Source organism: Anomaloglossus baeobatrachus, chromosome 6 (genome assembly GCF_048569485.1).
Source record: "Anomaloglossus baeobatrachus isolate aAnoBae1 chromosome 6, aAnoBae1.hap1, whole genome shotgun sequence".
Classification (NCBI taxonomy): Eukaryota; Metazoa; Chordata; class Amphibia; order Anura; family Aromobatidae; genus Anomaloglossus; species Anomaloglossus baeobatrachus.
Window position 1 is genome coordinate 510,009,202 of NC_134358.1, and position 143,756 is coordinate 510,152,957.

The following is a 143,756-nucleotide window of genomic DNA, read 5'->3' on the forward strand; positions in this document are numbered from 1 at the left end:
TCCAGCGGTGGCCGCGGGTAACCTCAGTGACAGATCAGCTGATCGCGCTACTCACCTCAGTTGCTGACCGGAGCGGCGGTGAGTAGCGCGATCAGCTGATCTGTCACTGAGGTTACCCGCGGCCACCGCTGCATCCACCGCTGGATCCAGTGACAGCGGGTAACCTCAGTGACAGCTCAGCTGATCGCGCGGCTGTCTTCATTACCTGCGTGGAGGTGACCGGAGCGGCTGTGTGTGCTGCAGCTCCGGTCACCTCCATGCAGCAGCGCTGGATGCGACGCTGGATCATCCTGGATTACGCCGGACAAGGAGGGCTTTTTGGGGCTGATTAAAGTGGTTAACCAGGGTATATGTTTGTGTTTTTTATTTCTAATAAAGGATTTTTCGGGTGTGTGTGTTTATTTACTGTAATTTACAGATTAATCATGGAGGGTGTCTCATAGACGCCTGACATGATTAATCTAGGACTTATTGGCAGCTATGGGCTGCCAATAACTCCATATTACCCCGATTTGCCAACGGCACCAGGGCAAATCGGGAAGAGCCGGGTACAGTCCCAGAACTGCCGCATATAATGTATGCGGCAATTCTGGGCGGCTGTTGGCTGATATTGTTAGGGTGGGGGGCTCCCCATAACGTGGAGCTCCCCATCCTGAGAATACCAGCCTTCAGCCGTATGGCTTTATCTGGCTGGTATTAAAATTGGGGGGGACCGCACGCCGTTTTTTTTATTTATTTATTTATTTATTTCACTGCACAGTATAGACACGCCCACCGGCTGCTGTGATTGGGTGCAGTGTGACACCTGTCACTCAGCGTGGGGGCGTGTCTCACTGTAACCAATCATAGGCGCCGGTGGGCGGGGAAAGCAGGGAATAGGAGATTGTTTAATGGGCGGCCGGCTTTTTCAAAACAGTAAAAGCCGCCGGAGCAGTGTGAATGCCGTGCAGCGCCGGGGATCGGGGATCGGTGAGTATGAGAGAGGGCTGCTCAATTCACTTACTCAGGAGATTAGCGGTCACCGGTGAGTCCTTCACTGGTGACCGCTAATCAGGACGCGACACAGACAGAGCCGCAGCATGACAATGAAGTCGGGTGAGGTTCACCCGAGTTCATTCTGACAGTGCGGCTCTGTCTGTGTCTGCTGTCATCTGCCATTCAGCTCTGCTACATGGCTGTCTGTGTCTGCTGTTAGCGGCCATGTAGCAGAGCTGAATGGTAGATGACATAGTAAAAACGCATCCCTACACATTACACACACTTGTCAAGTCAATAAATTAAAAAAAAAAAGGGTGCCCAATGCATACGTCACAGAACACATGATCTAAAGGATCGCACACAAAATTGATCAATTTAACATAGACTACTAACGCTCGTGTGACAGCAAATGAACGACCTACGTGCAATCTCATTAGATCGCATATGCGACCTGGGCGTGTCACATCGCATACGAGATCGCAGACCTAATTGTAAGGTGTAAAGCAGGCTTAAGATGCATGGTTCAGCGGACCGTGTCACACATGATGGGATTAGATGAACAGTTTAGTAGTCTGTGTCACACATGATGGGATTAGATGCACAGCTCTGCAGACTGTATCACACATGATGGGATTAGATGCACAGCTCTGCAGACCGTATCACACATGATGGGATTAGATGCATGGTTCAGCGGACCGTGTCACACATGATGGGATTAGATGAACAGTTTAGTAGACTGTGTCACACATGATGGGATTAGATGCATGGCTCAGCAGACTGTATCACACATGATAGAATTAGATGCATCTAATCCCATCATGTGTGATACGGTCTGCAGAGCTGTGCATCTAATCCCATCATGTGTGATACGGTCTGCAGAGCTGTGCATCTAATCCCATCATGTGTGACACAGACTACTAAACTGATCATCTAATCACATCATGTGTGACACGGTCCGCTGAACCATGCATCTAAACCCATCTTGTATGATACGATCCGCTGAGCCGTGCATCTAATCCCATCATGTGTGATACGGTCCACTGAGCCGTGCATCTAATACCATTATGTGTGTTATAGTCTGCTGAGTTATGCACCTAATCCCATTATTTGTGATACAGTCTACTGAGCCATGCACCTAATCCCATCATGTGTGATACGGTCCACTGAGCTGTACATCTAATACCATTATGTGTGATACAGTCTGCTGAGCCATGCACCTAATTGCATCATTTGTGATACGGTCCACTGAGCTGTGCATCTAATACCATTATGTGTGATGTGGTCCACTGAGCCATGCATCTAAACCCATTATGTGTGATAAGGTCCGCTGAGCCATGCATCTAATCCCATCATATGTCATACACTCTTTGTATCTAATCACATCACATGATGCGGTCTGCATATCTAATCCCAGCGTGTGCTGAATTTGACGTATCTTGTACCAGTGGGGAATACAGTCCATGTATCTAAACCGAGGACAGTTTGCGTATCTAATCCTAGTGTGTGATACACTCCACTGAGCCTTCTATGTAATCCTATCGTGTGATACACTACACAAGTACTGTATAATCCCAGGGTGTGATACACTTTGCTAAACCCTGTATCTAATCCCATCGCGTGATACAGTCTGTGCATCTAATCCCAGTTATGATATAGTCCATGTACATTTCAGCAGTAGCTCCCTCTAGACTAGAGTTTACAAGTGGAAAATATCAAAACTGTTTACATTGTTTTTCAAATGTCATCAGTTTTATGAATTCTTTTTCATGACACATTCTGTTTAAATTGTGGCAATCGGCCCATGGGGGACGCAACCGCGGGTCACTAAGGCTACTTTCACACATCCGGTTTGAGCACTGCGGCTCAATCCGGCTGTGAAACCTCTGCAACGGATGCGGCGAAAACACTGCATCCTTTGCAAAAGTTTTTACATGCGGCCGGTCCGTTTTTTTCCGGTTGCGGCATGCTACTGAGCATGCGCAGTGGAAGAAACCGCATGCGGCGGCCGGATGCGTTTTTTTTCCGCATCGCGACGCATCCGGCGTCCATAGGCATGCATTGAAAAATGCGCCGCAGCGGCCGGATGCGGCGCGATGCGTTTTTTTTTGCCGGAGCAAAAAACGTTGCAGGCAGCGTTCCATCCGGCCGCGGCGTCAGCTAAATCTGCCGCATGCGGCAAAAAACCGGACCGAACGCAAGCCCATGCGGCACAATACGGCACTAATGTAAGTCTATGCAAAAAAACCCGCATCCAGCAGCAAAAAAAAACGTTTGCGGTTTTTCTGCAGAGCGCCGTATTGTGCCGCAGAGCAAAAACCGGATGTGTGAAAGTAGCCTAATGCCGCCGACTGGAGGTGCCCCCACTGACATCCGCCAAGGAAGACTGAGTTTTTGGAAAAACTTTCAAAAAATAAGATGTTTTAATTGGAGAGTTTCTGCTCTGAAAACTCCGCAAAATATAAACAAAAATATATGGACACTCCCCTGTGTGAATGGAGCCCACACCAGGACACAAGCTGCGCACGGCCCAGAAGCACGTGCTCCCCGCGCCGAGAACGTCACTCCATAACAACTGTTGGCAGAGCTGCCCTCATCCAAGATGGCGGCTATGACCTTTCCCTACCATTTCCGCTTCCGTCAGTGCACACGTGCTCGCTTCCTGTCTTTTCCACTCTGGTCGGGCCGGGACAGGACGGGCCGCAGACATGGCGCTGTACAACTTCAAGAAGATCACGGTGGTGCCGCCCGCCAAGGTAACGGGAGCGACGTGCACAGACATAGGCGACATAGGAGGGGGCAGCGGCCGAGCGGCTGGAGACTGCCCGCAGGGAGACACGTGGAGGGCGGACATGTGGGCACAGCTGTAGTCAGGCTGGTGTGTGGTGCGGTCTCTAAAGCGTGATGGGATCGGGATGTACCATGTGACATGGGGGTCCCCAATAATGCAGTCAGGACGGTCACACATAGGCTCTGCCCCTATACCCTCCTCAAAGTGATGCCACGTCCCCCATTCTCCCAGTTCACATGATTCCTCCATAAAAATACTGGTGCCCACCTATCTGTGTGCGCAGTGCCAGCTGCAGGAGGTGGAGACAATGCCACTTTCTCCCTCAGATTCCAGCCTCCCCTTCTCCTCCTCAGGGTGCCGGCAGCCCCCCTTCTCCTCCTTGGGGTGCGGTAGCCCGCCAGCCTCCCCTTCTTCTCCCCCATCACCCCTGAGTGCCAGGAGCCTCCCCTTCTCCTCCTTGGGGTTCCGGGTGCCGCTAGCCCCCCCTTCTCCCCCATCCTTCCTGGGCGCCTGCAGCCTCCCCTTCTCCCCCTGGTCATCCCCCCCCCCGGGTGCCGCCAGCCTCTTCTTCTCAAAGAACCCCCCCCCCGGGTGGCGGCAGCAGCATCCCCTTTCTCTCCCCCAACATGCCGCCAGCCTCCCCTCTTTTCCCCCAAAGGGCGCTGCCAGCCTCTCCTCCCCCCAGGGCACTGCTAGCCCCTCATTTCCCCCCCCCCCCCCCGCTATGCAAGCCTCCCATTCCCCCCCCCCGCTATGCAAGCCTCCCATTCCCCCCCCCGCTATGCAAGCCTCCCATTCCCCCCCCCCCCCCCGCTATGCAAGCCTCCCATTCCCCCCCCCCGCTATGCAAGCCTCCCATTCCCCCCCCCGCTATGCAAGCCTCCCATTCCCCCCCCCGCTATGCAAGCCTCCCATTCCCCCCCCCCCGCTATGCAAGCCTCCCATTCCCCCCCCCGCTATGCAAGCCTCCCATTCCCCCCCCCCCCGCTATGCAAGCCTCCCATTCCCCCCCCCGCTATGCAAGCCTCCCATTCCCCCCCCCGCTATGCAAGCCTCCCATTCCCCCCCCCGCTATGCAAGCCTCCCATTCCCCCCCCCGCTATGCAAGCCTCCCATTCCCCCCCCCGCTATGCAAGCCTCCCATTCCCCCCCCCGCTATGCAAGCCTCCCATTCCCCCCCCGCTATGCAAGCCTCCCATTCCCCCCCCGCTATGCAAGCCTCCCATTCCCCCCCCCGCTATGCAAGCCTCCCATTCCCCCCCCCGCTATGCAAGCCTCCCATTCCCCCCCCCGCTATGCAAGCCTCCCATTCCCCCCCCCGCTATGCAAGCCTCCCATTCCCCCCCCCCCCGCTATGCAAGCCTCCCATTCCCCCCCCCCGCTATGCAAGCCTCCCATTCCCCCCCCCCCGCTATGCAAGCCTCCCATTCCCCCCCCCCCCCCGCTATGCAAGCCTCCCATTCCCCCCCCCCGCTATGCAAGCCTCCCATTCCCCCCCCCCCCGCTATGCAAGCCTCCCATTCCCCCCCCCCCCGCTATGCAAGCCTCCCATTCCCCCCCCCCCCGCTATGCAAGCCTCCCATTCCCCCCCCCCGCTATGCAAGCCTCCCATTCCCCCCCGCTATGCAAGCCTCCCTTTTTTTCCGGTGTGCTATGGTGAAGTGTTTCGGCTTCTGGTGTCCTTTTGCTCTGCATTAATGATGAGTTGTGGCCTCCGCTATACCACAGATCAGGCTCCAGCAGGTTTCTAGTGAGGAAAACGGACAGCATGATCCACGTCTGACTCTCTAGATTCAGTAAGAGGCGGCACCAATAAATCTGCAGCGTCTTCGCCCCCTCACCAGGACCAGTGAGGACATGGCCGATCTTCATAGCTTGGAGCCAATGTTTTTATTAACTGCACCAAAACGTAAAAGGGATGACGATGGGGGGCACAGGGAACCTTTTTGGTGTGACGTGTATGAGTGCGTTTGTGAGTGTTCTGCCATCGTCATCTCAATGATTTGCACCAATTTTTACAATGTAAGGAAAGTTAAAATTTGCTCAGAAATCTACATTTGGTTGCGACATCGGTCGCCTGCTCTTATCTAATATTGAATGTTGCAATAAAAATTCACAATTTGTATAAAATGTGGCGACACCGTACATGTTGGTCTGAGCTCCGATGTCGCCTCACACAGCGCGCTGCCCTGATTTCTGCCCCAGTTATCACTACGTTGTGCCATTTGGGGCGGTTGGACTCAGTACACTGAGGATTTGGCCCAGATTCCACCATATATGATCAGTGAGGGCCATTATCGGATTGTACACTGGTCACCATGGTAATGTATGACTGGACATCTGTCTCAAGCGGCCATTTTTACACAATTGTCCCATAATTAGTTTTTCTATAATGCCAGGGTCTGGCTGAGTTGCATTCAATGTCCGCTGGGAGTAATGTCATATGATTAACCCTTCATGCCCGTGTCTTGCAGGACTTCATAGACCTCACGTTGTCCAAGACCCAAAGAAAGACGCCGACGGTCATCCACAAACATTATCAGATCAACCGGATCCGGCATTTTTATATGCGGAAAGTGAAGTTCACCCAGCAGAATTACCACGACCGCCTCTCTCAGATTCTCACAGATTTCCCGAAATTGGATGTAAGTCGGTGTTTTGGGTTTTCCATCTGCTGGTATGTGGGCACACAGGGCCGTATACTGGACGACTGCAGGTTGTGTGCAGGATGGCGCACCACTCAGTCAGTGATTGGCTAACAGAGGTCACGTGACGTGCATTTTCGCACACCTTCACTGGCTATGACCAGGATTTGACACAATTGTCGTCAGCGCCTTAGAGGTTTTTTCTAAGATTTCCACATTATGAACCTTTGTGAGAGCCACCATGGACGCATCTAATAGCCAAAATCTCAAGCTGCTGCAGGAGACATTTTATTCCAAAGGTCCTAAATGGGGGATGTCAGCTTGCCAGTGGTCCCAACTTCAGGACCCCCCCCCAGAGATCACAACAGCTGTGCTTTCATTTTCCCTGTTCTAACACTTTCCCTACTTAAGAAGAACAAGTATGTTTTACATGGGACACCTGGTGCGTGGAGGATGGGGGGGGGGGGGGGGCTTGCTGGGCGCGTGGAGGATGGGTGGGTGAGGGCGGCGCTGGGTGTGTGGAGGAGGCTGGGGTGATGGCAGCGCCGGGTGTGTAGAGGAGGCTGGGGTGAGGGCGGGTACCGGGTGCGTGTAGCAGGGGGGGAAGTAAGACTGTGTGCGTGGAGGAGGGGTGGGGTGCCGGGTGGGGGGGTGCCAAGTGGGGAGTGGGGGTGCCGGGTGCGTGAAGGAGGGGGGGGGGGGGTGTGCCGGGTGCGTGAAGGAGGGGGGGGGGGGGTGTGCCGGGTGCGTGAAGGAGGGGGGGGGGGTGCCGGGTGCGTGAAGGAGGGGGGGGGTGCCGGGTGCGTGAAGGAGGGGGGGGTGCCGGGTGCGTGAAGGAGGGGGGGTGCGTGAAGGAAGGGGGGGAGTGCCGGGTGCGTGGAGGGGGGGGGGTGTGTGCCGGGTGCGTGAAGGAGGGGGGGTGTGGGGTGTGCCGGGTGCGTGAAGGAGGGGGGGTGTGGGGTGTGCCGGGTGCGTGAAGGAGGGGGGGGGGGACGGCGCTGGGTGCGTGAAGGAGGGGTGGGACGGCGCTGGGTGCATGGAGGGAGCTGCGTGTGGAGGCAGGGGGCCTGGTGTGTGGAGGAGGAGGGGGTGCCAGTGGGGGGGCGTCGGGTGCGTGGAGTGGTACAGTATTACACAGCTGGCATCTGCCCTGTTTTCCCTGCTGCTTATTTGTGTCCATGAAATTCAGCGTCTTAAAGTTCTAGGAAGGTGAATTGGATTTTTCTACGTCTGCACACTGCAGCAGAAAAGCAGTGAAAACAACGCAAGTAATGTAATTTAGCAAGTCTGCTAAGAAGTGCTGGAAACCTTCTGCAACACCAAAAATGCCCGGAACACTCTTCATGGGAACTTGGTGACATTTGGTTGGTTTTGAAAAGAATAAATTGCTTGTGTTCCAACATGCTACCAATAAAACGGCCAACTCATCCGGTGAAAAGCAAACGTTTAGGCTATGTGCGCACGTTGCGTATATACATGCAGTTACGCTGCGCTTTGTAGCGCAGCGTAACTGCATGCGTCCTGCGTCCCCTGCACAGTCTATGGAGATTGTGCAGGGGACGTGCGCACGTGGCGTTTTAGAGCGCAGCGCTTCGGCTATTGCCGAAGCGCTGCGTAAAAAGTGACATGTCACTTCTTCCGTGCGCTTTGCCGGCAGCTCCTGCTCTGTCTATGGGAGGAGCTGCAGGCAGAGCGCATGGAATCGGCTTCACTACGGACATTTCTGCAGCGATTTAAAGCGTACATGTGCTCTTCAGATCGCTGCAGAAAGTTCTGCAGTGAACTGTACGCAACGTGCGCACATAGCCTTATTTCTAAAAATGACAACACAATCAATTTTCTTTTTCCGATGTAGAACAAAGATTTGACTGCTCGCTCCTCACTAGTGATCATCTAGTTCCAATGGGACTTTTTATTTTATTTACTTTTTTCTCCAATTAAAGGAATGCTCCAAAGTGGACAAAGTCAATATTAGTAGTTTTGAGGTCTGCACAGACCTTTGGTAGAGCCGCCTATTCTTGTGCCTCCCATCCTCCATATACATGCATTATCAGTTCTACTGAGCATGCTTTTTTTTCTCTCTCGTTAGAGGAGGGGCTAGTAGGCAGTGACCAGACTCTGGCATCTGCTTATCTCTTGTGATGACACCCCTGTGTTGTTCCCCAGCTGAGGTAGAGGGCATTAGGAGGGTACTGTGTTTTCCGTCGTCCTGCATACATCACTGTGTTTTTCTCCCCAGGACGTGCATCCGTTTTATGCAGATTTAATGAACGTCCTTTACGATAAGGACCACTACAAGCTGGCGCTGGGGCAAATAAACATCGCCAAGAACCTGGTTGACAAGTAAGGCTTTCCACTTTCACATGGACCCTTTTCTCCAGTGATGTACTTATTGAGCTCTTGTGACCTTTCTTATGTTGTGTCTTAGTGTGGCCAAGGATTACGTGCGGCTGATGAAATATGGAGACTCCTTGTACCGCTGTAAACAGCTGAAGAGGGCGGCTCTGGGGCGCATGTGCACCATCATCAAGAGGCAGAAGCAGAGCCTGGAATACCTGGAGCAAGGTAACTCCACCGTGGCCATGTTTCTGGAGATACGAGAGGAGCATTCAGACCTCGGTCTATGTCACACACAAAGGTCATTCAGACGCAAACTTTATCCTCTTTCCTTTTCTCTTTACAGTACGTCAGCATCTCTCCCGTTTGCCAAGCATCGACCCCAACACTCGTACCCTGCTTCTCTGCGGTTACCCAAATGTCGGGAAATCCAGCTTCATCAATAAGGTTATTATAATCTGCGTTATAACAGTGGAACCTCGGATTACGAGCATAATTGGTTCCGGGAGTGTGCTCTTAAACCAAGTTACTCTTACATCAAAGTGAATTTTCTCATAGGAAATAATTGTAACACAGACAAATTGTTCCACAACACAAGAATATTTACTGTATTTATACAAACTTATTTCAGTAATACAAAATAATGTAGTGTATTCAGATAATTATTATTACAGTACACTAATACAAAATACTGTACAGTAAAAAAAACACAAACAAATTAAACTGCACTTTAGCTTTCAATAGAATTGTTGGTGTGTGAGAGATGCACTATAGAGAGCAAAAATGATGTATAAATATGACAACCTTTTATTCTAGTATAGTATACAAAAAAACACCCCAAATCTATTCTCCTCAAAATAAGGGCAGAACTAAACCAAATGTGGGATAGGAATACTGCACAGGCAATTACAGTACAAGCAATGTGCTGTACTGAATAGCAGAAAGTACAGAACTGTATCTTCAAATTGATAGACATGTTATATAGTATATACTGTACAATGGTATACTGTATACAGCACATATGTACAGAAGGTTACCTCCAGTAAGTTTACACAGAACACTCCAGAAGTGGCCAGAGTGCGGTGAAAGGACAGAGCCAGACGTGTGCACGGTGAGTATTTGCTCGTCTTGCAAATCATTGCTCTTAAACCAAGTTACACATTTGTAAAAAGCTTTGCTTGTCTTGCAAAACGCTCTCAAACCAAGTTACTCTTAAACCAAGGTTCCACTCTTTTGTTATTTGGGGATTATTTGATAGTGAAACATAAGATACTTATCTGATGAGAACGTGAGGCTTATTTGCTATTGCTGATTGTGTGCCTGCTCCACTTATATGACGATGTATTGTCCTGTGTTTTGCTCTGTGTATGAGATGCCACAGTTAAAGGGATTTTATCCTCTTTTTTTTTTTTTTTTTTTTTTTTTTTTTTTATTTTACATATGGGCTAACTGTAATATAAAAATATTAAGGCACCACTCCAGCGGGGTTTTTTTTTTTCTTCATTGCACAGCTAGAATGGGGCTTTAAAGGGAACCTGTCACCACTTTTTTAGCCTATAAGCTGCGGCCACCACCACCGGGCTCTTATATACAGCATGTTAGAATGCTGTATATAAGAGCCCAGGCTGCTGTGACAACCTAAAAACACTTTATAATACTCACCTAACAGTCGTTCTGCGGTGGAATAGGGCCATATGGGCGTCTCCGTTCTCCGGTGCTGGAGTCGCCTCTTTCGGCCATCTTCGTCCTCCTACTTCTCTAGCCACAGTGCATGACCGGTCCGACGTCATCCACACTCGCCGGCAGCCGTAGCCACATCATGCACACAGGCTTCAGAAAGAGGACGAAGATGGCCGCAAAAGGAGGCGCCGACAACGGAGACGCCCATCTGGCCCTATTTCACCGCTGAGTGACCGTAAGGTAAGTATTATAAAGTGTTTATGTTGTAACAGCGGCCTGGGCTCTTTTATACAGCATATTAGAATGTCCAAAAAAGTGGTGACAGGTTCTCTTTAAATGTGTAAGTCCCCTGCCCCTGTGTTTATACTCATTTGCAATCGTCTTCATCTTTTTCCAGCATTGCTGTTGTCATTATATGATTTGTAGCCTGCCAGCGCGCTCCGGTGTTTCATGGAGTGCGCTGGAGGTGACAGAGCAATACAACTCCATAAGAGCCTCGATCTTGCTCTCATAGATCTGAATTGAGGCCATCTGACTTATGGCCAGTCAGAAGTTATAGGTGGTGCCAAAAAAGGATGAAGACTCTGGAGGGCGAGTATAGGAACGGGGGCAGGGGACTTGGATTTAAAGCGACACGCTAATTTGTCTTTCTTTATCATTCCTTTGGGAGACCCAGACCATGGGTGTTTAGCTTCTGGCTCCGGAGGACACACAAAGTACTACACTTAAAAGTGTAGCTCCTCCCTCTGAGCTTATACACCCCCTGGTAGCCAGTCCTAGCCAGTTTATCGCTTTGTGTTCAGGCGGTCATACATCCACACATGCATTCTCATCTGATTTGTTTGACTTTTGGAAAGAGTTTGAAGAAAAGCGGGTCCATGTCTACACTCCCGCCATGTCCCTTCTCACCCCACTGTGTCGGCGGTGTTGTTAAGGTTGATTTACAAGGCTGAAGCCTTACATGCCGCGCTCCTTCACCATCCCTTCTGGGCTCTGGCTTGAAGTGGGAGCCAGCACGGTCTCCATGCCTGGCAGGAGTCCGGTCTCCATCCACAGCCCCTTGAGGATTCTGTTGGACCGGAGCACTCATCCCCAGGGACATGGCCCTGCGTCTCAGCAGCTAAGTACCTGAGACGTTTATGTTGGGGGTCCCGGTTCTTTATTGTATGGGGAGAGTATGCTGTATGTGATTGTTTTTAACTTTTCCGGCGGGTTCTCCAGCTTTTGCCAGAGAACCGCGCCGATGGTGCCTGCTTGTCGGCCTCGCCGATTAAATTTAGGCCCCGGCTTCGCCGGAGGCCTAGTTTCGTTTTCCTGCCCTCGCATGTCACTCATGCAGAGGGACAGGTTCGGCTCCTCCCGGCGGCCGTTCTACACAGGGGAGGGACACTCCCCACTGCTGGGGCGTCCCTCCTTCCCTGCAGGTCTCTATAGCCCTCCAGTTCCCGCTCTTTTATAGGAACGCCCCTAGTCCCGCCCCCTCTCCGCTCCGGCGGCCATTTCTCAGGCAGAGTTCACTCTGCTCTGGGACATCCTGCATTCTGCATCTCTGCTGAGGTGCTGCGCACTGGGGGGACCGGGCTTTGGGATCTGGAGGGCACACAACACCGCGCTCAGCGGTCTGGTAAGCCACAGCCGGTCTCCGGTTGTGGACCTCTGTATATTCTCCCTGGGGTTCATTCTCTGCAAAGCCCCCACTCCAGCAGCATGTCTCACACAAGGAGCAAGGCTCCAAAGCTTTATTCTGCATGCACTGCATGTAAGCTCCTGCTGCCTGAGCCGAGCATTTATCCACACTGTGATGGTTGCTCTAACTTGGCGGTGCCACAGCCTGGAGTCTCACCCCCAGTGGTCTCTCAGGCTGCTGCTGCTGCACCTGTGACTGAACCCCCGGCCTGGGTAGAGTCCTTTTCTAGGTCCATATCCCAGTCATTTGCTGAGTCCATGGGACTTTTGTCCAGGACTTTGAATATGCATCAGCCCCCCTCACAGGATGCCTCTAATACTCTTGACAGAGGACTCCTATCCTCTGACCTCCGTCCATCAGAGCTCACGGAGGATTCATCATCTGATCCCAGACCCCGTCCTTCTAAGAGAAGGCGCAAGGTTTCCTCCCCCTCCCCATCCCACGGCTCTGTCTCAAGAGCTGACTCTCAAGATGAGGAGGATGCCCTCACTGGGGGCTCGGAGGCTATGTATCCCATCGATTTCTCTGAGGGTGACTCGGACCTTAGTGATTTGATTGCTTCTATTAATTCTGTGCTGGATCTCAATCCGCCAGTGTCAGAGGAGCAACTCTCTTTGGCAGAAAAACATCAGTTTACCTCGCCTAAGAGAGTGAAGAGTGTGTTCTTTAACCACTCCAGTTTTCAGACCGCTGTGACCAAACCCAGGGCCTGCCCTGACAAACGCTTTCCAAAGCGTGGTTCTGATGACTGGTTTCCATTTCCACCTGAGGTGGTCAAGGAGCGGTCTCACTCCCGAAAGGTAGACCCTCCGGTGTCTAGGCTCTCAGCTTGGACCGTTGTGTCGGTGGCTGACGGCACCTCTCTTAAGGATTCCACTGACCGTCAGATTGACCTTCTGGCCAAATCTGTGTATGAAGCTGCGGGGGCCGCGTTTTCCCCGACTTTTGCAGCAGTGTGGGCTCTCAAAGCCATCTCTGCTTCTCTGGAGGAGATGCATTCCCTCACCAAGGAATCTATGCCTGAGATGGTTACCTTAACTGCTCAGGCTTCAGCTTTTTCATCTTATGCCATGTCTGCCATGCTAGAGGCTGCTCACCACACTGCGGTGGCTTCAGCTAATTCTCTTGTTATCCGCAGGATTTTGTGGCTTCGAGAGTGGAAGGCAGATGCTTCTTCCAAGAAGTTTCTTGCTGGGCTCCCTTTTGCTGGTTCACGGCTGTTTGGTGAACAAAGAACCAATTGAATGACCAAAAAGTAAAGATAGCTACACTCATTTAAGCAGTAGGAACCTATAAAGATGTGAGTGAACCAGCCAATATAAAAGTATATAATCTTTATTGAAAAATTTGTTAAAAGACAAACACATAAAACAGACAATGATGAGGACACATACAATTAACCTCAGGTGAACCAAAATATACAAGCAATAAATAGCATAAGTGCATAATGGTCATGTATCGGAAAAAGTGTGCACCAGAAAGGGGTGCTGTCAAAGTTTCTTTAAAGAGCCAATAGTCTTTAGGTAGATGAAGAGTGTCCCAAAGAACACCAATAAGATGGAACTGTATTAAATTTCAAGCTAAACAAAGCTTTTTTCTTCATTAAAGACTAAATGTATGAGAGCCACAATCCCATTGCTACAAAACGTGGCATATAACAGGGGAAACAAAGAATACATGTGTCTATGATATTAACAGGATATAATCCTATAAGATGCAAACATAATAGTTTATGAAAAGCGAATCCTGAATGGATCAGGTGGTATAACCACAACAATGTTTCCAAATGCCTACAGTCCCAAAAAGGGGAGAAGCAAGATCTCAACCATACATGTAAAGAAAAGGCAGAAACTGACACAAAAAAAAAAAAAAAAAAAGTGTCAAAATATAACACTTTTTTCCACAGGGCTAGACTAGGAGGCCATATTCCCAGTGTTATAACAGATAAAGAGGCGGAATGGCTGCATTACCACAGTACTATACCTTTACAAGGAAACAGAGTCAGCCATAGGACCGACCCAAACACTGTGGTGAATCCACAAAAACACACACCAGAAGGGTGTTACAGGGCCCAGACTAAAAAGCCATATTCCCGGTGCTATAGCCGACAGAAAGGCGGCATGGCTGCAATACCACAGTAAAATACCCCTACAAGGGAACAAGGGGAAGAAGCTTTTCTGCGAAACACGTGTCGGGGTACCTTTATCCTCAGGTTATTATCTTCCTGGTCTGTGTCTTTGTGGGCTTGCCACTCAGTGCTAAGGTTGGTTCTTATGGCTGACTTTGTTCCCTTGTAGGGGTATTTTACTGTGGTATTGCAGCCATGCCGCCTTTCTGTCGGCTATAGCACCGGGAATATGGCTTTTTAGTCTGGGCCCTGTAACACCCTTCTGGTGTGTGTTTTTGTGGATTCACCACAGTGTTTGGGTCGGTCCTATGGCTGACTCTGTTTCCTTGTAAAGGTATAGTACTGTGGTAATGCAGCCATTCCGCCTCTTTATCTGTTATAACACTGGGAATATGGCCTCCTAGTCTAGCCCTGTGGAAAAAAGTGTTATATTTTGACACTTTTTTTTTTTTTTTTTTTTTTTTTTTTTGTGTCAGTTTCTGCCTTTTCTTTACATGTATGGTTGAGATCTTGCTTCTCCCCTTTTTGGGACTGTAGGCATTTGGAAACATTGTTGTGGTTATACCACCTGATCCATTCAGGATTCGCTTTTCATAAACTATTATGTTTGCATCTTATAGGATTATATCCTGTTAATATCATAGACACATGTATTCTTTGTTTCCCCTGTTATATGCCACGTTTTGTAGCAATGGGATTGTGGCTCTCATACATTTAGTCTTTAATGAAGAAAAAAGCTTTGTTTAGCTTGAAATTTAATACAGTTCCATCTTATTGGTGTTCTTTGGGACACTCTTCATCTACCTAAAGACTATTGGCTCTTTAAAGAAACTTTGACAGCACCCCTTTCTGGTGCACACTTTTTCCGATACATGACCATTATGCACTTATGCTATTTATTGCTTGTATATTTTGGTTCACCTGAGGTTAATTGTATGTGTCCTCATCATTGTCTGTTTTATGTGTTTGTCTTTTAACAAATTTTTCAATAAAGATTATATACTTTTATATTGGCTGGTTCACTCACATCTTTATAGGTTCCTACTGTTTGGTGAACAGCTGGATGAAATCATTAAAGAAGCTACTGGCGGGAAGAGTACTTCCATGCCACAAACCAAGACCAGGAAATCCGCCCAGGGTAGGAATCAATCGAGGTTTCGTTCCTTTCGTTCCTCCAACTGGTCATCCTCTAAGCCTTCCGCCTCGTCCGCTAACTCAGCCAAGGATCAGAAATCCAACTGGCGCCCAAAAGTGCGTCCGCAGAAGGCAGCTTCCTCATGACTCTCGGCCCGCTCCAACCACGTCCTTAGTCGGTGGCAGGCTCTCCCACTTTGGCGACGCTTGGTTAAAGCAAGTCTCCGATCAGTGGGTGAGAGACATCATATCTCACGGCTACAGGATAGAATTCTCTTCCATCCCTCCAAACAGATTTTTTCTTTGTCGCTCCATTGGGAGACCCAGACAATTGGGTGTATAGCTTCTGCCTCCGGAGGCCACACAAAGTATTACACTTAAAAGTGTAAAGCCCCTCCCCTTCTGCCTATACACCCCCCATGCCTCACGGGCTCCTCAGTTTTTATGCTTTGTGCGAAGGAGGCTGACATCCACGCATAGCTCCACATCTTAGTCAGCAGCAGCTGCTGACTATGTCGGATGGAAGAAAAGAGGGCCCATAACAGGGCCCCCAGCATGCTCCCTTCTCACCCCACTCTGGTCGGCGGTGCTGTTAAGGTTGAGGTACCCATTGCGGGTACATAGGCAGGAGCCACATGCTGTTTTCCTTCCCCATCCCTTAATAGGCTCTGGGTGAAGTGGGATCCTAATCGGTCTCCAGGCACTGGGACCGTGCTCCCTCCGCAGCCCCTGGGGAATCTGCTGGACAGGAGCCGGGTATCGTCAGGGACAAGTCCCTGCTACTGTGAGGTACTCTGTGTCCCCCTGGGGAACCGCGCATGGAGCGCTTGTGCCATACACACTGCAGCACTGCTGGGTGTGTTAGTGCGCCGGGGACTACCGCGCCGGCCGCGCTTATTTGCCGGCCGCGCTTATAACTTTAGTCCCCGGCTTTTGCGGCCTAGTATCGCATATTCCCGCCCCCAGGCCTGCCAGTCAGGGGAAGGGCGGGACGCTGCACAGGACGTCAGCGCTGAGGGCTGGAGCATACTTTGTATCCTCCTCCCCCCTCACTCAGCACAGTGGGGCATCAGATTCCCGCACTTTCTAGGGCACGCCCACGGCCCCCTCCTCCCCACAGAACGCTGGCAGCCATTCCTGTCGGCACTTCTGACGCTGGAGAGGAGAGATAACACGGCTCTGGGAGGCCCAGGCAGGGAATCTGGTGATCACACAACCGCTTTGAGCGGTCGGTAAGCAGCACCTGGGTGCTGGCCCCACTGAGTGCCGAAGTGTACATATATATATATATATATATATGCTTATATGCTATACATTTACACTGTACGGTCGCACTGTTGATTTTTGGCTATATACCCTCCTGGATTGTACTCAGAGGAGACAACAGCATGTCGTCCGCAAAAAGCAAGGGTGCCAAAGCACAGGCTTACTTTGCAACCTGTACCTCATGTGCAGCTATACTACCGTCAGGTTCCACCGATCCTCATTGTGTGCAATGCTCGGCCCCTGTGGCACTTACTCAGCCGGAGCCTCTGCTACTGGTGGCCCAGGTGGAACCACCTGCTACCACTGTCCAGGTGACAGGGACGGAGTTTGCAGTGTTTGCTGACAAACTGTCTGAGACTATGGATAAATGGTCTGCTAGGATACTAGAAGCCTTACAGTCCAGACCGGTTACTCAGGCCACGGGCACTGTTGAATCATTGACCCCAGGCCCCCCTCAGTTGGAGCAGCAAAGTGCTCCTGGGGTGACCCATAGGTCCCAGGGTGAGGTCTCTGACACGGACCGCAGTCCCAGGCCGCCTAAGCGGGCTCGCTGGGAAATTCCCTCGACTTCATCACAGTGTTCAGGGTCTCAGCATGAGGACTCTCTGGATGATGAAGCGGAGGTAGCAGATCAGGATTCTGATCCTGAGGCCGCTCTCAACCTAGATACACCTGAAGGTGACGCCATAGTGAATGACCTTATAGCGACCATCAATCAGGTGTTGGATATTTCTCCCCCAGCTCCTCCAATTGAGGAGTCAGCTTCTCAGCAGGAGAAATTCCGTTTCAGGTTTCCCAAGCGTACATAGAGTACGTTTCTGGATCACTCTGACTTCAGAGAGGCAGTCCAGAAACACCGAGCTTGTCCAGATAAGCGTTTTTCCAAGCGCCTTAAGGATACACGTTATCCCTTCCCCCCTGACGTTGTCAAGGGCTGGGCTCAGTGTCCCAAGGTGGATCCTCCAGTCTCCAGACTGGCGGCTAGATCCATAGTTGCAGTGGAAGATGGGGCTTCACTCAAAGATGCCACTGACAGACAGATGGAGCTCTGGTTGAAATCCATCTATGAAGCTATCGGCGCGTCTTTTGCTCCCGCATTCGCAGCCGTATGGGCACTCCAAGCTATCTCAGCTTGTCATGCGCAGATTAATGCAGTCACACGTACGTCTGCTCCGCAAGTGGTGTCCTTAACCTCTCAGGCGTCGGCGTTTGCGTCCTACGCCATTAATGCTGTCCTGGACTCTGCGAGCCGTACGGCGGTAGCATCCGCCAATTCGGTGGCAGTCCGCAGGGCCATGTGGCTACGTGAATGGAAGGCAGACTCTGCTTCCAAAAAGTTCTTAACCGGTTTGCCATTTTCTGGCGACCGTCTGTTTGGTGAGCGATTGGATGAAATCATTAAACAATCCAAGGGAAAGGACTCATCCTTAGCCCAGTCCAAACCAAACAGACCTCAACCACGGAAGGTACAATCGAGGTTTCGGTCCGCGGGCAGGTCTCAATTCTCCTCGTCCAAAAGGCCTCAGAAGGATCAGAGGAACTCCGATTCATGGCGGTCTAAGTCACGTCCTAAAAAGACCGCCGGGGGAACCGCTCCCAAAGCGGCCTCCTCATGACTTTCGGCCTCCTCACACCGCATCCTCGGTCGGTGGCAGGCTTTCCCGCTTTTGCGACGCCTGGCTGCCACAGGTAAAAGACCGTTGGGTGAGAGACATTCTGTCTCACGGTTACAGGATAGAGTTCAACTCTCGTCCTCCGACTCGGTTCTTCAGAACATCTCCGCCCCCCGAGCGAGCCGATGCTCTTCTTCAGGCGGTGTGCACTCTGAAGGCAGAAGGAGTGGTGATCCCTGTTCCTTTTCAGCAACAGGGTCACGGTTTTTACTCCAACTTGTTCGTGGTGCCGAAAAAGGACGGATCCTTCCGTCCTGTTCTGGACCTAAAACTGCTCAACAAACATGTAAAAAACAGGCGGTTCCGGATGGAATCGCTCCGCTCCGTCATCGCCTCAATGTCCCAAGGAGATTTCCTAGCATCAATCGACATCAAAGATGCTTATCTCCACGTACCGATTGCTCCAGAGCATCAGCGCTTCCTGCGTTTCGCCATAGGGGACGAACACCTTCAGTTCGTGGCACTGCCTTTCGGCTTGGCGACAGCCCCACGGGTCTTCACCAAGGTCATGGCAACAGTAGTAGCAGTTCTGCACTCTCAGGGACACTCGGTGATCCCTTACTTAGACGATCTGCTTGTCAAGGCACCCTCTCAAGTGGCATGCCAACACAGCCTGAGCATTGCTCTAGAGACTCTCCAGAGTTTCGGGTGGATCATCAATTTTCCAAAGTCAAATCTGACACCGGCTCAATCACTGACATATCTTGGCATGGAGTTTCATACTCTCTCAGCGATAGTGAAGCTTCCGCTGGACAAACAGCGTTCACTACAGACAGGGGTCCAATCTCTCCTTCAAGGCCAGTCACACCCCTTGCGGCGCCTCATGCACTTCCTAGGGAAGATGGTAGCAGCAATGGAGGCAGTTCCTTTTGCGCAGTTTCATCTGCGTCCACTTCAATGGGACATTCTCCGCAAATGGGACAGGAAGTCGACGTCCCTCGACAGGAACGTCTCCCTTTCTCGGGCAGCCAAGGCTTCCCTTCAGTGGTGGCTTCTTCCCACTTCTCTGTCAAAGGGGAAATCCTTCCTGCCCCCATCCTGGGCTGTGGTCACGACGGACGCGAGCCTGTCAGGGTGGGGAGCGTTTTTTCTCCACCACAGGGCTCAGGGTACTTGGACTCAGCCAGAGTCCTCCCTTCAGATCAATGTTCTGGAGATAAGGGCAGTGTATCTTGCCCTAAAGGCGTTCCAGCCGTGGCTGGAAGGCAAGCAGATCCGAATTCAGTCGGACAACTCCACAGCGGTGGCATACATCAACCACCAAGGCGGAACACGCAGTCGGCAAGCCTTCCAGGAAGTCCGGCGGATTCTGCTATGGGTGGAAGCCACAACCTCCACCATATCCGCAGTTCACATCCCGGCCGTAGAAAACTGGGAAGCAGACTTTCTCAGTCGCCAGGGCATGGACGCAGGGGAATGGTCCCTTCACCCGGACGTGTTTCAGGAGATCTGTTGCCGCTGGGGGATGCCGGACGTCGACCTAATGGCGTCCCGGCACAACCACAAGGTCCCGACATTCATGGCACGGTCTCAAGATCACAGAGCTCTGGCGGCAGACGCTTTAGTTCAGGATTGGTCGCAGTTTCAACTCCCTTATGTGTTTCCTCCTCTGGCACTGTTGCCCAGAGTGTTACGCAAGATCAGGTCCGACTGCCGCCGCGCCATCCTCGTCGCTCCAGACTGGCCGAGGAGGTCGTGGTACCCGGATCTGTGGCATCTCACGGTGGGCCAACCGTGGGCACTACCAGACCGACCAGACTTGCTGTCTCAAGGACTGTTTTTCCATCTGAATTCTGCGGCCCTCAACCTGACTGTGTGGCCATTGAGTCCTGGATCCTAGCGTCTTCAGGGTTATCTCAAGAGGTCATTGCCACTATGAGACAGGCTAGGAAACCAACGTCCGCCAAGATCTACCACAGGACGTGGAGGATATTCTTATCTTGGTGCTCTGATCAGGGTTTTTCTCCCTGGCCATTTGCCTTGCCCACTTTTCTTTCCTTCCTTCAATCCGGATTGGAAAAAGGTTTGTCGCTCGGCTCCCTTAAGGGACAAGTCTCAGCGCTCTCTGTGTTCTTTCAGAAGCGCCTAGCCAGACTTCCACAGGTACGCACGTTCCTGCAGGGGGTTTGTCACATAGTCCCTCCTTACAAGCGGCCGTTAGAACCCTGGGATCTGAACAGGGTGCTGATGGCTCTTCAGAAACCACCTTTCGAGCCAATGAGGGATATTCCTCTCTCACGCCTTTCGCAGAAAGTGGCCTTCCTAGTAGCAGTCACATCACTTCGGAGAGTGTCTGAGCTAGCAGCGCTGTCATGCAAAGCCCCTTTCCTGGTGTTTCACCAGGACAAGGTGGTTCTGCGTCCGGTTCCGGAATTTCTCCCTAAGGTGGTATCCCCCTTTCATCTCAATCAGGATATCTCCTTACCCTCTTTTTGTCCTCATCCAGTTCACCAATGTGAAAGGGATTTGCACTTGTTAGATCTGGTGAGAGCACTCAGACTCTACATTTCTCGTACGGCGCCCCTGCGCCGCTCGGATGCACTCTTTGTCCTTGTCGCTGGCCAGCGTAAAGGGTCACAGGCTTCCAAATCAACCCTGGCTCGGTGGATCAAGGAACCTATTCTCGAAGCTTACCGATCTTCTGGGCTTCCGGTTCCCTCAGGGCTAAGGGCCCATTCTACCAGAGCCGTGGGTGCGTCCTGGGCTTTGCGGCACCAGGCTACGGCTCAGCAGGTGTCAGGCAGCTACCTGGTCGAGCCTGCACACTTTCACGAAACACTATCAGGTGCATACCTATGCTTCGGCAGATGCCAGCCTAGGAAGGCAGGTCCTTCAGGCGGCGGTTGCCCACCTGTAGGAAGGGGCCGTTTTACGGCTCTATTTCGGGGTTTTACTTTACCCACCCAGGGACTGCTTTTGGACGTCCCAATTGTCTGGGTCTCCCAATGGAGCGACAAAGAAGGGAATTTTGTTTACTTACCGTAAATTCCTTTTCTTCTAGCTCCAATTGGGAGACCCAGCACCCGCCCCTGTTCCCTTCGGGCTGTTGTTCTTTGTGTACACATGTTGTTCATGTTCAATGGTTTCAGTTCTCCGAAATTTCTTCGGACTGAATTTACTTTAAACCAATTTATAACTTTTCCTCCTTCTTGCTTTTGCACCAAAACTGAGGAGCCCGTGAGGCACGGGGGGTGTATAGGCAGAAGGGGAGGGGCTTTACACTTTTAAGTGTAATACTTTGTGTGGCCTCCGGAGGCAGAAGCTATACACCCAATTGTCTGGGTCTCCCAATTGGAGCTAGAAGAAAAGGAATTTACGGTAAGTAAACAAAATTCCCTTCTTTTCTTTCAACTCCCCCCTGCTCCAAGGCGGAGTGATTGTCCCAGTTTGTTACGGGGGGACCGGCAGATTAGGACCAGGGGGTATATATCCCAATCGCCAGTCGGGGCCCACCGTGCTCCAGATGGCAATGGAGCTGCTGGCACCCTGTGGGTTAGGCGGAGACTATAGAGCTGGACGGCTCTGAGATAACCCAGGGACACGGTCACGTGTGTAGGGACACGTCAGACCGGACGACAACCCAGTTAACGTTTCGGTGGAGCGGACACTACTCCGACCACGTGTATAGGGAACACGTCAGGCCGGATGGTGACCAGTTAGCGTTGACCGAGAAGACCACTGCGACAGCACCCTGTCGGCCACATGTGTAAGACATGTCAGGCCGAGCGGTCTTCCGATTAGCGTTTCTGGCCACCAATCGACTGGCCACGTGTGTAAAGGACACGTCAGACCAGGTAGTCACAGCAGTAGCATTTGACTGGGAAGCTGAGGAGGATAATAGGGTTCACACACCCGATCCAGGATCACCCTGTTAACTTCACAGGGGTTCTGGGGTGCGCTGTCCGTGTGCGTAGGAGGCACAACCGGACAGATGACACAGCAGCCGCAGCCCAGTTAACGCCATTGGACTGCTATAGCACAACAGGAACGGTAGCAAGGAAGCACGGCGCCTGACCCTCATGTGCTGAGCCACGAATCTTGGCGTGACAGGCACCGTTCGCCTAGCCCTACCTACCGCTTCCAACAAGGCTTATGCCACCATGAACACTAAATGAAGACTGCGCACCTCCATGTTGTGTCCAGCCCCTTTTATAACCTGGGTCCGCCCCAAACCCAGGGTGGAACCTCCAAGGTCCAATAGCGGAGTGCCATGCCATCAGTGACGTCACATGCGACCTATCCGGAACCGCCACGTCATTGATGACCTCATGGCAGCGACGCCCCAAACACTTCACCAGTCATCGTCTGACGACCAATGGTGAGGTGCCAGATCATAGGGGCGGGCCTCTGCGAGCCAGTCCGGAGTTGCCACGTCATCAGGACACCTGACACCCTCTGCCCTATAAGGGCCTGCCACCTCACGGACATGCTCAGTGAGATCCTTACCGGACCTAGCCTCTGATGCACTAAGTGCCTGGGCATGCTCAGTAGCCTGAGCAACAGGCTCAGAAAGCAGACTATCAGTTTGAGCATGCTCAGTAGGCACATCCCAGAACTTAGACACAGCACGAAGTCCAAGTACCTGTGCAAAGAGGCTGTTAGGGTTAATTGTGGGAGCATGCTCAGTAGCCTGAACTGAGGACTTAGTCTCAGACATAACACAATCAGGCTGAGCATGCTCACTAGGCAAAACACCGGGCTTAGACTCTGGCTGGGGTAAATCGGCGCACGCATGCGCACTAGCCGCCTCTCCACACGTGACGTGGTGGAAGGAGCAGCCAACTGGACGACCCGAGGCACGGCCAAGAACGGCAGCCGGCGCCTGGGCGCAACAGGAACTGCAGCAGGCTGCTTGCGGCTATGGCGGCGCCGGTTCGTAACACAGTTCCCGCTCAGGAACGGTTCAGAGGTTTTAACTCAAATCTCTTCCTAGTTCCAAAAAAGGACGGTACCTTCCGGCCCATCCTGGATCTCAAGCTTCTCAACAAGCATGTTCGGGTGCGGCATTTTCGCATGGAGTCCCTGCGATCAGTCATTTCCTTTCCTCTATGACCCAAGGGGAGTTCCTGGCGTCCATCGACATCAGAGATGCCTATCTACATGTGCCAATCGCAGTGTCACATCAGCGTTGGTTACGTTTTGCGATAGGAGAGGATCATTTCCAATTCGTGGCTCTCCCCTTCGGGTTAGCCACGGCCCCTCGGGTATTCACCAAGGTCATGGCGACAGTGATTGCGGTCCTGCACCTCCAGGGGTTGGCAGTGCTCCCTTACCTGGACGACCTTCTGGTCAAGGGTCCATCCAGCGCAGACTGTCAGCGGAGTGTTTCGCTCACTCTCGCCACCCTAGCCCAATTCGGGTGGATTGTCAATCTTCACAAATCCACTCTGACTCCGACCCAGAGTCTCACGTACCTAGGGATGCAGTTCGAGACTTTGCCGGCACTTGTGAAGTTGCCCTTAGTCAAACAGCAGTCTCTCCAACTGGCGGTGCGCTCTCTCCTGAGGCCCCGCCGTTATTCCCTCAGGCGCCTGATGCAGGTGCTGGGTCAAATGGTGGCTTCCATGGAGGCGGTTCCCTTTGCCCAGTTCCATCTGCGTCCTCTGCAGCTGGACATCCTCCGCTGTTGGGACAAGCGGCCTTCCTCCTTACAGAGGTTAGTGGCTCTGTCGCCACGGACCAGGAGCTCTCTTCAGTGGTGGCTTCGACCCCTCTCCCTGTCCCAAGGGCGCTCCTTCCTGGCTCCGTCCTGGGTGATTCTCACCACGGATGCCAGCCTATCCGGCTGGGGAGCGGTACATCTCCACCACAGAGCGCAGGGCACTTGGACTCCGTCCGAGTCAGCCCTTTCAATCAATGTGCTGGAAACCAGAGCTGTGCTTCTAGCTCTCCTAGCCTTTCACCACCTGTTGGCGGGCAGGCACATTTGAGTCCAGTCAGACAACGCGACAGCAGTTGGCTACATCAATCACCAAGGCGGGACACGCAGCCGCCTGGCAATGTTGGAGGTCCAACGCATCCTTCAATGGGCGGAGGACTCCAAGTCCACCATATCCGCAGTCCACATCCCAGGCGTGGAAAACTGGGAGGCAGATTATCTCAGCCGTCAATCCGTGGACGGTGGCGAGTGGTCCCTGCACCCGGCAGTGTTTCAGTCAATCTGCCGCAAATGGGGCACTCCGGACGTGGACCTAATGGCATCCTGTCACAACAACAAGGTTCCGGTTTACGTGGCTCGCTCCCACGATCCTCAGGCCTTCGCCGCGGACGCTCTGGTTCAAGACTGGTCCCAGTTTCGTCTGTCCTACGTGTTTCCCCCTCTAGCTCTCTTGCCCAGAGTCCTGCGCAAGATCAGAATGGAGGGCCGTCGAGTCATCCTCATTGCACCGGACTGGCCCAGGCGAGCTTGGTATCCGGACCTGCTCCAACTGTCCGTGGAGATGCCGTGGCATCTTCCGGACCGTCCAGACCTGCTCTCGCAAGGTCCGTTTTTCCGCCCGAATTCTGCGGCACTCAGCTTGACGGCGTGACTCTTGAGTCCTGGATTTTGACGGCTTCTGGTATTCCTCCTGAAGTCATCTCCACTATGACCCGGGCCCGTAAGTCTTCCTCCGTCAAGATCTATCACAGGACTTGGAAAATTTTTCTGTCCTGGTGTCGCTCTTCCGGCCATTCTCCTTGGCCATTCTCGTTGCCGACCCTTCTGTCTTTTTTACAGTCCGGTCTGCAGCTAGGACTGTCCCTTAACTCTCTCAAGGGACAAGTCTCAGCTCTATCAGTGCTGTTCCAGCGGCGTATCGCCCGGCTGGCTCAAATCCGCACCTTCATGCAGGGCGCGTCTCACATTCCGCCTTATCGGTGGCCCTTGGATCCCTGGGACCTTAACTTGGTCCTCACGGTATTGCAGAAACCCCCCTTTGAGCCTCTTAGGGAGGTTTCTTTGTATCGTCTTTCTCAAAAGGTGGCCTTTCTAGTTGCCATAACTTCTCTCAGGAGAGTCTCTGATTTGGCTGCGCTCTCCTCGGAGTCACCTTTTTTGTTTTTTCACCAAGACAAGGTAGTTCTCCGTCCGACCCCGGACTTTCTTCCTAAGGTGGTCTCTCCCTTCCACCTTAACCAGGATATTTCCTTGCCTTCCTTCTGTCCGGCCCCTGTTCATCGCTTTGAGAAAGCGCTGCATACTCTAGATCTGGTGCGTGCTCTCCGGATTTATGTGGCTCGCACCGCTGCGCTTAGGCGGTGCACCTCTTTTTGTGCTAACCACAGGGCGGCGCAAGGGTCTCTCTGCTTCTAAGCCGACCTTGGCCCGTTGGATTAGATCGACCATTTCGGACGCCTACCAGAGTACTCGGGTGCCTCCCCCGCCGGGGATCAAAGCACACTCAACCAGAGCTGTCGGTGCCTCTTGGGCTTTTAGGCACCAGGCTACGGCTCAACAAGTCTGTCAGGCTGCCACTTGGACTAGCCTGCATACCTTTTCGAAGCACTACCAAGTGCATGCTCATGCTTCGGCAGATGCGAGCTTGGGCAGACGCATCCTTCAGGCGGCTGTCGCCCACTTGTGAAGTTAGGCTCCGCCTACTTCTTAGTTTTTTCTGTTTATTCCCACCCAGGGACAGCTTTCAACGTCCCATGGTCTGGGTCTCCCAAAGGAACGATAAAGAAAAAAAGAATTTTGTTACTTACCATAAATTCTTTTTCTTATAGTTCCGTATTGGGAGACCCAGCTCCTCCCTGTTGCCTGTTGGCAATTTTCTTGTTCCGTGTGTTATCACCGGCTGTTGTCGTGGACAGAGTCTCCGGTTGTTCCGGTTCTTACTCGGTTCTACTTGTGGGTGGCTATTCTCCTTCAGCTTTTGCACTAAACTGGCTAGGACTGGCTACCAGGGGGTGTATAAGCTCAGAGGGAGGAGCTACACTTTTAAGTGTAGTACTTTGTGTGTCCTCCGGAGGCAGAAGCTAAACACCCATGGTCTGGGTCTCCCAATACGGAACTATAAGAAAAAGAATTTACGGTAAGTAACAAAATTCTCTTTATTGTTCCCCTGGCACTCCAAAATTCTGCAGTCTGGCTCCCCCCCCCCCCCCCCAACACACGCAGGTCTCCTCTCCTATTCTTCCAACATCATCGTTGCCAGACCCTTGTAGTTGATCCGTGTCTTCAATGTCGTCAATACCAGAAGAGTAGGAGAGGAGACCAGGCGAGGGTATGGAGGTAGGGGTTTGGTAGTTGGGTGCACCTTCCACGAATACTCAAAACTGCTTAAAAATAATCCTGTGTAAACGGGACGTGCTGCAGAGAACGATGATATCGAATGTGCACAGAGGAGTCATACCTTCTATCATTGTGTGCACATGGATGTGCGGTCGGCTTGTCTGAACAGGCTTGTAAACGACCGCCATTGTGTTCCATGTAGATGATCCGCAGTTGTTTAACAATTGCAGCTGCCTCATGTGCCAGCCCTGTATTTGGGATTTCTGTCACTATTTTTATGACTTAAGAAATGGCAGCACAAACTAAGCTACACATAAGTGAATATTAAGCGAAAATGTCTGTGATTGGTCATTGATGTGTTTTTCAGGTGACGAGGGCCGATGTGGAAGTCCAGCCGTACGCCTTTACAACAAAGTCATTATTTGTGGGGCACATGGATTACAAATACCTCCGCTGGCAGGTAAAGAACTCGTATGTGGTCAGAATGTAAAGTATTCCCATCATGTTTGAAGTACTTTGGTCATTTAAATTAAAATGGCCATAGAATTTCCTCCTCTCCAACATGTCAACTGTCATTGTGCGGGTGCGGAGGTCTCCATCCTGCCGCTGGGAGGTGTAGCCAAACAGTCTCAAAGCCACAGGTTGGAGGCCGTCTATGTAGAGTAAATGTCCTTTGTGTCCTCCTGGCAGCCTGTCCACAGACTACGATGGCACCCTTGCTTTGTACAGTCAGAAGAGCAATATAGGTGACCCACTGCCTCGGACTGAGCACTCCCCAATGTTATAATCAGAGGAAACTGTTTCTTCTGCATCGGAGGATCCCATACTGAAATTGGTGGTACCTGGTGATCATTAGAGTGCTGTTTACAAGCTGTATTGTAAAGAGCTTGTAAGAGCTGCACTTTTTGCCTAGGTGACCTTACCACCGCTGATAGACTGCAGAGGTGCGCAGAAATCTTGGCCGTAAACAAAAAAAATTAAAATCTCTACATTCTTGAGAATAAAGGAAGTAAATTGCAAAGATACTTGTCTGTACAAGAATTTGATGTTTTAAAAAAAAAAAAAAAAATTTTTAAAATCAGAATTTTGTAAAAAAAAATAAATAAAAAATACTAATTTTCTGAGCTTTGCGAGGGCTTTTTCTTTGTCGCTCCATTGGGAGACCCAGACAATTGGGTGTATAGCTTCTGCCTCCGGAGGCCACACAAAGTATTACACTTTAAAAAGTGTAACCCCTCCCCTCTGCCTATACACCCTCCCGTGGATCACGGGCTCCTCAGTTTTATGCTTTGTGTTGAAGGAGGCACACATTCACTCAAGCTCCCATTTTAATCAGCAGCAGCTGCTGATTGTATCGGATGGAAGAAAAGAGGGCCCTAACAGGGCCCCCGGCATGCTCCCTTCTCACCCCACTAAGTCGGCGGTGCTGTTAAGGTTGAGGTACCCATTGCGGGTACAAAGGCTGGAGCCACATGCCGTTTTTTCTTCCCCATCCCTTAGAGGCTCTGGGAGAAGTGGGATCCTAACCGGTCACCATTCACTGGGGGAATCTGACGGACAGGAGACTGGGTATCATCAGGGACAGGCCCTGCATCTATAAGGTACTCTGTGTCCCCTTGGGGACGGTGCATGGAGCGCCTGTGTTACAGACGCTGCAGCGGCTGCTGTTTTTTTGTGACGACCGGGACTACCGCGCCGACCGCGCCTGTTTGCCGGCCGCGTTATTAAATTTAGTCCCCGGCTTTTGCGGCCTAGTACCATAACTCCCGCCCCCGGGCCTGCCAGTCAGGGGTAAGGGCGGGACGGTCGACTGGACGTCGGCAGTGAGGGCTGGAGCATACTTAGGTGTTCTCCTCCCCCCTCACTGAGCACTGTGGGGCACCAGATTCCCGCACTTTATTAGTCACGCCCACGGCTCCCTCCTCCCCTGAGAGTTCTGGCAGCCATATTTACAATCACTTCTGCCGGTGGAGGATTTCAGAACGAGCTCTACAGCTCTGGGAGGCCCAGGCAGGGAATCTGGTGGACACACAACCGCTTTGGGCGGTCGGTAAGCCACACCGGTTACCCGGTGCTGGCCCCCATTCGGTGCCGAAGTGTGTGTATATGTATGTATATATGTATATGTATGTATGTATGTATGTATATATATATATATATATATATATATATATATATATATATATATAATTTTTGTATACATTTTCTCTGTTCGGCCGCATTGTTTTGCTTTTGGCTATATACCCTCAGTGATCACTCTCAGAGGAGACTACAGCATGTCGTCCGCAAAGAGCAAGGGTGCCAAGGCACAGGCTTATTTTGCAACCTGTACCTCTTGTGCGGCTATGTTACCTGCAGGTTCCACCTACCCTCACTGTGTGCAATGCTCGGCCCCTGTGGCACTCACTCAGCCGGAGCCTGGGGCACTGGTGGGACCCTCGGCTCAGGTAGAACCGCCGGCTTCCACTGTCCAGGTGGCAGGGACAGAGTTTGCAGTTTTGGCTGAGAAACTCTGAGTCGCTTTCACAATCCATGGCTCAGTCTATGGACAGATGGTCTGCTAAGATACTAGAAGCCTTGCAGTCCAGATCGGTCACACAGGCCCCGGGCACTGTGAGTTCATCGCCCCCAGGCCCCTCTCGGTCGGTGCAGCAGAGTGCTCCTGGGGTGACACCTAGGTCCCACGGGGAGGACTCCGACACGGACCGCAGTCCCAGACCGGCTAAGCGGGCTCGCTGGGAACCTTCCCCGGCTTCATCACGCTGTTCGGGGTCTCAGCATGAGGACTCTCTGGAGGATGAGGCGGAGGTCGCAGCCCAGGACTCTGACCCTGACGTTGCTCTCAATCTTGATACACCTGAAGGGGACGCCATAGTAAATGACCTTATAGCGTCCATCAACCAGGTGCTAGATCTTTCTCCCCCAACTCCACCTATAGAGGAGTCGGCTTCACAGCAGGAGAAACGCCAGTTTAGGTTTCCCAAACGTACACGGAGTGCGTTTTTCGATCACTCTAACTTCAGAGATGCTGTCCAGAAGCACAGAGCATTTCCGGACAAGCGCTTTACTAAGCGCCTTAATGACACACGTTACCCCTTCCCCCCTGACGTAGTTAAGGGTTGGGCTCAGTGTCCCAAGGTGGATCCTCCAGTCTCTAGACTGGCGGCTAGATCCGTAGTATCAGTGGCAGATGGTTCATCGCTCAAGGATGCCACTGACAGGCAAATAGAGCTCCTGATGAAATCCATCTATGAAGCCATAGGCCCGTCTTTTGCTCCGGCCTTTGCAGCCGTGTGGGCACTCCAAGCTATCTCAGCTTGTCTGTCTGAGATTAATGCAGTCACACGTACCTCTGCTCCGCAAGTTGTGTCTTTGACTTCTCAGGCATCGGCCTTTTCGTCCTACGCCATGAACGCCGTCCTGGACTCAGCGAGCCGTACAGCGGTAGCGTCTGCCAATTCGGTGGCAGTCCGCAGGGCCATGTGGCTACGCGAATGGAAGGCAGACTCTGCTTCCAAGAAGTTCTTAACCGGTTTGCCATTTTCTGGCGACCGTTTGTTTGGCGAGCAATTGGATGAAATTATTAAACAATCCAAGGGAAAGGACTCGTCCTTACCCCAGTCCAAACCAAACAAACCTCAGCAACGAAAAATTCAATCGAGGTTTCGGTCCTTTCGGCCCTCAGCCAGGTCCCAATCCTCCACGTCCAACAGGTCAGAGAAGGGCCAGAGGAACTCTTCTGCATGGCGGTCTAAGTCACGTCCTCCAAAGACCGCCGGAGGAACCGCCTCCAAGGCGGCCTCCTCATGACTTTCGACCTCCCCAAACCGCATCCTCGGTCGGTGGCAGGCTCTCCCGCTTTTGCGACGCCTGGTGGCCACATGTCCAAGACCGATGGGTGAGAGACATTCTGTCGCACGGTTACAGGATAGAGTTCAGCTCTCGTCCTCCGACTCGTTTCTTCAGAACATCTCCGCCCCCCGAGCGAGCCGATGCACTTTTCCAGGCGGTGAACACTCTGAAGGCAGAAGGAGTTGTGATTCCCGTTCCCATTCAAGAACGTGGTCGCGGTTTTTACTCCAACTTGTTCGTGGTGCCAAAAAAGGACGGATCATTCCGCCCCGTTCTGGACCTCAAACTGCTCAACAGACACGTGAGAACCAGACGGTTCCGGATGGAATCTCTCCGTTCTGTCATCGCCTCGATGTCCCAAGGAGACTTCCTAGCCTCAATCGACATCAGGGATGCTTATCTCCATGTGCCGATTGCACCATAGCATCAACGCTTCCTGCGTTTCGCCATCGGGGACGAACACCTTCAGTTTGTGGCACTGCCTTTCGGCCTGGCGACAGCCCCACGGGTCTTCACCAAGGTCATGGCATCCGTGGTGGCGGTCCTACACTCTCAGGGCCACTCGGTGATCCCTTACTTAGACGATCTCCTAGTCAAGGCACCCTCCCGGGTGGCATGTCAACACAGCCTGACCATTGCTCTGGAGGCTCTCCAGAGGTTCGGGTGGATCATCAATTTCCCAAAGTCAAAATTGACACCGACCCAATCACTGACTTACCTCGGGATGGAGTTTCATACTCTCTCAGCGATAGTGAAGCTTCCGCTGGACAAACAGCGTTCGCTGCAGACAGGGGTGCAATCTCTCCTTCGGACCCAGTCACACCCCTTGAGGCGCCTCATGCACTTCCTAGGGAAGATGGAGGCAGTTCCCTTTGCGCAGTTTCATCTGCGTCCACTTCAATGGGACAGGAGATCGACGTCCCTAGACAGGAACGTCTCTCTTTCACTGGCAGCCAAAACCTCTCTTCAGTGGTGGCTTCTTCCCACTTCCTTGTCTAAGGGAAAATCATTCCTGCCCCCATCCTGGGCTGTGGTCACGACGGACGCGAGTCTGTCAGGGTGGGGAGCGGTCTTCCTCCACCACAGGGCTCAGGGAACCTGGACTCCGACAGAGTCCTCCCTTCAGATCAATGTTCTGGAGATAAGGGCAGTGTATCTAGCCCTAAAGGCGTTCCATCGGTGGCTGGAGGGCAGACAGATCCGCATACAGTCGGACAACGCCACGGCGGTCGCGTACATCAACCACCAGGGCGGCACACGCAGTCGTCAGGCCTTCCAAGAAGTTCGGCGGATTCTGCTGTGGGCGGAAGCCACAGCCTCCACCATCTCCGCAGTTCACATCCCGGGCGTAGAAAACTGGGAAGCAGACTTTCTCAGTCGCCAGGGCATGGACGCAGGGGAATGGTCTCTTCACCCGGACGTGTTTCAAGAGATCTGTTGCCGCTGGGGAATGCCGGACGTCGACCTCATGGCGTCTCGGCACAACAACAAAGTCCCGGCATTCATGGCACGGTCTCAAGATCACAGAGCTCTGGCGGCGGACGCATTAGTTCAGGATTGGTCGCAGTTTCGACTGCCTTATGTATTTCCTCCTCTGGCACTGCTGCCCAGAGTGTTGCGCAAGATCAGGTCCGACTGCCGCCGCGCCATCCTCGTCGCTCCAGACTGGCCGAGGAGGTCGTGGTACCCGGATCTGTGGCACCTCACGGTGGGTCAACCGTGGGCACTCCCAGACCGACCAGACTTGCTGTCTCAAGGGCCATTTTTCCATCTGAATTCTGCGGCCCTCAACCTGACTGTGTGGCCATTGAGTCCTGGCTCCTAGCGTCCTCAGGGTTATCTCAAGATGTTATTGCCACTATGAGACAAGCCAGGAAACCAACGTCCGCCAAGATCTATCACAGGGCTTGGAGGATCTTCTTATCCTGGTGCTCTGATCGGGGTTTTACCCCCTGGCCGTTTGCCTTACCCACTTTCCTTTCTTTCCTTCAATCCGGAATGGACAAGGGTTTGTCTCTCGGCTCTCTCAAGGGACAAGTATCGGCGCTTTCCGTGTTTTTTCAAAAGCGTCTAGCCAGGCTTCCGCAGGTCCGCACGTTCCTGCAGGGAGTTTGCCACATAGTCCCACCTTACAAGCGTCCGCTGGAACCCTGGGATCTTAACAGGGTGCTAACGGCTCTTCAGAAACCACCTTTCGAGCCGATGCGGGATGTCTCTATCACGCCTTTCGCAGAAGGTGGCCTTCCTAGTGGCAGTCACATCGCTTCGGAGAGTGTCTGAGCTAGCAGCGCTGTCATGCAAAGCCCCCTTCCTGGTGTTTCACCAGGATAAGGTGGTTCTGCGTCCGGTCCCGGAATTTCTCCCTAAGGTGGTATCCCCTTTTCATCTCAATCACGATATCTCCTTACCTTCCTTTTGCCCTCATCCAGTTCACCAATGTGAAAAGGATTTGCACTTGTTAGATCTCGTGAGAGCACTCCGGCTCTATATTTCTCGCACGGCGTCCCTGCGCCGTTCGGATGCGCTCTTTGTCCTTGTCGCTGGCCAGCGTAAGGGGTCGCATGCTTCCAAGTCAACCTCGGCTCGGTGGATCAAGGAACCGATTCTTGAAGCCTACCGTTCTTCTGGGCTTCCGATTCCTTCAGGGCTTCCGATTCCTTCAGGGCTGAAGGCCCATTCTACCAGAGCCGTGGGTGCATCCTGGGCATTGCGGCACCAGGCTACGGCTCAGCAGGTGTGTCAGGCGGCTACCTGGTCGAGTCTGCACACTTTCACGAAACACTATCAGGTGCATGCCTATGCTTCGGCAGATGCCAGCCTAGGTAGGTGAGTCCTTCAGACGGCGGTCGCCCACCTGTAAGAGGGGGCCGTTTTTCGGCTCTTTTTATCGAGGTATTCTTTTACCCACCCAGGGACTGCTTTTGGACGTCCCAATTGTCTGGGTCTCCCAATGGAGCGACAAAGAAGGGAATTTTGTTTACTTACCGTAAATTCCTTTTCTTCTAGCTCCTATTGGGAGACCCAGCACCCGCCCCTGTTCCCTTCGGGCTGTTGTTCTTTTGTGTACACATGTTGTTCATGTTGAATTGTTCTTTTGGTTCATGGTTTCAGTTCTCCGAACATCCTTCGGATTGAATTTACCTTAGACCAATTTATAAGTTTCCTCCTTCCTGCTTTTGCACCAAAACTGAGGAGCCCGTGATGCACGGGAGGGTGTATAGGCAGAGGGGAGGAGTTACACTTTTTAAAGTGTAATACTTTGTGTGGCCTCCGGAGGCAGAAGCTATACACCCAATTGTCTGGGTCTCCCAATAGGAGCTAGAAGAAAAGGAATTTACGGTAAGTAAACAAAATTCCCTTCTTTTTTTTTTTTTTAAAAGTTGCAAGCTGATGGCTTTTGGTGATACCATTTTGAGGTATAAACAAGATTTCGAAAGATGCGCTATGGGCACTGGAATGTTTCCATCTTAGAATCGTGCTACTTGAAAATTTTTATGTGTCACAGTTAGTCTGTTATACACTGTCATACAATGGTTGTGAAATGTATTGCAATTGATCCAGATTGGTATGATTCCATGTTTATAGTTAAATTAAGAATTTAAAAAAAAAAAAAAAGAATCGTGCTACTTAAAGGGAACCTGTCCCACTGTACACGGAGTCCGATCAGTGGAGAGCCTGGTATAGAGGAGAAGCTGAACAGAATGTCCTGTTCATTGGTTTGTCGGAGAAGATTTAGTATAGCGTGTATTTTATTTATTGAAATCCCTGATGATTCTATGGAGTAGTCCAGTGGGTGGAGCTACTTGTAATGGTCACCTCTGCATGCAGTCACTAGCAACTCCGCCCACTGGACTCTTATGCATACAAATACCAGGGATTTCAGTGAATAAAATGTAAGTTTTACCAAAACGTTTCACAAAAAACAATGAATATCCATCTGATCATCTTCTGCTGTATAACATCCTGCCTAGAGATCAGATACCAGGTTTCGTTTATATGTCGCTGTTCGAGATGGTTCCTCTTTAACCATTTAAATGGCTCTATCGGAGCCAGTATAACACAGCTGGCAGCTGTCCTGTGTGACAAACCATGCACCTGACCTGTGATGGACACACACTTTACATTTCTTAAAGGGGTTAATTTAAAGGTAGGAATGATCCACTATATGGAATATGAATGTATCATCACATGTATAACTCACTTGTGGCTTTTTGTATAATATGGTGTTGTTGGTAAGCAACTGACACTTCTCTCGGGGCACGTTGCAGGTAGTGGACACCCCTGGGATTCTGGATCATCCTCTGGAGGACAGGAACACCATTGAGATGCAAGCCATCACCGCCCTGGCTCACCTCCGGGCTGCCGTCCTGTACGTGATGGATGTCTCGGAGCAGTGTGGACACACCATAGAGCAGCAGCTGGAGCTCTTCAACAACATCCGTCCTCTGTTCTCCAATAAAGTGAGTCCCGTCGTCCGATGCTGGAGGCTGATGATAACACGATAGAGTAAAACTCATCCTCTTTATTTTTCCCCTCCTAGCCTCTCCTCATTGTTCTGAATAAGTGTGATGTGAAGCGCGTCTCTGAGCTCGACGAGGAACAACAGGTAAGAACATGTGATGCCTCTATAACATACAGTATCGTGATATGTGGTACAGCAGAACGAAGGACGTCCTAATGGTCCAAAATGAAAAGCATCAGTAAGGAGGATCATAAAGATGGGTCCTGGAAATGACATCACTGGCAAATCGTGACCTCATCAGATCTGAAGCAGTTTATAGAAGGATCTGGTCTGTGTGATCCTGTCCTGAGCAAAGCTTCATTTGTGCTTTCATCTCATCTTTTAGATTGACATTAATGAAGTTATTTATCTTTTGAGGGGCCATTTTTTTATTTTTTTTACCCAAATGCATGTAATTGGGCCTCAAAATAATTTTTACAATTTGCCAAAGGCATCTAAAACTGAACTTTTGATTCATATATTAAATAATAAAGCTCTAATTACATTAAAAACGCACAGTATGGGACTGTTATTGCTAATGACACAACTTAATTCCTTATCTTATCAATCCCTATTGATGAGACACTGTCCGTGGGTCTATTAAAGGTAGTCACACATAACGAGATCGCTAGCGAGACCGCTGATGTCACGGTTTCTGTGACGCAGTAGCGATCTTGTTAGTGATCTCGTTATGTGTGACACCTACCAGCGATCAGGCCCCTGCTGTGAGATCTCTAGTCGTTGCAGAATGGTCCAGGCCATTTTCTTCAAAGGCGATGTCCTGCTGGGCAGGACACATCGCTGTGTTTGACACTGTGGGACAGGGTCACAGTGACTGCTGAGATCGTTATACAGGTCACTACTGCGACCTGTATTGTTCCTGCATCGCTGGTAAGGTCTGACTGTGTGACATCTCACCTGCGACCTCCCAGCGACTTACCAGCGATCCCTATCAGGTCGCATCGTTTTTGGGATCGCTGGTAAGTCGTTGTGCGTGACTGGGCCTTAACATTCACCATGGTGTTCAGTAGCTGTAGTCCCTATATTAGCTATTTAAAACCTAAGACCCAAACCTCCCCAACATGTTTCACCTTTACAGGCATCATCAGGGGGAATGAGCCTTAGATTTTAAATAGTATAGGGACTACAGCTACTGAACTCCATGGCGAATGTTATAAACCCACGGCCGGTGTCTCATTAATAGGGATTGATAAGATAAGGAATTAAGTTATGCTATTAGCAATAATAGCCCCATAATGTGCGTTTTTAATGTAATTAGTGCTGCATTATTTAATATATGAATTAAAAGGTAAGTTTTATTTAATAGTCATTAGTATCGGGGTTTAGTTGGCTTTGGCAAACTGTAAATTTGGTTGCCCTTACTCTGACTTATCAACTAGTCCATTAAAAATAATTTGTCATTGGGTTTCATTAAAAATGGTGCATCGTTGGGGCGGTGCGATGTAGCCGACCAGAGAGGACGCATGGGAAGAGAGCTCCTATAATCCTGATCTTATCCTGGCCATTTACACCCGGTTACCTGATCCATTTACTCACTGACCTGCTGCTGTGACAGGAGACACCATCTGGAGGCTGCAGATTCCCACTGGAGCTATTCCCTGACTCCTGCACGGCGTTGCTGGATCTCCTGAGGCTGGAGAGTGTGGAGCAGCAGCCATCTTCCCTACAGCATGCATTTCCACAGTGAGCAGCAGAGCATGACTCCGGAGAGCAGTGAGGAGTGACAGATTTATGGCCAGAGGTGAAGACCCAGGAGTGGTGAGCACAGGGAAGTTAATTCTCCCTTAGCTGTGTAACTGGCAGTCGGTGTGCAGCACATTAGGGGGGCCGGCTGCAGTGTGGAAGACTTTAACCCATGGAGTGCTGCAGGGTCTGGAGTGTGTGCCTTGAAAAACGGGCCCTGCAGATTTTTCCTGACACATGAAAACAAATAAGTGACACATATTGAAATCCCCACGCTGCACAGGCCTGCATCATCCTGATAAATACACCCTGATTGCTGTGCTGCCCTGGGACTCCCTTCATTCTTATTATCCACCATATAAGAGGCTGTTTTCCGGCTCTCTGGACGTGGTGAGGAAGTGGAGACAGACATATTACTAAATATACATTATAAAGGCACAGATTCAGACGCACGGGGGCACGATAAGAGAGGGGTGCAGAATCAGCAAATCCCCAGTGTATCAATATGAGTCCCCCTAAACAAAGTGTAGCTATTGACAAACTTAAGGAGTTCGCAAGGGGTGGTCAGGCAGATGCCCCTAAAGCCAAGAGAAATGCCACCCCAAAAGGTCAGGCACTATTGGATGACGGGTCAGAGGATAAAGATGATTTAACCCTGAGGCAGGTGTATGAACAGCTTCTACAAGCAATTTCTACAAGCAACAGCTCCCTCACAGCGAAAATTGAGCAGGTACATTCAGAGGTGGGCCTCCTGCGTCAGGTCATGCAATCCTTGAGGGCCCGAACAGCGGAAGTCTAGACGCGAGTGTCTGAACTTGAGGATCAAACTGTAACACTCAAAACAAAAATGACCACAATGGCCGGATCGGCAAATGCATGGCGCCAGAAAGCAGACGATCTGGAGAACCGCATGCGTCGAAACAATATACGAATCATAGGACTGCCAGAGCGCTCGGAAGGTCAGCATCCGGAACAATTCCTGGAGGAGTGGCTGAAATGTAATCTCGGAGATGAGTTCTCCTCGACATTTGCGGTGGAGAGGGTGCACAGAGTTCCAACAAGGCCTCCTATTCCAGGCGCGCCACCACATCCCTTTTTAGCAAAGATGCTCAACTACAGAGAGAGACACCGCACTCCATCTGGCCCGACAGAAGAGCCCACTCAAGTTCAATAATGCTGCCCTCTCGATCTTTCCGGACTTTTCGGTGGACCTCAAGAAACAGAGGGCCCACTTCATGGAGGTGAAGACGAAATTAAGGGATTGGAACATCATCTACTCTATGCTGTACCCTGCCCGGCTCCGCATAGTGCATGAAGGGTCGCCTCTGTTTTTTACTACACCTGCTGAGGCTGAGGACTGGCTACAGGTACACCCGAAACCTAAGGGGCAGAAGCCGTGAGATTACTTTCCTAAGTGACATTTTCTGTGCCCCCTGGCGACCCTCTTCTTCCATGGTTGCTTGAAGCCCCCTTTGGAGACAGATGGGACTTCCCCGTGCCTCGAGTGATGATGGAATTGGCCAGGAATTGGTTCTTGTGAAATGGGAGCCCTATCTTGTGCACCCTTATACCACCTATACCAGGACACTGTATTCAGTGGTGGTATCCCCATTGATGTTTGAAATGTTTTACAGGACTTATCGGAAAGGTCCTGAAGTTCGATATTGGTTCTTTGTTTACAGCTGCAATTGCATTAACTTTATTTCTTTGCAGGGACAGGCTTATTACTGTTGGAGGGTTAACCACCCTTAATTGCAGGGCAGAAAGCGTCTTATACCTGGGATCCTGGTTCTATAAAAAGATCTATGTGATATGGGGTCAGAGCTAATATTTATGACCTGGAATGTCAGAGGCCTTAAATCGCCCAAAAAACGTATTAAGGTATTCTCCCAAATTAAGCAAGTCAAGGCCCAACTGGTGGTACTGGTAGAGACTCACCTCACACGGGACACAGCCAGACTAGTAAACAAACCGTGGGTACAATGGTCGGCACATGCGTTCCACACCAGCTACTCCAGGGGTGTCTCTCTATTGGTCCATAGACATATCCGTTGGGAAGTGAAGGTGGTGAGGCGTGACCCGGAGGGGCGATTTGTGTTTTATATATGCGTCTATAAACTCTAGAGATTATGTGCTGTTATGAATTTACAACCCCCCACCAGCTCGCATCTCCATTCTTAAACAAGCAATGAGCTTTGCCCTCAATTATCCAGATGCGTATGTGTTATGTATGGGGGATTTTAATCTTGTGATGAATGAGGAGCAGGACAAGTTTCTGATGGATGGAGGGGGACAACATTCGGCCACACACTTGACTGATTTGCAGCAATGCGCGGAGGGAGGTGGGTGGATTGACCTTTGGCGACTCTGGCATCCTAACACCCGAGAATATACATGTCATTCTTCTACTAGACGCACGCTGTCCCGACTAGATTATATTTTTGGGTCGAGCAATATCGCAACCTGGGTGGATGACGTGGTACACGGGGTCAGGGGCATATCAGATCACAGCCCAGTGATTCTTACTATGAAGACTAACCAAGGTGTTGGTAAACCCTTTTGGAGGTTAAACCCCTTTTGGCTGAAACTAATAGATCAAAGTGATAGAACTCTGTCCCAAATAGAGGATTTCCTGGAAGCACACCCTAAACCTTGGAATATTAACTTGGTGTGGGACACTCTTAAAGCCTACCTTAGAGGGTGTTTGTCTTCAACCATAACATATCTTAAGAGTGACTAAAACTGAGGATGATATAGTAGAGGGGAGACTAAGGGACTTAGAGGCAATATATATATCGGCCCCAACCGATGGAAATAGAGCGGCCTGGATGCAATCATATAGGTTATATATGCAGCACTCTGAGACCAAGTCCAAACGCAAATTGTTCTTTACCCGACAATCATATTTTGAGCTTGGAAATCAATCCAGTAAATTATTGGCATATATGGTTAGGCAACACAACACTTCAAATACAATATTGGGTATACGGAGGATGGATGGCTCAATAGCTACATCCCCTGAGGATATTTTAGAGTGCTTTTGTGAATACTATAAAACCCTATACACATCTAGAAATCCTCATGGAGTTCAAAGTTGCGTGACATATTTGTCGGATTTGGAGTTTCCCACTTTGAGTGGATCACAACGGGAGTCTCTGGAGGCGGACATCACACTGGATGAAGTGATTACTGCCATCTCGGATATGGCTAGGGGGAAATCTCCGGGTCCAGATGGCCTTCCCATAGAATTCTATAGTAAATATTGTGACATATTGGCCCCGATTCTTTTAGAGGTTTTCTCACAATTTTCAGCCGGCGACTCTCTACCTGCCTCTTTGTACGAAGCACATATAGTTGTGTTGAGGAAGGAGGGTAAAGACCCACTAGACTGCGGTTCATACCGTCCTATATCCCTAGTTAACGTGGATTACAAGATCTTTACCAAAATACTGGCGTCCAGGCTTAATTCAGTCATATTGAGTATAGTTCACCCAGATCAAACCGGATTTATGCCTGGGAAAAACACCTCTATAAATATAAGACGGGTCCAGTCCATAGTGCAATATAGCACACTGGTCCAAGAGAACGAGTGGGCCATGGCCTCGCTGGATGCGGACAAAGCATTTGACTCTGTAGAATGGCCATTTTTATTTGCCTGCCTCCAGAGATTCGCTTTTGGGCCTAAATTCAGTAACTGGATTCATATGTTGTATAGGTCCCCGACAGCCAGGATACTAGTCAATGGTGCTATGTCTACACCCTTCGCATTGAATCGGGGCACAAGACAGGGATGCCCTCTGTCTCCAGCATTGTTTGCACTAGTTATTGAAGCTTTGGCAATTAGAATCCGCTCTCATCCACAGATCACTGGAATCACTATAGCCGACCGAACAGATCAAATACGATTGTATGCGATGACATGGTTGTCTTCTTAGATCGAGTGCAAGAGACTCTACTGGTGGTTATAGATACTATAGATACATTTGGGGAGTTTTCGGGACTACGCATCAACTGGGATAAGTCGGCTTTGATGCCATTAATGCATGGGTCTGGAATTTCAATGGAGGGTAGGTCACCATTGCAAGTGGTAACTAGCTTTAAATACCTGGGAATACACATACAGAAAGACCATACACTAGACCTGCAGACGAGTATAACCCCACTTCTGGAGCATGTTAAACTTAAATATAACTTGTGGAGCAAGCTACCGCTGTCAGTGGTTGGCAGAATAAATTTAATCAAAATGATATTACTTCCAAAGCTTAGTTATACACTACAACATAGTGCAGTATCAGTACCCAAATCCTTCTTCTCAATGTTGAACTCTCTTACTACCTCTTTCATATGGGGGAAATCCAGACCCAAACTTCGGTTATCCATTTTACAGAGCTCCAAAAGACTGGGAGGGATGGCTTTACCGGAGTTCTTCCTCTACTACCTCGCGGGACAGCTTAGGGCACTAGAGACTTGGATGCCTGGATGTCAGCTGCCAAACTCTGAGAGTCACTTGGCACACGCGGCTGGGACTGATTGTTTAGTGGGTTTTCTCGAATCAGAAGGACTGAGAACACCATGGCAATTACCCCTCCTCAGGTTGGCAAGATTAGTCTGGCGACAAGCCAAGAGGGTGGTACACTTCGAAGGGGTGGTGGCGGAACTCCCATTATGGGGGAATAGCTACTTCCATACTCTGAGAGATCACCCCTCGGCGCAATTCTGGGCCACTCACAGCGTCAGTGCATTAGGTGATCTTTTTGTCCCGGGAACCACAACCTTCAAGTCCTTTGAACAAGTCCAGATTGAATATAATGTTCCAAGATCACAGTTTTTTAGATACCTGCAGATTCGCACAGCGATTCAATCCCACATACAGAAAATTGGAGTGAGGAAATTGATATCATCCCTTCCTATGATAGGTATTCTAAAATCACAAAGACCTCGAGGCCTCATCTCAGGTATATATACTTACCTGTTGTCAGTGGGGGTGGAGTCTGACCCCTTGACAGCCCAGGATAGATGGAAATCTCTAATTCCCTCTCTACAGGGAGAGGAATGGGAAGAGATATTGGAATCTCCGACTGCGGTATCCCCTTCGGTTAATAATAAGTTGATTCAATGCTACATTGTCCACCAGGCATACCTTACTCCAACTCGATTATTTAGTATGGGCCGTTCTCGTACATCGGAGTGCCCGAGGTGTCATCTCTCAGGGGCAAATTTCATACATATGATCTGGAGCTGTCCCAATATATCTTCGTACTGGCGGGGAGTGACATCTCTGCTGACATCGATTGTGTCGATTCCTGTTTTGTGTGACCCTTTGATATGCCTGTTTGGGGTGGTGGAGGAAGAGTCCTGGGATCATTACATGACAATATTCCTCAGAGAGGCATTGTTTCTGGCTAGGAAATTAATAGCTCTGAGGTGGATGGGAGATTCGAATCCAACTGTGCGGTCCTGGGTTAAACTAGTCAATGCAACCATAGTCTATGAGCGGGTGGTATATTATAATAGGGGGTGCCCGGGAAAATTTAATAAAATCTGGGGTTTGTGGAATTCTTCTCCAGACACACTTGCGGAGGTTTGAGGGAGATTATGCGGATAATGGTGGTTCCCGTTAGATGTTGGGATATGAAACACTGTCCAATGGTATATTGAGGTATAATAATGCAATGTGGCTGTTGTTCCTCTTTCTATCTTGTTTTCAAAATATGGTCATGCTGATAGTTAGAGCTGTTCTTATGCGCAATATAAAATTAGATATATATGCAAACGATAAGAAGTATGGATAATAACATTGTTCTATCTTAACTGCTAAAGATATTATGGACTTTATATGACTGTTTATTGTTATATTTAAATATTACTATCTATATACTGAGCTATCTTTATATGGCAAATGTCAGTTGTACCATGTTTGAAATTGTTAATAAAACGAAGTTAAAAAAAAAATAAAACGGTGCATCGTTCGCCCTCTATAGCCGCTGTGTTCCTGTCTACTGCCGCAGAATGAGCTGAGAATCCATCAGCTATGGCGGTCTGCCGGGGAGTTTGTATCTTATATCGGAGTTTCTCTCGGCTGATTTATCATCACAGACCTCATCAAAGTTGACTGCAGGAAACAAAGTGTGTAAAAACAAAATAGTTCAAACTTTTACAGAAACCCAATGGCAAAAATTTTGTATTTCCAAATTACGTTTAAGTGCCAAAAGAAGGGAATTTTGTTTACTTACCGTAAATTCCTTTTCTTCTAGCTCCAATTGGGAGACCCAGACAGTGGGTGTATAGCTACTGCCTCTGGAGGCCGCACAAAGAACTACACTTAAAAGTGTAAGGCCCCTCCCCTTCTGGCTATACACCCTCCCGTAGGAGTACAGATTCCTCAGTTTTAGTACCAAAGCAAGAAGGAGGAAAGCCAATAACAGTTTCAAAAACAAATTCAATCCGATAACAAGATCGGAGAACTTAAGAAACAACATGAACAACATGTGCACCCGAAAAACGAAACCCTAAGAACAAATAGGGCGGGTGCTGGGTCTCCCAATTGGAGCTAGAAGAAAAGGAATTTACGGTAAGTAAACAAAATTCCCTTCTTCTTTTTCGCTCCTAATTGGGAGACCCAGACAGTGGGACGTCCAAAAGCAGTCCCTGGGTGGGTAAAAAGATACCACATGAACGGGCTGTCATACAGCCTCTTCCTACAGGTGGGCCACCGCCGCCTGAAGGACCTGTCTACCTAGGCTGGCATCTGCCGAAGCGTAGGTATGCACTTGATAGTGTTTGGTAAACGTGTGCAGACTCGACCAGGTAGCCGCCTGGCACACTTGCTGAGCCGTAGCCTGATGCCGCAATGCCCAGGACGCACCCACGGCTCTGGTAGAATGGGCCTTCAGTCCAGATGGAATCGGAAGCCCAGCAGAACGGTATGTGTGAAGAATTGGTTCCTTGATCCACCGCGCCAGGGTGGATTTGGAAGCTTGCGATCCCTTATGCTGACCAGCGACTAGGACAAAGAGCGCATCAGAACGGCGTAGAGCCGCCGTGCGAGAAATGTAAATCCTGAGTGCTCTCACCAGGTCCAACAGATGTAAACCCTTTTCAAATTGGTGAACTGGATGCGGACACAAAGATGGCAAAGTGATATCCTGATTGAGATGAAAGGAAGAAACCACCTTGGGAGAAAACTCTGGAATTGGACGCAGTACTACCTTGTCTTGGTGAAACACCAGGAAGGGAGATTTGCAAGATAACGCCGCTAGCTCGGACACTCTTCGAAGAGACGTGACCGCCACAAGAAAAACTACCTTTTGTGAAAGCCGAGAAAGGGGAACCTCTTTCAAAGGCTCGAAAGGCGGCTTCTGGAGAGCAATGAGAACCTTGTTCAGATCCCAGGGTTCCAATGGCCGTCTGTAAGGAGGAACGATATGACAAACTCCTTGGAGAAACGTGCGTACTTTAGAAAGCCGTGCCAAGCGCTTCTGAAAGAATACGGATAGCGCGGAGACTTGACCCTTAAGCGAGCTAAGCGACAAACCTTTTTCCAACCCAGACTGCAGGAAGGAAAGAAAAATTGGCAATGCAAATGGCCAGGGAGAAAACCCTTGAGCCAAGCACCACGCTAAGAATATCTTCCACGTCCTGTGATAGATCTTAGCTGAGGATGGTTTTCTAGCCTGTCTCATTGTGGCAACAACTTCATGAGATAAACCTGAGGCCGCTAGGATCCAGGACTCAATGGCCACACAGTCAGGTTCAGGGCCGCAGAATTCAGATGGAAAAACGGCCCTTGAGACAGCAAATCTGGACGGTTTGGTAGTGTCCACGGTTGGCCTACCGTGAGATGCCACAGATCCGGGTACCACGACCTTCTTGGCCAATCTGGAGCGACGAGTATGGCTCGATGGCAGTCGGACTTGATTTTCCGGAGAACTCTGGGTAACCATGCTAGAGGTGGGAACACATAGGGGAGTCGGAATTGCGACCAATCCTGAACCAAGGCGTCTGCCGCCAGCGCTCGGTGATCGTGAGACCGTGCCATGAAAACTGGGACCTTGTTGTTGTGCCGTGACGCCATCAGATCGACGTCCGGCGTCCCCCAGCGGCAACAGATCTGCTGAAACACGTCCGGGTGAAGGGACCATTCTCCTGCGTCCATGCCCTGGCGACTGAGAAAGTCTGCTTCCCAGTTTTCCACGCCTGGGATGTGAACTGCGGATATGGTGGACGCTCTGCTTTCCACCCACGTCAAAATCCGCTGGACTTCTTGAAAAGCTTGGCGACTGCGTGTTCCGCCTTGGTGGTTGATGTACGCCACCGCCGTGGAATTGTCCGACTGAATCCGAATCTGCTTGCCTTCCAGCCATTGTTGGAAGGCTCGCAGGGCAAGATAGATTGCTCTGATTTCCAGAACATTGATCTGCAGGGTGGACTCTTCCTGAGTCCACGTCCCCTGAGCCCTGTGGTGGAGAAACACCGCTCCCCACCCTGATAGGCTCGCATCCGTCGTGACCACTGCCCAGGACGGGGGAAGGAACGACTTTCCCTGTGACAATGAGGTGGGGAGAAGCCACCAACGCAGAGAGTCCTTGGCAGTCTGAGAGAGGGAGACAGTCCTGTCGAGGGACGTCGATTTCCCATCCCATTGGCGTAGAATGTCCCATTGTAGAGGGCGCAGATGAAACTGCGCGAACGGGACTGCCTCCATTGCTGCTACCATCTTTCCTAGGAAATGCATGAGGCGCCTCAGTGAGTGCGACTGGCTCTGAAGGAGAGATTGCACTCCAGTCCGTAGCGAGCACTGCTTGTCCAGTGGAAGCCTCACTATCGCTGAGAGAGTATGAAACTCCATGCCAAGATAAGTCAGAGATTGGGTCGGGGTTAGATGAGACTTTGGAAAGTTGATAATCCACCCGAAACTCTGGAGAGTGTCTAGTGCCACCTTCAGACTGTGTTGGCATGCCTCTTGAGAGGGTGCCTTTATAAGCAGGTCGTCTAGATACGGGATGACCGAGTGACCCTGCGAGTGCAGAACAGCTACTACTGCTGCCATGACTTTGGTGAAGACCCGGGGGGCTGTTGCCAGACCGAAAGGTAACGCTACGAACTGCAGGTGTTCGTCGTGTATGACGAAGCGTAGGAAACGCTGATGCTCTGGTGCGATCGGCACGTGGAGATACGCATCTTTGATATCTATTGATGCTAGAAAATCTCCTTGAGACATTGAGGCTATGACGGAGCGTAGGGATTCCATCCGGAACCTCCTGACTTTTACGTGTCTGTTGAGCAACTTTAGATCCAGGACGGGTCGATACGATCCGTCCTTTTTTGGGACCACAAACAGATTGGAGTAAAAACCGTGACCTTGTTCCTGAAGAGGGACGGAGGTCACCACTCCTTCCGCCTTTAGAGCGGCCACCGCCTGCAACAGAGCATCGGCTCGGTCTGGTGGTGGAGAAGTTCTGGAGAAACGAGTTGGCGGACGAGAACTGAACTCTATCCTGTACCCGTGAGACAGAATATCCCTCACCCAACGGTCTTTGACGCGTGACAGCCAGATGTCGCCAAAGTGGGAAAGCCTCCCACCGACCGCGGGTGTGGGAATCGGAGACCGCAAGTCAGGAGGACGCCGTCTTGGCAACGGTTCCTCCGGCTGTCCTTTTTGGGCGTGACTGAGACCTCCAAGAATCTGAGCGTCTCTGGTCTTTTTGAGTCTTTTTTGACGAGGCGAATTGGGACCTGCCCGGTCCTCGAAAGGACCGATAACCAGACTGACCCTTCCTCTGTTGGGGTTTGTTTTGTCTGTGTTGCGGTAAGGATGAGTCCTTACCCTTGGAGTGTTTGATGATTTCATCCAAACGCTCTCCAAACAATCGGTCACGAGAAAAAGGCAAATTGGTTAAGCACTTCTTGGAATGAGAATCTGCTTTCCAATGTCTCAACCACAGGGCCCTACGCAAAACAACGGAGTTGGCTGACGCCACTGCCGTGCGGCTTGTAGCGTCAAGAACAGCATTAATCGCGTACGACGCGAATGCCGCCATTTGCGAGGTCAATGGTGCTACCTGCGGGGCAAATGCACGTGTGACTGAGTCGACTCGCGCAAGCCCGGCTGAGATAGCTTGGAGTGCCCATACGGCCGCAAAAGAAGGCGCTAATGACGCTCCAATCGCTTCATAGATGGATTTCAGCCAGAGCTCCATCTGCCTGTCAGTGGCATCTTTAAGTGCCGCTCCATCTTCAACAGCAACCAAGGATCTAGCTGCAAGCCTGGAAATTGGAGGATCCACTTTTGGACACTGGGTCCAACCCTTGACCACCTCAGGGGGAAAAGGATAGCGTGTATCTTTAAGCCGTTTAGGAAAACGCCTTTCAGGATAAGCGTGGGGTTTCTGGATTGCGTCTCTAAAGTCAGCGTGGTCCAGAAAAGTGCTTAAAGTACGCTTAGGGTATCTGAAATGGATTCTCTCGTGCTGCGAAGCTGACTCCTCTACAAGAGGAGCTGGTGGGGAAATATTTAACATCTTATTGATGTTAAATATAAGATCATTAACTATGGCGTCACCATCTGGTGTATCTAGATTGAGAGCGGTCCCAGGATCAGAATCCTGATCAGTTACGTCCGCCTCATCACCCATAGATTCATCTCGCTGGGATCCTGACCATTGAGATGAATGTGAAGGCCCGTCATAGCGAGCCCGCTTAGGCTGCCCGGGGCCATCGTCCGAGTCAGAGTCTTCACCCTGAGGTGTATATGCCCGTCCCGGAGCTTGGTAATTCAGCTGAGGGGGACCAGGGGGCAATGATTGCACAGTGTCCGTGGCCTGAAGTACAGGCCTAGCTCGCAATGTGTCAAGAATTTGTGACATAGTGAGAGACATTCTGTCAGCAAAAGCTGCAAACTCAGTTCCTGTCACTTGGACAGCATTCACAGGTGGTACACCCTGGGTCACGTCCAGCAGAGGTCCCGACTGTGCAAGCGCCGCAGGGGCCGAGCACTGCACACAATGGGGGTCCGTGGAGCCTGCCGGTAGAAAAGTCCCACATGCGGTGCAGGAAGCATATAATGTCTGTGCCTTGGCACCCTTGCGTTTTACGGACGACATGCTGCTGGCTCTCTGCAATGTGAGAGAGTCTATAGCCAAAGGGCGACCAGCGCTATGTAATACCAAGTATTTGTAGAAACAAAATACTAAGAATACTACTGGCACAAGAGGGGGTGAGCCCTGAGGGCTGCTTACCGCCCGCTGAATAGCGGGTAAGAGGCGCAGAATTCCTTGTCTGGGTCTCCCCGGCTCCCCTCTGCAGCTCAGCGTGTCAGCAGGAATGGCTGCCGGCGTCTGTGGAGAGGGGCGGTCCGTGGGAGTTTCCAAACAAAAGTGCGGGAAACAGTGTCCCCTCTGTGCCGATTGTGAGGGCTGGAGTATGTAAAAACGACTCCAGCCCTCGGCGCTGATGCACTGGCCAGCGTCCCGCCCCTCTCCTGACTGGCAGGTCTGGGGGCGGGAACGAACGGAAGCAGGCCGCAAAAGCCGGGGACTCGAGTTATCAGCGCGGCCGCCGTAAAAGCGCGGGCCGCGCTGAAGTCCCCGGCGCACCACAAGTGCCAGCCGCGCCGCAGTCCCAGCGGCCGGCGCGACCGATTCCCAGAAGTGTGCCTGCTTCAGCGAAGCTGAATGAGGCCATGGCACAAGCGCCGCAGCGCTGATGTCCCCCGGCGCACTACAACACCCAGCATGCTGCGGTGTGAGCGCCAAATGCACGGGGACACAGAGTACCTTGAGGAAGCAGGGCCATGTCCCTGATGTACTCCGCTCCATCCAGCATCTTCTCCAGGGGCTGTAGATGGAGCACGGTCTCAGTGCCTGGAGACCAGTAAATCCCACTTCACCCAGAGCCCTGTAAAAAGGGATGGGGAAGGAATCAGCATGTGGGCTCCTGCCGCCGTACCCGCAATGGGTACCTCAACCTTACAAACACCTCCGACATACAGTGGGGTGAGAAGGGAGCATGCTGGGAGCCCTGTATGGGCCCTCTTGTCTTCCATCCGACATAGTCAGCAGCTGCTGCTGACTAAAAACAATGGAGCTATGCGTGCGTGTCTGACCTCCTGCGCACAAAGCTAAAACTGAGGAATCTGTACTCCTACGGGAGGGTGTATAGCCAGAAGGGGAGGGGCCTTACACTTTTAAGTGTAGTTCTTTGTGCGGCCTCCAGAGGCAGTAGCTATACACCCACTGTCTGGGTCTCCCAATTAGGAGCGAAAAAGAAAAGGCAGTAAAATCGTGTAAACAGGGATGTGCTGCAGCCCATAATGCAACCCTATGTGAATAATCTCAGTAAATGGTGCTGGTTTAGCTCCAATCCACTCGCTATATCATGAGCTGATAATATGAAGGTATACTCTATTTCTGTATTTTTCAAGGGTTATTTTTCCTAATAACTTCTGAAATTTCCTTGTTTCTTTTAGAAATATGGTTTATATGGTTTTACATGATACTTATTCAATTAGTTTAATAAGAAAATTGTTTGTCTACATCCATCTCCTGACATGTTATTTGAAAATCATACTATCGAAATTCTTGATCCGACTGTATGTCATAGTTTTTACCAATGTTATTTGTTTTTCTCCTTTTGCATATGTATATTATTTGTTGATATAGCATGAAGTAATGCTATCAACAGGGTGAGATGAAAAATGACCACAAAACAGCTGCTATACCGGATGTTCTTTATTCAATCTTTGTGCAGGGTAAAAATCGCGGCGGGAGGAGACCTGGATACCGGCCCCTCACAGAGGATGACGGCCGTTTCGCCTGTCAATAGGCTTCTACGGGTCCACGTCTAAGTGCAGGAAGGCTCTCTTTAAATAGGGGAGTGTATCCAGGTGCCAAGCCACACATATGGACAAATGAGGAATGTCAAGTGATTTTTGTGAATACATACAAACAGTTAAAAAACAATGTGTCAGCAATCACTGCTGAAGTTTAAAACCAACATTCAAACAAATCAGTTTTCACAAATTCCAACAAAACTTACAATTACATACAGCTTTTTCTTTTTCGCTCCTAATTGGGAGACCCAGACAGTGGGTGTATAGCTACTGCCCTCTGGAGGCCGCACAAAGAACTACACTTAAAAGTGTAAGGCCCCTCCCCTTCTGGCTATACACCCTCCCGTAGGAGTACAGATTCCTCAGTTTTAGCTTTGTGCGCAAGGAGGTCAGACACGCACGCATAGCTCCATTGTTTTTAGTCAGCAGCAGCTGCTGACTATGTCGGATGGAAGAAAAGAGGACACATATAGTGTCCCCAGCATGCTCCCTTCTCACCCCACTTATGTCGGAGGTGTTTGTAAGGTTGAGGTACCCATTGCGGGTACGGCGGCAGGAGCCCACATGCTGATTCCTTCCCCATCCCTTTTTACAGGGCTCTGGGTGAAGTGGGATTTACCGGTCTCCAGGCACAGAGACCGTGCTCCATCTACAGCCCCTGGAGAAGATGCTGGATGGAGCGGAGTACATCAGGGACATGGCCCTGCATCCTCAAGGTACTCTGTGTCCCCGTGTATCTGGCGCTCACACCGCAGCATGCTGGGTGTTGTAGTGCGCCGGGGGACATCAGCGCTGCGGCGCCTGTGCCATGGCCTCATTCAGCTTTGCTGAAGCAGGCACATTTATGGGAATAGGACGCGCCGGCCGCTGGGACTGCGGCGCGGCTGGCACTTGTAGTGCGCCGGGGACTTCAGCGCGGCCTGCGCTTTTACGGCGGCCGCGCTGATAACTACAGTCCCCGGCTTTTGCGGCCTGCTTCCTTTCGTTCCCGCCCCCACACCTGCCAGTCAGGAGAGGGGCGGGACGCTGCCCACGTCCAGAACTCGGTCGCGCCGGCCGCTCGAACAGCGGCGCGGCTGGCACTTGCGGTGCGCCGGGGACTTCAGCGCGGCCCGCGCTTTTACGGCGGCCGCGCTGATAACTCGAGTCCCCGGCTTTTGCGGCCTGCTTGCGTTCGTTCCCCGCCCACAGACCTGCCAGTCAGGAGAGGGGCGGGACGCTGGCCAGGGCATCAGCGCTGAGGGCTGGAGTCGTTTTTACATACTCCAGCCCTCACAGTCAGCACAGAGGGGACACTGTTCCCGCACTTTTGTTTGGGAACTCCCACGGACCGCCCCTCTCCACAGTAGCCGGCAGCCATTCTTGCAGACACGCTGAGCTGCAGAGGGGAGCCGGGGAGACCCAGACAAGGCATTCAGCAGCCTCTTACCCGCTGTTCAGCGGGCGGTAAGCAGCCCTCAGGGCTCACCCCCTCTTGTGCTCGTAGTATTCTTAGTATTTTGTTGCTACAAATACTTGGTATTACATAGCGCTGGTCGCCCTTTGGCTATAGACTCTCTCATATGCAGAGAGCCAGCAGCATGTCGCCCGTAAAACGCAAGGGTGCCAAGGCACAGACATTGTATGCTTCCTGCACCGCATGTGGGACTTTTCTACCGGCAGGCTCCACGGACCCCCATTGTGTGCAGTGCTCGGCCCCTGCGGCGCTTGCACAGTCGGGACCTCTGCTGGACGTGTCCCAGGGTGTACCACCTGTGAATGCTGTCCAGGTGACAGGAACTGAGTTTGCAGCTTTTGCTGACAGAATGTCTCTCACTATGTCACAAATTCTTGACACATTGCGAGCTAGGCCTGTACTTCAGACCACGGACACTGTGCATGTATTGCCCCCTGGTCCCCCTCAGCTCCTAGCTCCGGGACGGGCATCTACACCTCAGGGTGAAGACTCTGACTCGGACGATGGCCCCGGGCAGCCTAAGCGGGCTCGTTATGACGGGCCTTCACATTCATCTCAATGGTCTGGATCCCAGCGGGATGAATCTATGGGTGATGAGGCGGACTTAACTGATCAGGATTCTGATCCTGGGACCGCTCTCAATCTAGATACACCAGATGGTGACGCAATAGTTAATGATCTTATATTTAACATCAATAAGATGTTGAATATTTCCCCACCAGCTCCTCCTGTAGAGGAGTCAGCTTCGCAGCACGAGAGAATCCATTTCAGATACCCTAAGCGTACATTAAGCACTTTTCTGGACCACGCTGACTTCAGAGACGCAATCCAGAAACCCCACACTTATCCTGAAAGGCGTTTTCCTAAACGACTTAAAGATACACGCTACCCTTTTCCCTCTGAAGTGGTCAAGGGTTGGACCCAGTGTCCAAAAGTGGATCCTCCAATTTCCAGGCTTGCAGCCAGATCCTTGGTTGCTGTTGAAGATGGAGCGGCACTTAAAGATGCCACTGACAGGCAGATGGAGCTCTGGCTGAAATCCATCTATGAAGCGATTGGAGCGTCATTAGCGCCTTCTTTTGCGGCCGTATGGGCACTCCAAGCTATCACGGCCGGGCTTGCGCGAGTCGACTCTGTCACACGTGCATTTGCCCCGCAGGTAGCACCATTGACCTCGCAAATGGCGGCATTCGCGTCGTACGCGATTAATGCTGTTCTTGACGCTACAAGCCGCACGGCAGTGGCGTCAGCCAACTCAGTTGTTTTGCGTAGGGCTCTGTGGTTGAGACATTGGAAAGCAGATTCTCATTCCAAGAAGTGCTTAACCAATTTGCCTTTTTCTCGTGACCGATTGTTTGGAGAGCGTTTGGATGAAATCATCAAACACTCCAAGGGTAAGGACTCTTCCTTACCGCAACACAGACAAAACAAGCTCCAACAGAGGAGGGGTCAGTCTGGTTATCGGTCCTTTCGAGGACAGGGCAGGTCCCAATTCGCCTCGTCAAAAAAGACTCAAAAGGACCAGAGACGTTCAAATTCTTGGAGGTCTCAGTCACGCCCAAAAAGACCAGCCGGAGGAACCGTTGCCAAAACGACGTCCTCCTGACTTGCGGTCTCCGATGCCCACACCCGCGGTCGGTGGGAGGCTGTCCCACTTTGGCGACATTTGGCTAGCAAATGTCAAAGACCGTTGGGTGAGAGATATTCTATCTCACGGGTACAGGATAGAGTTCGGTTCTCGTCCGCCAACTCGTTTCTTCAGAACTTCTCCACCACCAGACCGAGCCGATGCTCTGTTGCAGGCGGTGGCCGCTCTAAAGGCGGAAGGAGTGGTGACCTCCGTCCCTCTTCAGGAACAGGGTCACGGTTTTTACTCCAATCTGTTTGTGGTCCCAAAAAAGGACGGATCGTATCGTCCCGTCCTGGATCTGAAGTTGCTCAACAGACACGTAAAAGTCAGGAGGTTCCGGATGGAATCCCTACGCTCCGTCATAGCCTCAATGTCTCAGGGAGATTTTCTAGCATCAATAGACATCAAAGATGCGTATCTCCACGTGCCGATTGCACCAGAGCATCAGCGTTTCCTACGTTTCGTCATACACGACGAGCACCTACAGTTCGTAGCGTTACCCTTCGGTCTGGCAACAGCCCCCCGGGTCTTCACCAAAGTCATGGCAGCAGTAGTAGCTGTTCTGCACTCGCAGGGTCACTCGGTCATCCCGTACCTAGACGACCTGCTTATAAAGGCATCCTCTCAAGAAGCATGCCAACACAGTCTGAAGGTGGCGCTAGACACTCTCCAGACTTTCGGGTGGATTATCAACTTTCCAAAGTCTCATCTAACCCCGACCCAATCTCTGACTTATCTTGGCATGGAGTTTCATACTCTATCAGCGATAGTGAGGCTTCCACTGGACAAGCAGTGCTCGCTACGGACCGGAGTGCAATCTCTCCTTCAGAGCCAGTCGCACTCACTGAGGCGCCTCATGCATTTCCTAGGAAAGATGGTAGCAGCAATGGAGGCAGTCCCGTTCGCGCAGTTTCATCTGCGCCCTCTACAATGGGACATTCTACGCCAATGGGATGGGAAATCGACGTCCCTCGACAGGACTGTCTCCCTCTCTCAGACTGCCAAGGATTCTCTACGTTGGTGGCTTCTCCCCAACTCATTGTCACAGGGAAAGTCGTTCCTTCCCCCGTCCTGGGCAGTGGTCACGACAGATGCGAACCTATCAGGGTGGGGAGCGGTGTTTCTCCACCACAGGGCTCAGGGGACGTGGACTCAGGAAGAGTCCACCTTGCAGATCAATGTTCTGGAAATCAGAGCAATCTACCTTGCCCTGCGAGCCTTCCAACAATGGCTGGAAGGCAAGCAGATTCGGATTCAGTCGGACAATTCCACGGCGGTGGCGTACATCAACCACCAAGGGGGAACACGCAGTCGCCAAGCTTTTCAAGAAGTCCAGCGGATTTTGACGTGGGTGGAAAGCAGAGCGTCCACCATATCTGCAGTTCACATCCCAGGCGTGGAAAACTGGGAAGCAGACTTTCTCAGTCGCCAGGGCATGGACGCAGGAGAATGGTCCCTTCACCCGGACGTGTTTCAACAGATCTGTTGCCGCTGGGGGTCGCCGGACGTCGATCTGATGGCGTCACGGCACAACAACAAGGTCCCAGTTTTCATGGCACGGTCTCACGATCACCGAGCGGTGGCGGCAGACGCCTTGGTTCAGGATTGGTCGCAATTCCGACTCCCCTATGTGTTCCCACCTCTAGCATTGTTACCCAGAGTTCTCCGGAAAATCAAGTCCGACTGCCAGCGAGCCATACTCGTCGCTCCAAATTGGCCAAGAAGGTCGTGGTACCCGGATCTGTGGCATCTCACGGTAGGCCAACCGTGGGCACTACCAGACCGTCCAGATCTGCTGTCTCAAGGGCCGTTTTTCCATCTGAATTCTGCGGCCCTGAACCTGACTGTGTGGCCATTGAGTCCTGGATCCTAGCGGCCTCAGGTTTATCTCAGGGAGTTGTTGCCACAATGAGACAGGCTAGAAAACCATCCTCAGCTAAGATCTATCACAGGACGTGGAAGATATTCTTAGCGTGGTGCTTGGCTCAAGGGTTTTCTCCCTGGCCATTTGCATTGCCAATTTTTCTTTCCTTCCTGCAGTCTGGGTTGGAAAAAGGTTTGTCCCTTAGCTCGCTTAAGGGTCAAGTCTCCGCGTTATCCGTATTCTTTCAGAAGCGCTTGGCACAGCTTTCTAAAGTACGCACGTTTCTCCAAGGAGTTTGTCATATCGTTCCTCCTTACAGACGGCCATTGGAACCCTGGGATCTGAACAAGGTTCTCCTTGCTCTTCAAAAGCCGCCTTTCGAGCCTTTGAAAGAGGTTCCCCTTTCTCGGCTTTCACAAAAGGTAGTTTTTCTTGTAGCGGTCACGTCTCTTCGAAGAGTGTCCGAGCTGGCGGCGTTATCTTGCAAATCTCCCTTCCTGGTATTTCACCAAGACAAGGTGGTACTGCGTCCAATTCCAGAGTTTTCTCCCAAGGTGGTTTCTTCCTTTCATCTCAATCAGGATATCACTTTGCCATCTTTGTGTCCGCATCCAGTTCACCAATTTGAAAAAGGTTTACATCTGTTGGACCTGGTGAGAGCACTCAGGATTTACATTTCTCGCACGGCGCCTCTACGCCGTTCGGATGCGCTCTTTGTCCTAGTCGCTGGTCAGCATAAGGGATCGCAAGCTTCCAAATCCACCCTGGCGCGGTGGATCAAGGAACCAATTCTTCACACATACCGTTCTGCTGGGCTTCAGATTCCATCTGGACTGAAGGCCCATTCTACCAGAGCCGTTGGTGCGTCCTGGGCGTTGAGGCATCAGGCTACGGCTCAGCAAGTGTGCCAGGCGGCTACCTGGTCGAGTCTGCACACGTTTACCAAACACTATCAAGTGCATACCTACGCTTCGGCAGACGCCAGCCTAGGTAGACAGGTCCTTCAGGCGGCGGTGGCCCACCTGTAGGAAGAGGCTGTATGACAGCCCGTTCATGTGGTATCTTTTTACCCACCCAGGGACTGCTTTTGGACGTCCCACTGTCTGGGTCTCCCAATTAGGAGCGAAAAAGAAGGGAATTTTGTTTACTTACCGTAAATTCCTTTTCTTCTAGCTCCAATTGGGAGACCCAGCACCCGCCCTATCTGTTTTTAGGGTTTCGTTTTTTCGGGTGCACATGTTGTTCACGTTGTTTCTTAAGTTCTCCGATCTAGTTATCGGATTGAATTTGTTTTTGAAACTGTTATTGGCTTTCCTCCTTCTTGCTTTGGTACTAAAACTGAGGAATCTGTACTCCTACGGGAGGGTGTATAGCCAGAAGGGGAGGGGCCTTACACTTTTAAGTGTAGTTCTTTGTGCGGCCTCCAGAGGCAGTAGCTATACACCCACTGTCTGGGTCTCCCAATTGGAGCTAGAAGAAAAGGAATTTACGGTAAGTAAACAAAATTCCCTTCTTCTTTATCGTTCCTTTGGGAGACCCAGACCATGGGTGTTTAGCTTCTGCCTCCGGAGGACACACAAAGTACTACACTTAAAAGTGTAGCTCCTCCCTCTGAGCTTATACACCCCCTGGTAGCCAGTCCTAGCCAGTTTATCGCTTTGTGTTCAGGAGGTCATACATCCACACATGCATTCTCATATGATTTGTTTGATTTTTGGAAAGAGTTTGAAGAAAAGCGGGTCCATGTCTGGACTCCCGGCATATCCCTTCTCACCCCACTGTGTCGGCGGTGTTAAGGTTGATTTACAAGGCTGAAGCCTTACATGCCACGCTCCTTCACCATCCCTTCTGGGCTCTGGCTTGAAGTGGGAACCAGCACGGTCTCCATGCCTGGCAGGAGTCCGGTCTCCATCCACAGCCCCTTGAGGATTCTGTTGGACCGGAGCACTCATCCCCAGGGACATGGCCCTGCGTCTCAGCAGCTAAGTACCTGAGACGTTTATGTTGGGGGTCCCGGTTCTTTATTGTATGGGGAGAGTATACTGTATGTGATTGTTTTTAACTTTTCCGGCGGGTTCTCCAGCTTTTGCCAGAGAACCGCGCCGATGGTGCCTGCTTGTCGGCCTCGCCGATTAAATTTAGGCCCCGGCTTCGCCGGAGGCCTAGTTTCGTTTTCCTGCCCTCGCATGTCACTCATGCAGAGGGACAGGTTCGGCTCCTCCCGGCGGCCGTTCTACACAGGGGAGGGACACTCCCCACTGCTGGGGCGTCCCTTCTTCCCTGCAGGTCTCTATAGCCCTACAGTTCCCGCTCTTTTATAGGAACGCCCCTAGTCCCGCCCCCTCTCTTCGCTCCGGCGGCCATTTCTCAGGCAGAGTTCACTCTGCTCTGGGACATTCTGCATCTCTGCTGAGGTGCTGCGCACTTGGGGACCGGGCTTCGGGATCTGGAGGGCACACAACACCGCGCTCAGCGGTCTGGTAAGCCACAGCCGGTCTCCGGTTGTGGACCTCTGTATATTCTCCCTGGGGTTCCTTCTCTGCAAAGCCCCCACTCCAGCAGCATGTCTCACACAAGGAGCAAGGCTCCAAAGCTTTATGCTGCATGCACTGCATGTAAGCTCCTGCTGCCTAAGCCGAGCATTTATCCACACTGATGGTTGCTCTAACTTGGCGGTGCCACAGCCTGGAGTCTCACCCCCAGTGGTCTCTCAGGCTGCTGCTGCTGCACCTGTGACTGAACCCCCGGCCTGGGTAGAGTCCTTTTCTAGGTCTATCTCCCAGTCATTTGCTGAGTCCATGGGACTTTTGTCCAGGACTTTGATGAATATGCATCAGCCCCCCTCACAGGGTGCCTCTAATACTCTTGACAGAGGACTCCTATCCTCTGACCTCCGTCCATCAGAGCTCACAGGAGGATTCATCATCTGATCCCAGACCCCGTCCTTCTAAGAGAAGGCGCAGGGTTTCCTCCCCCTCCCCATCCCATGGCTCTGTCTCAAGAGCTGACTCTCTAGATGAGGAGGATGCCCTCACTGGGGGCTCGGAGGCTATGTATCCCATCGATTTCTCTGAGGGTGACTCGGACCTTAGTGATTTGATTGCTTCTATTAATTCTGTGCTGGATCTCAATCCGCCAGTGTCAGAGGAGCAACTCTCTTTGGCAGAAAAACATCAGTTTACCTCGCCTAAGAGAGTGAAGAGTGTGTTCTTTAACCACTCCAGTTTTCAGACCGCTGTGACCAAACCCAGGGCCTGCCCTGACAAACGCTTTCCAAAGCGTGGTTCTGATGACCGGTTTCCATTTCCACCTGAGGTGGTCAAGAAGTGGTCTCACTCCCCAAAGGTAGACCCCCCCCGGTGTCTAGGCTATCAGCCCGGACCGTTGTGTCGGTGGCTGACGGCACCTCACTTAAGGATTCCACTGATCGTCAGATTGACCTTCTGGCCAAATCTGTGTATGAAGCTGTGGGGGCCGCGTTTTCCACGACTTTTGCAGCAGTGTGGGCTCTCAAAGCCATCTCTGCTTCTCTAGAGGAGATGCATTCCCTCACCAAGGAATCTATGCCTGAGATGGTTACCTTAACTGCTCAGGCTTCAGCTTTTTCATCTTATGCCATGTCTGCCATGCTAGAGGCTGCTCACCGCACTGCGGTGGCTTCAGCTAATTCTCTTGTTATCCGCAGGATTTTGTGGCTTCGAGAGTGGAAGGCAGATGCTTCTTCCAAGAAGTTTCTTGCTGGGCTCCCTTTTGCTGGTTCACGGCTGTTTGGTGAACAGCTGGATGAAATAATTAAAGAAGCTACTGGCGGGAAGAGTACATCCATGCCACAAACCAAGACCAGGAAACCCGCCCAGGGTAGGAATCAATCGAGGTTTCGTTCCTCCAACTGGTCATCCTCTAAGCCTTCCGCCTCGTCCGCTAACTCAGCCAAGGATCAGAAATCCAACTGGCGCCCAAAAGCGCGTCCGCAGAAGACCGCAGGAGGTTCTGCCACTAAGGCAGCTTCCTCATGACTCTCGGCCCGCTCCAACCACGTCCTTAGTCGGTGGCAGGCTCTCCCACTTTGGCGATGCTTGGTTAAAGCAAGTCTCCGATCAGTGGGTGAGAGACATCATATCTCACGGCTACAGGATAGAATTCTCTTCCAGCCCTCCAAACAGATTTTTTCTCTCAACTCCCCCCTGCTCCAAGGCTGCCGCCTTCTCGCAGGCCGTGGCGTCCTTGCAGGCAAACGGAGTGATTGTCCCAGTTCCCGCTCAGGAACGGTTCAGAGGTTTTTACTCAAATCTCTTCCTAGTTCCAAAAAAGGACGGTACCTTCCGGGCCATCCTGGATCTCAAGCTTCTCAACAAGCATGTTCGGGTGCGGCATTTTCGCATGGAGTCCCTGCGATCAGTCATTGCCTCTATGACCCAAGGGGAGTTCCTGGCGTCCATCGACATCAGAGATGCCTATCTACATGTGCCAATCGCAGTGTCACATCAGCGTTGGTTACTTTTGCGATAGGAGAGGATCATTTCCAATTCGTGGCTCTCCCCTTCGGGTTAGCCACGGCCCCTCGGGTATTCACCAAGGTCATGGCGGCAGTGATTGCGGTCCTGCACCTCCAGGGGTTGGCAGTGCTCCCTTACCTGGACGACCTTCTGGTCAAGGGTCCATCCAGCGCAGACTGTCAGCGGAGTGTTTCGCTCACTCTCGCCACCCTAGCGCAATTCGGGTGGATTGTCAATCTTCACAAATCCACTCTGACTCAGACTCAGTCTCACGTACCTAGGGATGCAGTTCGAGACTTTGCCGGCACTTGTGAAGTTGCCCTTAATCAAACAGCAGTCTCTCCGGCTAGCGGTGCGCTCTCTCCTGAGGCCCCGCCGTTATACCCTCAGGCGTCTGATGCAGGTGCTGGGTCAAATGGTGGCTTCCATGGAGGCGGTTCCCTTTGCCCAGTTCCATCTGCGTCCTCTGCAGCTGAACATCCTCCGCTGTTGGGACAAGCGGCCTTCCTCCTTACAGAGGTTAGTGGCTCTGTCGCCACGGACCAGGAGCTCTCTTCAGTGGTGGCTTCGACCCCTCTCCCTGTCCCAAGGGCGCTCCTTCCTGACTCCGTCCTGGGTGATTCTCACCACGGATGCCAGCCTATCCGGCTGGGGAGCGGTACATCTCCACCACAGAGCTCAGGGCACTTGGACTCCGTCCGAGTCAGCCCTTTCAATCAATGTGCTGGAAACCAGAGCTGTGCTTCTAGCTCACCTAGCCTTTCACCACCTGTTGGCGGGCAGGCACATTCGAGTCCAGTCAGACAACACGACAGCGGTTGCCTACATCAATCACCAAGGCGGGACACGCAGCCGCCTGGCAATGTTGGAGGTCCAACGCATTCTTCAATGGGCGGAGGACTCCAAGTCCACCATATCCGCAGTCCACATCCCTGGCGTAGAAAACTGTGAGGCAGATTATCTCAGCCGTCAATCCGTGGACAGTGGCGAGTGGTCCCTGCACCCGGCAGTGTTTCAGTCAATCTGCCACAAATGGGGCACTCCGGACGTGGACGTAATGGCATCCCGTCACAACAACAAGGTTCCGGTTTACGTGGCTCGCTCCCACGATCCTCAGGCCTTCGCCGCGGACGCTCTGGTTCAAGACTGGTCCCAGTTTCGTCTGTCCTACGTGTTTCCCCCTCTAGCTCTCTTCCCCAGAGTCCTGCGCAAGATCAGAATGGAGGGCCGTCGAGTCATCCTCATTGCACCGGACTGGCCCAGGCGAGCTTGGTATCCGGACCTGCTCCAACTGTCCGTGGAGATGCCGTGGCATCTTCCGGACCGTCCAGACCTGCTCTCGCAAGGTCCGTTTTTCCGCCCGAATTCTGCGGCACTCAAATTGACGGCGTGACTCTTGAGTCCTGGATTTTGACGGCTTCTGGTATTCCTCCTGAAGTCATCTCCACTATGACCCGGGCACGTAAGTCTTCCTCCGTCAAGATCTATCACAGGACTTGGAAAATTTTCCTGTCCTGGAGTCGCTCTTCCGGCCATTCTCCTTGGCCATTCTCGTTGCCGACCCTTCTGTCTTTTTTACAGTCCGGTCTGCAGCTAGGTCTGTCCATTAACTCTCTCAAGGGACAAGTCTCAGCTCTATCAGTGCTGTTCCAGCGGCGTATCGCCCGGCTGGCTCAAATCCGCACCTTCATGCAAGGTGCGTCTCACATCATTCCGCCTTATCGGCGGCCCTTGGATCCCTGGGACCTTAACTTGGTCCTCACGGTATTGCAGAAACCCCCTTTGAGCCTCTTAGGGAGGTTTCTTTGTATCGTCTTTCTCAAAAGGTGGCCTTTCTAGTTGCCATAACTTCTCTCAGGAGAGTCTCTGATTTGGCTGCGCTCTCCTCGGAGTCACCTTTTTTGTTTTTTCACCAAGACAAGGTAGTTCTCCGTCCGACCCCGGACTTTCTTCCTAAGGTGGTCTCTCCCTTCCACCTTAACCAGGATATTTCCTTGCCTTCCTTCTGTCCGGCCCCTGTTCATCGCTTTGAGAAAGCGCTGCATACTCTAGATCTGGTGCATGCTCTCCGGATTTATGTGGCTCGCACCGCTGCGCTTGGGCGGTGCACCTCTCTTTTTGTGCTAACCACAGGGCGGCGCAAGGGTCTCTGCTTCTAAGCCGACCTTGGCCCGTTGGATTAGATCGACCATTTCGGACGCCTACCAGAGTACTCAGGTGCCTCCCCCGCCGGGGATCAAGGCATACTCGACCAGAGCTGTCGGTGCCTCTTGGGCTTTTAGGCACCAGGCTACGGCTCAACAAGTCTGTCAGGCTGCCACTTGGACTAGCCTGCATACCTTTTCGAAGCACTACCAAGTGCATGCTCATGCTTCGGCAGATGCGAGCTTGGGCAGACGCATCCTTCAGGCGGCTGTCGCCCACTTGTGAAGTTAGGCTCTGCCTACTTCTTAGTTTTTTCTGTTTATTCCCACCCAGGGACAGCTTTGGAACATCCCATGGTCTGGGTCTCCCAAAGGAACGATAAAGAAAAAAAGAATTTTGTTACTTACCGTAAATTCTTTTTCTTATAGTTCCGTATTGGGAGACCCAGCACCCTCCCTGTTGCCTGTTGGCAAATTTCTTGTTCCGTGTGTTATCACCGGCTGTTGTCGTGGACAGAGCCTCCGGTTGTTCCGGTTCTTACTCGGTTCTACTTGTGGGTGGCTATTCTCCTTCAGCTTTTGCACTAAACTGGCTAGGACTGGCTCACCAGGGGGTGTATAAGCTCAGAGGGAGGAGCTACACTTTTAAGTGTAGTACTTTGTGTGTCCTCCGGAGGCAGAAGCTAAACACCCATGGTCTGGGTCTCCCAAGACGGAACTATAAGAAAAAGAATTTATAGTATTTTGACGTACGCAATTGATGGGCAAAGAGTTGTGATAGTCATCATGTATAGATGATTGTTGATAACGATTTATTGCACCATATAGTGATCATTCCCCCTTTTTGTCAATCTGGAAAATATGTAAGGGATTCGTGTACATGATGATTGTCATAAAATACTCAATTAATTGATAAATAGTGGTGGGAATCGTCATGTGCATTTGTTGAGTGACTCATTAAATTATATTATGATCATTGCTGTTTACAGCCAGAAAGAATCCATGAGTAACCTGAAAAAAGTAGTAGTAGTAAAAAAAACTTTGTTAAAAAAAAACTTTAGCAAAAAATCGGTGAGAAATCTGTATAAATCTGTAATGTATCTGCAAAAAATTTACAAAAAAGCTGTATGTAATTGTAAGTTTTGTTGGAATCTGTGAAAACTCTGATTTGTTTGAATGTTGGTTTTAAACTTCAGCAGTGATTGCTGACACATGGTTTTTTAACTGTTTGTATGTATTCACAAAAATCACTTGACATTCCTCATTTGTCAATATGTGTGGCTTGGCACCTGGATACACTCCCCTATTTAAAGAGAGCCTTCCTGCACTTAGACGTGGACCCGTAGAAGCCTATTGACAGGCGAAACGGCCGTCGTCCTCTGTGAGGGGCCGGTATCCAGGTCTCCTCCCGCCGCGATTTTTACTTTGCACAAAGATTGAAGAAAGAACATCCGGTATAGCAGCTGTTTTGCCGTCATTTTTCATCTCACCCTGTTGATTGGATCGTACCTTCTTACTTGACCAGCACGCTGTGCCCGGAGTAATTCTTATACTGGTGCTGCAAGCTCCTGCAAGTGAAAGTTTATCATCTGTGTAACGGAGACGCACGAGTGGTGCAGGACTCAGCTTCTTATTGCACGTATGAAGTAATGCTATACAGTACATTCCTAGTAACACTGTGCCCCCATGCCTGGCACAGGCGCGGTTGTACACATGACATTTCTTGGGGTCCTATGTGCTTTCTCGGGTCTCAGATTGCACACCATTCATTATAAGGCATGAATCTTGCATCACTTTGTACGTGATATTGCAGCAGATATTCTGCAGATTCAGAAAGTTCTGGGAAGGGAATCTCTGCACCTGAGTACTTCTTAATAAATAGTAACAAGGAACATTGAGGTCTGTGCTTGTGTAGAAGCCATTGCCTGCATTATGGGAAGTAACATGTTTGTTTTTTTTCTCCAGAAAATCTTCAAGGAGCTGGAGAGTGAGGGCCTGCCAATAATCGAGACCAGCACCCTCACCGAGGAAGGCGTCATCCAAGTGAAGACTGAGGTTTGCTGACCTTGTAATAGTGGCTACGAGCCGGCTTCTCAGGGCCATGATATATAATGCCCATTTTCCTCTCTTGTGATCTCAGGCGTGTGACAGATTGCTGGCTTATAGAGTGGAAACCAAGATGAAGGGGAACAAAGTAAATGATGTCCTGAACCGGCTGCACCTAGCGGTGCCAAGTAAGAGGGATGAGAAGGTGAGATTGTAAATGTCCTCCAGAACCGCCATCTGCTCTAAGATGGGTCGTTTGTATTGAAGGGGTTTTCCGATGGAAAAAAGTTATCTCCTATACCCGCAGGATATCGTTTAGAGTCTGACCGCTCGGAGCCGCGCCGATCGGCAGAACTGGGAACTTTTATCCCCGTTAGACTGGAGCAATGTGCGGCGTGCTGCGCTCTGTGCATTCCTTATGGGGCAGTTGAGTGCTGCACTCTGCTTTTTCCAACAGCCCTTTAGGGAATGAATGGTATGGCAGTCAGGTGTCTGACCTGTTGAATAATTTTCTAATGAGGGGGGTAAGGGCATTCCTGTTCAAAAACATGAGACACCTCCAATCTGCAAGTTGTCACCTACAGTATATAGCAGACTTTTATACACCATACAATATGGGGATGTAATTAATGCTTTATTGCTCTGCTGAAATCTACATAAGATAACTGCACTGCCCATAGAGATATACAAAGATGACTTTAGTATGCGGTACTCATTCAGTTAACCCTTTGAGCTCCCAATTGTTGCACGACCTAAAGAAAAAGCTGTTAAGTTGGGGTCCACCAGGAAGCGTAAAGGTGCCGCCTACATTGCACAGGGTATTTTTGCTTTTTGTTTCGTGCCTGGTGTACAGATTAAACTGCGTACAGTAAGAATAAACATTTACAATATCTGTCTGGAAATCCTGACATAAACGCACCCACAATTGGGATCGGTTCTTAAAACAGTGTGTTGCCTGCGGGACGTTGAGTCTTAGGCTATGTGCCCACGGCACTATGTAACCGCAGATATATCTGCAGGTACGACCGCAGGTTTCCCGCAGCTGATCCCCGGAATCCGCAGCTATACATATCTGTAGGATTCCAGTGAAATAGCTGTGGTAAACCTGCGGACATTCATGCGATTTACCTGCGGAAGTCCCGGCCTCTATCTCCATAGTGGAGGGCCGGGATTTCCGCAGGTAATTCCGCAGGAATAATTGACATGCAGTTATGTGTGGGGACATCCGCAGCATATTCTGCAGCCGCACATACCGCAACATGGACACACACTCCCCATGTTCCATAGGATAACATAGGATAACATGGGGAGTGTCTGTACTTGCTAAAACCTACGGATTTATGTAGAAAATTTAGATAAATCCGCAGGTTTTCCACGGCACATAGCCTTAGAGTCACACTTTATTCATGTTGGGACTTACCTTTGACAGGTACCATATTTTGTAAAATGGAAGAATTTTCTACAAAGTAGTGTTACCTTTGTTTAATAAGTCTTCAACTGATCTCTTTCAGGAAAGACCGCCTTTTATTCCAGAGGGTGCTGCATTAAGAAAGAAGCGTATGGATATTGAAGCTCCCAAAAAGAAATTGGTTAGTGATTTTTCCATTTTCCTTTGTTCTTCTTTTTTTTTTTTTTTTTTTTCTTTTCAGAAATAGAAATCCAAAGCTAAAATGGTGATTTCTGCCATGCATACTCACATGCAGATTTTACCCCATTTTAAAGGGACCCTGTCACCCTGCAAAACTCCACTACTCTGACATCACCTTCTCATTCTCCATGTTGGCTCCATTAAAATCAATAAAGCTGATATCCCCTCTGTGCCAGCGCTCCCATTCCTGGGACTTGCGCAAGGTTGTGACATCATGCGAGCCCCGCACCCTATCGCGGCCGGCTTCTTGTTCCCTTCTCTTCCCCTCCCCCCTCTTTTGGACATATAAGTAATCAACGAGTGAGAGCTGTGGCTGCTGCTCACTTTTGATGGTCACACACATGTCCGAAAAGGGGGAGGAATAGAGAAGCTGACAGTGATTGGGTGCGGAGCTCACGTGATGTCACAACCTCACGCGAGTCCTGAGAATGCAAGCGCTGGTACCAGAGGAGAGTATAAGGGTGCATTCACATCCGCAGTGTATCGCCGCTCTGCCGGATCCCGCAAAACTCCAGTACAGTTCAATGGCATCTCGTCAAGCTCCGATCACATGACAGCATGTGACCGGAGTTTGCCGCGATGCCATTAAATTGTATTGCACTGTACTGAAGTTATGACGGGTCCGGCAGAGCGGCGAAATACTGCGGATGTGAATGCACCCTTAGCCTTTATATTTTAATGGGGCCAAACATGGGGAATAAGAAGGGTTTGTCCTAGTAGTGGACATCCCCTTTAACTTCAGATCCAGGGTTGATCTGCAGGTAAATAGTTACATTGCTGCCTGGCCGTCTTAACTGAAAGTGCAGCTAACGATATAACTTATATAACTTATATAACTTCCTGGCAGCTGCTGGCTTTCAGTCACAGGTCTGCACATTGCAGCAACATTCATCACTTACTATACTTTAGTGGCGACTGTAAGCACACCCCAGTACTTTGGTGACTGAAAGTCGGTAACCTCACTTTCAATAAAACAGGCGGAAGGCATTGTTATGCTGTTGCAGTGTAACCCTATTTCTTTGTCGCTCCATTGGGAGACCCAGACAATTGAGACAATTGGGTGTATAGCTCATGCCTCCGGAGGCCACACAAAGTATTACACTAAAAGTGTAAAGCCCCTCCCCTTCTGCCTATACACCCCCCGTGCATCACGGGTTCCTCAGTTTACATGCTTTGTGCGAAGGAGGTCAGACATCCACGCATTAGCTCCACAGCTTGGTCAGCAGCAGCTGCTGACTATGTCGGATGGAAGAAAAGAGGGCCCATTACAGGGCCCCCAGCATGCTCCCTTCTCACCCCACTCTTGTCGGCGGTGTTGTTAAGGTTGAGGTACCCATTGCGGGTACGGAGGCTGGAGCCCACATGCTGTTTTCCTTCCCCATCCCTTGATGGGCTCTGGGGAAGTGGGATCCTAATTCGGTCTCCAGACACTGAGACCGTGCTCCATCCACAGCACCTGGGATATCTGCTGGACAAGGAGCCGAGTATCGTCAGGGACACTGCTGCTTTGAGGTACTCTGTGTCCCCGTGGGGACCGCGCACAGCAACACTCCAGCATTGCTGGGTGTGTTAGTGCACCGGGGACCGCGGCGCTGACCGCGTTTGTGTCATCACACACTACAGCGTGCTGGTGTGCTTGGTTTACTAGAGACTACCGCCTGACCGCGCGCTGCCATTGCAACACGGCAGCGCGCCTGGGATTCTTTGTACGCCGGGGACTTCCGCGCAGACCGAGCTTATACGCCGGCCGCGCTTATAACTTGAGTCCCCGGCTTTTCCGGCCTAGTCTCGGTCTTTTCCCGCCCCCAGGCCTGTCAGTCAGGGGAAGGGAGAGATGTTGTGCAGAACGTCAGCACTGAGGGCTGGAGCGTGGTTTGCATACTCCACCCCCCCTCACTGTGCACAGTGGGGCACCAGACTCCCGCACTTTTTCGGGCACGCCCACGGCCTCCTCCTCTCCTCAGGACGCCGGCAGCCATTCCTGTCAGCTCTTCCGACGCTGGAGAGGGGAGACAAGCTCTGGGAGACCCAGGCAGTGTTTCTGGTGACCACACAACCGCTTGACCGGTCGGTAAGCAGCACCTATGGTGCTGGCCCCACTAGTGCAGTAGTGTACATATAGATTATATCCTTATATGCTATACTTTACACTGTATGGTGCACGATTGATTTTTGGCTATATACCCTCCGGGATTGCTCAGAGGACACAACAGCATGTCGTCCACAAGAAGCAATAGTGCCAAAGCACAGACTTGCTATGCTGCCTGCGCTGCATGTACGGCTATACTACCGGCAGGTTCCACTGACCCTCATTGTGTGCAATGCTCGGCCCCTGTGGCACTTGCTCAGCAGGAGCCTCTGCGAAGGGGGGCCCAGGGGGAACCACCAGCTAACACTGTCCATGTGACGGGGACAGAGTTTGCAGTTTTTACTGATAGACTTTCTGAGACTATGGCTAAGATATTAGAAGCTTTGCAGTCCAGACCGGTATCTCAGACCATGGGCACTGTGGAATCACTGCACCATGGTCCACCTCAGTTGGAGCAACAATGTCCTCCCGGGGTGTCTCATAGGTCCCAGGGTGAGGTCTCTGACACGGACCGCAGTCCCAGACCACCTAAGCGAGCTCGCTGGGAAACTCACTCGACATCATCACATTGTTCACGGTCTCAGCAGGACTCTCTGTATGATGAAGCGGAGGTAGCTGATCAGGATTCTGATCCTGAGGCCGCTCTCAACCTAGATACACCTGATGGGGACGCCATAGTGAATGATCTTATCGCGTCCATCAATCAAATGTTGGATATTTCTCCCTCAGGTCCTCCAGTAGAGGAGTCAGCTTCTCAGCAGGAGAAATTCCGTTTTAGGTTTCCCAAGCGTACCACGAGTATGTTTCTGGACCACTCTGACTTCAGAGACGCAGTCCAGAAACACCGAGCTTGTCCTGATAAGCGTTTTTCCAAGCGCCTTAAGGATACACGTTATCCATTTCCCCCTGACGTGGTCAAGGGCTGGACTCAGTGTCCCAAGGTGGATCCCCCAATCTCCAGACTGGCGGCTAGATCCATAGTCGCAGTGGAAGATGGGGCTTCACTCAAGAATGCTACTGACAGGCAGATGGAGCTCTGGTTGAAATCCATCTTTGAAGCCATCGGCGCATCTTTTGCCCCAGCATTTGCAGCAGTATGGGCACTCCAAGCTATCTCAGCGGGTCAAGCGCAGATTGACGCAATCACACGTACGTCTGCGCCGCAAGTGGCGTCCATAACCACTCAGACGACGGCATTTGCGTCCTACGCTATTAATGCCATCCTGGACTCTGCGAGCCGTACGGCGGTTGCAGCCGACAATTCGGTGGCAATACGCAGGGCATTGTGGCTACGGGAATGGAAGGCAGATTCGGCTTCCAAAAAGTGCTTAACCAGTTTGCCATTTTCTGGTGACAGTTTGTTTGGTGAGCGATTGGATGAAATAATCAAGCAATCCAAGGGAAAGGATACATCCTTACCCCAGGCCAAACCAAACATACCCCAACAGAGGAGGGGACAGTCGAGGTTTCGGTCTTCGGGGCGCGGGCAGGTCCCAATTCTCGTCCAAAAGGCCTCAGAAGGATCAGACAAACTCCGATTCATGGCGGTCTAAGTCACGTCCTAAAAAGACCGCTGGAGGTGCCGCTACCAAAGCGGCCTCCTCATGACTCTCAGTCTCCTCACACCGCATCCTCGGTCGGTGGCAGGCTCTCCCGCTTTTGCGACACCTGGCTGCCACAGGTAAAAGACCGTTGGGTGAGAGACATTCTGTCTCACGGTTACAGGATAGAGTTCAGCTCTCGTCCTCCGACTCGATTCTTCAGAACATCTCCGCCTCCCGAGCGAGCCGATGCTCTTCTGCAGGCGGTGGACACTCTAAAGGCGGAAGGAGTGGTGATCCCGGTTCCTCTTCAGCAACAGGGTCACGGTTTTTACTCAAACCTGTTTGTGGTTCCAAAGAAAGACGGGTCCTTCCGTCCTGTCCTGGACCTAAAACTGCTCAACAAACACGTAAAGACCAGGCGGTTCCGGATGGAATCCCTTCGCTCCGTCATCGCCTCAATGTCCCAGGGAGACTTCCTTGCATCGGTCGATATCAAAGATGCGTATCTTCACGTACCGATTGCTCCAGAGCATCAGCGCTTCCTGCGTTTCGCCATAGCAGACGAACACCTTCAGTTCGTGGCACTGCCGTTCGGCCTGGCGACAGCCCCACGGGTTTTCACCAAGGTCATGGCTACAGTAGTGGCGGTCCTTCACTCTCAGGGACACTCGATGATTCTGATGTGGGTGGAAGCCACGGCCTCCACCATATCCGCAGTTCACATCCCGGGCGTAGAAAACTGGGAAGCAGATTTTCTCAGTCGCCAGGGCATGGACGCAGGGGAATGGTCTCTTCACCCGGACGTGTTTCAGGAGATCTGTTGCCGCTGGGGGATGCCGGACGTCGACCTAATGGCGTCCCGGCACAACAACAAGGTCACGGCATTCATGGCACGATCTCACGATCACAGAGCTCTGGCGGCAGACGCCTTAGTTCAAGATTGGTCGCAGTTTCAACTCCCTTATGTGTTCCCACCTCTGGCACTGTTGCCCAGAGTGATACGCAAGATCAGGTCAGACTGCCGCCACGCCATTCTCGTCGCTCCAGACTGGCCGAGGAGGTCGTGGTACCCGGATCTGTGGCATCTCACGGTGGGCCAACCGTGGGCACTGCCAGACCGTCCAGACTTGCTGTCTCAAGGGCCGTTTTTCCATCTGAATTCTGCGGCCCTCAACCTGACTGTGTGGCCATTGAGTCCTGGATCCTAGCGTCTTCAGGGTTGTCTCAAGAGGTCATTGCCACTATGAGACAGGCCAGGAAACCAACGTCTGCCAAGATCTACCACAGGACGTGGAAGATATTCCTTTCTTGGTGCTCTGATCAGGGATTTTCTCCCTGGCCATTTGCATTGCCCACGTTTCTTTCCTTTCTTCAATCAGGATTGGAAAAAGGTTTGTCGCTCGGCTCCCTTAAGGGACAAGTCTCAGCGCTCTCTGTGTTCTTTCAGAAGCGTCTTGCCAGGCTTTCTCAGGCGTTCCTGCAAGGGGTTTGTCACATTGTTCCTCCTTACAGGCGGCCGTTAGAACCCTGGGATCTGAACAGGGTTCTGCTGGCCCTTCAGAAGGCACCCTTTGAACCTTTGAAAGATATTTCTCTTTCTCGCCTTTCGCAGAAAGTGGTCTTCCTAGTAGCAGTCACCTCACTTCGGAGAGTGTCTGAGCTAGCAGCGCTGTCATGCAAAGCCCCTTTCCTGGTGTTTCACCAGGACAAGGTGGTGCTGCGCCCGGTTCCGGAATTCCTTCCTAAGGTGGTATCCACCTTTCATCTCAATCAGGATATCTCCTTGCCTTCTTTTTGTCCTCATCCAGTTCATCAATGTGAAAGGGATTTGCATTTGTTAGATCTGGTGAGAGCACTCAGAATCTACATTTCCCGTACGGCGCCTCTGCGCCGCTCGGATGCACTCTTTGTCCTTGTCGCTGGTCAGTGTAAGCGGTTACAGGCTTCCAAATCCACCCTGGCTCGGTGGATCAAGGAACCAATTCTTGAAGCCTACCGTTCTTCTGGGCTTCCGGTTCCCTCAGGGCTAAAGGCCCATTCTACCAGAGCCGTCGGTGCGTCCTGGGCTTTACGGCACCAGGCGACGGCTCAGCAGGTGTGCCAGGCGGCTACCTGGTCGAGCCTGCACACTTTCACCAAACACTATCAGGTGCATGCCTATGCTTCGGCGGATGCCAGCCTAGGTAGACGAGTCCTTCAGGCGGCGGTTGCCCACCTGTAGGAACGGGCCGTTTTACGGCTCTATTATGAGGTATTCTTTTACCCACCCAGGGACTGCTTTTGGACGTCCCAATTGTCTGGGTCTCCCAATGGAGCGACAAAGAAGGGAATTTTGTTTACTTACCGTAAATTCCTTTTCTTCTAGCTCCAATTGGGAGACCCAGCACCCGCCCTGTTGTTTTTTTTTTTTCGTGTACACATGTTGTTCATGTTGAATGGTTTCAGTTCTCCGAGATTCTTCGGATTGAAGTTACTTTAAACCAATTTATTTGCTTTCCTCCTTCTTGCTTTTGCACTAAAACTGAGGAACCCGTGATGCACGGGGGGTGTATAGGCAGAAGGGGAGCGGCTTTACACTTTTAGTGTAATACTTTGTGTGGCCTCCGGAGGCATGAGCTATACACCCAATTGTCTCAATTGTCTGGGTCTCCCAATTGGAGCTAGAAGAAAAGGAATTTACGGTAAGTAAACAAAATTCCCTTCATCTGGAGGTACATAAAATTTTCCAAAATGACGTATATGTGGCTTTATCGTTACGTGGATTTTACAATCTATACCACATTATACCTCATTGTAGCAAACGGAAAAAGAATTAAAGTAATCCCTGCACAATTTCAGTGGTCTGCCAAGACTTGGTTGCTGGATCTGCCCCTAAATCCTGACCCAATCCTGATGAGGTTTCTTAACTTTTTTCTTGGTTACCTGTAGGAGAAAGACCTTGAAATGGAGTTGGGCGATGATTATATCCTGGATCTGCAGAGTAAGTGTCCGCACAGAAATATTTGTCGCCTGCATAAATTTGTGGATTTATCGTACGTTTTTATTTCTATGTATTCACAACTTAAAAATGGTTTTAACTTTTATTTTTTTCACTTTCAAGAATATTGGGATCTAATGAACCCGACAGAGAAATATGACCGAATCCCAGAAGTTTGGCAAGGACATAACATTGCTGATTACATAGATCCTGCAATTATGAAGGTAAGTTTAGGTAAACCCTCCTGTCACCTTGAAAAAAAAAAAGCACAAAAGCTTATAAAATAGGCTAAGCTGCTATTGCTTTTTCTAGTTACCATTGCTTTTTAGGCAATTGTTAGTACACACCTTTTACCCTACCTAAAAGAGTACAGTGCTATGGTCTCAGCGACTTATCACATGTCCACTAGAAGGTGATAACCTTTTGGGACCAAAGGATCTTCAGCCAGGAGGAGCTGAGGAGCAGCATTTTGCACTTACGCCCCGTAGCACCAGCCGCTCAATTTATAGTCTCTGATGCTAAAGTTACGAAAGGGCCAAGTGCTGCGCTAAGCTGTGTTTGTCATGGTCGTCGACCTGAATGCAGCAGTAGGGTTTATTGCTACATACAACTCCTTCTACAGTGTTGCATCCATCGCAGCAACCAGACCGAAGTATCTCATACTGGAAATTGAGATGTCAGCAGTGGTACCCGTAATCGTCACTTGAGTTTGGTGCTAACTGCTTCTCAGGACCCAGTCTAGTGGCCTAGTTCTTCATCTGTGGCCGTCAGATGGAGCCGCCAACAATCACCTCCTACGTGACGGCATCTGTGGCTATTCTTACTTTGATTAGCCGGGTGGGCACAATGTCACATGTACGTTGTGCTGCAGTGATGCTGTTGCACCAGCCCGGTTACGGTTAATCAAAAAAAGAGCTAGAGATTAAATCGCATGGGAGGCGATTCTGAAGCTTGTGTTTGACGGCCACAAGTTTCTGATCCAGCCTCTGGATCGGGTCCTGTGCATTGATTTGCACCAATTCTAACAATCACTTTATTCTTTTGAAAAAAAATCAGCAGTTCAGAGCAAGGATCCTGAAAACTAAGGCAGAGAAAGCCTTGGACTATGTCCAGAATGTTTCAGGAGTACAGGAAGATTTTCAGTATTAAGTGGAAATCTGCTTACAAGGAAAGTTAAAGGGAACCTGTCAGCAGATTTGGGGCCTATAAGCTGCGGCCACCACCAGTGGGATCTTATATACAGCATTCTAATATCCTGTATATAAGAGCCCAGGCTGCTGTGTAGAATGTAAAAATCACTTTATAGTACTTACCTAAAAGATCGCTGCGGTGGAGTTGGGCCATATGGGTGTCTCCTTTCTCTGGTGCCGGCGACGCCTCTTTCGGCCGTCTTCATCCTCCTTCTAAAGCCTGTGTGCAGGATGGGTCCTACATCATATACACTCGCCGGTTCCGCGCAGGTGCACTACAATACTTTAATCTGCCCTGCTCAGGGCTGGTCAAAGTGCGCCTGTGCAGGACCTCAATGCCAGTGAGTGTGGATGACGTAGGACGCGTCATGCACCTCGGCTTCAGAAGGACGACAAAGATGGCCGAAAGAGGAGGCACCTGAGACGCCCATATGACTCAACTCCACCGCAGTGACCGTTGAGGTAAGTAGTATAAAGTGATTTTTACGTTCTACACAGCGGCCTGGGCTCTTATATACAGTATGTTAGACTGATGTATATAAGAGCCCACTGGTAGTGGCCACAGCTTATAGGCCCCAAATCTGCTGGCAGGTTCCCTTTAATAATCTTGCACCAAGTCTAAAGAACCACAATAAATGCATTGACACTAACCGCTCTTTTCAAAGGAGTTGAACGGTATAAGAAATAAGAGGTTAACTATCCCCTTCCCTTAGACTCCCTCTTTCCCAATGTCTTTCTGCAGTTTCCTCCCATTGACTGTAATGGGGGGAAAAAAAGCTGCAATACTATGCCAGTAGTGGTATGGTTCCTGGACATTATGACATTTGTTTGGGATCGGTTTGGCTTTTTAATATCCTCTTCTAGTGATGTTGATTATTGGGTTTGGGTCTCTACTTATAACCTGCTCATTCATGATGAAAGATGAGCGAGTGATGAGTTTTAGTCAATCTGATGCCATGGTTGGGTTGACAAATAATTGTCCTGTATCCATTTTTTTTCTTTGTTAGAAATTAGAAGAATTGGAAAAAGAAGAGGAGCTGAAAGAAAGAGCTGGTGAATATGACAGTGACATTGAAAGTGAGGATGAAGAGATGGCAGAAATTCGCCAGCTTGCTAAACAGATTCGTACGAAGAAAAAACTAAAAGTTCTTGAGTCAAAAGAAAAAGATATTCATGGGCCACGACTGCCGAGAACTGCGAAAAAGGTAAGTGCCTCCCGCCTCGAGCTTTACACAATCATTATAACATTTTAAACATTATAACATTTTAAAGGGAACCTGTCACCAGATTTGGTGACTAAGCTGTGGCCACCACCAGTGAGCTCTTATATACAGCGTTCTAGAATACTGTATAAAAGCCCAGGCCACTCTGTATAACATAAAAAAAAACCCACTTTTTTTATAATACTCACCTAAGGGATGGTCTGGCCCAATGGGGTTTTTCTGCTTTCTGGTCCGGTACCTCCTCTCTGCTGCGATCTGTGTAATCCTTCCTAGCCCAATGTTGATGACGTGTCTACGTCAGCCACACAGGCCGATATTGTGCTCCTGCTCAGGCGCACTTTGATCTTCCCAGCTAAGGGTAGATCAAAGTACTGTTATGCGCAGGCATGAGGAAAGGTTAAAGATCACCCACGCATGCGCACTACAATACTTTGATCTGCCCTGAGCATGGCAGATCAAAGTGCACCTGCGCAGGTCTGCAATGCTGGCTAGTATGCATGATGTAGGATGTGTCATGTACACGGGCCTCAGAAGGAGGAAGACTGAGATCGCCACAGAGCGGAGGCACCGGACTGGGGAGCAGAGACACCTATCGGACTGGGCTGCCCCTTAGGTGAGTATCATAAAGGTGTTTGTTATACAGAGTGTCCTGGGCTCTTATACACAGTATTGTAGAATACTGTACAAGATATATAAGATCTCACTGGTAGTGGCCGTGGCTTATTGTCACCAAATCTGGTGACCGGTTTTCTTTTAAAGGATGAGATCTTCTGCAGGTTCTCGGCCTCCGGATATCTTTCTATTCACTGATCTCTTATCGGATCTGAAACTGGCGAGAAAATGAAACTGAAAGTAAATTTGTATATTATACAGCAATATAGCTACACCTACACTGGCGTCAGGTTTTATGTCTGTAAGTCAGCGAAACAGAAAACATTTCCTGACAATAAAGACCTATTCATACAGAGTCACTAGAAATTGGAAAAAAATCAGAAACTTGAGTTCTGGCATTAATTCTATAAAGTATGATCATTTTTATTTAACAGGTGCAGCGTAAGACATTAGAGAAGGAGATGAGTGATCTTGGGCTCGATATGGCCGAGAAAGACGAGGTAAGAATTTATCAGTGAATTCAGTGTCATAAATGGAGTTGGAGACACAAGATCTCCCAGCTCTGACTACAAACAGTGCTAATAACTGTCTCCGACAGCAAACGGAGTCTCAAGATCACCGTGACATCTTGCAGATCGCTCGGTGCCAGGGATAGACTTAAGGCTGCTTTACACGCTGCGATATCGTGACCGATATCGCTAGCGTGGGTACCCGCCCACATCGGTTGTGCAACATGGGCAAATCGCTGCCCGTGGCGCACATCGCCCAGACCCGTCACACTACTTACCTTCCCTCCGACGTTGCTGTGACCGGCAAAACGCCTCCTTTCTAAGGGGGCGGTTCGTTCAGCGTCACAGCTGCGTCACTGAACCGCCACCCAATAGAAGCGGAAGGGGCGGAGGTGAGCTGGACGAACATCCCGCCCACCTCCTTCCTTCCGCATTGGGGCGGGAGGCAGGAAAGGAGAGGTTCCTCGTTCCTGCGGTGTCACACGGAGCGATGTGTGCTGCCGCAGGAACGAGGAACAACTTCGTTACTGCTGCAGCAACGATATTCGAGAATGGACCCCCATGTCACCGATGAGCGATTTTACACGTTTTTGCAACAATGGAAAATCGCTCATAGGTGTCACATGCAACGGCATCGCTACAGCGACCGGATGTGCGTCACAAATTCCGTGACCCCCAACGAGATCGCTTGAGCGAAGGCGCAGCGTGTAAAGCGGCCTTTAGCGCTGTTTTCTGTCAGGTACGGGACACCTTGCAGCTCTGTATGTCACTGACGATTATGGGAACAGAAATAAATGGAGATGAATAAAGTGGAGACATCGGGCTGCTAGGTTTATACATAACGGTGATACATTTATTCTACAAAAAAAGCAATTTGTGGTGCAAAAATCATAAATCTTGAAGAAAAGCTGTAAAGAAAAACATTAAAAGTCCTATTACCGCTAACTGGAGTATTTATGGAATCACTTGTTACTTTCAGAGCCACTATGCAACACAAGCCAGATCCAGGAGCGTGCAAAGGAAACGAAAGCGGGACGAGTCGGAGCCACCAGCGTCCGTCACCCGCAGCAGAAGCAACTCCAAACCTCCGCGAGACCAGTCTGGGGTTCGGGATACAAAGGTGGGTGTTTTACTAAGTGGTTACCATTACAAAGTACCCAGTGGTCAACCTATTACCAGTCAGTCCCAGCATCACTGCAGTATAGTGATTTTAAAGTATACTTGTCACTTGTCAAAAATACGTATGATTTTCGTCTGGTGTAAGTGCTGCTGTCCTGAGTCTGACCCCCCCAACTTTTTTTGTTTTTTGTATGAAATGCTAGTTGTTAGCCAAGGGGGCATGACCCACATTTCTTTTGTGGGCATTTTCTTGGCTAACAGGACTTGGTTTGTATACAAGGAAGAGGGGTTTCTAGTTACAGAACGGAGGCGCAGGAATAAAAGCAATTCCTGATTCGGGAGAACGCCATTTACATCCGGAAAACAAATTACATATTTATGGAAAGTGATGGGTCCTCTCTAAATGGGTTCTACAGGATTTATACAGGCCCCTGACGATTAGCACAATGAAGGGGCAGCAGCTGATATACCAGGAACAGCTGCCCTTATAGATGAGCTGCAGTGCCTGTGTAAACAATAGAGGGGACATTGAAAAGTCTGACCCTCACTGATTAGACATGATCTATAGCAAGGGATGCAAAACCTGCTATGCAACCTTGTCGATCAGACATTTAGGGCATATGATATCGATATAGTACTTTGAGACATTTAATGCAAGTTTTAAATTGGGAGTGGATTTGATTTGACAGTATGGCTGGTCTCATAGTAAGGATAGGAATAACCCTTTACACAGTAATTATCTATCTCTACCCTTCACGACTAAGACCGCAATATCTGCCTGCTGGCCACCAAAGGACGGGACTCTGAAAACAGCCCTGTGGGCTGCACTACACTGATTTTGTTACTCCCTCAGAAACAAATGGAGACAGATGGTTATTCCTGTCTTAGTCACAAATGGCTGACAGAAGAATAACACTTTGGATCCAGCAGCATCCATCTTTAATCCTAGTGCAAAGTACAGTATTGCACATATGAGGCTAAGGACACACGGCGAGTAAAACAGAGCGAGTGGAATGCGTTCCACTTGGACCAATGTTACTCTGTCTATGGAGTCACTCCTATGAGAAATTTTTTTTATTTTCTTTTATTTTTTTATTTCTCAGCCCTAATTGGACCAAGAAAACAATTGCAGTATACTGCAGGTCTAATCCAATTAGTTTTCTCTCGCACCCATACAAGTCTATAGATGCGAGAGAAATATCGCATGACACAGGAGTGCAGTGCGATATATGCATCCGCTGATGATGGAAGAGATGGGGAGATTAGTTCCTCCCTCTCCTCCGCAGCTGTGCTCCAATCACAGGATCACATCACATTGGCATGACACTCTGTTTACACTCCAGCAGAGCAGGAGCTGAGTGTCATGTGATGCACTCGCAGTAGTGCTCATGTGGCCCCATCCTAAGAGGGGGTAATGGGTGGCCTCCTGATAACATTGCATTAGTACTTTTTATGGTGAGAACCTTGTGTAGCTTAAATCATGTTATTGAAGAGAACTGAATAGGATTACTGAAGTGAGCACTAATATATATATATATATATATATATATATATATATATATATATATATATATATATATATATATATATATATAATATATACGGAGCTAGGGACCCCAATACAGAGATATACCTTGACGAGGTTTTGGGGCTCAGTTACATTGATCAATGCGATTGCTAAATATCTCCTTTTCCTAATATTCATGGCAGGTATGCAATTCATTATTCACATGTTCAAGTTAGCAAGTAGCATTTTTCATTGTATTTTCCAATATTTGTCCATATGCTTGAGGCATTATACTATAAATCATGCTATTGTGACAGTATCTTGAAATTATATCTTACATCTTGTATTTACACTTTTTTTTAGATGGCCAAGAAAGCAAATAAAATCATGAAGAAATCCCAGAGGAAAATGAATAGACTGGGTAAGAAAGGAGAAGCTGACAGACACGTCTACGACCTGAAGCCCAAACATTTACTGGTTGGCAAGAGGAAATCTGGTCCTACAGACCGAAGATAAGTGTCCACATGTACAGCCTTCATCATGGTCAGCCGCAGAAAGGACTGAGTGGACAAGGAACCATCACCATCCTTCTAAACCTCTCATACCAGAATGAGTACACCATACAGACAGTCAGCGGATTGTGTTCATAGATCAGACTCTGTGCTGAACTTCTTACCTTGTTTCTTAAAGGGGTTTTCCCATTTCCAAGATCTTACAACAATATGTAGTAGTTGTAATAATATTTGCAAATACCTCCAATTAGAAATGTAGTATAGTTATCCTTATATAGCCATGTCTCTTACCTCATGTGCAGGGCATTGCAACTTAGATATCCGTGGATATGACCAAAAGCAACTAAGTTGCAATTCTCCGCATATTAAGCAATAGACATGGCTATATCAGGAGAACTATACTACATATCTAACTGGAAATGTATTATGTATATGTAAATGTATATTTTCTAATATTGTTACCTCTACTACATAATGGGATAGAATCTTGTAATTCCTTCAGATGTAAAAAGGAAATCTGCAACATCTGATATTTATTCAAAATGACTCTGGAAGACGTAAACTAATTGGTATCTGGAAATCACCATTTGCAGCCTTATTCTCCATGAATAGAGCATATTCCAGCTTTTTCTCTATTTGCTCAGTGAAATAAAGTAACCTTATTGTGCCAGCTTGTCGGCTTCTTATACATTGTCTTCATTATTATAGAACTCATTATTCCTTTTACATCAAAGACAAGATTTCTCAAGAGGAAAGTTGATTAACCTTGCGCGTCCTTTCTGGCAGCCGGACACAGAAATTTTCTTTATCGTTCCTATGGGAGACCCAGACAATGGGTGTTTAGCTTCTGCCTCCGGAGGACACACAAAGTACTACACTTAAAAGTGTAGCTCCTCCCTCTGAGCTTATACACCCCCTGGAGAACCAGATCTAGCCAGTTTATCGCATTGTGTTCAGGAGGCATACATCCACACATGCATTCTTATCTGATTTTTGGAAAGAGTTTGAAGAAAAGCGGGTCCAAACTGGACCCCCGGCATGTCCCTTCTCACCCCACTGTCGGCGGTGTTGTTAAGGTTGATTCCAAGGCTGGAGCTTTACATGCCGTGCTCCTTCACCATCCCTCCTGGGCTCTGGCTTGAAGTGGGAGCCAGCACGGTTCTCCATGCTTGGCAGGAGACCGGTCTCCATCCGCAGCCCTTCAGGATCCTGCTGGACCGGAGCACTTATCCCCAGGGACTTGGAACCCTGCGTCTCAGCAAGCTAAGTACCTGAGACGATGATATATTGGGGGTCCCTGTACTTTATTATGGTGGGAGAGTGTGCTGAGTGTGTTTTGTGACATTTCCGGCGGGTTCTCTGGCTGTCGCCTGAGAACCGCGCCGATGGTGCCTGCGCGCCGGCCGCACCGCTCAAATTTAGGCCCCGGCTTCGCCGGAGGCCTAGTTTCGGTTTCACTGCCCTCGCATGTCATTCATGCAGAGGGACAGCGTGGCTCCGCCCGGCGGCCGTTCTGCACAGGGGAGGGACACTTCTCACTGAGTACATGTCTCCTCCCCTGAGGTCTCTATGGCCCTCCAGATCCCGCTCTCAGAGTAAGTCCCGCCCCCTCTCTTCGCTCCGGCGGCCATTTTCTCAGCGTTTTCCCTGCGATCACAGCGCTGGTCTGCAGCATCCTTGCTGAGGTGCTTGGGGGTCCGGGCTTCGGGATCTGGAGGGCACACAACACCGCTCCAGCGGTCTGGTAAGCCACAACCTCTGGTTGTGGTCCTCTGTATATACACTCTGGGGGTCATTCTCTGGCAGAGCCCCCACTCCAGCAGCATGTCTCACACGAGGAGCAAGGCTCCAAAGCTGCATTCAGTATGCACTGCATGTAAGCTCCTACTGCCTGAACCGAGCAACTATCCACATTGTGATGCCTGCTCTAACCTGACGGTGCCTCAGCCTGGCGTCGCACCCCCAGTGGTCTCTCAGGCTGCTCCGGCTCCTGTGGCTGAACCCCCGGCTTGGGTAGAATCCTTATCTAGGTCTATCTCCCAGTCTTTTGCCGACTCCATGGGACTTCTGTCCAGGACTTTGCTGAACATGCATCAGCCCCCTTCACAGGGTGCCTCTGCTGCTAGGGCTCTCTCAGGACCGGAGCTCACAGAGGATTCATCATCTGGTCCCAGACCCCGTCCTTCTAAGAAGAGACGCAGGGCTCCCTCTCCTTCCTCGTCCCGCAGCTCTGTTTCAGAAGCTGACTCGCAGGACGAGGAGGATGCCTTTACGGGGGGCTCGGAGGTTAACTCCATGTACCCCATTGATCTGTCCGAAAGTGACTCAGATGTTAGTGATTTGATTGCATCCATTAATTCTGTACTGGACCTCAATCCGCCAGTATCAGAGGAACAACCCTCTCTGGCAGAAAAGCACCAGTTTACCTCGCCTAAGAGGGCAAAGAGTGTGTTCCTTAACCACTCCAGTTTTCAGGCCGCTGTGACCAAGCCTAGGGCCTGTCCTGACAAACGCTTACCAAAGCGTGGTTCTGATGACCGTTTTCCCTTTCCACCTGAGGTGGTCAAGGAGTGGGCTCATTCCCCAAAGGTAGACCCCCCCCGGTGTCTAGACTCTCAGCCCGGACCGTTGTATCGGTGGCTGATGGCACCTCTCTTAAGGATTCCACTGACCGCCAGGTTGACATTCTGGCCAAATCTGTATATGAGGCGGCAGGGGCCTCGTTCTCCCCGACTTTTGCAGCAGTGTGGGCTCTCAAAGCCATCTCTGCTTCTCTAGAGGAGATGCATTCCCTCGCCAGGGAATCCATGCCCGAAATGGTTCCCCTTAACTTCCCAAGCTTCAGCTTTTTCATCCTATGCCATGTCTGCCATGCTGGAGGCTTCTCACCGCACTGCGGTGGCTTCGGCTAATTCCCTCGCTATCCGCAGGATCTTGTGGCTTCGAGAGTGGAAGGCAGATGCTTCTTCAAAGAAGTACCTTGCTGGACTCCCTTTTGCTGGGTCCCGGCTGTTCGGCGAACAGCTGGATGAGATTATTAAGGAAGCTACTGGCGGGAAGAGTACTTCCATGCCACAAACCAAAACCAGGAAACCTGTCCAGGGCAGGAATCAGTCGAGGTTTCGTTCCTTTCGTTCCTCCAACTGGTCGTCCTCTAAGCCCTCGGCCTCGTCCACTAACTCAGCCAAGGACCAGAAATCCAACTGGCGCCCAAAAGCGCGTCCACAAAAGACCGCAGGAGGTGCTGCCGCCAAGGCAGCCTCCTCTTGACTATCTGTCCGCGCCAGCAACGTCCTTAGTCGGTGGCAGGCGCTCCCACTTTGGCGATGCGTGGTTTCAACACGTCTCAGATCAGTGGGTGCGGGATATCATCTTCCACGGCTACAGGATAGAATTCTCTTCCAGCCTGCCAAACAGATTTTTTCTGTCAACTCCCCCCTGCTCCAAGGTCGCCGCCTTCTCTCAGGCCGTGGCATCCTTGCAGGCCAACGGAGTAATTGTACCGGTTCCCGCCCGGGAACGGTTCAGAGGTTTCTACTCAAATCTCTTCCTAGTCCCCAAAAAGGACGGTTCCTTCCGGCCCATCCTGGATCTCAAGTTTCTCAACAAGCATGTTCTGGTGCAGCATTTTCGCATGGAGTCTCTGCGATCAGTCATTGCCTCAATGACCCAAGGGGATTTCCTGGCATCCATCGACATCAGAGATGCCTATCTGCATGTGCCAATTGCAGTTTCACACCAGCGTTGGCTACGTTTTGCAATCGGAGAGGAACATTTCCAATTCGTGGCTCTCCCCTTCGGGTTAGCCACGGCCCCTCGGGTATTCACCAAGGTCATGGCAGCAGTGGTTGCGGTTCTGCACCTCCAGGGGTTGGCAGTGATACCTTACCTGGACGACCTTCTAGTCAAGGCTTCATCCAGCGCAGACTGTCAGCGGAGTGTCTCGCTCACTCTCACCACTCTACTCTAGCCCAATTCGGGTGGCTTGTCAATCTGCCCAAATCCACTCTGACTTCGACCCAGAGTCTCACGTACCTAGGGATGCAGTTCGAGACTCTGCCGGCACTTGTGAAGTTGCCCTTAATCAAACAGCAGTCCCTCCCAACTGGCGGTGCGCTCTCTGCTGAGGCCCCGCCGTTATTCCATCAGGCGCCTGATGCAGGTGCTGGGTCAGATGGTGGCGTCAATGGAGGCTGTTCCCTTTGCCCAGTTCCATCTGCGCCCCCTGCAGCTGGACATTCTCCGCTGTTGGGACAAGCGACCTTCCTCCTTGCACAGGTTAGTGGCTCTGTCGCCACAGACCAGGAGCTCTCTTCAGTGGTGGCTTCGGCCCCTCTCTCTCTCAGGGGCGCTCCTTCCTGGCCCCGTCCTAGGTGATACTCACCACGGATGCCAGTCTATCCGGCTGGGGAGCGGTATGTCTCCACCACCGAGCGCAGGGCACTTGGACTCCGTCCGAGTCAGCTCTCTCGATCAATGTGCTGGAAACCAGAGCCATGCTTCTGGCTCTCCTAGCTTTTCACCACCTATTGGCGGGCAAGCACATCCGAGTCCAGTCAGACAACGCGACAGCGGTTGCCTACATCAATCACCAAGGCGGGACACGCAGCCGCCTGGCAATGTTGGAGGTCCAACGCATCCTTCAATGGGCGGAGGACTCCAAGTCCACCATATCCGCAGTCCACATTCCAGGCGTGGAAAACTGGGAGGCAGATTATCTCAGCCGCCAAACCGTGGACAGTGGCGAGTGGTCCCTGCTCCCGGCAGTGTTTCAGTCAATCTGCCGCAAGTGGGGAACTCCGGACGTGGACCTTATGGCATCCCGTCACAACAACAAGGTTCCGGTTTACGTGGCTCGCTCCCACGATCCTCAGGCATTCGCCGCGGACGCTCTGGTTCAAGACTGGTCCCAGTTTCGTCTGTCCTACGTGTTTCCCCCTCTAGCTCTCTTGCCCAGAGTTCTGCGCAAGATCAGACTGGAGGGCCGTCGAGTCATCCTCATTGCTCCAGACTGGCCCAGGCGAGCTTGGTACCCAGACCTGCTTCATCTGTCCGTAGAGGTGCCGTGGCATCTTCCGGACCGTCCAGACCTTCTCTCACAAGGTCCGTTTTTCCGCCAGAATTCTGCGGCTCTCAGATTGACGGCGTGGCTCTTGAGTCCTGGATCTTGACGGCTTCTGGTATCCCTCCTGAAGTCATCTCCACTATGACTCGGGCCCGTAAGTCTTCCTCCGCCAAGATCTATCACAGGACTTGGAAAATTTTCCTGTCCTGGTGTCGCTTTTCCGGCCATCCTCCTTGGCCTTTTTCCTTGCCGACCCTTCTGTCCTTTCTACAGTCTGGTCTGCAGCTGGGACTGTCCCTCAACTCTCTCAAGGGACAAGTCTCGGCTCTATCAGTGCTGTTCCAGCGGCGTATCGCCCGGCTGGCTCAGGTCCGCACCTTCATGCAGGGCGCGTCTCACATCATTCCGCCTTACCGGCGGCCCTTGGATCCCTGGGACCTCAATTTGGTTCTCACGGTTTTGCAGAAAACCCCCCTTTGAGCCTCTTAGGGAGGTTTCTTTGTTTCGTCTTTCACAGAAAGTGGTCTTTCTAGTGGCCATAACTTCCCTCAGGAGAGTCTCTGATTTGGCTGCGCTCTCTTCGGAGTCACCTTTTTTGGTTTTTCATCAAGACAAGGTGGTTCTCCGTCCGACTCCGGACTTTCTCCCTAAGGTGGTTTCTCCTTTCCACCTTAACCAGGACATTTCCCTGCCTTCCTTTTGTCCGGCTCCTGTTCATCGCTTTGAAAAAGCGTTGCATACTCTGGATCTGGTGCGTGCTAACCGGATCTATGTGTCTCGCACCGCTGCTCTTAGGCGGTGCACCTCTCTTTTTGTGCTAACCACAGGTCGGCGTAAGGGCCTCTCTGCTTCTAGGCCGACCTTAGCCCGTTGGATTAGGTCGACCATTTCGGACGCCTACCAGAGTTCTCAGGTGCCTCCCCCGCCGGGGATCAAGGCACACTCGACCAGAGCTGTCGGTGCCTCTTGGGCTTTCAGGCACCAGGCTACGGCTCAGCAAGTCTGTCAGGCTGCCACTTGGACTAGCCTGCATACCTTTTCAAAGCACTACCAAGTGCATGCTCATGCTTCGGCAGACGCATCCTTCAGGCCGCTGTCGCCCATTTGTGAAGTTAGGCTCAGCCTACTTCTTAGTTTTTCTGTTTATTCCCACCCATGGACTGCTTTGAGACGTTCCATTGTCTGGGTCTCCCAAAGGAACGATAAAGAAAAAGAGAATTTTGTTTACTTACCGTAAATTCTTTTTCTTATAGTTCCGTATTGGGAGACCCAGCACCCTCCCTGTTGCCTGTTCGCAATTTCTTGTTCCGCGTGTTATCACCGGCTGTTGTCGTGGACAGAGTCTCCGGTTGTTCCGGTTCTTACTCGGTTCTACTTGTGGGTGGCTATTCTCCTTCAGCTTTTGCACTAAACTGGCTAGATCTGGTTCTCCAGGGGGTGTATAAGCTCAGAGGGAGGAGCTACACTTTTAAGTGTAGTACTTTGTGTGTCCTCCGGAGGCAGAAGCTAAACACCCATTGTCTGGGTCTCCCAATACGGAACTATAAGAAAAAGAATTTACGGTAAGTAAACAAAATTCTCTTTTTTTCGAATCCGGCGCACGCTGGATGAAATGCAAAGGCATCAGGCACAATCCGGCGCTAATACAATTCAATGAGGATAAAAAGCATCCGGCGCTGTCTCCTTTTTATCCAGTATTCGCCGGATTGTGCCTGATGGCAAAACACGGATGTGTGAAAGTAGCCTTCGCTGCGGTCAGTGAATACTAGATGAGACCGGCTATCTCATCTGCATCTATCCAGCCTGTAGCACTAGCAGAGACCGAATCCGGTCCTCATTATCTGCTCCACCACATTTCAACAGCGACTCAAAACTATGACGAGGGTTTATAAATCAGTGCACTCTGCATTTTTAATTGATGGCCCACCAGTTTTCTTCAGACCAGGCCAAAGTGGCATTATTAGTGTCGCACCTTGATGGGGGAGGCTCTCGCCTGGGTTAACCCCCTGTGGGAATGTAGAGACCCAGTTAATTCTAACGTCCTAGACTTCCTCGAGACCTTTAGGTAAATTTTCCCCTCACCCATGACAGCACCATGTGAGAGGGGGATCCGCCCATCTAGGACAGGAAACCATTCTGAATAGAAGGGCGGTACCTCTCCCCTTCGTCAGTTGGTTTCCTGTCCTTGATGGGGGACCCCTGTTCTGTAACACGGCGGTGAAGTGAAGAAAAGTCGTCTCCCTACCCAGCCCCGTCCGGTGTCTGGAAGAACGGGGTGAGTCCTGTTGCACCGTTCTTCGGGGCTGGAAGCGCAGTCCACCTGCCCTTAGGGTCCTGGTGTCCGTGCGGGGGCGTGCGGCAGGAGCCGTTCCTGGGATCCAGGTCCGCCGCTCCTTCCTCCCCGCCCTGCGCTCCATACTGCCTCTGACTTCCGGGTGCGCGGCCAGCACGCTGGGAGATGGAGGCGGGTCTTGCGTGACGTCACCGGCTGAAGATGGTGCCCATGCAACGCTGTGGGGCATGCGGCCTACTATTTAGGGCTGCGGATGCTCCTGTCCGGAGAGCGTGGGGCAATGGGGAGGAGCCTCTCCTGAGACCGGAAGACGGAGGATTGCGTTTAAAAAGGCACTTCAGGCTCTGTCAAGTGCTGATGCCTGTGCTCTGCTATGGATACTGATGAGCAGCATCACTCTCCGGTACGTCGTTAGCAGAGCCGAAAACCTGATGACCGCTCTAGTGACACCGGCCGGACGGGCCATGGCAGCCATGACAGCAGATCCTCTCGTGATTCTACAGCTCCTGTGAGACCTGTGGATGTTCCAAAACAGCCTTCAAAACCGATACCCTTGATTCCTATGGTGGTGAGTGATCTTCGTGAATGTCACCTTATTCATAGTTCCCTTGTGGGGGGTTTTCCCCTGCTGTTGTCTGCCCTTCTTAGGCCCCTAAAAAATCGATGTCCAAAAAGAAGCATAAGGAGTGCCCCTTATGCAGAGAACCCCTCTCGGTGGAATGGCAGAAGAAATTGTCAGGCGTGTATCCGTCACACAATTGCAGAGGAATCTCTGGGACTCTCAGCGGACGTCCGTTTGGCTATCCGCTCAGAGGTACAGTATTCCATGAAGGCTTTCTTAAAGAGGAAAAAATCAAAACCGGTTGACTCTGCCTCCTCATCTTCCTCCGGTACGGCTTCAGATTCAGACTCCTCGTGCTCAGATAGTGATATGGGAGGCAGGCCGTGATTCTCCATTGATGATCTAGGGACACTGGTCAAGTCGGTCAGGGCAACTATGGGGTTGACAGGAGAAATCCTCTAGATCCCTGGAGGATGTTATGTTTGGAGGACTGGAAGAAAGGAAGAAGCGCACCTTTCCGGTCAATAAAAAGATTGAGGCGCTTATTCAGAAGGAGTGGAAGCGTCCGGACAAAGCGGGTTCTCTCCCCTCCTCCTCCAAGCGAAAATATCCCTTTGACGAAGACAAGACGGCCGTATGGGATAAGGCGCCTCGGATCGATGCTGCCGTCGCGAAGTCCTCTCGACGGGGGGGGGGTCATCCCCTTGGAGGACTCGGGAACATTGAAGGATCCCCTGGACAAAAAAGTGGACGTCGTTCTTAAACACTTATGGGAAACGTCTGCGGGGATCTTGAAGCCGGCTATCGCAAATACCTGCACGTCCCGTTCCTTAATGATCTGGCTCCAACAGGTTGAGGATCAGTTGCGGGATAATACCTCCCGTGAAAAGATCCTCTCTAAATTTCCGCTTCTACAGGGGGTGGCGGCCTTTCTGGCCGATTCCTCAGCAGATGTTCTCAGACTAGGGGCTCGATTTGCTGGACTGTCCAATCAAGCCAGACGGGCGTTGTGGTTGAAGGGCTGTCCAGGGGATCTCCAGTCCAAACACAAATTGTGTACGGTGCCCTGTCACTGTAACCTGCTTTCTTTGTCGCTCCATTGGGAGACCCAGACAATTGGGTGTATAGCTTCTGCCTCCGGAGGCCACACAAAGTATTACACTTTAAAAAGTGTAACCCCTCCCCTCTGCCTATACACCCCCCTGTGCATCACGGGCTCCTCAGTTTTATGCTTTGTGTTGAAGGAGGCACACATGCACTCATGCTCCCATTTTAGTCAGCAGCAGCTGCTGATTGTATCGGATGGAAGAAAAGAGGGCCTCTAACAGGGCGCCCGGCATGCTCCCTTCTCACCCCACTGAGTCGGCGGTGTTGTTAAGGTTGAGGTACCCATTGCGGGTACACAGGCTGGAGCCACATGCCGTTTTCCTTCCCCATCCCTTAGGGGCTCTGGGAGAAGTGGGATCCTATCCGGTCATCCAGGCACTGGGACCGGGCTCCCTCCGCAGCCCCTGTGGGATTCTGACGGACAGGAGACTGAGTATCATCAGGGACAGGGCCCTGCATCTACAGGTACTCTGTGTCCCCTTGGGGACGGTGCATGGAGCACCTTGGCCTCAGACGCTGCAGCGACTGCGGTGTTGGTATGAGACCGGGACTACCACGCCGACCGCACCTGCTTGCCGGCCGCGGTTTTAACTTTAGTCCCCGGCTTTTGCGGCCTAGTGCATTAAACTCCCGCCCCAGGGCCTCCAGTCAGGGGTAAGGGCGGGACGGTCGGTCTGACGCCGACAGTGAGGGCTGGAGCACACTTAGCTGTCCTCCACCCCCCTCACTAATCACTCTGGGGCACCAGATTCCCGCACTTTTGTAGTTACGTCCACGGCTCCCTCCTCCCCTGTGAACGCCGACAGCCATGTTTTAAGCACTTTCTGCCGGTGGAGGACTTCTGGCTGCATCTCTGGGAGACCCGAGGCAGGGAATCTGGTGGCCACACACCGCTTGAGCGGTCGGTAAGCCACACCGGTCACCCGGTGTTGGGACCCCTAGAGTGCCGAACTGTATATATATATATATATATATATATATTATATTTGTATACATTTTCTCGGTTCGGCTGTACTGTTAGCTTGTGGCTATATATATATATATAAACTCTCTGAGTCACTTTCCCAATCCATGGCTCAGTCTATGGACAAATAGTCTGCTAAGATACTAGAAGCCTTGCAGTCCAGACCGGCCCTTACACAGGCCCCGGGCACTGCGGGATCGCCCCCAGGCCCCTCTCGGTCTGCGACGAAGCGTGCTCCTGGGGTGGCTTCTAGTTATTACGTGGAGGACTCCGGCACGGACCGCAGTCCCAGACCGGCTAAGCGGGCTCGCTTAGAATCTTCCCCGACTTCATCACGCTGTTCGGGGTCTCAGCTTGAGGACTCTCTAGAGGATGAGGCGGAGGTCGCAGCCCAGGACTCTGACCCTGACGTTGCTCTCAATCTTGATACACCTGAAGGGGACGCCATAGTAAATGACCTTATAGCGTCTATCAACCAGGTGCTAGATCTTTCTCCCTCAACTCCACCTATAGAGGAGTCGGCCGCACAGCAGGAGAAGCACCAGTTTAGGTTTCCCAAACGTACTCGGAGTGTTTTCTTCGATCACTCGAACTTCAGAGATGCTGTCCAGAAGCACAGGGCTTTCCCGGACAAGCGCTTTACTAAACGCCTTAATGACACACGTTACCCCTTCCCCTCTGACGTAGTTAAGGGTTGGGCTCAATGTCCCAAGGTGGATCCTCCAGTCTCTAGACTGGCGGCTAGATCCGTAGTAGCAGTGGCTGACGGTTCAACGCTCAAGGATGCCACGGACAGGCAGATAGAGCTCCTAATGAAATCTATCTATGAAGCCATAGGCGCGTCCTTTGCCCCAGCCTTTGCAGCAGTGTGGGCACTCCAGGCTATCTCAGCTTGTCTGTCTGAGATTAATGCGGTCACCCGTACCTCGGCTCCGCAAGTAGCGTCTTTGACTTCTCAGGCGTCGGTATTCTCATCCTACGCCATGAATGCTGTCCTGGACTCGGCTAGCCGTACAGCGGTAGCATCCGCCAATTCGGTGGCAGTCCGCAGGGCCATGTGGCTATGCGAATGGAAGGCAGACTCTGCTTCCAAGAAGTTCTTGACCGGTTTGCCTTTTTCTGGCGACCGACTGTTTGGCGAACAATTGGATGAAATTATTAAGCAATCCAAGGGAAAGGACTCGTCCTTACCCCAGCCCAAACCAAAGAGACCTCAGCAACGAAAAATTCAAGCGAGGTTTCGGTCCTTTCGGCCCTCAGCCAGATCCCAATCCTCCTCGTCCAACAGGCCACAGAAGAGCCAGAGAAACTCTTCTGCATGGCGGTCTAAGTCACGTCCTCCAAAGACCGCCGGAGGCACCGTCTCCAAGGCGGCCTCCTCATGACTTTTGGCCTCCCCAAATCGCATCCTCGGTCGGTGGCAGGCTCTCCCGCTTTTGCGACGCCTGGTGGCCACATGTCCAAGACCGATGGGTGAGGGACATTCTGTCTCACGGTTACAGGATAGAGTTCAGCTCTCGTCCTCCGACTCGTTTTTTCAGAACATCTCCGCCCCCCCGAGCGAACCGTGGCACTTTTTCAGGCGGTGGACACTCTGAAGACAGAAGGAGTTGTGATCCCCGTTCCCCTTCAGGAACGTGGTCGCGGTTTTTACTCCAACCTGTTCGTGGTACCAAAAAAGGACGGTTCATTCCGTCCCGTTTTGGACCTCAAATTGCTCAACAGACATGTGAGAACCAGGCGGTTTCGCATGGAATCCCTCCGCTCTGTCATCGCTTCGATGTCCCAAGGAGACTTCCTAGCATCAATCGACATCAGGGATGCCTATCTCCATGTGCCGATCGCTCCAGGGCATCAACGCTTCCTGCGTTTCGCCATCGGGAACGAACACCTTCAGTTTGTGGCACTGCCTTTCGGCCTGGCGACAGCCCCACGGGTCTTCACCAAGGTCATGGCATCCGTTGTGGCAGTCCTACACTCTCAGGGCCACTCGGTGATCCCGTACTTAGACGATCTCCTAGTCAAGGCACCCTCCTGGGTGGCATGTCAACACAGTCTGACCGTGGCTCTGGAGACTCTCCAGAGGTTCGGGTGGATCATCAATTTCCCAAAGTCAAAATTGACTCCGACCCAATCACTGACTTACCTCGGGATGGAGTTTCATACTCTCTCAGCGATAGTCAAGCTACCGCTGGACAAACAGCGTTCGCTGCAAACAGGGGTGCAATCTCTCCTTCGGGCCCAGTCACACCCCTTGAGGCGCCTCATGCACTTCCTGGGGAAGATGGTGGCAGCAATGGAGGCAGTTCCCTTTGCGCAGTTTCATCTGCGCCCACTCCAATGGGACATTCTCCGCAAATGGGACAAGAGGTCGACGTCCTTAGACAGGAACGTCTCTCTTTCTCTGGCAACCAAGACCTCTCTTCAGTGGTGGCTTCTTCCCACTTCTCTGTCGAAGGGAAAATCTTTCCTGCCCCCATCCTGGGCTGTGGTCACGACGGTCTGTCAGGGTGGGGAGCGGTTTTTCTCCACCACAAGGCTCAGGGAACCTGGACTCCGACAGAGTCCTCCCTTCAGATCAATGTTCTGGAGATAAGGGCAGTGTATCTAGCCCTAAAAGCGTTCCATCGGTGGCTGGAGGGCAGGCAGATCCGCATACAGTCGGACAACGCCACGGCGGTCGCGTACATCAACCACCAGGGCGGCACTCGCAGTCGTCAAGCCTTCCAAGAAGTTCGGCGGATTCTGCTGTGGGCGGAGGCCGCAGCCTCCACCATCTCCGCGGTTCACATCCCGGGCGTAGAAAACTGGGAAGCAGACTTTCTCAGTCGCCAGGGCATGGACGCAGGGGAATGGTCTCTTCACCCGGACGTGTTTCAAGAGATCTGTTGCCGCTGGGGAACGCCGGACGTCGATCTCATGGCGTCTCGGCACAACAGCAAAGTTCCGGCATTCATGGCACGGTCTCAGGATCACAGAGCTCTGGCGGCGGACGCCTTAGTTCAGGATTGGTCGCAGTTTCGACTGCCTTATGTATTCCCTCCTCTGGCAATGCTGCCCAGAGTGTTGCGCAAGATCAGGTCCGACTGCCGCCGCGCCATCCTCGTCGCTCCAGACTGGCCGAGGAGGTTGTGGTACCCGGACCTGTGGCACCTCACGGTGGGTCAACCGTGGGCGCTCCCAGACCGACCAGACTTGCTCTCTCAAGGGCCATTTTTCCATCTGAATTCTGCGGCCCTCAACCTGACTGTGTGGCCATTGAGTCCTGGCTCCTAGCGTCCTCAGGGTTATCTCAAGAGGTCATTGCCACTATGAGACAGGCCAGGAAACCAACGTCAGCCAAGATCTATCACAGGGCTTGGAGGATCTTCTTAGCCTGGTGCTCTGATAAGGGGTTTACTCCCTGGCCGTTTGCCTTACCCACGTTTCTTTCCTTTCTTCAATCCGGAATGGACAAGGGTTTGTCTCTCGGCTCTCTCAAGGGACAAGTATCGGCGCTTTCCGTGTTTTTTCAAAAGCGTCTAGCCAGGCTTCCGCAGGTCCGCACGTTCCTGCAGGGAGTTTGCCACATAGTCCCACCTTACAAGCGGCCGCTGGAACCCTGGGATCTCAACAGGGTTCTACGGGCTCTTCAGAAACCACCTTTTGAGCCACTGCGGGATGTCTCTCTATCACGTCTTTCGCAGAAGGTGGCATTTCTAGTGGCAGTTACGTCACTCCGAAGAGTGTCAGAGCTTGCAGCGCTGTCATGCAAAGCCCCCTTCCTGGTTTTTCACCAGGATAAGGTGGTTCTGCGTCCGGTCCCGGACTTTCTCCCCAAGGTGGTGTCCCCTTTTCATCTCAATCAGGATATCTCCTTACCTTCATTTTGCCCTCATCCAATTCACCAATGTGAAAAGGATTTGCATTTGTTAGATCTAGTGAGAGCACTCCGGATCTACGTGTCTCGCATGGCGCCACTGCGCCGTTCTGATGCACTCTTTGTCCTTGTCGCTGGCCAGCGTAAGGGGTCGCAGGCTTCCAAGTCAACCGTGGCTCGGTGGATCAAGGAACCGATTTTTGAAGCCTACCGTTCTTCTGGGCTTCCGATTCCTTCAGGGCTGAAAGCCCATTCTACCAGAGCCGTGGGTGCGTCCTGGGCATTGCGGCATCGGGCGACGGCTCAGCAGGTGTGTCAGGCAGCTACCTGGTCTAGTCTGCACACTTTCACGAAACACTAATCAGGTGCATACCTATGCTTCGGCGGATGCCAGCCTAGGTAGGCAGATCCTTCAGGCGGCGGTTGCCCACCTGTAAGAGGAGGGCCGTTGTCGGCTCTTTTTATCGGGGTATTCTTTTACCCACCCAGGGACTGCTTTTGGACGTCCCAATTGTCTGGGTCTCCCAATGGAGCGACAAAGAAGAAGGGAATTTTGTTTACTTACCGTAAATTCCTTTTCTTCTAGCTCCTATTGGGAGACCCAGCACCCGCCCCTGTTCCCTTCGGGCTGTTTGTTCTTTTGTGTACACATGTTGTTCATGTTGAATTGTTCTTTTGGTTCATGGTTTTCAGTTCTCCGAACATCCTTCGGATTGAATTTACCTTAGACCAATTTATAAGTTTCCTCCTTCCTGCTTTTGCACCAAAACTGAGGAGCCCGTGATGCACGGGGGGGTGTATAGGCAGAGGGGAGGGGTTACACTTTTTAAAGTGTAATACTTTGTGTGGCCTCCGGAGGCAGAAGCTATACACCCAATTGTCTGGGTCTCCCAATAGGAGCTAGAAGAAAAGGAATTTACGGTAAGTAAACAAAATTCCCTTCTTTTGGGGGAACAGCTGGAGGACGCCTTGGACAAGGCGTCTGATAGCAAGAAGTCCTTCCCGAGGTTCCACTGTGGTTCGTCTCGTTCCTTTCGGAGGCAGAGGTTCTCCAAAAGTAAGCCCCCGGATAATCGGCGGTGGGAGCGCAGACCTAAAAGGGACTCTGGATTCATGTTCGGGGGCGCCACTGCCTCCTCGAAAAAATCTGCCCAGTGACGCCAGGCTGCTGGTCGGGAGACGCCTTTCTCATTTTCTGGAGCAGTTCGAAAGCATTTACTCCAACGCCTACGTTCGATCCATTATCGGAGACTGTCTCCAGTTACAATTTCACCTTCAGCCACCACAGCATTTCGTCATCACTCCTCTTCGGAGGTCACAGTCAGAACAACAAGCTCTGGAATCAGAAGTCCTGCTGTTGATAAGGAAGTCCTGTGCGAGGTACCCATTGCGGAAAGGGGAAGGAGATTCTATTCCCCTCTCTTTCTCGTAGGAAAACCGGACGGTTCCTTCCGTCAATAATAAACCTCCAGACGTCTCAACCGGTTTTTACAGTATTTCCCGTTCAAGATTGAGTCCGTTCAGTCGGCAATAAAACTGCTATTTCGCAACTGTTATATGGCGGTCATAGACTTAAAAGATGCCTATTACCATGTCCCTATACATCCACATTTTCAACAGTTTCTACGAGTGGCTGTTTCCATCAACAACCAAATCGGTCATTTTCAGTTCCGATCCCTCCCCTTCGGACTGTCTGTCGCCCCCATGATTTTTAAGAAAATAGGATACAGAATGTTCTGCTGGTTCCTTACCTGGACGACTTCCTGGTAATCGGGAACTCCAACCAACAATGTACGGCACATCTCCGGTACCTTCAAATGACTCTGCAAAACCTGGGTTGGATGGTGAATTACGAAAAGTCCCGGTTGGACCCGGTCACGATTCAATCGTTCCTCGGTCTCACTCTCAACTTAGAGTGTCAGCGGTGCCTTTTACCAGCGGACAAGATTCGGAAGGTTTCAGGCTTGGCCCTGCGGGCGATCCACCATCCCAGGATGTCTCTGAGGCAGGCTATGTCCTTGCTGGGTACTCTGACATCTTGCTTCCCGGCGGTTCCGTGGAGTCAGGTCCACTCCAGGGCTCTCCAATGACAGGTTCTGTATGCCCAGAAAACATTAAACGATTGTTTGGAAGGGTTCGTCACCCTATCCTGGGCGGTCACAAGCTCTCTCCTCTGGTGGACGTCAGTTGACAACTTGTCTATGGGTGTTCCCTGGCTCCCTCGGGACCGGAGGGTGGTCACTACCGATGCCAGCCAGTCCGGCTGGGGAGCTCGCCTTCACGAGCACATTTCTCAGGGATGGTGGTCACCACGGGAAGCAGCACAACCCTCGAATCTCCGAGAACTGTGGGCAGTGGAGCGTGCCCTACAAGCTTTTCTTCCTCACCTTCAGGGGTGGCATGTTCTGGTCATGTCAACCATCAAGGGGGCACAAGATCCCCATCCCTCATGCAGGTGTCTTACAGACTGTTTCTCTGGGCGGAGCAACATCTTCTCTCCCTCTCAGCTCTCAACATCAAAGGTCATCTCAATGTCACGGCAGATTACCTCAGCCGCCATCACCTGCGGCAGGGAGAATGGTCCTTGAATCCTTGGGTCTTTCGACAGATAGTGACTTTCTGGGGCATGCCGCAGATAGATCTCTTTGCCACCAGACTGAACAGGCAGGTAGGGCAGTTCTGTTCGCTAAGCCCATCTGACCAGCCCTTCACCATAGACGCGCTGCAGGTTCCATGGACCTTCAGGCTAGCTTATGCGTTTCCTCCAATTATGCTGCCGACCGCTCTGCAAAAAATCAGGGAGGACCGGGCGAGGGTATTTCTTATCGCCCCCTTCTGGCCCCAAAAAAAACGTAGTTTTCTCTCCTGAGGGCGATGTCGGTCACGGATCCCTGGGTTCTGACGGAGTTTCCGGACTTGTGCGTGGAATACTGGTCCCTGTACTAATAAGAGAAGGGATTCCATTTAACAGCTTGGAATTTGAAAGGTCACTGTTGAGGAGCAAAGGCTTTTCCCCTGACCTTATTTCTACATTGTTGAAAAGCAGTTACAACCAAAATCTACGGGAGAGTGTGGGAAAAATTCCTGCAGTTCTCTAATAGTCCCCTGGGTCCGGAGGCCCCTGTGGAGTGCATTTTGGAATTCCTACAAAAGGGGTTTGATCTGGGGTTAGCTATGAACACTCCCAAGGTTCAGGTCTCTGCCTTAGGGGCCCTGTACAATTGTAACCTGGCCGCCAACAAATGGATTAAGCGGTTTATTATGGTTAGTGGTAGGGCTAAGCCAGTGGTCATACCAAAGGTTCCTCCCTGGGACCTTAAATTAGTCTTGGATGCCCTGACAGATCTTTCCCTGAAGTTGCTTACCCTAAAAACCATATTGCTAGTCGTGCTAACCTCGGCGCGGAGGATCAGTGATTTACAAGGCTTATCAGTTGTGCAGCCTTACACTCAGGTCCTTGAAGAGTCATCTTGCGGCCAGATCCGGCGTATCTCCCAAAAGTTGCATCTCATTTTCATAGGACGCAAGAGATTGTCCTGCCCTCCTTCTGCAGCCATCCCACTAGTGAAGGGGAACGTAGATTTCACACCCTAGATGTGCGCAGGGCCCTCCAACACTATGTTTCAGTGATGCGGGCAGTGAGGAAGACGCAGTTTGTACTACTCTGAAAGGAGATGAGTAACAAGGGTCAGGGGGTGTCAAAGGGTACTATTGCTAGGTGGATTAGGGAGGCCATTGCTTTAGCCTACTCCTCCAGTGGAGCACCCGTTCTGGAGATCATTCGGGCCCATTCCACCAGAGCAGTGTCTACCTCCTGGGCTGAACGTGCGCAGGTATCTATTGAACATATTTGTAGAGCCGCTACCTGGTCCTCACAGTCTACTTTTTTCTGGCACTATCGGTTGGACCTATCCTCCTCGGCTGCTCTTTTCTTTGGTAGACAGGTGCTTGAGGCAGTGGTCTTTCCCTAATTAGGTTTCCCTAGAAATCTCTCAGGTGGCGCTGTCATGGGTGAGGGGAAAACACCACGGTTACTTAGCGGTAGCCGGTTTTTCCAGAACCCATGACAGCACCCATATAATCCCTCCCTTTCTCATCCTTGGGGTGTACTTGTGTGTGTTTAGTGGTGATGGAGGAAGTTCTAACATTTGTTGGAGGTCCTCTCGTTCTCGGTAATCAACTGACGAAGGGGAGAAGTACCGCCCCTTTATTCAGAATGGTTTCCTGTCCTCGCTGGGTGGATCCCTCTCACGTGGTGCTGTCATGGGTTCTGGAAAAACCGGCTACCGGTAAGTAACCGTGGTGTTTTTGATGTGCCTGGTCATGTTGCCTCTGCTGTGTCCTGTCTTTCTTTGTCGCTCTATTGGGAGACCCAGACAATTGGGTGTATAGCTACTGCCTCCGGAGGCCACACAAAGTATTACACTTAAAAGTGTAAGGCCCCTCCCCTTCTGCCTATACACCCTCCGTGGGATCACGGACTCCTCAGTTTTCATGCTTTGTGCGAAGGAGGTCAGACATTCCACGCATAGCTCCACTGTTTAGTCAGCAGCAGCTGCTGACTATGTCGGATGGAAGAAAAGAGGGCCCATACTAGGGCCCCCAGCATGCTCCCTTCTCACCCCACTTTTTGTCGGCGGTGTTTGTTAAGGTTGAGGTACCCATTGCGGGTACGGAGGCTGGAGCCCACATGCTGTTTTCCTTCCCCATCCCCTTAGGGCTCTGGGTGAAGTGGGATCTTATCGGTCTCCAGGCACTGAGGCCGTGCTCCATCCACAGCCCCCGGGAATCTGCTGGACATGGAGCGGAGTATCCTCAGGGACATGGCCCTGCTACGTTGAGGTACTCTGTGTCCCTGTGGGGACCGCGCACAGACACACGGCAGCACTGCTGGGTGTGTTAGTGCGCCAGGGACGGCGGCGCTGCCCGCACTGGTGCCATCGCACACTACAGCATAGCTGGGTGTGTTAGAGTATTGGGGGACTACCGCGCTAACCGCCGCTGCCATTTTTATCTCAGGCGCGGCTGCGACTTGTGGTGCGCCGGGGACTTCCGCGCCGACCAGGGCTTATATGCCGGCCGCGCTTATCACTCTAGTCCCCGGCTTGTGCGGCCTAGTCTCACTTCGTTACCGCCCACAGGCCTGCCAGTCAGGGTAAGGGCGTGACGCTGCACAGCACGGCAGCGCTGAGAGCTGGAGTATGCTTTGCATACTCCACCCCTCTCACTGTATACACTGTGAAACCGGATTCCCGCACTTTCTGGGGCACGCCCACGGCCTCCTCCTCTACACAGGACGCCGGCAGCCATTCATGTCAGTTTTTTCTGTGGCTGAGAAAAGAGACAAGTTTGGGAAGACCCTGGCAGGGACTCTGATGGTCACACAATCGCTGTGAGCGGGAGGTAACCAGCACCTGTGGTGCTGACCCCACTAGTGCCGAAGTGCACATATAGATATATGCTTGTACGCTATACATTGCACTGTTCGGTCGCTGTTTTGTATTTTGGCTATATACCCTCCTTGATTGTTCGGAGGAGATAACAGCATATCGTCTGTGAAAAACAAGGGTGCAGAAGCACAGGTTTTCTATACAGCCTGTACAGCATGTACGGCTATACTGCCGGCAGGTTACATGGACCCCCATTGTATGATATGCTCGGCCCCTGTGGCACGTACTCAGCCGGAATCTCTGCTAATAGTCCAGGTGACAGGGACGGAGTTTGCAGTATTTACTGACAAACTTTCTGGGACTATGGCTATGATACTAGAAGCCTTGCAGTCCAGACAGGTCTCTCAGACCATGGGCACTGTTCATTCATTGCCCCCTGGTCCCCCCTCCCCAGTTGGTACAACAATGTGCTCCGGGAGTGTCTCATAGATCTCAGGGTGAGGGGTCTGACTCGGACGCAGTCCCAGGCCCCCTAAGCGACCTCGCTGGGAGCATCCCTCGACATATTCAGGGTCTCAGCATGGGGACTCTCTCTATGATGAGGCGGAGGTATCTGATCAGGATTCTGATCCTGAGAACGTTCTCTACCTGGATACACCTGTTTGTGACACCGTAGTGATCGATCTTACGGCGTCCATCAATCAAATGTTGTTTTTTTCTCCCTCAGCTCCTACGCTTGAGGAGTCAGCTTCTCAGCAGGAGAAGTTCCGTTTCAGGTTCCCCAAGCGTACATTGAGTACGTTTCTGGGTCGCTCTGACTTCAGGGAGGCAGTCCAGAACCACCAGGCTTGTCCAGATATCGCTTTTTTCCAAGCGTCTTAAGGATACACGTTATTCCTTCCCTTTTGACGTTGTCGAGGGCTAGGTTCAGTGTTCCAGGGTGGACCCTCCTATCTCCAGCGGCTAAATCCTTAGTTGCAGCGGAAGATATGGCTTCACTCATAGATGCCGCTGACAGACAGATGGAGCTCTGGTTGAAATCCATCTATGAAGCTATTGGCGCGTCTTTTGCTCCAACTTTCGCAGCCGTCTGGGCGCTCCATTGAGGCGGTCTGCGCCGCAGACTGCGTCTTCCCTTCTCAAACGTCAGCGTTTGCGTCATACGCCATTAATGCTGTCCTGGACTCGGTGAGCCGGAAGGCAGTTGCGTCCGACAATTCAGTGTTAATACGCAGAGCCTTGAAGTTGCGGGAATGCAAGGCAGATTCTGCTTCCAAAAAAGTGCTTAACCAGTTTGACAATCTCTGGCGACCGCTTGTTTTGGTGAGCGACTGGATGAATTCATCAAACAATCCAAGGAAAAAGATACATCTTTTCCTCAGGCTAAACCGACATACCCCAACAGAGGAGGGGACAGTCGAGGTTTCGGTCCTTGCGGGGCGCGGGCAGGTTCAATTCTCCTCGTCCAATAGGCCTCAGAAGGATCAGAGGAATTCCGATTCATGGCGGCCTAAATCACGTCCTAAAAGACCGCCGGAGGTACCGCCACCAAGGCGGCTTCCTCATGACTTTCGGTCTCCTCACACCGCATCCTCGGTCGGTGGCAGGCTCTCCCGCTGTTGCGACACCTGACTGCCACAGGTAAAAGACCGTTGGTTGAGAGACATTCTGTCTCACGGGTACAGGATAGAGTTCAGTTCTCGTCCTCCAACTCGATTCTTCAGAACTTCTCCACCTCCCGACCGAGCCGATGCTCTTCTGCAAGCGGTGTGCACTCTAAAGGCAGAAGGAGTGGTGTTCCCTGTTCATCTTCAGGAGCAAGGTCACGGTTTTTACTCCAATTTGTTTGTGGTGCCAAAAAAGGACGGGTCTTTCCGTCCCGTTCTGGACCTAAAACTGCTCAACAAGCACGTAAAAACCAGGCGGTTCCGGATGGAATCCCTCCGCTCCGTCATCGCCTCAATGTCTCAAGGAGATTTCCTAGCGTCAATAGACATCAAGGATGCTTATCTCCACGTGCCGATTGCTCCAGAGCACCAGCGTTTTTCTACGCTTCGTTATACGAGACGAACACCTTCAGTTCGTAGCTCTGCCTTTCGGGCTGGCGACAGCCCCACGGGTCTTCACCAAGGTCATGGCAGCAGTAGTAGCAATCCTGCACTCTCAGGGTCACTCTGTGATCCCTTACTTGGACGTTCTACTTGTCAAGGCACCCTCTCAAGAGGCATGCCAACACAGCCTGAACGTTCCGCTGGAGACTCTCCTGAGTTTCGGGGGGATCATCAACTTTTCAAAGTCAAATCTGACCCCGACCCAATCGCTAACATATCTTGGCATGGAGTTTTCATACTCTCTCAGCGATAGTGAAGCTTCCGCTGGACAAACAGCGTCCACTACAGACAGGGGTGCAATCTCTCCTTCAAGGCCAGTCGCACCCCTTGAGGCGCCTCATGCACTTCCTAGGGAAGATGGTAGCAACAATGGAGGCAGTCCCTTTCGCGCAGTTTCATCTGCGTCCACTACAATGGGACATTCTCCGCCAAGGGAACGGGAAGTCGACGTCCATCGACAGGAACGTCCCCCTTTCTCAGGCGGCCAAGGAATCTCTTCGGTGGTGGCTGCTTCCCACCTCATTGTCAAAAAGAAAGTCCTTCCTACCCCCATCCTGGGCGGTGGTCACGACAGACTCAAGTCTATCAGGGTGGGGAGCAGTTTTTCTCCACCACAGGGCTCAAGGTACGTGGACTCAGCAAGAGTCCACCCTTCAGATCAATGTTCTGGAAATCAGAGCAGTGTATCTTGCCCTACAAGTCTTCCAGCAGTGGCTGGAAGGCAAGCAGATCCGAATCCAGTCGGACAACTCCACAGCGGTGGCATACATCAACCACCAAGGAGGAACACGCAGTCGGCAAGCCTTCCACGAAGTCCGGCGGGTTCTGACGGGGGTGGAAGACATGGCATCCACCATATCCGCAGTTCACATCCCGGGCGTAGAAAACTGGGAAGCAGACTTCCTCAGTCGCCAGGGTATGGACGCAGGAGAATGGTCTCTTCACCCGGACGTGTTTCAGGAGATCTGTCGCCGCTGGGGGATGCCGGACGTCGACCTAATGGCGTCCCGGCACAACAACAAGGTCCCGGTTTTCATGGCACGGTCTCACGATCACCGAGCTCTGGCGGCGGACGCCTTAGTTCAAGATTGGTCGCAGTTCCGGCTACCTTATGTGTTCCCACCTCTGGCACTGTTGCCCAGAGTGCTGGGCAAGATCAGGTCCGACTGCCGCCGCGCCCTCCTCGTCGCTCCAGACTGGCCAACGAGGTCGTGGTACCCGGATCTGTGGCATCTCACGGTAGGCCAACCGTGGGCACTACCAGACCGACCAGACTGGCTGTCTCAAGGGCCGTTTTTTCCATCGGAATGCTGCGGCCCTCAACCTGACGGTGTGGCCATTGAGTCCTGGATCCTAGCATCTGCAGGGTTATCTCAAGAGGTCATTGCCACTATGAGACAGGCCAGAAAACCCACATCTGCCAAGATCTACCACAGAACGTGGAAGATATTCTTATCTTGGTGCTCTGCTCAGGGAGTTTCTCCCTGGCCAATTGCCTTGCCTACTTTCTTTCCTTCCTGCAATTCGGTTGGAAAAAGGTTTGTCGCTCTGCTCCTTTAATGGACAAATCTCAGCGCTCTCTGTATTTTTTTCAGAAGCGCCTAGCAAGACTTCCTCAGGTACGCACGTTCCTGCAGGGGGTTTGCCGCGTAGTCTCTCCTTACAAACGGCTGTTAGAACCCTGTGATTTGAACAGGGTGCTGATGGTTCTTCAGAAACCACCATTCGAGCCTATGAGGGATTTTTTCTCTCTCACATCTTTCGCAGAAAGTGGTTTTCCTAGGAGCAGTCACTTCACTTAGGAGAGTGTCTGTCGGGGCAGCATTGTCGTGCAAAGCCCCCTTCCCGGTGTCTCACCAGGTCAAGGGGTTCTGCGTCTGGTTCCAGAATTTCCCCCTAAGGGGGCCCCCCCCCTTTTCATCTCAATCAGGGTATCCCCGTACCCTCTGTTTGTCTTCATCCAGTTCACCAATGTGAAAAGGATTTGCACTTGATTAGATCTAGTGAGAGCACTCAGACTCTACATCGATCGTACGGCGTCCCTGCGCCGCTCGGATGCACTCTTGTCCTTGTCGCTAGCCAGCGTAAAGGGTCGCAGGCTTCCAAATCAAGCCTGGCTCGGTGGATCAAGGAACCAATTCTCGAGCTTATCGTTCTGCTGGGCTTACGGTTCCCTCAGGGCTGAAGGTCCATTCTACCACAGCTGTGTATGAGTCCCGGGCTTGGGGCACCAGGCTACGGCTCAGCTTGTGTGTCAGGCGGCTACCTGGTCCAGCCTCCACACTTTCACGAAACACTATCAGGTGCATACCTATGCTTCGGCGGATGCCAGCATAGGCAGACGAGTCCTTCAGGCGGCGGTTGCCCACCTGTAGGAAGGGGCCGTTTTACGGCTCTATTACGAGGTATTATTTTACCCACCCAGGGATTGCTTTTGGACATCCCAATTGTCTGGGTCTCCCAATAGAGTGACAAAGAAGAAGGGAATTTTGTTTACTTACCGTAAATTCCTTTTCTTCTAGCTCTAATTGGGAGACCCAGCACCCGCCCTGTTTTTTTGTATACACATGTTGTTCATGTTGAATGGTTTCAGTTCTCCGATATTCCTTCGGATTGAATTTACTTAAACCAGTTTATTGGCTTTCCTCCTTCTTGCTTTTGCACTAAAACTGAGGAGTCCGTGATCCCACGGAGGGTGTATAGGCAGAAGGGGAGGGGCCTTACACTTTTAAGTGTAATACTTTGTGTGGCCTCCGGAGGCAGTAGCTATACACCCAATTGTCTGGGTCTCCCAATTAGAGCTAGAATAAAAGGAATTTACGGTAAGTAAACAAAATTCCCTTCTTTTCAATTGCGCCAAGAAATTCAGTTTGTGGGTCAGTATGCCATTCAGTTCCACGCCCTTTCCGCTTAACTGACATTGAATAATCAGGCGCTTCTGTCCACCTTTTGGGAAAGTTAATCTGGGGGATGAAAGGATGAACTGGCAGGCTGTGATATTCCCACCATGCTAGATTATTTAATTTCATTGGCTACCCAGGTCTATCTCAGGTGCCTGGAACAATCGATGGAGGTAATATGTGAAAGAGAACCGATGCGCCTATCTCCTGGTTCCCTTCCTGGCATAATGTGCCTCATTCTGTATCTATCCCTGGTATAATAAACCCTCTTCTGGTTTAATGTGCCCCATTCTAAACCCATCCCTGGGATAATGTGCCAAGTTTTTATCCAACACAGAAAAACCAAACAATTCTACTCCCCTTCCTCCGAGCCCACGCTATTTAGCGTCCTCTTCTACAGCCACTGCAGAAGCCGGCAGCTGATACCGCAATGCAATTAACATCAGCATAACATCTAAACCAGTGTTTCTCAACTCTAGTCCTCAAGACCCACCAACAGATCATGTTTTCAGGTTTTCCTCAATCAGGTTTTCAAGATTTCCTTAATGTTGCACAGGTGATGGAATTATCCCCTCTCTAATATTGAAAAAAAAAACCCTGAAAACATTATTTGTTGTAGGCTCTTAAGGACTGGAGTTGAAACAGTGATCTAAACGGATTGGTAATGCAAATAGTTCTACCGTGATCCCACTTGTTTAGAGATCGTTTCAGGGAAGCCAAAAGGAGGACAAAATGAAGGAAGAAATATACCTTCAATAAAAGGTGAAAGGATAAAACCAACTTAGAAAGAAAAGAAGGTACAGGCCACAAGACTCTTATCCTGGTGAAAGATGAGGAAGAGGGGATAGCAGAAAAGGGTTGCCCACTCAGAAACTCCTCTAATGGACATAATGGCTACTAGTAAATTAACCTTAAGATAAAAATTAGAGAAAAAAAAAGGACATGTAAGATGTAAAAGCATCCAAAACCAAGCTAAGCTTCCAAAGTTTCACAGGAAGGAGGTAGTGAGGAACCAAGAGAGCCACACTCTGAAAAGTCTGAATTTGAGGATGAGGCCAAATTTTTATTAAACATAATGGAAAAAGTAGAGACTTGACCTATCATGGAACTGAAAACGAGACGAGAGTCCAGGCCCGACTGTAAGGCCAGGAGAAACAGAAGCGAGAGACATGGGAGTGACATAAATGGACTCAAACCAACAAAAGAAGACCTTCCAGGTATGATGATAGATACAGGAAGATTAAGGTTTTCAGGCTCTAATCATGGTCTGAATTACTTTGATCTAAGAAGGCATTCAAAACCATGGCTTCAGCAGCCATGGCGTTAAATTGAGAGACCATGAATTCTGGTGGAGAGGTCCCTGGGAAAGCAAATCTGGACAATCTAGGAGCATCCATTGGACATCTGCGAGGAGGTTGACCATCTTCACATGACCTTCCAGGCCAATCAAGATGACTGGAATGCTTTCGGCTTTATTTTCTTGATTAACCTGGGTAATAGAAGCAGAGGGGGAAAGAGGTAGGGGAGACAGGACTGGGACCACGGGATTGATAGTATATGTCAGCATCAATCGCAAGTAAATCTTGTGACCTGGACACTAACCAGGGATCCTAATTGTTCAGTCTGGATGCCATCAGATCAATGTCTGGGAAACCCCAACGAAGACAGATCTGCTTGAATAAAGCCAGGATTAGAGACCATCTCCCTGCAGTTAGCCCTTCACAACTTAGAAAGTCAGGAATCTGGACTGCTGATGTGGCTGGAATTCTGACTTGCCCAGAAGAAAATGTTAGAAGCTTCTGTCATGGCTGATTGGCTTTACGCACCTCCCTGGTAGTTCATATATGCCACAGTCGTTGCATTCTCTGAATGTGAACACAAAGGCCTGAGAGAAGGTTCTGCCAATGAAAAGGGGACAGAAGAATTGCTCTGATCTCAAGGATGTTGATGGGTAGGGGAAGATTCCTGTGTTCCACCGACCTTGGACTTTGAGGTTGCAGGAGGTTCGAGGAGACTGATATTCATTCTCACAATCGTACAAGGAATTAGAAGAAATGATTGTCTCTGATGTGCGAGTGGAGACTTCAGCCACCAACTCAGGGACTGCTTGACTCGAAAAGGAAGAGATATCGATTGGTGCAGTGAAGGGACAGTCCTGTCCCACAGAGCTGGAAGAGAACTGTAGTCGTTTGGTATAGAGCTGTTCAAAGGGGATTGAAAGACTCGTTAGTTTTGTGTTGAAGAGAATCACCAGTTAAACTATGTGATGGGATGAAAGCAACTACGTTTCAATATTTATAATCCAGACAAGGTGAAAGTGGTGAATGATCTGGAGACTTTCTTGAACTGATGAGAAGGATGGGGCTTTGATGAGATCATCTAGCTAAGGGATGACAATAATTCCTCTGACTCGTAGTATGGCCATTACCACCATAATCTTGGTGAACACTCTAGGAGCAGAAGCTAGTCCGAAGGGAAGGGGTACAGACTGGAAACAACAGCAAACTGCAAAGCAGAGAATGTTTTGGAATCCCTGAAAAATGGGAATGTGAAGATAGGCATCCTGAATGTCCATAGAGCAGAGGAATTAATTAGGATCCATGAAGAATATTCCACAATGAAATGATGAACTGATTTGTTCAGTAACTTGAGGTCTAGGCTGGGTCAAACAGAGCTGATCTTTTTGGGCACTATCTGAAAATTTGAGTGGAAGCCCTTTTGTAAGAGGACAGGAATGATGATGCATAGCTGGAGAAGAAACAAAATGCCCTTGAAAAGAAACTTGGAATTAGAGTGGGGTCCTATGGGAACAAGGCTCGGGAAAAAAAACGTCCTTTGGGAGGGAGGCAAATGCTATTCTGTGACCAGAGGAGACCAATTCCCTGACCTAGGGGTATCCGGGAGAGCCAAAAGAATTGTGAGAAAATACCAGCTCACCTTGAGAGGCTTCCTAGGTGGTGGTGACCCATCATACAAAAAGAGAAAACTATTGATTGAGCTTCTGGAAGTTATGGACGGTCCAACTTGGCTCCAAACAGGTGAGAATCTTGGAAAGGTATATCAGTGAGAGGCTTGGATGCAGAGCTCGGCTTGCCAAGCTTTAAGCCATGTCACTCTGCGGATAGCCACTAAGTTACTGGATGCTTGTGCAGCACAACTGGCGGCAAGAATCAGAAGTGATTTTCGGCAAGATGAATTTGGTCAGCTAGGTCTACCAGGTCTTTGGGAGAGGCATCTGAGATTGCCTTGTCATAACTGTTTGGCCAAGGCCGATGCAAATTTAAATACCCATGTTGCAGCACAGACAGGACACAGTGTAGAGCCAGCTGATTCGAAAACTGACTTTGGCAGGATTCTAAATGACTGTCAGTGGGATCCTTGAGGAATGCGCCGTTGGACAGAGGGCAGATACTCTGCAAAGATTATCTGGATACCGGTGGGAGAATTAAATTCTTTAGAAAAGGAGAAAAAGGGCTAAAAAAAATATCCAGCCATTTTTCTCTGGAACTTCTTGTCCAAATGTTCCTTTGACAGAGTAATATGAAATTCTTTATGATTAACGGAAAACCTGGGAGTTCGCTTGGCTTTCATAAAGGAAACTTGGGGAAAAGTCTTTATCCTTAACATTCAAATACTGATTGGCTGCAAGGATGCAACTGTCCAACATGTCCCTTAGCTTGGAAGCCTGTTCAGAATCCGAATTGGGTTGGACTCTAACTACATTAGGTTCTGGAGAAGGGGGAATGAGGGGGACTATTCCAGAGGGACCAGGAGAAGGAGATCTGGAAGAGGAATGGGATCAGATCAATTTCTTGTATCTTTTGAGGGGCGTGACGCTACGGGGAGAACTGGTGGTGGGTTCTGTGACTTCCTACTGACACTAAGCTAAAACAGACTTGTTTTGTGCCAGTTGGTGGGTGTACCTTGCTGAGGAGTCAACTTTTTTTTGTTTGTTTTTGCATAGTGTCAACAGCATACACCCCATGGTCTTCCGATGTCCCCCCAGTAAAGAGCTAGAGAAATGCCAGTTAGTCAAATAAGGGTGAACTTGTTGGTTAAAATTAAAAGAAGGGAATTTTGTTACTTACCGTAAATTCCTTTTCTTCTAGCTCCAATTGGGAGACCCAGACGATTGGGTGTATAGCTACTGCCTCCGGAGGCCACACAAAGTATTACACTAAAAAGTGTAAGGCCCCTCCCCTTCTGGCTATACACCCCCCGTGGGATCACGGGCTGCTCAGTTTTAGTGCTAAAGCAAGAAGGAGGAAAGCCAATAACTGGTTTAAACAAATTCAATCCGAAGTAACATCGGAGAACTGAAACCGTTCAACATGAACAACATGTGTACCCGAAGAAACCAAACCGAAGGAAACAGGGCGGGTGCTGGGTCTCCCAATTGGAGCTAGAAGAAAAGGAATTTACGGTAAGTAACAAAATTCCCTTCTTCGGCGCTCCATTGGGAGACCCAGACGATTGGGACGTCCAAAAGCAGTCCCTGGGTGGGTAAATTAATACCTCATGTTAGAGCTGCAAAACAGCCCTTCCCTACGAGGAGGCAACCGCCGCCTGCAGGACTCTTCTACCTAGGCTGGCATTCGCCTAAGCGTAGGTATGCACCTGATAATGCTTGGTGAAAGTGTGCAGACTCGACCAGGTAGCTGCCTGGCACACCTGCTGAGCCGTAGCCTGGTGCCGTAATGCCCAGGACGCACCCACGGCTCTGGTAGAATGGGCCTTCAGCCCTGATGGAACCGGAAGCCCAGCAGAACGGTAGGCTTCAAGAATTGGTTCCTTGATCCATCGAGCCAGGGTGGATTTGGAAGCCTGCGACTCTTTACGCTGACCAGCGACAAGCACAAGAGTGCATCCGAGCGGCGCAGGGGCGCCGTGCGGGAAATGTAGATTCTGAGTGCTCTCCCCAGATTCAACAAATGCGAATCCATTTCATATCGATGAACTGGATGAGGCAAAAGGAAGGTAAGGAGATATCCTGATTGATATGAAAGGGGGATACCACCTGAGGGAAAACTCCGGAATCGGGCGCAGCACTACCTTGTCTTGGTGAGGCACCAGGAAGGGAGCTTTGGATGACAGCGCTGCTAGTTCGGACACTCTCCTAAGAGACGTGACCGCTACCAGAAAGGCCACTTTCTGTGAAAGTCGAGAAAGTGAAACATCCCTCAGAGGCTCGAAGGGCGGCTTCTGGAGAGCAATTAGTACCCTGTTCAGATCCCATGGGTCTAACGGCCGTTTGTACAGAGGGACAATGTGACAAACCCCCTGCAGGAACGTGTGTACCTGAGGAAGTCGTGCTAGGCGCTTCTGAAGAATACAGATAGCGCTGAGACTTGTCCTTTAAGGGAGCCGAGCGACAAACCTTTTTCCAAACCAGATTGTAGGAAGGAAGGAAAAGTAGGGAATGCAAATGGCCAGGGAGACACTCCCTGAGCAGAGCCTAAGAGAAGAATATCTTCCACATCCTGTGGTAGATTTCGGCAGGCGTCGGTTTCCTAGCCTGTCTCATGGTGGCAATGACGTCTTGAGATAATCCTGAAGACGCTAGGATCCAGGACTCAATGGCCATACAGTCAGGTTCAGGGCCGTAGGATTCAGATGGAAAAACGGCCCTTGGGACAGTAAGTCTGGCCGGTCTGGTAGTGCCCACGGTTGGCAGACCATGAGATGCTGCAGACCCGGGTACCACGACCTCCTCGGCCAGTCTGTGGCGACGAGGATGGCGCGGCGGCAAACGGACCTGATGTTGCGTAGCCCTCTGGGCAGCAGTGTCAGAGGGGGAAACACATAGGGTAGCTGGAACTGCGACCAATTCTGAACAAAGGCGTCTGCCGCCAGAGCTCTTTGATCGTGATACCGCGCCATGAAAATCGGAACCTTGTTGTTGTGCCGAGATGCTATTAGGTCGACGTCCGGCCTCCCCCAGCGTTGACAGATTTTCTGAAAACCGTCCGGGTGAAGAGACCATTCCCCTGCGTCCATACCCTGGCGACTGAGGAAGTCTGCTTCCCAGTTTTCTGCGCCCGGGATGTGCGGATATGGTGGATGCTCTGTCTTCCACCCACATCAGCCTCCGCCGGACTTCCTGGGAGGCTTGACGACTGCGCGTTCCGCCTAGGTGGTAGATGTATGCCACCGCTGTGGAGTTGTCCGACTGAATTCGGATCTGTGTGCCTTCCAGCCACGGCTGGAAGGCTAGCAGGGCAAGATACACTGCCCTGATTTCCAGAACATTGATCAGAAGGGTGGACTCCTGCTGAGTCCACGTACCCTGAGCCCTGTGGTGGAGAAAAACTGCTCCCCACCCTGACAGACTCGCGTCTGTCGTGACCACCACCCAGGATGGGGGTAGGATGGACTTTCCTTGACCATGAGGTGGGAAGAAGCCACCACTGAAGAGAGTCCTAGACCGTCTGAGAAAGGGAGACGTTCCTGTCTAGGGACGTCGACTTCCCGTCCCATTGGCGGAGAATGTCCCATTGAAGTGAACGCAGATGAAACTGCGCGAAAAGGACTGCCTCCATTGCTGCTACCATCTTCCCTAGGAAGTGCATGAGGCGTCTTAAGGGGTGTGAGTGCCTTGAAGGAGAGACTGCACCCCTGTCTGTAGTGAACGCTGTTTGTCCAGCGGAAGCTTCACTACCGCTGAGAGAGCAAGAACTCCCTGCCAAGATATGTCAGATGATTGGGTCGGTGTCAGATTCAACTTTGAAAAGTTGATGATCCACCCGAAACTCTGGAGAGTCTCTAGCCAACGTTCAGGCTGTGTTGGCATGCCCCTTGAGAGGGTGCCTTGACAAGTAGATCGTCCCAGTAAGGAATCACAGAGTGACTCTGAGTGAAGATGCTCGTCTTCTATAACGAATCATAGAAAAACGCTGGTGCTCTGGAGCCATCGGCACGTGGAGATAAGCATCCTGATGTCTAATGATGCTAGGAAATCTCCTTGAGACATTGAAGTAATGACGGAGCGGAGGGATTCCATCCGGAGCCGCCTGGTTTTCACGTGCTTGTTGAGCAGTTTTAGGTCCAGAACGGAACGGAAAGAGCCGTCCTTTTTTGGCACCACAAACGGAGTGGAGTAAAAACCGTGACCTTGTTCCTGGAACAGGGAGTACCACTCCTTCTGCCCTTAGGGAGCACCCTTGCAGAAGAGCATCGGCACGGTCGGGAGGTGGGGAAGGTCTGAAGAGTCGAGCCGGAGGACGAGAACTGAGCTCTATCCTGTACCCGTGAGACAAAATGTCTCTCACCCACCGGTCTTTGACCTGTGGCAGTCAAATGTCGCCAAGTGGGAGAGTCTGCCACCGACCGAGGATGCGGAGAGAGAAGGCTGAAAGTCATGAGGAAACCGCCTTGGTAGCGGTTCCTCCGGCTGCCATCTTTGGGCGTGATTGAGCCCGCCGGGAATCTGAGCCCCCCTGATCCATTTGAGTCCTTTTGGACGAGGAAAATTGGGCCCTGCCCGAGCCTTGAAAGGACCGAAACGTCGACTGTCCCTTTCTCTGTTGGGGTTTGTTTGATCTGGGCTGGGGTAAGGAAGAGTCCTTACCCCTGGACTGTTCAATGATTTCATCCAATCGTTCACCAAACAGTCGGTCACCAGATAATGGCAAACTGGTTAAGCACTTTTTTGGAAGCAGAATCTGCCGTCCATTCGCTTAACCACAAGGCTCTGCGTAAACTTACGGAGCTGGCGGACGCCACTGACGTACGGCTCGTAGAGTCCAGGACAGCATTAATAGCGTAAGTCGCAAATGCAGGCATATGCGAGGTTAAGGACGCCACTTGCGGCACAGATGTACGTGTGTCTGTGTCCACCTGCGCACGACCAGCTGAAATAGCTTGGAGTGTCCATACGGCTGCAGATGTCGGCGCAAACGACGCGCCGATAGCCTCCTAGACAGATATCAACAGAGGTCCATCTGTCTGGCACTTTCACGTGAAGTCCCATCTTCCAGTGCAACTATGGATCTAGCCGCAAGCCTGGAGATTGGGGGATCCACGTTTGGACACTGTGTCCAGCACTTGACCACGTCAGGGGGAAAGAGATAACGTGTATCCTTAAGACGTTTGGAGAAACGCTTGTCTGGATAAACATGGTGTTTCTAGACTGCTTCTCTGAAGTCAGAGTGGTCCAAAAACGTACTCAATTTACTCCTGGGATACCTGAAAAGGAATTTCTCCTGTAAAGCTGACTCCTCCACTGGAGGGGCTGAGGGAGAAATAACCAACAGTCTATTGATGGACGCTATGAGAACAGTCACTATGGCGTCACCATCAGGAGCATCCAGATTGAGAGCGGTCTCAGGCTTAGAGGCCTGATCAGCTACTTCTGCCTCCTCATCCAGAGAATCCTCTCGCTGAGACCCTGACCAGCGTGTGAAGTCGAGGGTCTCTCCCCGCGAGCTCGCTTAGGCTGTCTAGGACTGTCGTCCGTGTCAGCGCCTTCAGCTCGGGATGTATGGGACCCCCTTGGAGCACGGATCAGTTCCAACTGAGGGGGACCGGGGAGCATTGATTCAACAGTGCCCATGGTTTTGGTCACAGTCACAGGCATCTGATCAGCAAAAAAAACTGCAAACTCTGTCCCCGTCACCTGGACAGTATACACAGGTGGCTCTCCTGGGCCACCATGGAAAGTGCCTATGTCTGAGTCACCGGTCTGGACTGCAAAGCTTCTAGAAGTTTGGTCATAGTCACAAACATTTTATCAGCAAAAATTGCAAACTCTGTCCCCATCACTTGGACAGTGTTCACAGGTGGCTGTCCCTGGCAGTGACCGAACATTGCACACAATGGAGAACAGTGGAGACTGCCGGTAGATCTGCCTCACTTGCGGTACAAGCAGCATAGAAGGCTTGTGCTGTTGCCTCAGAGCAATCTAGGGGGTATTGCCAATAAGCGACCGTACAGTGCAAACATAGGTACAAGCATAATGTGCAGAAAAAACACTGTGGCACTAGTGGGGTCAGCACCTAGGTGCTGCTTACCGCCCTCTAAAAACGGTTGTGCGGTCGCCGCATTCCTTGTCTGGGTCCCCCAGCGTTTGCTCCCTTCTTCAGCGCAGACTGCCTGCAGGAATGGCTGCCGGCGTCTTGTGAAGAGGGGCGTGCCGTGGGCGTGCCCCAGCCAAGAGCGGGAAACTGGCGTCCCACTGTTGCCAGTGAGGGGGCTGGAGAATGTAAAGTAGACTCCAGACCCCGGCGCTGATGTATTGCACAGCGTCCCGCCCCTACCCTGACTGTCAGGCCTGGGGGCGGGAACGAAACGAAACTAGGCCGCAAAAGCCGGGGACTCGATTTATAAGCGCTGCCGTCGTATAAGCACGGTCAGCGCGGAAGTCCCCGGTGCACCACAAGTCCCAGCCGCGCCGCAGAGTAAAACAGCCAGCGGCGGCCGGCGCGGCCGTTCCCCATACATAAACTCACACAGCCGAGCTGTTGTGAGTAATAGCCCCAAGCGCGCAGCGCTGTTGTCCCCGGCGCACTAACACACCCAGCAATGCTGCGGTGTGTCTGCGTGTGATCCATACGGGGACACAGAGTACCTTAACGTTGCAGGGCCTTGTCCCTGACGATACTCCGCTCCATTCCAGCAGGATCTCCGGGTCTGTGGATGGAGCCCGGCCTCAGAGCCTGGAGGCCGGTAAGATCCCACTTCCCTCAGAGCCCTCGTGGGGATGGGGAAGGACAGCAGCATGTGGGCCTCAGCCTCCGTACCCGCAATGGGTACCTCAACCTTTACAAACACCGCCGACAAGAGTGGGGTGAGAAGGGAGCATGCTGGGGGCCCTAGTATGGGCCCTCTTTTCTTCCATCCGACATAGTCAGCAGCTGCTGCTGACTAAACAGTGGAGCTATGCGTGGATGTCTGACCTCCTTCGCACAAAGCTTGAAAACTGAGCAGCCCGTGATCCCACGGGGGGTGTATAGCCAGAAGGGGAGGGGCCTTACACTTTTTAGTGTAATACTTTGTGTGGCCTCCGGAGGCAGTAGCTATACACCCAATCGTCTGGGTCTCCCAATGGAGCGCCGAAGAAAAAATAAAATAAATTGCAGCAACTTCAATAGTGCAGTCAATCAGCTTCACGCTTTTTGTGAAAGCTTTAAAGTCCTGCTATTCCTGCCCATGTAGAGAGTTATTGACCGCCCTTACCATAAGAGTTTGAATATAGGGAACTGTCAGTCATTCTTTGGGCAGAGGGAAGCAGGAGTCACAAACTTATCTCCTCTGAGACCAAAACAACGCCTACTCAGTTTTCCGGTCATTTGAGGAGACTCCCCACTATTCACATCTGACTATTTTTCGCTTTCAGGTCTTGGCAGACTTAGTTTGGTTTCTAATTTTCATAAGTAATTTTTACCCCAAAGTAAAAAAAAAACAAAACAGCCATTACAGTCAATGGAGTGTGACTGGCAGTTTTTCGCTGGGTTGAGATGGATTCATTTTATGCACGGGTTCTGTTTACTTTTTCTTCCTGTAATAAAAGTGAAGGAAAAAAAAAATGGAACGCAAAACTTCAGTATGAACTGAGCCCAATGTGAATACGTTTTTAGGCAGTAAAAGTAGACGTTTCCATGTCTCGAAGACTGTATTCCGTTATTAATTTATTATGAAATACTTTTCTTTAAAACAGTGGATCACTTGCAGAGTAGAAGAGTTATTTTGCGGCAGTTAAATTTCTGTCTTATCTATATGGACAATTTAGAAGTTAATTTTTTCATTTCTATTCTGCACTGAATTTCAGGACTCGCCCAAATCTTGCCTCTACCTGCTTAAGTAATGCAACACTGCACCCATCACAAGGGCCGTCACACACTAAAATTAGTCTTCTACCGGTTACATTCGATGGATTTTATAGTGATCCTCAAATGATTTTAAGTTCTCCAGGTTGTCCCACCATTTATATAGAAAAGAGTCTGCAATGAGCTGGAACCAAGGGGTGACCTTCACCTCGCCCCGCTTGGCCCTCTCTAATAACTGCTTCAGCTCTTCTTTTGACACGTAGCAATGGCTCTGGATTTCATTGGGATCAGGATCAACCATGACTTCCTTCTGTGCAAACAAGATGTAATCTATTTCATGTTCTCCCCAGATGCCGTCTGACTGAGCTTTGTAGTGAATCCTGGTTAGATATCGAAGTTCGTCGGGTTTAACCTGGAAGTAAATATGATAAATCACTATCAATGCACAGCCAATCAAAGACACTGGAATATATAGCAGAGAATTAAAGGGGTTGGCTACAAATACAAGCAAGCATGAGCACTTCCCCTGATCGGGCTTCGCTGCATTTTCTGTGCTCTACGTGGCCATAGCATAGTCAGAGTAGTCAATATGGCAGCAGTAGAGTTGAGAAAAAAAGGTTTGTAGAATTCAGTATTCTGTGGCCGCAGGACCAAAGCTAACTGAGGCATCCCTGATTTCAAAAGATTAGGCCCCTATGAAACCACATAATGACTCATAGGTACAACAACAGACGAAGTGAAGAAAGCTTAACACGCCCAATGGAATAGGTCACCACACATCCATGGAGTGCAACGATATGAAGTCCACCAGGTGGACTACAACTTGAATAAGAGGAAAAAAATATCGGCACATCCAACGTAAAATAATTAAAAATTAAAATAAAGAAAAATTATTTTACGTTGGATGTGCCGATATTTTTTCCTCTTATTCAAATGACTCATAAGGCCTACTATTTAGAAAAGATGCCGGAGGTAAAAGGAGATCTGGAGTGATCAGGTCAGGAGACTACTAGCATAGTCACTTGCACTAGGGCCCTAAAAATCTTTTTTCTTAACTCAACGCAGCAGTTACTAATATAAACCTTTTCCCCTTTCCTCTAAGGCACTGAAAGCAATCAATGCATGCGCGGATCAAGGCAACAGCACCTCAATATCTCCACACAGAAAACAAACTGCTGCCTTGCAGCATTTTCATGGCCGATATATGACTGGTAATGTCCAAGTGAGTTGTAGGTAATGGCACACAACTTTGGAGCATTTTAGAAATGTGGCCAGACAATCATCAGCCTTAAGCATTTTACAAGCAAATCAGGAGGTTTGTGTCTAAGGATATGTGCACATGAGGTCTTGTAGACGACGGCGTACTCATTGTATCTTTGAAGCAGAAGGGGAGTCAGAGTTTTTCCTTAAGTCTTCTATGGAGTCTCTCTGGTTTGCAGACTTTATTTAAAAGGTTTTTTTTTACTTTATATATAAAAGTTAGTGATTGGCTTCTAAACGGAAGTTGTTAGGCCATGTGCCCACAGGAGAATATACCTGCATATACCATATATTTCCAGACAAATCTGCAGGTTTACGCAAGTACAGACACGCCACATGTCCTATGGGATTTGGGGAGTGCTGTATCAATATTGCAGTATGTGCGGCTGCGGAAAATGCTGAGGCTTTCCCGCAGCCGCACATACCTGCATGTCAATAAGCCTATGTGCTCCTGGCACTATGTACCCGCGGATATATCCGCAGGTATGGAAGCAGGTTTCCCGCAGCTGCTCCCCGGAATCCACAGCTATACATAGCTGCAGGAAACCTGCGGACATTCGTGCAACTCACCTGCGGAAGTCCCGGCCTGTATCTCCATAGTGGAGGGCCGGGATTTCCAGTTATTTCTGCAGAAATAATTGACATGCAGTTACGTGCAGCTGTGGGACAGCCGCAGCATATTCCGCAGTCGCACATACCGCAGCATGGACACAGCACTCCCCATGTCCCATAGGATAACATGGGGAGTGTCTGTACTTGCTAAAACCTGCGGATTTATCTGGAAAATCCAGATAAATCCGCAGTTTTTTCTGTGGGCACAGCCTTATCCGTGAAGAAAAATCCACATGAATATCTATACTTACCTGCCTTGATTGAAGACACCGGAAACTCTTCCTTCGGTGTAGAAGAGCGGGATGGAGCGGGCTGCAAGAGGTGGGCGGGGCCTGCATGAGCTCCGGTCATCTGACAGCCGGAGCTCGTCCAGAGCTGGCCGGAAACCAAGTTGCTGTGCGATACAGGCAAGTATGAACTCACCGATCACTCCAGCACTTGTTCTGCCTTGAGGATGCAGTGCCCAAGCCATGGTACTGTATCCTCAATGCAGAATGCCCGCAGCATATCTGCAGGAACTCTGCTCCAAAAACACAGCACAACTCAGACAAAGTTGTGCTGCGGATTTCTGGGAGCTGCTGCATAATGTCCTGCGGATATATCTGCAGGACACATTCCCCGTGGGCACATAGCCTTAGAAGACTAGATCAGCCATGTCTTTAAGGCGTCATTCACATGTCAAGGTTTAAACACATGAATAGAACTGGTGTCATCGGTGTTTTGGATCCGTGTGTCATCAGGGTCAGTTTTGTCATGGATGGATCATGAAATAAATTACTAAGCTCCTATACTTTGCAATGTCAAATAGGTACAGACTCATATACTTGTCATCTGTGCTGCTGAAGAAAAGAAATCCCACACATGTGAATAGCAAAGCAAAAAAGGGCACCGCATGTACTTCTGTATGAGGCCTTAGGTTACAGCAAACTTCAACAGACTGAACATGACAAGTCATATGGATAATGCTGTGTATATTATTAGCACTTTTTTTTTAATGACTGTCAGGTGGAATTTGCCATAAACAGCCATCATATGCAATCTCCTAAATGCATTTTCCAGCACAAGGCTGTTTTCATCGAGGGGCAGAGTCAGAACCTTTCTGGATCGTGACAGCTCAGTGAATGCCCACTCCATCATATATACCTGCATTCTGCCCCTGCTATAAAATATGGCGGACTCGAGTGGCACGCAGTCATGTTCTCTCATGATATGAAAGTGCACAAGTCAATGTATTGTCCCCCAGAGACTATTGGTGACGATTCTCCCACAAGGCTCACAGTGACATACAGGACGGCACGCTCACTGTACCTGCTCCAGGGGAATTCCTAATTCGGCCTTCAGGCGTCTCTGGGCGGCTCGTCGCACCCCTATTGAATCTTCTTCCTCAGTTTCCGTTGGGGTATTAAGGGGGTGACTGCAGCAGGTGTTGGTGTAACAGCCTAGGCCATGGATATAGGGGTTAATACAGAAGTGTTCACTGCAGACCGGTTTTACTACAGGACATTACATCAGGTTGTTTTATATATGACTTATCAATCACTTTTAAACATTTTCTCAATGTGCCCAAAGTGGAGGGAACCCCCCCCCCCCCAAAAAAAAACCCACATACTGATGCTCATTCACATTCATTGTGTCCCCGTCATCCTCCTGAAACTGACATTTGCTGAGGGGAATCATGTGAACGCTGCAGTCAACCAGCAAATGCAGATCTGCTTGACGTAAATATGAATGCTGCAGACGATCAGCACTTGGTAAATGGCTGCATTGGTCACATGAAGCCCAGCCAGAGGTTGATGCCAGTAGACCATTGGAGGGTACAGCACAGCTTATACAGGAGCAGTGCCACTAGGATAAAGTGGTGGACAATCCTATTAGCCAAGTACTTCGATATAAGGATACCCAAGTCACAGGACTCCAAAAGTACCAATTGGAGAATGCAACATGTATGTCATCGTGTTTTATTGACAGCTGGTGGTAGTCTAAAGATGTAAATCCTATAACACAGAGCACTACAAATGGTACAACTATTGATGAAAGCAGTATTCCCAGGGTATCATGATAATGACACAAGAGCGGGTGCACATGGACGTATTTTCAGTCTGAGTGTGATCCAACAAAACATCGGCTCACACTTAGAAAAATGGAAGCCTTGGGGGCTGTGCACATTTCAGATTTATCCTTGGTAGGAGTCTGAAAATACAAATTGTAGCATTTCCTAATTTGACCTGATATTCGGATCACACTTGGCCATGGAAGTCAATGAGTCCATGGAAATGACAGGATGACACACTCCTATTCAAGTCTATGGGTGTGAGGAAGTGATTGGACTATACTCAAATGACATCTGACACAATAATGGAGGAGATGGAAAAGTTTTGTTCTCCATCTTCTCACATTGTGCTATGATCTCAGTTGAGAGCATTGGATCACACTATTCTGACACAAGAATCAAACTTGGATCCAAGTGAAATTTGCATAATTGGTCCGATTTTCTGAGATGTGAGAATCTACGGCCGTCCGCACCTGCCCATAGGTGGTATCTTAATAATGATCTTGGGGATCTCACCTCTGGCACACCTGGCAATCTGAGGTATTTGCAGGAATCCTAGAGTAAGGGCGGCGTTACACGAGACGATGTATCATGCGATCACACCCGCCCCCGTCGTTTGTGCGTCACGGGCAATTCATTGCCCGTGTCGCGCAAAGTCGTTAAACCCCCGTCACACGTACTTGCCTCCCCAACGACGTCGCTGTGGGCGGTGAACATCTTCCTGAAGGGGGAGGGACGTTCGACATCACACAGTGGCCGCCCAATAGAGGTGGAGGGGCGGAGATGAGCGGCCGGAACACCCCGCCCACCTCCTTCCTTCCGCATTGTCAGCGGGACGCAGGTAAGCGGTGTTCGTTGTTCCTGCGGTGTCACACGGAGCGATGTGTGCTGCCATGGGAACGACGAACAACCGGCGCACAGAAGGAGGAATGACTTTATGAAAACTAACGACATGTCAACGAGCAACAATAAGGTGAGTATTTTTGCTCGTTCACAGTCGTTCGGAGGTGTCACACGCTACGATATCTCTAACGATGCTGGATGTGTGTCACGGAATCAGTGACCCCGACGACATATCGCCCGATATATCGTAGCGTGTGACGCCGCCCTAAGAGCCCCACAGGTCAGCAAGTATTGTTATACCATAGTGATTCTATCATGGAAAGACGCCTTTAAAAGGGAACTCATCAGAACCACAGGCGGCATGGACCAGAGCCCGGCCAGGTTATTGCAGCAGTGTATGCTTTACTCTGAAAATTGCAATCTGTCAAAGAACACATAGCAGGGAAAGCCCGGCCGCAGCTGATTGACAGGTCTCTCCCGTGTGTGCTATAAAAACAATGCGGTGTCTCAGGATCAGTAATTCATTTCTATGGTTGTAGCTATAGTTTTCTGTTCTTTAAACAAACCTGGGAAGGTGATCTTCGCCTCCGATCTTTGCTGTAACAAGAGTTTATTTTCGGTGTTAAACAAGAAGACGCTGAAGGCTCTGTGCAGCAAACCTGGCGGAAATAATAATGGAAACATTTGCAAATAATTAGATATACACTCAAAAACACACATGACTATGCACTGAGGTGCTAAAGAACAAGAGCCACGGAGAGCAGCCTGCTTCCAGATAAGGGAGAGTACACACGGGAACCAGACAGGTTACTATTGCTGAGGTTTAGTTACCTGATCATTATGATGTTTACTGAGCAAAGCCAACGTCTACAGAATATAGATATATATGCAGGTAAGCTCCTATTACCAATGGCATTACCTAACAGGGCATGTGAACAGAGGTAGTCCCGAGCAAAAAGACTCTTTAAAAAGGAAAAAAACTAAACTTTTGGGACTTACAGCAACACAATGGGACAATGTACATATTCAGAAAGGACTGTTTAAGCCCTATTTCAGCACGATCATATAGTATGGCATGCAACTAGGGCTTATTTTTGGACTACAGCATATAAGCATACTGCAAAAATAAATAAATAAATAAATGTGGTAGGGCCTATTTTGAGTGGTCTTATTTTTGCGGGAAAAGAAGGGAATTTTGTTTACTTACCGTAAATTCCTTTTCTTTTAGCTCCTATTGGGAGACCCAGACAATTGGGTGTATAGCTACTGCCTCCGGAGGCCACACAAAGTATTACACTTTAAAAAGTGTAACCCCTCCCCTCTGCCTATACACCCTCCCGTGCATCACGGGCCCATCAGTTTTGGTGCAAAAGCAGGAAGGAGGAACTTATAAATTGGTCTAAGGTAAATTCAATCCGAAGGATGTTCGGAGAACTGAAACCATGAACCAAAAGAACCCTTCAACATGAACAACATGTGTACACAAAAGAACCACAGCCCGAAGGGAACAGGGGCGGGTGCTGGGTCTCCCAATAGGAGCTAGAAGAAAAGGAATTTACGGTAAGTAAACAAAATTCCCTTCTTCTTTGTCGCTCCATTGGGAGACCCAGACAATTGGGATGACCAAAAGCAGTCCCTGGGTGGGTAAAAGAATACCTTGATAAAAAAAGCCGAAAAAAAACGGCCCTCTCTTACAGGTGAGCAACCGCCTCCTGAAGGACTCGCCTACCTAGGCTGGCATCTGCCGCAGCATAGGCATGAACCTGATAGCGTTTCGTGAAAGTGTGCAGACTCGACCAGGTAGTGCTGACACACCTGCTGAGCCGTAGCCTGGTGACGCAATGCCCAGGATGCACCTGCGGCTCTGGTAGAATGGGCTTTCAGCTCTAAAGGAATCGGAAGCCCAGAAGAACGGTAGGCTTCAAGGATCAGTTCCTTGATCCACCGAGCCAAGGTTGACTTGGAAGCCTGCGACCCCTTACGCTGGCCAGTGACAAGGACAAAGAGCGCATCAGAACGGCGCAGGGGCGCAGTGTGCGAAAAGAAGAGCCGGAGTGCTCTCCCGAGATCTAACAAGTGCAATCCTTTTCACAATTGTGAACTGGATGAGAGCCAAAAGAAGGTAAGGAGATATCCTGATTGAGAAGAAAAGGGGGATACCACCTTAAGTAGGAATTCCGGGACCGGACGCAGAACCACCTCATCCTGGCGAAACACCAGGAAGGGGGCTTTGCATGACAGCGCTGCTAGCTCAGACACTCTCCGAAGTGATGTGCCTGCCACTAGGAAGACCACCTTCTGCGAAAGGCGTGATAGAGATAACTCTGAGAACGCTAAGAGCCAGGACTCAATGGCCACCCAGTCAGGTTGAAGACCGCAGAATTCAGATGGAAAATGGCCCTTGAGACAGCAAGTCTGGTCGGTTCGGGAGTGCCCACGGTCGACCCACCGTGAGGTGCCACAGATCCAGGTATCACGACCTCCTCGGCCAGTCTGGAGCGACGAGGATGGCGCGGCAGCAGTCGGACCCGATCTTGAGTAACACTCTGGGCAGCAGCGCCAGAGGAGGAAATACATAAGGCAGTCGAAATTGCGACCAGTCCTGAACTGATGCGTCCGCCGCCAGCGCTCTGTGCTGGTGGTTGATGTACGCGACCGCCGTGGCGTCGTCCGACTGTATCTGGATCTGCCTGCCGTCCAGCCACCGCTGGAATGCCTTTAGGGCTAGCTACACTGCCCTTATCTCCAGAACATTGATCTGAAGGGAGGACTCTGTCAGAGTCCAGGTTCCCTGAGCCCTGTGGTGGAGGAAGACCGCTGTCCACCCTGACAGACTCTCGTCCGTCGTGACCATAGCCCAGGATGGGAGCAGGAAGGATTTTTCTTTCGACCAAGAAGTGGGAAGAAGCCACCACTGAGGAGAGGTTTTGTCTGCCAGTGAAAGAGAGACGTTCCTGTCTAGGGACGTCGACCTCCTGTCCCATTTGCGGAGCATGTGCCATTGGAGTGGACGCAGATGAAACTGCGCAAAGGGAACTGCCTCCATTGCTGCCACCATCTTCCCTAGGAAGCGCGTGAGGCGCCTCAAGGGGTGAGACTGGGCCCGAAGGAGAAAGTGCACCCCTGTCTGCAGCGAACGCTGTTTGTCCAGCGGAAGCTTCACTATCTCTGAGAGAGAATGAAACTCCATCCCGAGGTAAGTCAGTAATTGGGTCGGTGTCAATTTTTACTTTGGGAAATTGATGATCCACCCGAACCTCTGGAGAGTCTCCAGAGCAACAGTCAGGCTGTGTTGACATGCCACCCGGGAGGGTGACTAGACTTAGGAGATCGTCTAAGTAAGGGATCACCGAGTGTCCCTGAGGGTGTAGGCCCATCGCCACTGATGCCATGACCTTGGTGAAGACCCGTGGGACTGTCGCCAGGCCGAAAGGCAGAGTCACGAGCTGAAAGTGTTCGACCCGGATGGCGAAAACACAGGGAGCGTTGATGCTCTGGTGTAAATCGGCACATGGAGATAAGCATCCCTGATGTCGATTGATGCTAGGAAGTCTCCCTGGGACATCGAAGCGATGACTGAGCGGAGAGATTCCATCCGAAACCGTCTGGTTCTCACGTGTCTGTTGAGCAGAATGAGGCCCGGAACGGGCCGGAATGATCTGTCCTTTTTTGGTACCCCGAACAAGTTGGAGTAAAGACCGCGACCACGTTCTTGAAGCGGAACGGGGATCACAACTCCATCTGCAGAAACGAGTCGGAGGACGAGAGCTGAGCTCTATCCTGTAACCGTGAGACGGAATGTCTCTCACTCATCGGTTTTGGACCTGTGCCCGCCAGGCGTCGCAAAAGCGGGAGAGCCTGCCACCGACAGAGGACGCGGTTTGGGGAGGCCGAAAGTCATGAGGAGGCCACCTTGGAGGCGGTTCCTCCGGCGGTCTTTGTAGGATGTGACTTAGACCGCCATGCCGAAGAGTTCCCCTGGCCCTTCTCTGACCTGTTGGACGTGGAGGAACGGGACTTGGCTGAGGACCGAAAGGACCGAAACTTCGATTGTATTTTTCGTTGCTGAGGTCTGTTTGGTTTGGACTGGGGTAAGGACGAGTCCTTTCCCTTGGATTGTTTAATAATTTCATCCAATTGCTCGCCAAACAAACGGTCGCCAGAAAATGGCAAACCGGTTAAGAACTTCTTGGAAGCAGAGTCTGCCTTCCATTCGCGTAGCCACATGGCCCTGCGGACTGCCACCGAATTGGCGGATGCTACCGCTGTACGGCTCGCAGAGTCCAGGACGGCGTTCAGGGCGTAGGACGAAAAAGCCGACGCCTGAGAAGTCAAAGACACAACCTGCGGGGCAGAGGTACGTGCGACCGCATTAGACTCAGACAGACAAGCTGAGATAGCTTGGAGTGCCCACACGACTGCAAAGGCCGGAGCAAAAGACGCGCCTATGGCTTCATAGATGGATTTCATCATGAGCTCTATTTGCCTGTCAGTGGCATCCTTGAGCGATGAACCATCTGCCACTAATACTACGGATCTAGCCGCCAGTCTGGAGACTGGAGGATTCACCTTGGGACACTGAGCCCAACCCTTAACTACGTCAGGGGGGAAAGGGTAACGTGTGTCATTAAGGCGCTTAGTAAAACGCTTGTCCGGAAATGCTCTGTGCTTCTGGACAGCATCTCTGAAGTTAGAGTGATCGAAAAACGCACTCCGGGTACGTTTGGGAAACCTAAACTGGTGTTTCTCCTACTGTGAAGCAGACTCCTCTATAGGTGGAGTTGGGGGAGAAGGACTAGCACCTGGTTGATGGACGTTATAAGGTCATTTACTATGGCGTCCCCTTCAGGTGTATCCAGATTGAGAGCAACGTCAGGATCAGAGCCCTGAGCTGCGACCTCCGCTTCATCCTCCAGAGTCCTCATGCTGAGACCCCGAACCGCGTGATGAAGTCGGGGAAGGTTCCCAGCAAGCCCGCTTAGCCTGTCTGAGGCTGTGGTCCGTGTCGGAGTTCTCACCGTGGGATCTGGGTGCCACCCCAGGAGCCCTTTGCTGTACCGACCGAGAGGGGCCTGGGGGCGATGAACTCACAGTGCCCTGGCCCTGTGTTACCGGTCTGGACTGCCAAGCTTCTAGTATCTTAGCAGACCATCTGTCCATAGACTGAGCCATGGAATGTGAAAGCGACTCAGAGAGTTTCTCAGTCAAAATTGTAAACTCTGTCCCTTCCATCTGTGCAGTGGAAACCGGCGGTACCACCTGAGCCGAGGGTCCCACCAGTGCCGGAGGCTCCGGCTGAGTGAGTGCCACAGGGGCCGAGCATTGTACACAGTGAGGGTAGGTGGAACCTGCAGGTAACATAGCCGCACAAGAGGTACAGGTTGCAAAATAAGCCTGTGCCTTGGCACCCTTGCTTTCTGCGGACGACATGCTGTTGTCTCCTCTTAGAGTGATCAGTGAGGGTATATAGCCAAAAGCAAATATATACATACATACATATATACATATATACATACATACATACACTTCGGCACCCAAGGGGGGCCAGCACCTGACAACTGGTGTGGCTTACCGACCGCCCCAAGCAGTGGTGTGTCCACCAGATTCCCTGCCTGGGACTCCCAGAGCTCATTCTGAAATCCTCCACCGGCAGAAGTGATTATAACAATGGCTGCCAGCGTTCTGAGGGGAGGAGGGAGCCGTGGGAGTGCCTAATAAAGTGCAGGCATCTGGTGCCCCACAGTGCTCAGTGAGGGGGGAGGAGGATACCAAAGCATGCTCCAGCCCTCACTGCCGACGTCCAGTCGGCCGTCCCGCCCTTACCCCTGACTGGCAGGCCCGGGGGCGGGAGTACATGGTACTAGGCCGCAAAAGCCGGGGACTAAAGTTAAAAGCGCGGCCGGCCAACAGGCGCGGTCGGCGCGGTAGTCCCGGCTCACAAACCACACAGCAGCCGCTGCAGCGTCTGTAACACAGGCGCTGCATGCACCGTCCCTAAGGGGACACAGAGTACCTTATGGATGCAGGGCCCTGTCCCTGATGATATCCAGCCTCCTGTCCGTCAGATTCCCCCAGGGGCTGCGGAGGGAGCCCGGTCCCAGTGAACGGCGACTGGTTAGGATCCCACTTCTCCCAGAGCCTCTAAGGGATGGGGAAGGAAAAACGGCATGTGGGCTCCAGCCTCTGTACCCGCAATGGGTACCTCAACCTTAACAACACCGCCGACTCAGTGGGGTGAGAAGGGAGCATGCCGGGGGCCCTGTGGGGGGCCCTCTTTTCTTCCATCCGATACAATCAGCAGCTGCTGCTGACTAAAATGTGGAGCTTGTGTGCATGTGTGCCTCCTTCAACACAAAGCATAAAACTGGTGGGCCCGTGATGCACGGGAGGGTGTATAGGCAGAGGGGAGGGGTTACACTTTTTAAAGTGTAATACTTTGTGTGGCCTCCGGAGGCAGTAGCTATACACCCAATTGTCTGGGTCTCCCAATGGAGCGACAAAGAAAGTACTTGTTTTCCGTCTATCTCCACTCTCCTCCTCTTTGATTGACAGCTCTGTTTTATTGAGCCAGAGAAAGACAGATTAATGGAAAACAAGTATGTGGTGTTCTGAAATGTTTGGCCATGACAAGGGTGCACTGAGTGCCTGTGCTGTGTTTGATCAGTCATTCTGTGCTGACAGACTCCCTCTAGAACAGCTTTACAGTTTTTATCATTGAAGGCCTCAAACTTGCGCACTTGGTGTAGCCTAGCCTTGACACTCAATGGGCCAAATATGCCCCTTTAAGGGTAGGTTCACATGACCGATTTCTCTCCATCCAAGAAAAATGCTCCGATTATGCCAATCAGACTCTGATCATAATGGGATCTGTTTTTTCCAGAGGTGGATGGAGATGTCGGATGTCATCTGAGTGTGGTCAGATTTATTTTTTCATCCCTTCGGACCAGTATACGCGAGTGGCCAAATTCCATCTGACTGAGGCAAATCGTGCATGCTACAATTTTTTTTTTTTTCTTCAAAATAATAGAACATGAGCACTGCCTTATTGAAAATCATAGACCCAAGTGCAATCCGATTTTTTGTCGGCTAGCACTCAGACCAAAAATAAGATCGTCGGTATGAGCAGTAAGTTCCCACAATTAGTATTTGGTAAGTTTTTGATGTTGCAGATATTCTGCACCTATTACCGTATTTTTTGGATTAGAAGACGCACTTTTCCTCCCAAAAATTTGGGAGGAAAATGGGGTGTGTGTCTTAAAATCCGAATATAGCTTTACCTGGGGTCCTGTCTGTGCCTGCGTGCGGGCGGAAGCCAGGTACCTGCGTGCAGGCGGCACTCGTCTGCCTCCCTCACACAGGCACCCGTCTGCCTCCCTCACACAGGCACAGGTACCCGGCCGCTTGCACGCAGGGTGGGCGGGCAGCCTGCTGGCTGCCACTCTGTGCGTGCGGGGCGGGCAGAAGTGCAGCAGGTTACCCAGTTTGTCCGCAGTCCCAGTTTCAAATGATGTTGCCGGATGAGAGCTCTATCTACACACGCGCTGCTCCGGGAGTCAGCGCGTGCGCAGATGGAGGCCTTGGACGAGAGCTCCATCTGCGCATGCGCCGCTCCAGGCGCCATCATTTGAACCGGGACTGCGGACACTGGGACACTACTGTACCGGCCTGCTGCACGACTCGGCCTGCTGCACGACTCGGCCGCTGCCGCCACCACTGCGCCGCCTGCCGCCATGGACGCCGCACCTGCCACGACGGACACCGCCGCCACGCCTGCCAGCACAACCTCTGCCTCTTGTGACCCCGCTTCACCACCACTGCTGTCCCCCTCCAGTAAGAGAACACCGGAGTATAAGACGGACCCCATTTTTCTTTTTTTAGCTTTTTTTATGTCTAAATTTGGGGTGTGTCTTATGATCCGGTGCGTCTTATAAAGCGAAAAATACGATATATTACTTGTGTTTTTGGGTATTTTTTTGGCACGTCATATTTTAAATAAAACTAATTTGTTTTGGACCCCCCTTTGTTACATGGGTTTGCTAAAACTGTATCAATAAGGTCACGTGTGAATTACATGCATTACTAACCTGAGGATTTTTGTCATTTCATTCTACTCTAAGGGGAAAATGGGCAATTGAGCGAATTGAAATATCAGATGCGGACACATAGGTCGGAGTGACATGTACTGCACTAGTATTAATACTGGTATTATTAAGACTGGTAAAACTTCTCCATATGCAGAAATGTATAAGCCAAAAGCACCATCTACCCCCATCAGACCACACTGCCACCCTTTGTGCCCACTCCCCAACGCCCGTTTTACCTTTGTCGATGTTTTCGTTAAGGTGACAGTTTTTCTTGGTGTCTGCTCCAATCTTCTTGTCGTTCTCATCAATCAGAATACACATCTCCGAGAGCAACTGCACCTGCTTCTCATCCAGAGCCTCAGTGTCCACCTCAGGCATGGCTGCTCTGTATGTCCTGCTGCTGAAACAGCAGGGTCACGTTTAGCAAGATGCACACAAGACCAGACACTCACACCTAAATCTAAAATGATCCCATCTGTACACAACCCATATTCATGTTAATAGGATCGGTGCATTATTTATACACAGCAGCAATAATAGAAGGCATTCGATCAGGCTGGGGTCACATGACCGTGCTTACTCCAAGAAACATGGTCTGATTATGTGGATAAGAGTCAGATCCGTTTTTTCAGAGGTGGAAAAATAAACAAACAAACCCACCCATTCTCCAGTCTGTAAAAAATGGTCCAAACTTAGATGTCACCTTATCTCGGTCTTAGTTTTTTGTGTTTTTTTTCACAGACCCTTAGGCTGTGTGCCCACAATTAGTGTTTGCAGCGTTTTGGACATAGAATGCTTCAGCTGCGTCCAAAATGCTGCGTTGTATAGTACAAGCACAGTGGATGGGATTCCTAAAAATCCCGTGCCCACTGTGCTTGTTTTTTCCACAGCAAACACTGACCTGCGGTGCGTTTTTCCAGACTGCAGCATGTCAATTGTTTGCTGTGGATTCACATGCGTCCTCCGTAGGGAGAACACAAGCGAGAGACCGCAGCGCACTGAACCCTGATCGTGGGCACGAGCAGCTGCGGTCTCCTGCGGAGGAGACTCGTGGACCAGCAGGTCAGGACCCGCTGCCTCCAGGACACAGTGAGTTGTGATCATGGACACATACCCTTAAGGCCCCGTTACACACAACGAAATCGCTAACGAGAGGTCGTTGAGGGTCACTGAATTCATAACGCACATCCGGCCTTGTTAGCGACGTCGTTGCGCGTGACACGTACGAGAGACTGCTAACGATCAAAAATACTCAACCAATTGTTGACATGTTGTTCATTTTCAAAATATCGTTGCTGTTGCAGGACGCAGGTTGTTGGTCATTCCTGAAGCAGCACACATCGCTACGTGTGACACCCCGGGAACGACAAACAGCACCGTACCTACGTCCTCCAGCAACGAGGTGGGCGTCACTTCCATGCGGCTGCTCTCCGCCCCTCCGCTTCTATTGGCCACCTGCCATGTGATGTCGCTGTGACGCTGCATGAACCGCCCCCTTAGAAAAGAGGTTGTTCGCCGCCCACAGCGACGCTGCTAGGAAGGTAAGTCCGTGTGACGGCTCCTAGCGATGTTGTGCGCCATGAGCAGCGATTTGCCCGTGACGCACAAACGACGGGGGCGGGTGCGATCGCTAGCGATGTCACTGCATGTAACACCCCCTTTAGACTTGAATGGTCGAGTGCGATCCAATCCTCGGAGGCACATTGTGCACGCTGAGATTTTACCCTCAGACCACCCAATCCAAGAAATTTAATACAACCTCATGGAATAACATCAGTCCTGGTGTGCTCCATTTTTAACGGACAGCACCGGGACCAAAAATACAGCCGCCTGCAAGAGCCTTTGGGGGTAAAATCAGACTATGGGTCCAAACTAAAACCCATCATAGAAACAAACCCCTTTGACAAGTGTCACCTCATGATTGTCAGGCCGCCGCACACACACATGCAGCAAGTTACAGGCAAACTGCACTTCATTTGGGGCATGCACTGATCTGAGAATTGCCATCGCTCCATGGAAGACCACGGCACTCACGGTTCATGGAAGAGATCGCGAAGGTTTTCAATGAGAACTGGTTTAAGCTTTTGTTGTCACCGTCAGGTGTTTTTCAAAAAGTTCAGCAGGAAATGCTCCAACAAAAACAATGAGAATTTTTTTTTATAGTGGAACTTTTTAAAAACATCAGTGTGAACACAGCCTTGGTGCGAGTGTCGTGGTCTGCGGTGTCCAGGACGCACAATGTCACTTTTGCCACCTGAAGACAGCGCTCATATATATTCATAACGATGATGGGCACAGGGTTATTAAAGGGGCGACCTGAGGCTAGATCCTACTGCTCTGCAGGATGACAGGAGGGAGGGGATTGGCTGCCACCACTAGCTGCAGTAGATCCCCTCCCCGTGTCACATGGCTACCACTTCCCAGACATGGACTAGTAAGCACGTGCACATTCCCGTCCCATGATGCACTGCCCGGAGCTCACCTGCCGCACTCCGCGCTCCTCACTTTCTGCCGCAGCACTGCCCGCAGCCTTGTGCCTCCGCCGCTACCAAGTCCCAGCAAGACACGGGCACCGCCCACTATCCCCGCCCACAACATCTCTCAGCCAATCAGAACTCCGAACCACCATCTGGCGATCCCGTGCACATTACACGACACTGCCCGCCCGCAGCGCTTCTGCCGGTGATCCCCTCCACCGTGCGCCTCACGGGGCCTCCCACTGTAACGTCTACACAGAGCACGAGCGCCGTCAGCCGCACGGAGAAGATTTCCTGCCGCACGTTCTGAAAATACTCAGGAAGTAAGGCGGCCCCGCCCACTGATCCGGCACTACGTCACCCGCGTGTTCTGGGACACGCCCTTTGGAGCAACGGAGAACACGTGGTCCCGCCCCCTGCTACCATCACACCGATTGGTTTATATTCTTGTCAATCATATATTTAAAAAGACGAACAGATGCGTCACGTGGTGCGTAAATAATAATAGAAAGTTGTAAAAAAACAACACAAATTTGTTTGTTGTCAATAGCAACCAAGCACCGCGCAGCTTTACAGGCAATTTTCCCTTTTGCACATTTGTGTTTATGTCCTCTATGAGTCAGAACTTTTTGTTTTACCCTCCACGTGACCTTAGGGCCATTGTTATTATCTCCTCAGGACGTTGTAGTGCTCAATGACGCCATTTACCATGAAAATCAAAAATTGTTTTTTTTCAAAATACGTTAAAATGATAAAAAAAAAAATGCATTTCCCCACAGGCTATTGAGTTTTATTTTTCCAGTGTATATGACCCGGAGACGCGATTCTCCACATTATTACCATCTCAGCGATAACACATTTAAAGGGGTTTTTTACTTATTCAAATGGATTTTGAAATGTCTGAACTTTGTAAATAAAGTAAAATTTGTGTCTCTATTTTCTGATCCATGTCGTTATTTCTCTGTCGGAGGTTGTATGTGCCATGTTGGGCTACAGACGACGCTTTGATCACTTTTTAATGCATTTTTTGGGTAGGGTGGAAAACGGGAGATGCGGCCACTGAAAAATGACATTTATTTTTATTTTTATTTTCATTTACTTTATGGGTTAAATAGTTTTATAATTTCATGGATTGAACCTTTACGAATACAACAATACCAAACGTGCTTATTATTTTCCAAGGGGACTTGCACTTCTCGTCTTTACAGTTTTATATACCGCTATAATACGGTATATGGGCGGCACGGTGGCTCAGTGGTTAGCATTGCAGTCTTGCAGCTCTGGGGTCCTGGGTTCGAATCCCACCAAGGACACCATCTGCAAGGAGCTTGTATGTTCTCCCCGTGCGTACGTGGGTTTCCTCCGGGTGCTCCGGTTTCCTCCCACACTCCAAAGACATAAAAATAGGGACTCTAGATTGTGAGCCCCAATGGGGACAGTGTTGCCAATGTATGTAAAGCGCTGTGGAATTAATAGCGCTATATAAATGAATAAAATTATTATTATGACAAATTTACACTTTAATATGAAGCCCAACTGCATCATGTAATTGTGACCTATGGGGAAGGGGGAAATGGGTGCCTACACCGATTCTCTTCTCGGGTCCTATTATATAGAAGGGGTTGTTGCCCTTTAGTAAATTATTTTTTCCCATCTGCAGGTTATTACGAAGGAAAAACGTGCTGTTCTCACCTTCCCGGTGTCCATCTGTGACTCTCACTGATTGGCTGACGCTCTGTCAGCGAAAAGTTAAAGCAGCAGCCAATGCCAGACACTTGGAGCAGCATCAGAGACTCACCGGTGGACCCAGGAAAGGGGAGAAGGGGACTAGAGAATGGTTTTTTTCTTTTAAATAACGTTTAGCCGGGGACCAACATTTGCTGAAATGGAATAACCCCCTTAACGGGAACCTGTCACCACTTTTTCGGCCTATAAGCTGCGGCCACCACCACTGGGCTCTTATATCCAGCATTCTAACATGGTGTATATAAGAGCGCAGGCCGTTCTGAGAACATAAAAAACACTTTTTATAATACTTACCTTACGGTCGTGCGGTGGGCCTAATGGGCGTCTCTGTTGTCCGGTGCTGGCGCCTCCTCTTTCGGCCATCTACAAACTCTTTCTGAAGGCTGGGTGCATGATGCGGCTGTGTCGCGGACGGGGAGGGCGCTGCGCTCACCACGCTCGGGTCCGGCGCTGCTGCTGCTGCTGCTCGGTGGCTCGAGCGGTGGGCCGGATCCAGGGACTCGAGCGGCGCTCCTCGCCCGTGAGTGAAAGGGGGTAGTTTGGGTTTGGGGAGTTGGTCCGTGACGCCACCCACGGTTTGTGATGAGGTTGGGGCACCACCGCTGCTCTGGACGGGGATCCCGGGAGCGATGACAGGGAGCAGCCGAGATGGTTCTCTCCCCTCCGTGGGTAGGGGGTTTGGTGGTCCCGGGGCCTGGTGAGATGTCGGGGAGGCAGGGTTGGCGAGGTGCAGGGTTGCGGGGGCAGCGCGGTGCTAGGTGGCACGGTGGTACTCACTCAGCCAAGAATGGATACAGAGTCTCCGGTAAAACAAACGGCTGGATGGACGGGTCCCGCAGCCGGTTGCTGTGGTCACTCCCGGTAGGTTGGTGGTGGCTGCCTTTCCCTGCACCTGTTGTGTATCTTCGGTCCCGATGGCTTCCCACCGGTAACCCGCTCCCCAGCTTGGATATGTGCCGGAGGAGCCCCTTTTTGCCCGCAGGCTCTGGCCCTGGGAATTCTAGCCTTGGCGGTAGCTGTATTTCCCTTTCTCGGTTTGGACGGTTGCCTTCAGTCGGGTCTTTGCTGCTAGGAAACCCCGGAGGTTCTGGTCGCTAACGGATTTGACCGGTTTAACGGCAACTCCAAGCCTGGTCGGGGTCCGTAGGCCCTGCCGGTTTGTGCTGGCTTCTCTTCGCTCCCCGGTTCGGTACCGGCGGGCCACCGCCCGTCCCCGGTCCTACGGTTCCGCGTCAATCGGCCTCTCCTGCAGACGGCCACCACCGTCTGCCAACCTTGCTCTCGGTGCCCGGGCCACATACCCGGACACAGTCAGTTTGCTCTCCTCAACTACTACTTCACTCCTTCTCCTTCACTCTCCCTAACTACACTGACTTCCTTTCCCGCCTCCAGGACTGTGAACTCCTCAGTGGGTGGGGCCAACCGCCTGGCTCCACCCCACCTGGTGTGGACATCAGCCCCTGGAGGGAGGCAACAAGGATTTGTGTGTGACTGATGTGCCTATCACGGGGTGTGGGGTGTGTTGTTGCAGTACCTGTGACGACCTGGCTTGTCCAGGGCGCCACAGCTGCGTCATACACACTCGCAGGACCTGAATTCCGGCGAGTGTGTATGACATCGGACCCATCATGCGGACCCGTCACCGCGGCTAGAGAAGGAAAACAAAGATGACCAAAAGAGGCGGCCCAGGGACCGGACAACGGAGACGCCCATAAGGCCCCCCCCTGCAACCGTTAGGTAAGTATTATAAAGTGTTTTTTATGTTAAACTCCCGGCCTGGGCTCCTATATATAGCATGTTAGAATGCTGTATATAAGAGCCCGGTGGTGGTGGCCGCAGCTTATAGGTCGAAAAAGTGGTGACAGGTTCCCTTTAAAGGCTGCTGTCCTGTCACCACATCAAAAGTGGCCAATTTGTGCTACCCAGGGATAGATCTCATCCCTTTTTCCCAGAGTCAGATCTCTTACTCCTATTTCCCAAGGTCAGATCTCTTATTCCTGCTACCCAGTGACAGCTCTCTTATCCCTACTACCCAGGAACAGCTCTCTTATCCCTACTACCCAGGAACAGCTCTCTTATCCCTACTACCCAGGCACAGCTCTCTTATCCCTACTACCCAGGAGCAGCTCTCTTATCCCTACTACCCAGGAGCAGCTCTCTTATCCCTACTACCCAGGAACAGCTCTCTTATCCCTACTACCCAGGAACAGCTCTCTTATCCCTACTACCCAGGAACAGCTCTCTTATCCCTACTACCCAGGAACAGCTCTCTTATCCCTACTACCCAGGAACAGCTCTCTTATCCCTACTACCCAGGAACAGCTCTCTTATCCCTACTACCCAGGAACAGCTCTCTTATCCCTGCTACCCAGGCACAGCTCTCTTATCCCTACTACCCAGGAACAGCTCTCTTATCCATACTACCCAGGCACAGCTCTCTTATCCCTACTACCCAGGAACAGCTCTCTTATCCCTACTACCCAGGAACAGCCCTCTTATCCCTACTACCCAGGCACAGCCCTCTTATCCCTACTACCCAGGCACAGCCCTCTTATCCCTACTACCCAGGAACAGCCCTCTTATCCCTACTACCCAGGCACAGCCCTCTTATCCCTACTACCCAGGCACAGCCCTCTTATCCCTACTACCCAAGCACAGCCCTCTTATCCCTACTACCCAGGCACAGCCCTCTTATCCCTACAACCCAGGCACAGCCCTCTTATCCCTACTATCCAGGCACAGCTCTCTTATCCCTATTACCCAGGCACAGCCCTCTTATCCCTACTACCCAGGCACAGCTCTCTTATCCCTACTACCCAGGCACAGCCCTCTTATCCCTACTACCTAGGGACAGCCCTCTTATCCCAACTACCTAGGGACAGCTCTCTTATCCCTACTACCCAGCGACAGCTCTCTTATCCCTACTACCCAGGAACATCTCTCTTATCCCTCATACCCAGGAACAGCTCTCTTATCCCTACTACCTAGGGACAGCTCTCTTATCCCTACTACCCAGGCACAGCCCTCTTATCCCTACTACCCAGGCACAGCCCTCTTATCCCTACTACCCAGGCACAGCCCTCTTATCCCTACTACCCAGGCACAGCTCTCTTATCCCTATTACCCAGGCACAGCCCTCTTATCCCTACTACCCAGGAACAGCCCTCTTATCCCTACTACCTAGGGACAGCTCTCTTATCCCTACTACCCAGGAACAGCTCTCTTATCCCTACTACCCAGGAACAGCCCTCTTATCCCTACAACCCAGGCACACCCCTCTTATCCCTACTACCCAGGCACAGCTCTCTTATCCCTACTACCCAGGGACAGCTCTCTTATCCCTACTACCCAGGCACAGCCCTCTTATCCCTACTACCTAGGGACAGCCCTTTTATTTCTACTACCTAGGGACAGCTCTCTTATCCCTACTACCCAGGCACAGCCCTCTTATCCCTACTACCCAGGCACAGCCCTCTTATCCCTACTACCCAGGCACAGCCCTCTTATCCCTACTACCCAGGCACAGCTCTCTTATCCCTACTACCCAGGCACAGCTCTCTTATCCCTACTACCCAGGCACAGCCCTCTTATCCCTACTACCCAGGCACAGCTCTCTTATCCCTATTACCCAGGCACAGCCCTCTTATCCCTACTACCTAGGGACAGCCCTCTTATCCCTACTACCCAGGCACAGCCCTCTTATCCCTACTACCCAGGCACAGCCCTCTTATCCCTACTACCCAGGAACAGCCCTCTTATCCCTACTACCCAGGGACAGCTCTCTTATCCCTACTACCCAGAGACAGCTCTTTTAGCTGTACTAAACATGGACGGTTTCCAAATATCACAGTCTCATACAAATATATGAAGCTATCACACCTGGATCAGGAGAACCGTGGCCAGTGCACTGCAGTTTGTGCTCGGACTGTGTTTCATGGACGTCTGTATGAGCCCTTACAAAAGAGGCCCTTAAAATGCAACCATAATGCTGATGTGGACCTCGGTGAATATGAGTTTGACCCTCCTGATGTCTGATCTGTACTATCTGTTGCTGACGGCAGAACTGGGAATCTGTCAGTGAGCCTGTTCTGATGAGTTTGTAACTATTTTATCTGCATTTTTCTGATCTGATTTTACGACCACATAAAAAAATCCTGTAAAATCCAAAATTATTTTTTCATCAAAATACATGCACTTGGGTAAAAAAGAAAAATAGTCCCTCAAAGCTGAACAACTCCTTTATTTTTCTGTAATATTACATGCTGGTGCAGTTTACCTACAGCTGCAGCTTAAAGCCATATCCAAACCTGATGTAGATGTTGCATTTTTTTTCTGCCGCTTTTTTGTGCTGAAAATCTGCTGCATTCAACAGTTCTAGCAAAGTGAATGTGGTTTTATTCAAACTATGTTCTCTGCATGTTTTACAGTGTAACAATAAGGTTACAGTTTTCAATAAGGTTGGAGAGTGACCAATATTAAATGTTTTACAGTGTAACTGAGCACTTAAAAACATTGTGTCAAATCTGCATGAAAACAGCATCGAAAAAGAGGAAAATGCTTTAAAAAACCCACAACAAAAACATAATAAACAGAGTAGTTTGCCCTTGCGTATTCTGGCAGGAAAAACATGCGGAGAATCTGCAGCATTTCCACAATTGGGAACATGGTCTTTAGCTTTCGTTAGCTTTTTTCACTGGAGCCACAAGCCCTGGTAACAACAGAATTCATGTGTCATGTGTGGCCCTGTGCCCACATATCCCTTGTCCTTGATCTTGTATGAATGTCATATACATTACAATTACCGGCAGCTACATAGGCACTTAGGCTTTATGCCAGAACCCTGCCACCTAGTGTCCTTTTTGGGGTTTTTCTTTCTATAGCAAACATTGACATTTCTTAGGCTTCAGTCACCCATCCCTGTGACACGTCTTTGAGGTCTCAGTGACACCACACGGACCCATAGAGTTTCATTGATCTATATATACATGGATGTCCATTTCCTATTCTCTTCCGTTTTGCAGATCAGATTAGGCCATTAAAGTCTATAGCAATCCGAATATAATGGATAAAACGTGAAAAACCACATTTGAACTTCAGTTTTTCACAGATCCTACACAGAATCTGTCAGTACGATCAACCCTCGTAAGACGTCTATCTATGGGTGAGAGTCGAATGGTGTGCACTTAATAATGTAGGAGCAAGAAACGTTTTGGATCATCAATGAATATATATATATATATATATATATATATATATATATATATATATATGTATATATATATATATATATATATATATATATATATATATATATATATATATATATTACAGTACAGACCAAAGGTTTGGACACACCTTCTCATTCAAAGAGTTTTCTTTATTTTCAGGACTCTGAAAATTGTAGATTCACATTGAAGGCATCAAAACTATGAATTAAAACATGTGGAATGAAATACTTAAAAAAGTGTGAAACAACTGAAAATATGTCTTATATTCTAGGTTCTTCAAAGTAGCCACCTTTTGCTTTGATTACTGCTTTGCACACTCTTGGCATTTTGTTGATGAGTTTAAGAGGTAGTCACCGGAAATGGACTTCCAACAGTCTTGAAGGAGTTCTCAGAGATGCTTAGCACTTGTTGGCCCTTTTGCCTTCACTCTGCGGTCCAGCTCACCCCAAACCATCTCGATTGGGTTCAGGTCTGGTGACTGTGGAGACCAGGTCATCTGACGTAGCTTCCCATCACTCTCCTTCTTAGTCAAATAGCCCTTACACAGCCTGGAGGTGTGTTTGGGGTCATTATCCTGTTGAAAAATAAATGATGGTCCAACTAAACGCAAATCGGATGGAATAGCATACCGCTGCAAGATGCTGTGGTAGCCATGCTGGTTCTGTATACCTTCAATTTTGAATAAATTCCCGACAGTGTCAGCAGCAAAGCACCCCCACACCATCACACCTCCTCCTCCATGCTTCACGATGGGAACCAGCCATGTAGAGTCCATCCGTTCACCTTTTCTACAAAGACACAGTGGTTGGATCCAAAGATCTCAAATTTGAACTCATCCGACCAAAGCACAGATTTCCACTGGTCTAATGTCCATTCCTTGTGTTCTTTAGCCCAAACAATTCTCTTCTGCTTGTTGCCTGTCCTTAGCAGTGGTTTCCTAGCAGCTATTTTACCATGAAGGCTACTGCACAAAGTCTCCTCTTAACAGTTGTTCTGGAGATGAGGAGGTGTGTCCAAACTTTTGGTCTGTACTGTGTATATATGTGACGCCCTGGGCAAGCCAGGGGTCACAGGTCACAACACCACCACACCCCACACTCCAGGTAGGCACATCACAGCTAAACTACAAATCCTTGTTGCCTTCTTCCAGAAGCTGATGATCCACACCAGGGGGTGGGGCAGGCGGTTGGCTCCTCCCACCGAGGAGGTCACAGTTCTGGAGGCGGGAGAAACCAGGCAGATTAGCTCAGGGGGAGCTTGAGTGAGGAGCTAAGTGAAGGAGTAAACAAGTAGTGAAAGTAGAAAAGTGGTAAAGGAGGAAAGCAAGTGAGGTGACAAGAAGGAAGGAAAGCCTGAAGGGTCCAGCTTTGTGTAGGGCCAGATCAGCAAGGTCAGCGACGGCGGTGACTGTCTGGAGGGGGACCGTTTGGAAGTTCCTGGAAGGACCCCGTTGGCTGTGTGCCCGGTGGTCTGGAGCAGTGTTCCGAAGGACAGTCAGCACCAGGGCAGGGGCCTCTCGGACCCCGGCAAGGCTAGGAGTCGCCAAATTTGCCGAATCTGTCAGTGAAGGGGACGTAGATCCCCCAGCAACCAAGTCCCGATTGAAGGCAACAGTCCAACCTGAAGCAGAGAGACACCGCCACCGCTAAGGCACCAGTTTCTCAGGGCCAGCGCCTGCGGGCAAAGAGTAGAGCTCCTCCGGCCCAGATTGTAGTCGGGGAGTGGGTAACCGGAGGGAATCCACCGCTACCACAAGTCAACCATAGGTGCAAGGAAGAGGAACATCACCGTCACCTACCGGGAGAGCAGGTGCAGCCGTCTGTGGGACCGTCCTACCAGCCGTTTGGTTTACCGTACAAACTGTGTCCGTGTCTCAGGCTGAGTGAGTACCACAGTGCCGCAAGGCACAGCGCTGCCCCCGCGTCCCTGCGCCCACCAGGCCCCGCACCTCACAAACCATCACCGGGCCCCGGGATCACCAACCCCTGCCCACGGAGGGGCAACACAACACCTGGCTGCTCCGCATCACCATCCCCGGGATCCCCGCATTGAGCAGCGGTGGTGAAATCACCACAACCGTGGGTGGCGTCACGAACTATAACAATCCCCGCACCCAACAAACCCCTTTCACTCACGGGCGAGGAGTGCCGCTCGAGAAAACCCCCGGGATCCGGCCTACGGCTCGAGCCACCACTGAGCAGCGGCCGCCGGACCCGAGCAGAAGGGGGCGAGCGTAGTGTGCCGACACCCTCCTCCCCGCCCGCGACAACTTGGCGTCACAAACAGGATCTTACCGCTCTGCCGTCTGGTAGAGGTGCGCCTTGTTACCGCCGGAGGTATCCGGCAGAAAAATTTCAGAAGCCGCCATCTTTGGCGCGAAAAGTTCCCGCTCGAGCGTCTTCTCGAGCAGTAGAGGCGCGAAGGCCAAGACCCCGCCCCTAGAGAGGAGGGGCCGGAAAGAGCTAAGGGGGACGCGATGGCGGCTGGCGGCATGTAGTCGCAGCTATAAAGGCAGGGACGCCAGGACCCTGCAAGCATACCGTTCCTGGAAGGAAAAGAGAAAGTCACCATGTGGATGCCGTCCCGAAACACCGTGGCCCCCGCGCCGGGAACCGCAGCGTGGGTGGAAATCCGGACTGCGCAGCTCCACCTAAGGCTGCAGGTCAAGATGCAGCTCCTCTTGGAGGAGTGGGAGACCGACATGGCGGACGTTATAGCCACTGTGCGGAGACGCGAGGAGGAAGCGGAGGAAGGGAGGGTGAGTGACCCACGCCCCTATGTCCCGGAGGGACCGGTCGCTGCGGCTGAGGGACCCGGTCCAAGCCCTCTCCACCCGTTGCCTTCCTCGCCACCCGTCTCGGGGGCCGTGACCCCGCCACTAGGCCCGCTACCACCGCAACCGGTAGCGATACCCAGCCCGTCCGCCCCAGCGGACCGACCTGTAGCCAGAGCCCGTAGCAAACCGGAGGTGTTGCCATGGAAGGCCCCGAAGATTGTGCCAGAGACAGTCCCCGAGCAGTTTCCCGAGCCGGAGCCGATGACCCGCTCTGAGCCGAAGGCCCAGCTGCGGAAAGCCCCTGTGCCCATCCCCCACACCTCGGCTGAGGTGGCGCCGGGTTGTTGCTGCAAGGCAGCGCCCAAGGCCATAACACCACGGGATACGCCGCCCACCTTCCTGACAGTGGGTAACGTTCTGGATGTCCCGCGGGGCCCGACCCGTGCGCCGGCGCTGGCAGCAGCGCCATATTGGGATAGGGAGCCGACAAAGCTGGGCCTGGAGATCGCGGAGAGGGAGAGAAGGAAAGCCGAGCTGGTGGCCCGAGCCATTCGGGAGAAAGAAAATCTTCGGCAAGCGACCTTCCGTGTCCGGGGCCCGTTGTATGAAGGGCAGGTGAGGCGGTTTGATGTCCGCCGGGGCTACGGATTTATATATGAACCGGGCCTGGAGGCCGAAGTGTTTGTGGCCCGGCGGGATGTGAATGCCCATCTGCCCGAGGAGCATCCTGGCCGTAACCTCATACCGGGGGACATGGTGCGGTATACCCGGCACTGCGGAGAGAGGGGGTGGTTTGCCCTGGATGTGAAGCTCAGGGGCAGCAACGAGAGCAGGGTGAGCTCTGCACCCCCTCCCTCGGATGAAGCAGCAGAAGGACCGGAGTAGGGCAGCGGATGCCCGCAGCATCGTCCCCGTTGGGGCCACCTGTTTGTGTGTTGAAAAGTTGAAAGTTCTACTGATGAAAATGATAATTACCGAACAGTTACCTGATTTGCTTAGTGATTGAACCGGCCGGAGCCGGCACCGTTGTCCCCGTGGGGACCGTTTAAAAATGCATGGAGGACTATCCATGGACAAGCCCGTGAACTTGCAGGGCAACCACAGACGTTAGTGGCTTGTAAATATGTTGGTTACCGTTACCGTTTTCCGCAATGCCGCCTCCGGAGAGGCAGGTTGGAGGGAGGGCCCTCAGCAGAGCAGGCTGGGGCCCAGCCACCAAAGGAACCGGTCGCTACCCTCTGGAGGGAAGGACAGATCCCGCTCGGGTACCGTGTGCTGGACTGTGGGTCAAGGGGTGCTGCCTGGGTTTTAGGGGCAGCATCAGGGCCAGGTTGCTTGGGTGGGAGAGAGCGGAAACCGTAACCGTAAACCGTTGCAACGTTTAAGAAATGTGCCTCCCGTCTTGGGAAGAGTTATTAAAAATGTATATATGTTGATTTTCCAAATGTTATCTTTTTCAGAAAAAAAATAAAACCGGTGTAGGACGGCAGCCCGCGGACGGTCTGCATTTTGCTAAGGGGGAATGTCACGCCCTGGGCAAGCCAGGGGTAACAGGTCACAACACCACCACACCCCACACTCCAGGTAGGCACATCACAGGTAAACTACAAATCCTTGTTGCCTTCTTCCAGAAGCTGATGATCCACACCAGGGGGTGGGCCAGGCGGTTGGCTCCGCCCACCGAGGAGGTCACAGTTCTGGAGGCGGGAGAAACCAGGCAGATTAGCTCAGGGGGAGCTTGAGTGAGGAGCTAAGTGAAGGAGTAAACAAGTAGTGAAAGTAGAAAAGTGGTAAAGAAGGAAAGCAAGTGAGGTGACAAGAAGGAAGGAAAGCCTGAAGGGTCCAGCTTTGTGTAGGGCCAGATCAGCAAGGTCAGCGACGGCGGTGACTGTCTGGAGGGGGACCGTTTGGAAGTTCCTGGAAGGACCCCGTTGGCTGTGTGCCCGGTGGTCTGGAGCAGTGTTCCGAAGGACAGTCAGCACCAGGGCAGGGGCCTCTCGGACCCCGGCAAGGCTAGGAGTCGCCAAATTTGCCGAATCCGTCAGTGAAGGGGACGTAGATCCCCCAGCAACCAAGTCCCGATTGAAGGCAACAGTCCAACCTGAAGCAGAGAGACACCGCCACCGCCAAGGCACCAGTTTCTCAGGGCCAGCGCCTGCGGGCAAAGAGTAGAGCTCCTCCGGCCCAGATTGTAGTCGGGGAGCGGGTAACCGGAGGGAATCCACCGCTACCACAAGTCAACCATAGGTGCAAGGAAGAGGGACATCACCGTCACCTACCGGGAGAGCAGGTGCAGCCGTCTGTGGGACCGTCCTACCAGCCGTTTGGTTTACCGTACAAATTGTGTCCGTGTCTCAGGCTGAGTGAGTACCACAGTGCCGCAAGGCACAGCGCTGCCCCCGCGTCCCTGCGCCCACCAGGCCCCGCACCTCACAAACCATCACCGGGCCCCGTGATCACCAACCCCTGCCCACAGAGGGGCAACACAACACCTGGCTGCTCCGCATCACCATCCCCGGGATCCCCGCATTGAGCAGCGGTGGTGAAATCACCACAACCGTGGGTGGCGTCACGAACTATAACAATCCCCGCACCCAACAAACCCCTTTCACTCACGGGCGAGGAGTGCCGCTCGAGAAAACTCCCGGGATCCGGCCTACGGCTCGAGCCACCACTGAGCAGCGGCCGCCGGACCCGAGCAGAAGGGGGCGAGCGTAGTGTGCCGACACCCTCCTCCCCGCCCGCGACATATATATATATATATATATATATATAAAAATAAAAGATACATTTTATTCAATAAGTACAAAAAACAGACAATACAAACACAGCTAGTTGTCACGCTCCCCGGGCCCTGACGCGGTTCCCCACTCACCGCTCCGGCCCCCGGGTCCCCTGCCTCCAGCCACACGTCCTCCTCGGCACCCTCCAGGCTCCCGGGCTCCCGTTCCCGGCGCTCCTCTGCGACCCAGGACACCCTGTCTGTCTCCCCTGCATCCTCGGCACCGCTCCCTGCTCTGGCCTCCGGCACCCGGGCATCGCGCATGCGCATTAGGGCGCGCGCGCGGTCACTGACCTCCTCTTAAAGACCCAGTACTCCTAAACAGGATATTGCATCAGTCAGGGTCAGGTATATTAGGAGCTTCCTGCCTCTAGGGCGTCGCCTGTTCTACGAGTTCTGTAGCTAGGAGTTCAGGTCCCCTTTGCTGTGCCTCGTTCTCACTTTATGTCTGCCACAGAACCAGTTCTACCAAGCAAACCTGGTCCTGACCATAACCTGTCCGAGTGGTCCTACGGGGACTGTCAGCTGAGACGCCACCATCTTCTGCATTCTGAACCTGCCTTCTACCCTCGGCGTCACCTGGTGACCTCAGCCTCCTCTACCGGTTGGACTCTGCTCACATCTGACGTCTCTACCTGCCACCGGTACCCGGGCACCGTCATCACACCTGGCACCAGGAACTCTTTGTCCCCAGGGACTTCCTCATTCCAGCTTCCGGAAAGGACTCTGACCTTATCCCGCTTAGTGCTCCGGCAACCGTGCACCTAGGCCCTCTGGTGGGGTGACCGGACAGTCCCTGTATAGGGGTTAGCTCTGTGTTGCTTCACTGGGGGAGTCCGGTGCACGGCCCAGAGGATCCACCACCCGGGCGTCACACTAGTGCTTATAAAAACACTTAAAAACAGTAGGAGATCACACAGAGTATGTTCTTGTAAGGAAAACACACAAACCCCAGGTATCTGAGTACTAAAATGAAGTAAACGGCAATATAGTGAAGAAAATACCATAACCAGACCCAATCCCTTGTGACAATGGGAAATAAGGTGAGCATAGATATACAGAAGAGTAATAATACACTCACAGATGATGCATGCTGAGCAAAAACAACCATGAGATTATGCATTAACAATCATCCCATGTCTGGTCGCAGGTCAGACCTGAAGAGAAGCACTAGCAAGTGTGAGATAGCGACCACAAATGTTGTAAATGGTCACTACGTGTCGGGGTGGAGATGGTCCCCTGCAAAATGAACCTGAAAATCTTACTATGGGACCTGTAGTTCCACAAGTCTTGGTACTATATATATATGGGTCAGGTTCCCTTTAAGAATCAGTGTGCTGGACTGATCTGGATAATCACATACCCTGCCCATGGGTGTGTTTGACATGTGGCTGGCAGGCAACATGGTTCTTTAATGGAGTCTGTTGTTTGGCACATGGCAGACTGTGGGGAGTTTGTGAGCAGTGGGTGGTGCCACACTGTAGAAGAAGCAGCCCGAGAGAGGTCGCTAATCTCTGAGAGGCAGGAGCCTCTGTATAGAACACAGCTGAGGGATGTCAGCCTGTGTTGAGAGACTGGCAGAAGCCAGACTGAGAGAGACCGCCAGGAGGCAGGGTGTGTGAGGAAGCTGCCAGGCTTCCATGAAGAAACTTCATGGAAAGGTGTGTGGACTTACTTTAGTGAATGTGTGAAGAGACTGCTAAATCTCCTGAGAGGATGTAACGCCTGCCTGGATCCACAGACTCAGACGGGCTGTAATAGACAGGCTAGAGGGAAGCCACTCACCAAGCAGGACCCCCAGAACCCTGAAACCCTTTAACCCCTATACAAGGATTTGAAATTACACAGGGCCCAAGGTGATCACTACCTGTGGAAGGCAGCAGTCCGAGAGAGTAGTAGGCAGGCAGGGTCAAACCAGGAATAGCAGAACAGGGACAGAATCGGCAGGCAAGGACGTAATCAGAAAACGTAGCAGAGGTCAAATCCAGATCGGGCAGCGAGGTACATAAACAGCAGGCAGAAAGGTAGTCAGGAAGCAAGCAGAAGTCAGAACACCAGAATCACTAAACAGAACAGGGCGGAACAGGAACCAGAATATCAGAACTATCTCTGGCAGTGGTCAGCAGACAGTAGGGGAATTAAGAAGGGTGTGGTGTCTTCCCATTGGTTGTAGCTGAATGATGGTAACTTCAGCAGGAAGACTCACGCCACCTATAGTCAGTCAGTGATACTGCAGATCCCAAGGAAACCCAGCCCAGTGGATGAGTGGAGCCTGCGTCCACCGGCGCCGCTGGCATCGACTCCTCTCCCATCACCAGCACTATCCACAGCAGGAACATGACATCGCCTGGCGATCGGAGTAGAAGTCGCAGCGGACTCCGGTGGTGACGTAACAGAACAACGGACTGAGAATCTGCATTAATCCTGACTGGGGTCAGAGTGACCACTGGGTGAGTCCACAGTTAAACGGACTGTAATAATGGGTAAATTCCTTTAAGCTGGAAGAGGTTTTTGTGTTTAAGTTGCAATGTGGTTTATGCGGCATTAAATAACCCAACTGGACTTTTAAATGGAAAAGTGTTCCTGTTTACCTCAGTTATAGCAGCCAAGTGAGTGTCCCACAATACATTAAGTGAGCGCAGCCTCACACAAGACACAAGTAAACAATAAAAGATAAAGTACGGCGCTGACAAATAAGGTAAAATCCAACATCTCTAGTGACTCAGTGGATTTCTTGGTATTGAGGATTAACTTGAAAAATGGAGGTATTTGCACTTGTCTTTTTTGTAAAAGCACTGCTACAAACAGTATCCTCCACTACAGTAGTTTCCACCCCCGCCATGCTCGGTATCACATCCCCATGGGGCAATTTTTGCAGGTCAGGTGCAATTGCAGTGGCAT

The 143,756-nt window shown here is 50.9% G+C and overlaps 2 protein-coding genes across 3 annotated transcripts; one reads left to right on the forward strand and one right to left on the reverse strand.

The window, feature by feature from the left end:
* Positions 1-3,628: 3,628 nt before the first annotated feature.
* On the forward strand, positions 3,629-78,653 carry GTPBP4 (GTP binding protein 4). The gene is made up of 17 exons (XM_075315470.1): positions 3,629-3,731; positions 6,241-6,411; positions 8,651-8,754; positions 8,840-8,976; positions 9,095-9,195; positions 26,899-26,991; positions 34,652-34,843; positions 34,924-34,989; positions 62,973-63,062; positions 63,148-63,258; positions 64,565-64,642; positions 71,263-71,314; positions 71,435-71,535; positions 73,509-73,706; positions 74,771-74,836; positions 75,825-75,965; positions 77,835-78,653. The coding sequence occupies exons 1-17, from the start codon at positions 3,684-3,686 to the stop codon at positions 77,985-77,987; spliced, it is 1,902 nt and encodes a 633-aa protein (XP_075171585.1). The 5' UTR covers positions 3,629-3,683; the 3' UTR covers positions 77,988-78,653.
* Positions 78,654-112,839: 34,186 nt separating this feature from the next.
* IDI1 (isopentenyl-diphosphate delta isomerase 1) lies at positions 112,840-128,647 on the reverse strand. Of its 2 annotated transcripts, none has more exons than XM_075316756.1 (5): positions 128,329-128,647; positions 126,083-126,243; positions 118,329-118,421; positions 116,178-116,308; positions 112,840-113,409 (listed from the first exon to the last, which is right to left on the reverse strand). In XM_075316756.1, the coding sequence occupies exons 1-5, from the start codon at positions 128,442-128,444 to the stop codon at positions 113,092-113,094; spliced, it is 819 nt and encodes a 272-aa protein (XP_075172871.1). In that variant the 5' UTR covers positions 128,445-128,647; the 3' UTR covers positions 112,840-113,091. The 2 variants fall into 2 exon arrangements, with proteins under 2 accessions (XP_075172871.1, XP_075172870.1); XM_075316755.1 differs by having other exon boundaries at positions 126,083-126,246.
* Positions 128,648-143,756: the final 15,109 nt, after the last annotated feature.

Excerpts from the sequence above, each read along its gene's own strand:
- GTPBP4 (XM_075315470.1), top strand. The coding sequence starts at position 3,684 with ATGGCGCTGTACAACTTCAAGAAGATCACGGTGGTGCCGCCCGCCAAG. Across the intron at positions 6,412-8,650 it reads CAGATTTCCCGAAATTGGAT|GACGTGCATCCGTTTTATGC; the intron begins GTAAGTCGGTGT and ends TTTTCTCCCCAG. Across the intron at positions 64,643-71,262 it reads AAGCTCCCAAAAAGAAATTG|GAGAAAGACCTTGAAATGGA; the intron begins GTTAGTGATTTT and ends GGTTACCTGTAG.
- IDI1 (XM_075316755.1), bottom strand. The coding sequence starts at position 128,444 with ATGTTGTGGGCGGGGATAGTGGGCGGTGCCCGTGTCTTGCTGGGACTT. Across the intron at positions 126,247-128,328 it reads AGGAGCGCGGAGTGCGGCAG|CAGCAGGACATACAGAGCAG; the intron begins GTGAGCTCCGGG and ends CTGCTGTTTCAG. Across the intron at positions 118,422-126,082 it reads TAACGAAAACATCGACAAAG|GTTTGCTGCACAGAGCCTTC; the intron begins GTAAAACGGGCG and ends TATTTCCGCCAG.